Source organism: Arvicola amphibius, chromosome 17 (assembly GCF_903992535.2).
Source record: "Arvicola amphibius chromosome 17, mArvAmp1.2, whole genome shotgun sequence".
NCBI lineage: Eukaryota > Metazoa > Chordata > Mammalia > Rodentia > Cricetidae > Arvicola > Arvicola amphibius.
In genome coordinates, this window is record NC_052063.2 from 38,798,873 (window position 1) to 38,922,020 (window position 123,148).

General features: G+C 43.7%; 1 protein-coding gene across 1 annotated transcript; it reads right to left on the reverse strand.

The window, feature by feature from the left end:
• Window positions 1-36,788: 36,788 nt before the first annotated feature.
• On the reverse strand, window positions 36,789-100,191 carry Wif1 (WNT inhibitory factor 1). Its single transcript, XM_038314964.1, has 10 exons — window positions 100,042-100,191; window positions 99,435-99,574; window positions 60,842-60,950; window positions 54,406-54,546; window positions 53,482-53,577; window positions 52,205-52,300; window positions 47,115-47,210; window positions 41,367-41,462; window positions 40,695-40,790; window positions 36,789-37,577 (listed from the first exon to the last, which is right to left on the reverse strand). Exons 1-10 carry the CDS (start codon window positions 100,187-100,189, stop codon window positions 37,456-37,458), a joined length of 1,140 nt encoding a protein of 379 aa, XP_038170892.1. The 5' UTR covers window positions 100,190-100,191; the 3' UTR covers window positions 36,789-37,455.
• Window positions 100,192-123,148: the final 22,957 nt, after the last annotated feature.

Sequence of the window (123,148 nt, forward strand, 5' to 3'; positions counted from 1 at the left end):
CACCTCATTTGGACTCTCCTCAGGAGACAGACACACATGAACACACGCACGTGTGCACATATAGACACACACACATACACACAGACACATACACACACACTCCACATCACTGCCCTCCTAGGCATGCGACTTGGTGAGAGGTTATATACATCAGGCTGGTTCATGACTCAAGAAGAAGTGAGCTGTCGATATCATCTAGTCACAGAGCTGGCAAGGCCAGGGTCTCTTACCACTCAGTTACCCAAGGATGCACTACCCAGGCTGAGGGAACAGCCACTCAGGCTGCAGTTGGAGACAGGCTTCCCTGTAGAACATTGGATGACTGTCCAGCACAGAGGACAGATTGGCACAGTAGCCAGAAGTGATTGACGACGGTGGTCTAACTGTCCTCACTACACACGGGCAGAGAGAACTGGTGAACTTGTCCCTCACTGTCTTAGTCAGGGTTGCTGTGGCTGTGAAGAGACACCATGGCCACAGCAACACTCACAGAAGAAAACATTTATCTGGAGCTGGCTTGCACTTGGGAAGTTTAGTCCCTTATCATCATGGGTAGCAATGGCAGCATGCAGGCAGACATCATGCTGGAGAAGGAGCTGAGACTTCCACGTCTTGAGAAGCAGGTGACATAAGCAACTGTGTGTTACACACTTGTGTAGCTTTAGCACAAAGTCCTCAAAGCCCAGCTCCACACTGACACTCATCTTTCAACAAGATCAAACTATTGCAACAAAGCCACACTTCCTAACGGTGCCACACCCTGTGGGTGCCATTTTCTATCAAACCACCATAATGACCAATCAATATGTGCAGGGAAATTCTGAGGAATTGACAGAACATTTTTAGAAGTAGTATGCAATTCAGCAAAGTCTCACACACACAAATAAAGACCCAACACAGGACACATGCAACGAACTCGCCACATAGCTGCACAGCAGCCATGAACAGGGAGGAATCCAGATGAGAGCATCAACTTAAAAGCACATCAGCAGGAAAATACACAGATACAACCATTCAGTCATCGATTCTGCTACATGCCTTGTGCCTGCTCTCCACAGTGTACCTTATCTTCTCTGCAGAAATTCTTAAGGACATGTCTGCAATGGGTGAGACAGATAGCAGGAATTATACCATGGAGCTAAAACGACAGGGAAAGTCAGTTAATGTAGAAATGGAAGGTTCATGGATAAAGGACCACACTTTTAAAATTGTTCACACAGGAATCAATCTGCACATCCATTCGATTGTTATGGACAGCTGTGGGAATGCTGACGTCACTGTCCCTATGCAGGTGATGTAGCCTGGAAACAGTGCAGATGGAAGACCGGGAGAAGGCCATCCGTGTGCTGCCTGCTGAGAAAGCACAGGGACCTAAAGTGCAAACCCAGCATTCATAGTTTTTTAAAATGGCATGGTTGAGTGAATCTCTGACCCTATGGGCTGGAAGTTCCTTTCTTCTTTTCTTCCTTCATTTCTTCCTTTATTACACCATTTCTTTTCTTTCTTTCCTTTCTTCTTCCTTCCTTCCTTCCTTCCTTCCTTCCTTTCTTTCTCTCTGTCTCTCTCTCTCTCACTCTCTCTCTCTCTCATCTCTCTCTCTCTCTCTCTCTCTCTCTCTCTCTCTCTCTCTCTCTCTCTCTCTCTCTCTTTCTCTCTGTCTCTTTAATTCTTTGTGTTCAACTTGATACAAAGAAAGGTCAGTTGGGAAGAGGAACCTTAGTTGAGAAATTGCCTCCCTCAGAGTGGCCTAAAGGCAAATAGGTGGCACGTTTTCTTGATCAGTGCTTGATTTGGGAAGCTCAGCCCTCTGTGGGCGGTGCCATAAAGCACTGGTCACTTTGGGTGGTATAAAAAAAGCAAGCTGGGCAAGCCATGAGGAGCAATCCAGTATGCAGTGTTCCTCCATGACCTCTGCTTCTGTTCCTGCCTGCAGTTTGCTTTCTGAGTTTCTGCCCTGGCTTCCCTTCATGGTGGACATTAATCTGCAAGCTGAAAGAAATGTCTGCATTTCTGAAGGTATATTTGGTCAGTATTCTATCACAGCAAGAAGAAAGAAGGCAAAGAGACCCGAGGAGACAGCAGGGCAACAGAGTTCACTGGTCAGAGAGTTTTTCCAATTGATGAGCTATTCAGTGACAGAACGTGTCAAAGAAAACATAGAGCAGAGGAAGTAGGGAAGCACATAATGTCAAATTCCTCTTTCCACCCACATACATACCTACCTGAACACAAGCCCACATGCACACACACATACCTACATAGTTGTTTACACATACACACAGAGACACATGCACACGTACACACACAGAGAGAGACAAAGACAAAGACAGAGACCCTAGGTTATTACTGAAATCAAAACACACTTGAAGCAGTTGCGACCAGGAAAGTGTGTTCAACTGTCAAGCAGAAAGAAAGCTCAGCAGAGCTGAAGCAAGAGCATGGAAATCCACAGAGAAAATGATTCTGAAGTGCACGGACCACACAGGGTCTCACTATGCAGTGCTGGCTGCCTTGGAGTTCACCTTCCTTGACATCCAGATCTCCTGTCTCAGTCTGAGTCCCCTAAATGTGGGGCTTACAGGTGTGAACCAACATAGTCAGCAAAAGAACCATTGGTCCTCGGGAGAACAAAAGGTCTGAGTGCAAGAAAGGGTTAATGAGGAGAGGGTGCTCCCAAGGAGCCGGCTCCAAAGAACAGGTAGAAATGAAAATCAAAATGTCAAGTGGGATGCTGAGATGTGCATGAGGTTTTCCTCCTCTGTCTCCTGACCTCTTAGGTAAGCTTTCCACAGCTCCACTTATAGCTGACATGGAGTTCATCAGCAAGGCCACTCAAGGTTACAGACGTTTAGACAGCTGGTGGCAAAGCGACCCTGTCCTGGCTGGCCGTGTGCACGTGCACTAAGATCACCACAGTCGCAGCTCTTGTGAGTAGCACCCAGGAGGTGATGGGCTGTGCAGAGACACAGCTGTCTTCAAGGGGTCCCTGCTCCTGTAACCCTTCGCCCGTGCTCCTGGAACTGATTTTGGTAAACTCATTGGCTTATCCAGTTGGTCTATGGCGTGTCTTGGTTTGAATGGGAAACGTTACCCTCTGGACTAACGTATTGGAACACCTGCAACCCAATTGAGAAGATGGCGAGCAAACTGGGCCTTCTCAGGATGGTGGGATTATTCTGTATAATACTGTAAAGAATATGTGTCAATAAGCATCTCATCCACAGAAAGGAGACAGGGAGAAAGAGATTTGGCCCGTCACAGGCTTTTGAAACCTCAGAGCTTACTTCCAGTGACACACTTACTCCAACAAGACCACACGTCTTAATCCTTCCCCAAAGAGTTCTAACAAGTAGGGGCTACGAGCATATGAACAGCTCGGTGACACACCGTACACACGCCAAGGCAGAAGAGGGCAGTTGGCAGCCCTGGCCAGTGCTAGAGAAAGCCTATGTGGAGGAGGCTCAGGCTGGAGGCCCCAGGAAGTGACCTCACTTTCCTCACAATGGTCCAGATGGAGACTGGCAGCAGCCTCACAGTTGAGGCTGACTCACTTGTCCTGAGACACTCAACGAGTGAGGATGCTTTCCTGTTTTAGGAAATCTCATGGCTCAGGCCGCAGAAAACGCAAGGGTGGTCTCCTTGGCCACCTTTGGGGACGTTTGGTGTGTCTTATCACACATGTCTGGTCATCTTCGACCAGGAAGGACCAGGTAAGACAGGCCAGCTGGGACCAGGAGTCCTTTCTGGTCCCCCTAATCCACTGCAATCCCTGCCTGGGGGTGGGTTCCTCTGAGAGCACTGGGGACCATTCTTTATGCCCACTTTTCACCTTAGTGCGTGGTAATGGGTTGTTGATGCCTCTCAGAGTTTCCACATTTAGAACTCCTTCCTTTCTTGGTCATTCCTCAGGATCGAGAGGACCTGGAGCGCATATTTCAACCTCTCAAATATAACCGCAGAAGGCCAGACTTTATAGAGAAAGTGGTGGCCTACCTCCCGAAAGCTCTGAGAAAGAGGGATTGCGACTTTGTGAATAGTTTCCTTGCTATCTATCCCGTATTCGCCAACACGGGGAAGGTGCTGGAATTAATACGGGGCGTGATTATGTGAGTGGCTATACCTGAATTCTGACCCCCCCTCACCTCCTGCTTTGGTTTTAGGAGAACACTGCTCTTCTCCAGGGCTGTGTGCTCTCCTAGGAAAAGTACAATTGTGTCCTGGTAGAGTTATTCTCCTGCCTGCTGCTTCTGACTGACATGACATAGATTGAGGGCGAGGAGATGAACCGAGTTTGTGATATTTACCCAAGTAGGGTCAAATGCTACTCTTTCTTAAGTCTCGAGCAAAGGCTTTTTGCCCATTTGCAAAGAAGGCTCTAAGGGATAAGGTTTTATGGGAAAATAATGGAGCCAGAAAGGATCCCTGCAGGAGCCCAAGGAAAGCCTGTAAACCATGAAAAGGGGCAGCTTGGGTTCCACCTGTTGAGTTCATAACCTTAAAGGTCTGTGTCCAGAGGCTCATTCCCATGCCCTCAGCATGGAAGTCAGAAGAGTACAAAGAGCCCCCTGCACTCCAACCCACTCCCTAGCTTCTTTTCCTATACTGGATTTAAGAGCCCCCTCTAGATCTCTGGGTGGCTTGGGGACATATGACATTAGCGGTGACACCTTCATAAAATGCCACAGGTATGGACCTCCCGATGCTGAGTTTCTGGGAGACTACATGAGAAAGAGGTGAGTGGGCTTTTGGTGACGAGGGAGGTAAGGGCCCAGCTGCAGAGTGGGAGGTCTGGGGTGGCTCGGCTTGAGGACTTAAGCCATTAGCGGTCACCTTCCTCTTGGCATCCCCATAGAGGATGGTAGCAGAGATTTCACATGCAGGTGGAGAAATCGAGATCTCCAGAGATAGCCTTGGTTCTGAGGAACAGAAGGAAGGACAAAGCTCAAGGGCCCGAGGGGAATCCGTCCCCACCACAGCGCAGTCCAGTTTGCCCATTCTGTCCTCCCAGGCTCAGCAAGAGTCCATAGAGTTCTCACTCCCAACATTAGACCCAGGAGCACATGGGCTGAGGAGCCTTTTCCTCATCCGAGGGCCCGCAGCTGTGCTGGTGAAGGGAGGCCAGCCGTGCTTCTGACTCTATTTCCTGCTAACCCACTCTTTCCTGCAGAGACATTCTGCTCTTTCTTGTCTACTGGATGCAGAAAATGCCAGAAGATTTTAGGATGGCTCAGGATCGGATGACCCTGAAAAATCTTATAAAGTACCTGTATCAGTTCTTGCCTCCTGAGTTCTACCAACGGCAGGTCCAGAGGCTCCTGTCACAGCTGGAGGGGGAGGAATCCACGGAAACGCTTGAGGAAGATGACGAGGCCAGAAGTAGGTACCCTCGGAAGGCTGGAGGAAGTTTCAGTGTTGCGTTTCCACCAGGGAATTCTGCAGAAGCCTTGACCTGGATGTAGAGTTGAACACTGCTGGGGAATATTAGTTTAAGATGTGTTACATTCGTTTATGCTGTGGAATTTATGTTGAATGATGCAAAGATGTGGGTTTTTTCTTTCATGTTGCATTTGTTTAACTCTGTAAAGCCTTGTTACCTTGCCTGCCTGAAACACCTGATTGATCTAATAAGGAGCTGAATGGTCAGCAGAGAGAAACTGGTGGGGCTGGCGGGAAGAGAGAATAGATAAGAGAAGAAAACTAGGGAAGAGAGCAAGGAGCGAGAAAACGAAAAGGAGAAGTAGAGGAGGATGCCAGGAGCCAAACACAGCCACACAGCCATACTGTCACACAGCTACCCAACCACACACTCACACATCCACACAGACGCACAGTCACACATCCACACATCCATACAACCACACAGTAATACACCCACACAGTCACACAAGCACACAGTCACACAGCCACACAGCCACACAGTCAGACAACCACACAGTCACACAACCACACAGTCACACAGTAACACAGCCACACAACCACACAGTCACACACCACACAGTCGTACAGTCATACCGTCACACATACACACAACCATACAACCACACAGTAATACATCCACACAGTCACACATTAACACAGCCACACCACCACACAGTCACACAAACACACAGCCATAGTGCCGTCCACGAAGTAATATAAAAAAAGAAGGATATATTGAATAAATAAAGGTAATTGCCCAGAGGGAAAACATTTAAACAGGATAATTTGTTAGGAAAGCCAAATGGACAAAAGCTACATTAAGGCCTTCCATTCATGAGAAGTACTACATCTCCGTGTATTTATTTGGAAGTGTAGTCGTAGGCTACCAAAGAGTCAATAAAAAATAAAATAAAAACCAAAAAGACCAAAAGCAACTACAGGACACCAGTCAGATATATGTCTTGTTGTAGGGAGAGGGGAGTGGGGATTCTGTGACATGATCAGGCCTTGTGTGATCCGCAAGGCCACCTCTGGGAAGGCCACCCCATCCTGGAAGCTGCCAGGCTGACTCCACTAATTGTCCATCTCTTTCTGTCCTAGATTGTAGGTTCTACAGGGCAACAAGATCACTAGCCCCGATACCAGATGCCAAAGAGATGCAAGAGAAGCTGTGTCCTACAGCACCTTCTGTGGCAGGGCCACGGGGAGACCTGATCCCCACAGAGGACACCGAGAGCGCGGATTTGGCAATAGGGGGACCAACTCTGCCCCAGGATGGACCAGAGCAGCTCGAATACACATCAGCTGATTCAGCAGATGTGATCCTTCATGTGTCAGCTGCAGGGCACACACCTGCAGTTGTGCCTGTTGTCCCGCTGCCTGATGCTGATGTGTAGAGAAGCAAATTACCTAAGGAGTTCCACCTGCACGCAGAAGCTCTGCTCCTCGATATAGGGAAGATGTCCACATCCATTTCATTTAATTCTTTGTTGTTCTCATTGTTATATTGTTGTTTAATGTTCATTATTAATAAAAATTGTCTTCCTTGTTTTAAGTCATGGGCTTCAGGGACAGGATGGACAGGATGTCTATTCACCGTGTGATATGATCTACTCGGGTCCACTTATGAAATGCAGCCCAGAGCTCACAGGTCAGTCCTGGAAGGAGGACCCTCGCAGGCCATCCTGGCAACAGGGAAAATCAAACTGCAGATGTGGCAGAAAACAGACAAGTAACTGCTGGAGCACAGATTCCAGTTGATCTTAACACTCAAAACTCAGAGTCAGGGATAGGGGTTTGATGCTGAAGATCAGAGAAGCAGGGCAGCCACTAGAGCGTTCTTACCTCTACCATTGCTCATGCCAAGAGGGTGATCCTGTCCTCAGGCTGACCTCAGACTGCTTCAGACCGCACTGCGTTCCTGTCTCCTCCTGCCTTGTATTCCTCTCTCTGCCCAGCCATACCACTCCCGTCTCCACCAGTCCACCTCCCTAGTGCTGGGATTAAAGGCATGGGAACCCAAGTGCTGGCATTGCCTTAAGGTCAGCTCTGTTTCTCTTTTAGACAGATAATCTCGTGTAGCCCAGGGTGGCCTTGAACTAACAGAGATCCCTCTGTGTCTGTGTCCAGAGTCCTGGGATTAAAGAAGTGTGCTACCATTCCTTGGCCTCTAGTGGCTTAGCACTGCAGTCTGATCTTCAAGGAAGCTTTGTTTGTTAAAACACAAAGAAAATATCACTACAAAATCTAGTGGCAAGAAAAAGTATACAAATGTGAATAGGCAGCCCTGTGCTCAGTGGTGCCACTAACAGTTGGGGACATTACTTCTGAGCTCTGACACCCTAAGGGTCACAGACATAGTTTTCCCCTTCTCCCTGGGCTACTATTGTCCTAGCAGACAGCAGGGTCATGCAAAGGAGGGTGAAGTCATCTTAACTGTAATGGTGTTCATCGTTTTCACCAACCCTGAACCCAGAGCTGTGTGTACACACTCAGCGCACCTTGTGACAATGTCGCACCCCGCCCAACATGTTTAAACATCATTTTTGTAAAGAATTGCACGGCTTTCCCACATTTCTGGAGGCATCAACAAATGACAAGGTGGAGCCCATGGATAATTTACACGTTTGTGTGTGGGCAATGGATTGGATGCAGGCTCACTGTTCACTGTGCACAGACAACCCTCCACGGGACACCACTAGAGAGCAGCATCACAAAATGGCTCCTGTTGCCCTCCTGCTGGGCACGTGAGATCCTTCGACCACTTAGAGGGCACTGAGTGGAGGCAGGGTCCTTTCAGGGTGTAGAGCACCTCATTTGGACTCTCCTCAGGAGACAGACACACATGAACCCGCGGCACGTGTGCACACATAGACACACACACACATACACACACACACACATACACACACACTCCACATCACTGGCCATCTAGGCATGCGACTTGATGAAAGGTTATATACATCACACTAGTCCAGGTCTCATCAAGAAGAAGTGAGCTGTCGATCTCTAGTCACAGAGATGGCATGGCCAGGGTCTCTCATGACTTAGTTACCCAAGGATGCGATATCTCGGAATATTTTCGAGGCTCTGGGTAACAAGCCAGCTGACCACCTGAGCCCATTATCTCCTGTGTCTGAGCCAGTCCATATAATCCTGCAGAGTACTTCGGAAGGTGAGCTTGCCCTTTGGCGTTTGTTAGCGAATATCTTTGTCTTATTTGTATTTGTGTACATGTATGTTCTGTAGAAACGATGGCTCATCAGAAGGTCTATTATTGAAACTGTGAGGCCTTCTAAACCTGACACACCTCTTTGGGCAATCTCACACATGTTAAAATTGTTACAGACATTCTCCCCACCCATTTTTTCCATCTTCGCAATTCCTCTCTCTCTATCTCTCTGACTCCTTCTCTGTGTCTCTCTGTACATATATACCTGTGCTCGTGCCGTGTGCACGCGTATGTGTATGGAAAGGCTTTTGAAATTAAGCCTCCGTTGACACGTGGCAAGCCATTCATACACTCAGACCTACTTCAAGCTGCCTTCTGAGGACAAGCAATTTATCCCCCGCCAGCACAGCCCGGGCTCAGAACAAGGCTCCAAAGGCCCCCACTGGCGGGTTGTTTTCTCGTTGGGCTCTGTAGAATTGTATTGGAGTTGCTTGCCTTCCTCTCCTTGGATGCCATGAGGCAGTTTACTAGCTCAGAATCACTTTCATGTGTCACTCTGCTTTCTCTTTTCATGGCCTTTCCTGGCTGGTTCTTCCGGTGGTGTTGGCTATTGGCGTGTGTTGCGAGCGACCGGTAACTGGGCAAGCCATTAGGAGAGCAGACAAATCTCCATCACTACAGCCAGGATTCCCTGGCTCCTCTACACATGACTGCTGACAATGAGGATCGTGGAAGGAAAACAGGCCAGCCATGTTGTTTCTTTAAAAACAAACTTAGAGCATTACTTAAGGAGCTGCTATTTTATTGCCAAAGGCAAGATGTTTCAAAAACCAATGCCAGGGACTCGTGTGTGTGTGTGTGTGTGTGTGTGTGTGTGTGTGTCGTCAAACAGGGTGTCCTTCCTCAGGAGCTATCCATCTTGCCTTCATGTTACAGAAATTTTATTTTTTTAAAATCACATTTTATTTGCTTATCTTTTTGTTTTATTTGTTTGTGGCGTATGCATCACACGGGTTCATGTGTCACAGTGTGCCTGTAGAAGCCAGAGGACAATGTTCCGGAGGTTGTTCCCTCTTTCCACCCTTTATATGGGTTCCAGGAATCAAACTCAGGTCTTCAGGCTTGACAGCAAGTATTGTTACCCAATGAGTCGTCTTACAAGCTATACTACCTTGCTTCAAGTCAAGTTCTCAGTTGATCTGGAACTTGCTAGGCTAGGTAGTCTGGCTCGTGAGTCCCAGCAGTCTTTCTCGTCTCCCTGGGGCTGGGGATACAAGCAGTCACCACTACTCCCAGATGATTACAGAAATTCTGGGCCCCAAATCTGGACCCCCATGTCTACACAGCAAGCACAGCACTGAGTGCACCATCCCCAGCCTCCATAGGGGTTAGTTTTGGGAAGGATATGTCTACATGTAACAGCATCTGCTAACTCTTGTTCTCCCCCACCCTGCTGCTATACAGTCAGGCTCCAAAGTGAGACCGGCCAAGGTAGAAGCTTCTAGAAACCTCCAGTTAAGTTCAAAGGGCCTTGTTTTTATTGGGGGGGGGGGAGGAGCTGAGACAGACATATCTTCAGACGTCTTGGAAACAATGACCGATCAAACTGGAGTTTTAATTAGAGCCTGAGGATAAAATTTCTTGCATCCTGGAAATGAAACAAGTTAGGGGGAAGTGAAAAAAAAAATCTACATATAATTTATGGACACAAAAAAGAAGAGCTGAATTCGCAAGGACTAGGCAAGGGCCCAAAGGTAAATGAAACATGGATTTAGTAGGCACAGGATCTGATGAAATGTACTACCAAAGCTTTTTAAACTTCTGGATTTTGTTGCTCTTGAAATGCAATTGAAGAAATGGAAAAGGCATGGCTGGAAGCTTTCTTGAAGCCAGGGGAGCAGGAACTCTTGAGTCTGGCCCGTTAAACTCACCTCCAAAATGGAAATGTAAAGAAAAAAAAAAGGAGAAGCATGTTCATACGTCACCCCGCGGGGCCAGACAGCATTGTTGCTTGAGCCTTCATCTTCAGAGACACCATGTGGGATAAATCTTGGGGAGGATGCTATGCCCTTGGTGGTGGTGAGAGTTCCCCTTAAGAGCTTTCAGGTTTCACATGGAATTGAGGTGGGGTGTGAAGGTGGAGTAGGGGAGGGAGAGAAATGTATCACTGGGGATGAAAGAAGGTGATGAATATCAAACAGACCACAAAAAGACACGGAGTTTGGATTGCTTAGAGATGTTTAGAAAGTTTCAAAACAAGCAAATGAGCGCAGCCTCACCAAATGTGCCGCCCTTAATTTAAGGCAGTAAAGACGGCGTTGCCTCTGTATTGTGCTTTCTGAAGGCTGATGGATGCTTTTGCAAATAACGCTGCTTTTAATTTTTCAACTTGCTGGGGCTTGCCGCTTAGACGGGACATTTAGGAAGACGTTGGTGTGTCTGCTTTTCTGATCTGTGAGGGCAGTCACGAGGCAAAGGGAGACTGTACTGGAGGACCAAGGATGTGGCTTCTCGTCAGTGACGACATGTGTCAACTTTGACAGGTGAGACCTCTGGATGCGCCCCCTAATCTGCACAGGTACACAATACTTTCTCCTCACTCTGATGAGCACGTGACTAGTCAGGAAGCACACAGAGAGGAAACTGGTGCTCAGCTCACTTCTCCTTTCCGTTTAGCCAGGACCCCAGTCCACAGAAGATTTAGGGTAAATCTACCCATGCCAAATTAATCTGAGGTTTGTTTCCATGGTGATTATAAGTCGCATCAAGCCATCAAGATTAACCATCACAGCACTGGATCAGCGGACCCTTGAATTTTGGAAACTCAGATTGAACAACTGGAGTTTCAGATTATCTCATGGCTCCCCACTGATAAACAAAACCAAAAATTCTTACTTAGTCATTTCTTCTAGTAACTTCCACAAATTCTCTTTAAAAGGATCTATCATCTATCTATCTATCTATCTATCTATCTATCTATCTATCTATCTATCTACTAGTTTTTCCTTGTTGGAGGCCTGTGACAGGCATACATCCATACGAGTCCTCTCTCGCATCCCTGCTCTTCATGGAGCCCTCTCATCTTCCTTCCCGTCTCTTCTGCATGTGATGGCCAGTAAGACACAACTGGAACCCTTATGAGCAATAAAAGCACGAGAGGAAAAAGGAAGAAGGAAAACAGAAGACAAGCAAGAGGGACACGTCTGAGGAAAGGATGGAGAGTGGAATAGAACCACCAGAGTCTTCGGGATTGTGGAGAAGGGTGGATTCTACAATCATAGCTTAATCAGAGCTCCAGGGGCTCAAACTACAAAAGGAAGGGGGTTGCTTCAGCTGGCTTAGCTGCAAAGAATCTGTCCTTCTTGAACTCTGTGGAGATTTGTGTTACGCAAACACAAGAGTAGTTCCATCTGAAGCCTCACTGCAAGAGTAGGATCTACTGATTGTAAGCAGGCAACGCCAGGAGCGGCTGCACCAAGGGAGATCCCAGAGGTCTACGTGCAGGCTTCCCACTGAAGACTTCGAGACTGGACTTCTAAGAAAAATGAAAGTTCAGAATTATTGTATTTAGACCCGTGGCTAAATCTCAATGCCCCTCAGCTCCACTGATGTTCCTATTTCAAACAACACTCACACCAAGATGGATGCGAACACAACTTCTCTGTGTTGCAGCCTATCTAACGTAAGGAGTGGGTGGAATCACCAGGCGCCCCCTGCTGGCAACCGTATCCAGTACTCCTGCTCAGCCCCCCACAGGGACTTAGCAACCAAGGAGAAGCCAAACCAGATGACCTGCACAGGGAGGGCCACCTGAGAACCCTGAGATCCCGTGAGCCCACAGACCTGCACGGAATAGCATTCACTGAAAGTTGACCAGGTTGACGCTTAATGTAGTTCATAGTTGCGCAGCATGTGCAAGGACTGAAGCTTAATACCTAACACAGCAGACACAGGAAGAAAAAGTGGAGCACTTTGGAACAAAGCTAAGCCTTGTTGAATATCAGGTGGATGCCAGCCTTGGCCTGGGGGTTGGGAGGAGCAAGGAGACTTCTAGGAGCTGGATATACCCTTCCTTGATTTTAGTGTTGGCGTCCTCAGCATATGGAGATTATAAAAATTCACTAAGTGGTACAATTGTGACTTTCTGCTGTGAGTGTATGTATTAGTTCAGTTTTTAAAAAAGTGGCTGCCTTAAGGTCCGAGTACATCATTTAAGACAGCGTTTGTCTCGCGATAATCATCTCATTTTGACTTCTGATAGGTGCTTCCCAAAGGCTGACCGTCCATTCGTAGACAGTCACAGTATAGCTAAATCTTCAGTTGATGATGGAGGAGGGTCACCTGTCTATGTGTTACTTCATTGGTTAATTAATAAAGAACTGCTTGGCCTGATAGGTCGAACATAGGTAGGTGGGGAAGACAAACAGAATTCTGGGAGAAAGAAAGCTGAGTCGGCAGAACGCCTCAGGCAGTTGCCATGGCTCTCCTCTCCGAGATGGAAGCAGATTAAGATCTTTCCTGGTAAGCCACCACTTTCGTGGTGCTACACAGATGTAGTGAAGAGCAGTGGCTGTGGTCCTGCCGCCCAGCTCCCGACCTCCTGGCTAGCTTATGCCCCAAACAACAACACACAAACTGTATTCATTAAACACTGCCTGGCCCATTAGTTTCAGCCTCTTATTAGCTAATTTTCACATCTTGCTTTAACCCATATTTAGTAATCTGTGTAGCACCACGAGGTGGTGTCTTACCAGGAAGATTCTAGCCTGCATCCATCTCAGAGAAGAGAGTCATGGCGACTGCCTGAGGCATCTGCCTCACTTCCCTTCTTCCCAGCATTCTGTTCTGTCTACTCCACCTATCTAAATCCTGCCCTATCAAAAAGCCAAGGCAGTTTTTTAATTAACCGATGAGAGTCTTCCATCACACAGATTATTAGAAATGGGTTAATCAAGATGAGGGAATTAGCCAAGAAGAGGCTGAAACTAATGGGCCAGGCATTGTTTAAAAGAATACAGTTTCCATGTAATTAATTTGGGTAAAGCTAGCCAGGTGGCAGGACGCAGCCCGCCGTTCCCTCTACAGTTGGAACATAGGAAAAGGAGAGCTTTGTGCACACTCTTCTGTAAGGGTCTGAATCCTGTTCATGAGGACTCCATTTTCATGACCTCGTCACTTCATGTCCTACCCTGTAGTGGGAGCAGTGGAGCTGTGTTCCTGCCACCCAGCTCCCAGCTGCCTGGCTAGCTTATGCCCCAAAATAAGAACACACAAACTGTATTCATTTAAACACTGTCTGGCCCATTAGTTTCAACCTCTTATTATCTAATTCTCACATCTTGCTTAACCCATTTCTAATAATCTGTGTAACACCATGAGTGGTGTCTTACCAGGAAAGATTCAACATGTCTGACCTGGCGGCTGGCTCCATCACATCCGACCCAGAGAGGAGAGGCATGGCGATTGCCCGAGGCATCTGCCTCACTCCCAGCATCCCGTTCTGTCTACTCCACCCACCTAAGGGCTGGCCTATCAAATGGGCCAAGGCAGTTTCTTTATTAACCAATGAAATCAACTCAAACAGAAGACTCTCCCACATCACTACCCCAGCACACTGGAGGTTGGTGGACTTTGGAAAGACAGCCAGTCCATTGAGGAAGGTATCATGAAATGAACTGACTCCCCATGGGACCCTAGCCCCAACCATCCATCTGTCCTCATCCTTGGGAAGTCATGGCTCTGGATGAGATGCTGCTGAACACGTGTAGTTTACAGATGTCAGCTGGCGACAACATGCTGGTGTGTTGCTGGGCTTCCTTTTCCTGGCAAGGACACTCAGTGGACAGGTGCTTGGCCTTTAGGCTCTGCGAAGCATAGGATCAAAACCAAAGCCTTGGAGAAGCCCTTACTAATGACAGATGCATGTCCCCTGGGCTGGCAGTCCATTGTTGAAGGAAAAGAAACAAACCCTGGGACCAAGTGCAAGGCCCAGCTGCTCTGAGAAGGTGAACAGAACTTCTCAACTGGTTCTCTCATTTCCTGAGAGTATGCACTGTCACATTTCCAGGGTTCTACAGTCACCATACAATCCATCAGTCCTATGTCTAAAGAGCCAGGATTCTACAGTCACTATACAATCCATCAGTCCTATGTCTAAAGAGCCAGGATTCTACAGTCACTATACAATCCATCAGTCCTATGTCTAAAGTGCACTTAAACTGTTTTCCCAAACAAAAAGAAGCTTAAGGAAAAGAGAAGGCAGTGACAGAACTTTCTGGAGGACCCTCTAAGAGTAAGTGCTGACTCCGTGTTGTATAAACCGGTGACAGGACTGCCCCATGGCTTGCTTTGCTGGGGTGAAAGTTTTTCTTGTAGATATGGGAGGAGAGAGAGAGAGAGAGAGAGAGGAGAGAGAGAGAGAGAGAGAGAGGAGAGAGGAGGAGAGAGAGAGGAGAGAGAACAGCTAGAGGCATCTGGAAGAGTTCAGAGCAGAGAGAGAAGCAGTAGACTGAATATGGCCAGCCGATTGAACCTGGCCATGAGAGGAACAGGAACAGAGCAGAGACAGGAGAGGATGGGAGAGCAGAGGAGGTGAAGAGGAAGGACGAGGACACACACACACACACAGAGAGAGAGAGAGAGAGAGAGAGAGAGAGAGAGAGAGAGAGAGAGAGACAGACTGAGCAAGGAAGATAAAAAATGAGCATAGCCCAAATAGCAGAGTTATAAGAAGAATGACCAACTGCAGGGTGGGGGGTGGGGGAGCCCATGAGCTGGAGGGAGTTTTGGGGAGGGGAGGCAGTAAGAAGGGGTAGGATGCTAGCGGAGCTCTGAAATGTGTAACAGGTACTCAGGATACTGAGGGTGCCTGGAGGCCGCCATGCTCTTTGTTAAAGCCATTTGTCCCTCCTGCCAGTGAGAGCTTCACAAGTTGCTGAGGCATGCGGGCTTTTGTCTGTTGGAATTTGGGGATATTCAATTTTCTTTGGACCTGACAAATGTCACCTCTTCCTGGATACGTTGCCGCAGCAAAGCCATCCTTTCACACAGCCACAGTGCCCTCCCGGATCCAAGAAGTTTACAGGGACACTCATCATAATTAATGGGGGAGGGGGGCGGGCAATGATGGCTATGACACTCAGGTCCTCTTGTGTTATGCTAGCTGTCCCAGCAAAGCCCTTTCTCTCATGGGTGGCATTGCACATTCAAGCTACAACAGGAGGTGAATGGATCCCGGGCACTCGGGCCTCATCAATGGGATAGTCTCCTCGCTATGGCTTCGTCGGCTGGCGGCAGTACGGGGGAACCCCAGAGGGTGAGATGCCCCAGGCAGCCCGCCGTTCCTTGTTTCCTCTCTGTTCATTTGTAGCTCTCCACTTCATGGCTGCCGCCAGCTGACGAGCTCTACTCTGTCAAGTTCTCCTCACCCCCACGCTCTGTCTCACGCCAGAGCCATTGGCCCCAGAGAGCCACACTCTGAAATCTCTGGAACCGAGACAAAGATCTCTCGTCCTCTTAAGTTGTTCCAGGCACTGACTATCAACGCAGTAACAAGCAAAAGCTGTTTTCTCGTGAATGAATTCTGAGCAATGAGCTTTATTAAGTAACGACAGAAGCTGGGCACATCTCTTGCCTTGCATGCTCGCAGATGCCACCGGATTCTAATTTGTGATATGACTCACCAGAGGTCACTTAATGAATGTGTGACCTGGCTTCACCCCTCCATCCGTATAACTTTGTAATCACAGTTCCGTGGGAGGAAGACAATTCAAATCTTTGTAAATGTCACATTCATCATCACAGTCAGTTTATGAATTTATAAAGCAGCTCCGTGCAGCCTGTGGCTTCCTCCTTCTGCATATGAGGTGGGCTCTGATTTATTGCCACCAGTCAATCATCGCGAGAGTTGATCTCAGCCATCAGCTTACCTGGGCTGAGAAAGAACTGGGAACTTGGTAAGACATGTGTGTGTTTGTAGAGGCATTTCCAGCACAGGTTAGCATGTAGATTAGCCAACAGAGGGGAGGCTCTGCCGTCAGTGTGGGTGGTGCCATCCATGGACTGGCGGGGTCAGTGACACTAAAAGCAGCAGGAAATTGGGGGCTCCCATACAAGCTGGCTTCCTCTTGAGGTATCACTGTGTTACTGCCCCTGAGGCCGGAGACACCATCCAGCTTATTCAGTCTTTGAACCTGGAGTCCAGGGGTGACTCTCCATGGCATTTGGGACCATCAGCCTTGACTGGGGTTCCGTCTTTGATCGTTCCTATGCTGAGGTTTCCAGACTCTTGGACTGAACAGTTACTGACTTCCCTGGCTTTCTGGCTACAGATGGCACACTTCTCAGCTTCTGTTTATGTACGCCAATCTATTTAGTTAGTCCCTTCTTAGAATTACATGTATGGTCTATAGTCCCCTTTCCTCTAGACCAGTGGCTCTCAACCGTGAATCACAACCCTTTCATAAGGATCAGCTAAGACCACTGAAAACAGATATTTACATTATTTACAACAGTAGCAAAATTACAGTTATGGATTAGCAACAAAGATGATTCTATGGCTGGGGGTCGGCACAGCACGAGGAGCTGCACTAAAGGGTCACAGCACTAGGAAGGTGAGAACCACTGCCCGAGGCAATGCTCATACAACTGTCCTCTAGTTTGATGAGTAGGTCCACTCCAGGATGAATACTGTGTCCTTTTTCTACATCCCCATCACTCCTATGTTTCTCCATGGGAGCTTAACCATTTCTCCAAGAGTCACACCCACCCACATCTCCATCTGCATCTTGCTTTATATGTGGAAAATATCAAGTTTCTAGATGACCTCTGAGTCTAATATGAGAGGGTTCATAATTGTAACTCTGTTCCTCATAGCTTATTGTGTTTTGTTTAGGCATCTCCTTCATCTGCTTGTTTGTTTCTGAGACCAAATCTTGAACTGTAGTTCAGATTGGCCTGAAACTCATGAGGCCTCAAACTTGTGGTAATCCTCCTGCCCCAGCATCCTAGTGCTTTGATGGCAGCTTAAAAACAACAAAGAACAAAACAACAAACAAGCAAACAAACAAACAAACACTGCTTTGTCTTTGTTATAGGAGATTGAACACCGGCCTCAATCTACTTAACAACTGAAAACAGACACGCTTCAAGTCAATAAGGAAAAATACTTGATTTCCTTTTATACTATTTCCAGAAAAATATTTATCATATAGGTTTTATTTCATCCTTATTGGGGACAATAGAAATATGGGTAACAATTCCGTGATAGCAGCAGAAAATTTGGGCTTTGATTTGTAATTTTCAATCAGGGGCGAACACTGAAAATTCAACGTGTCAGCCTTCATTCTACCTAAAGGATGCTTGCCACAGTTAGATCCTGTCTGCTGTGCTGCCGTGGAGGGTGGCGTGAGGAAGGAGCGGGCTCTGTGCTCACTAACAACTCCAGGCAGGGCTGCAGGACACTGCAGAAGCAGCTTCCTGAATGGAGCATCGCGGCTTTCTTTTCCTGCCGTTCCTCATCTCTGCTCCACGTCAGAAAGACCCGGCCTACCTGAAGGCCATTCCCAGGAGTTGGGGCATTGACAACCTCCATCCTGCAGGAACTGCCAGGGAGTCCCACAAGAGTGATTTACTGGAACACACCTCCACAGACCTAAGAACTTGCCAGAGGTCCCAGCTTCTAAATATTCCACTGCCTTCCTGGAAAGCCACCCTGAAGACACAGCCTGTAACACAGGTGCCTTTTGAGTCGATATCCACCCATACTCCTTGAGAACTGTGTGGAGAAAGGCTTCCACTCACTCACAAGGAATATCTACTTTGATTTCAATACAAATGAAAATTTAATGTAAATGGTCTCTAAATGTGTAGGGAATTTTTAAAATTACAGCAGCTAATTATATCCCAATACTTCTTTTTAGATCCAACAGGTGGATGGGTAAACTGAAGGACATTTGTTTTGTAATCACATTTGAATAGTTTTGACATTTTGGTAGGAACAAGGTAAGAAAATGGGGAGCCCTATTAAAGTTTCCAGGTCCAACCAAAACCTATATTAGAACATCAGGGAATGGCATAAATGGGATTTCACTTAGTCCATTGCGTATTTCTTAAGAGTTTGACTTCCTTGGAAACTGCGGTGAGGAATGTGGTGGCCAGGGTAGACAATTTCTGGATCTCTATTCTGTGATCATAATATCCAAAGACTCAACTTCCATCTCTGCAAGAAGAAACTCTCACCACCTCCCTTTCCAAAGCTGTGAATTTTATATAAAAAGCTTAATACTGTCGCTTTCAAAGAACCACGCCAATAGGAAATCCTCTACTTTGAAAAACCTATAAGATGACCCTACTTGCTAAAAACTCAGATAAAGACCTAAGGAGGGAGGGGAAACTACAATCGGGATGAAATATATGAGAGAAGAATTAAAATAAAATAACCAATCAACCCTTTTCCCAAAAGCCAAGATCATAAATTATAGTTTAAAAATTACCATAGCTGGAAGAATCCAGTGTATACAAAGTAGGATCTTTTATCTTTATTAAAGATTTATTTTTAGTTTTAATTATGTAAAAAAGATTACCTTAGTGGTAGACCCCAAAGGAATGTTGTGCATAAGATTTACAGGTGAATGTGCATGATCTTCATGGTTGGGGAAACTGCTTTAGTATTGAGCTTATCAGCACAATTGTGGGGGTGCTGTCATGGTTGCTCCTGCTACCTCTTCTCCACTTAACTTCTTTGGGAATTAAGCTTTATCTTTTCTGCAGAAGGAGGTTTAATCACCTTTCCTTCTTTCTATTCAGGCCAGAACGAGGTATCTCATGCCTCGTGTTCCACAGTTCTTCCTCCAGACACGAGTCCCATAAAATGTTCCCAAATGACCTGCCTTCTCTCAACTGTTTGCTTCTTCATGTGTTTCTTTTTGGCCGTGAGCCCAGCCTTTCATGGCTGAGCCATCTCTCCAGCCCTGTGTCTTTAAAATAATTTGAGTTATGTATATATTTGTGGGTGTGTTTGCAGGTGCTGAGGTTGAAGATGTGGGATTCCCCTGCAATTGGAGTTACAGGGCTTGTGAACGGCCTGGTGTGGGTGTTGAGAATGGAGCCTGTGTGGTTCCCTGCAAGAGCAGTGTGCTTTCTTCATGGCTGGACCATCACCCCAGCTCCCAGCTTCTTGCTTTTCGATGCAGGAACTTCATCTACAAAGTTGGCGTGTGGCACAGGACTAGATAAACAGCAACTCCTCACTGCAGCAGCCTCTCCCGTTTGAATCAGACACTTGTATTGTAGCGAGACTGAGTTGCACGAAGTTTTCCTCGGGGCCTTACGAAAGGGTGTATGATGGAGGAGAGTTATCTGTCTATGTTTCTTTCATTGGTTAATAAAGAAAACTGCCTTGGCCCTTTAAGAGAACAGAAAATCAGGTAGGTGGAGTAGACAGAACAGAATTGTGGGAACAAGGAAGTAGAGTTGGAGAGACGCTTCAGGCAGTCGCCATAGTGAGTCTCCATGCTTCTCCTCTCCGAGATGGACGCAGGTTAAGATCTCTCCTGGTAAGCCACACTTCGTGGTGCTACGCAGATTACTAAATATGGGTTAAAGGAAGATGTGAGAATTAACCAATAAGAGGCTGAAACTATGGGCCAGGCAATATTTAAATGAACACAGTTTCTGTGTAATTATTTCGGGTGTAAAGCTAGCCGGCAGCCGGGTGGCGGGACACAGCCCCGCCGCTTCCTTCTACAGGTGTACTCTTTGTGGAAGGAAGGGCATGTTTTCTAGGAGACCGCCATATATTTTTGTGGAAATCGTACTTTTGGGTACCCTGAAGAACTTTCGCTTCGCTGTTGTCCGTTGATCCACATACCCTGTGACCACCCCACTCCCCGTGACTCAGAACGTTCCTGGCTCCTGATGGCACAAATTCTGCTACCAGTTGAGTCCTAGAGGAACTGAGAAGGAAATGGGTCTCTTGGGAAATCTGCCTTCTGCCATCTCCAAGTGGGCTTCAAGCATCTGAGGACATCAGGCCCAGACACCAAAATGAAATTAAGCAGAGTTGCCCGGGAGGAGGACTGGGTATCTAAGCACAGCCTACTGGGTCCAATGAGGGTGCTAATGAGCTGTTTTATGCGATTCTGGCAAACTTGGCCTGCACTCTGAATTTTCTCTCAAGGTATCATTAAAATCAAATGATTGTCTCATTTTGAGTATCCATTTGCACCGCAATTATCTCCGTCTTTTGTAGTGACTTTCTGTGATTAAATTAGGCAAGTGTTCTTCTGCCTGGGTAGATAATGTAATGACTTTTTAATCATTTGTTTTCTACGAGCAGAATTGTTTCCATGATCCCATTAGCAATTCTTCTGTTCTGACTCCAGTGGGTTTATTGAACCACTGGGTGACGGCCATCTGGGTAAGCTGCAGGCTGCTCTCTACCAATCCAACCGACAAAGAGTAAAGACCTTGCCCTTGCCCTGGAACCCAGAGAGAAACTAATCACTAGGACGGGACAACTTAGTTCCTTATATTCGTCATAGAAAACATGAAGAATGCAATGTGGTTATGATAATTTGTAGGGAAATTGCACTTACTGTTTTATTCCCATATAAAAGCAATCCGTTGCTTTTATATGAAGTTTAGAAATACGAAAAAGTACAAATTGCTGTAACTTAGCGGCTTACTTAAAAATTCTGTTCATGGTGGTCTTTCCTTATGGCTTTCCTGTATTTTTCTATTATGTATCTAGCAATCATCTGTCTCCTATCTATCTCTCACCTCTTTATTCCCTATTTATCATCTCTTTCAATTTGTGGCCATATATTACATCGAATTTTTTTTTCCTTTTTTAGCTGGAGATTTTCACCCGACTGGCACGATGCATGCATACTAGGTATTCTCGGAAGTTACAACTCTTAATGATGGCACAGTTGTCCGTTGTGTTCACTTGTTCTCCGGATACTCTCTCAGATTCTTCTTCGGGCAAGTGCAAGGTGTGGTTTAACGCGTTCATCTCTTTCTCTGATGTTTGAGCTTCTCAACCCCTTTAAAGTGCGTGCTAGCCTAGCTCTTCATTTCAGACCCTGCTCCTGAGAGTGCCAGCTGCTGACGGCCTTTCTGATGGCCTTTAAGGCCTGTCCCCAGCCCTTCCTCTGGGGCTTCATCTCCTCCTCCCTCCCACATGCTCTGCTCATTCCAGACACACTGCTTCTCTAACTGTCACCCCGGCTTGTGCCCCTGGGCTTTGGAACAAGCTCTTCCCTATCACCACTCCAAAAGCCAAACAGCCCACTTCTCAGGTAGCTTCTCTCCTTCCACGAAGCGATTTCTTCCACGTCTTGCTCTTATTGTCTCACATAACCATCATCTATTTGTGGTGGAACACGCTTTGAAACTACTTGATCACTAATACACCCAGATATTAAAATCTTTATACAAATAAGCAGTGATTATTAAATAATTAGTGATTTGATTAAAACCACATTGTATGCCTTCCCGACCCCATTGTTCAATGCCTTTGTGTGGTTTTTATGTGTTTCCAACTAGAGTAGGGTGTAATTTTGCCTCTTTGGAAAATGAAACAAACTGTCTGGACTCTTCCGCACTGTATTTAGTGCTGTTTCTAAGATGGATCAATAGTTCCATTGCTGTAGTTTTTACTGCTGGATAGGATTCTCTCCTATGCATATATGCCATTTATATATCCAGTACTCTGCAGATGGACAATTATTGTTTTAAACAAAAAGGCCACTTCCCCCCCTTATGATTCTGGAAACATCACCCCATCTCTGTATGGTGTTTACCTATGGGAGGAGTTGCTGGGTATGCGCAGTGTAGCGTGAAACTCCTCTTCACACTGGCTGTATCCATTTGTATTCACACTAGCAGTGCAGGGGAATTCTCTTGCTCCACACTCAGAACTGTGCCAGAATGAACAAAAAGAAAGCAAATCAACAAAACAAAACAAAAAGGACCTCAGTCTAGGTTGAATTTGTCTTTAGCTGACACCGACTAAAGACATAACATGCTTGTTCAAGTGATTATTGGATATTTATCCTCCCCCTTATTTCTTTACACTTAATGACAGCCATCATTATCACAGCTATTGTGGACACTGTGCTCCGTGTTCCAGCTGTCTTCAAGTCATACTTTCCCTTGTCTACCTTATAAAGAAATCACGAGTGTGTTTCAGGGGCCCAGAGAGGCTACTAGTAGATCATGTGTTACAAGCTGACTTCCACAAAGTCATGATGTTCCCATCGTTCTAACACGGGACCTGAAATCCGAGATAAACCCATGGTTCTGCTAAGCTGCAGTTTGGTGGTCGGCAGCTGGTGGCTAAAGTCCCTCTCCGGGGTGCCTTTAGAACTCATCCTCAGCAGTCTCTGAATGAAAAGGTCTCAGAGTTTGTCCCTGGTGCCATTCCTCTGTCACCTTAGCGGACAAAAGAAGATTATGGTATTTCTGCTTCTATTTAGAAATTATCTCTGTGAAAATGTCACCCAGAGAAGGCGCATGTGTCTCTGCAGGGGACTGTCTTCTGGAGGAACCCAGTATAACGTGTTCAATGAATCAGTAACCACACTGGTCCCCTCACTAAGGTCTCAACTGTATTTGATCATGAATGTGATCACTGAGTCTCTCTCTCTCTCTCTCTCTCTCTCTCTCTCTCTCTCTCTCTCTCCTCTCTCTCATAAAGCAGAAAGGATGATTCATTAAACACAAACTATTGTTTTAAAGTCTCATATGGAACACTCAAAGGCTTGCTCGATTGATCCATTGGTCAGTCAGACTCTGGAACATTCTTCCAGACAACTGTCAGTTATAGGGTCTAAACCTCTGAAAGGCCCGTCAGCTTCTGAGAGGATGATCACAGGCGATGTCTCGAGATTGACCCAGAGTACCATGGAAAGACACCAGCTGATGACCACTGGGTTGCCGCCACTGTTTGGTTGTTATGAACAATAGTGCTACAAGTATCCTTGGGCGAGTCTTTCTGTGAACATAGGCTGAGCCCTCTATCATGATGCTGGCTGTGGGGTGGGGGGTAGAAGTCACAGGAACAGAATCCCTAGCTTCAGGACTTCCCCTCTTAGGACCGCCCCCATTTCCCCACCAGCCATTTCCCATCAACCATTGGGAGTGTGATTACTGCCTTTTACTGCTATTACTTGATTGCGGACTCTTTCTACCTGGGCGGAAATTAGGTACCTGCTGTGTGTGTGTGTGTGTGTGTGTGTGTGTGTGTGTGTGTGTACATATATACATGTGTGTATGAATATGTATATACATATATGTCTATATAATTATGTCTATGTATATGTACACACACTTTGTTTTCTGTTTTGTCTCAGAAGATTCTGGAACCAGACTGCCAGTGTTCAGATGCTAACTTGCCGTTGACTGGCTCTGTGACTTTGGGCATGAGTTGAGCCTTATTGAGTCTTTTATCTATATTGTGAAAATCATGATTGCACATCTTTCATGAAACTTTTTTAAGAGTGGAATGTTGGCATTTATGGGAAAATGTAGATTTCATATTAATATTTACCAATTGCTGAAGTGAAAATACTCCCTTGTTAGGCAGTTCGAAGCTAGCAACATAGGATCTTGGGTGTGCACTTGGGAAGACATGTAGAGTGGTCCAGTGCCATGTTTGCTGTGCATAAATACAACAGATATAAGTGACCTCAGTGACACAGATAGCAAAATAATTGGAAAAAGATTAGCTTTCAGTAGTTGTTACAATAAAATTAACTTATGAAATTGTATTTGTAGAAATTTCTAATCACTAAGCTTAACAACTAGCTCATTAGTTTCCCTAAACTTTTTAACTGTCAACTCTCTTTCTTGAGCTGATGCACACAGACTCCTGCTTACTTACTCTATGTTATGAACTTTGAGCAAAGCCTCGTCATCCTTGGGGGAAGCAGGGTGCCCTAATTATTCTGTTACCATACTGTTCACACTAGTGAGCTTGAATCTATCAAGGCTAAATGTAGATATTTTTCCTCATCATCTATCAAAGCACCAACACAGAAGCACCCTGGCTGGTCTCCAAATAAGGCTAATTATTGTAAGAAAACATAACTCTAAGGCCGTGAACGTTCAAGGGCCGTGCAGAGCTGGAACAGTATGTTGGGAAGGCTACCGTCTCCATCAGAATGTTCATGTGACGAACTCTGTCATGCATAGGAGACAACTGTTACCGATATAGACGAAGCCCAGCCAGGGGGACAAGATGGCCACACCTAGCCATGCACCAGTCTGAGACTCTAGAGTAGGACCCAACAGCGAGAGAATGTAAGGTTGAAAGTCGACTTTTCTTCCGAGTCTTGCATTTCTTCCAGCACGTGATCCACTTTACTGGGTTTTTAACTCTCTTGTTCTCTGCCCACCTTTTCCACCCTCAATTTAAAGTTGAATAATATTTAAGGGAATAATGATAAGGCAGAGATGAACTCCAGAAGCATATTCCTGAGCTGGGTTAAAGAATCGTTTTGTCAGGTAGTCCACAGGGCTCCTTGCAGACTGGATGTCCTTCCTGTACTGTTGAGGTCTGGACATGAAACGTCCTCTCAAGAGTTTTGTATTAAAGGCTCTGTCATGAGGGTATCTCAGTAATGATCAGGGGACCATTAGGAGGTGTCCTGTAGTTAGGAACTAAAACAAACAGAGTTGTGCCTTTAAGGGTATATCTTTGTCCCGGGACACTTCCCCTTTCTCCCCCATTCCACAACACATGAGTCTCCCATTTCTGGATACCGTAAGCTGAGCCGTTCTCCTGTGATGTCTTCCCCCACAACATTCCATGCTCATGCCCACAGCAATGGGATTAGCCAGCCACGGATAAAGTCTCTAAAACATGAGCCAAAAATTCATCTTCCTATCATTCTTTTTCTTTCTTCTTCTTTTGTATTTTTCACCCTGATGGAAATGGCGGCTAAGACATATGATGAAAGTGAATGAATTATAGTGATCTATTTATCCTTGAGCTGATAAAATGAACTCTATAAATTAAAATTTTTAATCTAATTTTTTTAAAGTACTTACAAACAGCATAACTCCTTCAGACCCAGAACTTAGGAGGCAGAGGCAGGTGGATTTCTGTGAGTTCCGGGACAGTCTGGTCTATAGAACAAGCTCCAGGCTAGTCATCTACATAGTGAGACCTCCTCTGAGAAAACAGTACTTACAAGAGTTAGTTTTCCACGGTTCCTGTAGCTATAAAATTCTGGAATAAACCAATCAGTTTCTCTTGAATTACATAGATGGGGATGGGGGGTGGTGGTTGCCGAAAACCAACTGATTTACAATTCAAACCACAGATTCTTTGTGCTGGAAATTACAAAGTTCAGTTCTCATTGCATTAGCTTCAAACAGCGCAAGAATGAAAACACTGGAGGATAAAGTCTGCTCCTGACTCAGCTTGAGGGACTTTAGACTACTGACTAGGGTGGGCTCCCCAGCGTGTGCTGTATGGAGATGCTCTCTGGGAGACAAAGGCTCATCTCTGATCAAGTAAGTTATGAACCCAGCCTGCTGGTCCTCTCTGTAGATACTCGGCACAGAGTCATTCATGGTCTCAGGGAGGAGTTGCTGCATAGATACCTTTCAGCCTAATCTTCTATTCATATTTGACCCTGGAATCCTATTTCCATCCAATTCCTATGAACACGTGAGAAGCTAGTGTAGTGTGGAGCTGTGGGCGGCTTGCTATTCGCCCTGCCCTGCCCTGCTCCTGGCTGCCGGCTAGCTTGTGCCCCAAAATAACATCACACAAATTGTATTCTTTTAAACACTGCCTGGCCCATTATTTTCAGCCTCTTACTCACATCTTGACTAACCCATATCTAATAATCTTTGTAACACCACAAATGGTGTCTTACCAGGAAAGATTCAGCATGCCTGACTGGTGGCTGGCTTCATGGCATCTCGCATCTCTCTGAGGAGAGGCATGGCAGTCTGCCTAACTTAGGAGAGGCGTGGCATCTGACTGAGCCATCTACCTCACTTCCTTCTTCCTGTTCTGTCTACTCCACCCACCTAAGGGCTGGCCAAGGCAGTTTCTTTATTAACAAATGAAATCAACAGATGGATAGAAGACACACCTACATCATTTCCCCTTTTTCTGTTTAAACAAAAAAGAAGGCTTTCACTTTAACATAGTAAAATTACATATACCAACAGTTATAAAGTAAGAATTACAGTTACAGTATTTATATCTACTTTATCTTTTATCATAACTAAGGAAAACTATAACTATCTATCTATTCTTCTTCAGCTCCATCAAAGACTCCAGAAGAACACAATATTACCTAAGTAAATAAGAAATATGCAATTTCCAAACTCTAGAAATGATAGAGACACCTCACTGCCTGGACAGTCACCCAAAGTTCTTTTGTATTATTGGGGCATCTATCTTCGGCCTATAGGCCCACAGTATCCAGCAGACTTTCCCATGAAGCAGGAAATTTCAAAGACAGTTCAGTCTCTATCTGCTGTGTCCTGCAGAATGTCTTGCAGACTCTTTCATGAATCAGGAACCCAGAGAGATCATCTCACCTATAGGCAAGTTCAGCAGTCCTCTCTCTGAGGGTTCTCTGTGTCCAGTTTATGCAATAGTCCAGGCAAGAGCAGTTTCTTGCCCAAATGGCTATCAAACTCCATAAGTAGCCTCTTCGATGCCCATCTTCCTCTTGAAGTAGCTGGTGCTGCCAGGAGCAGATGTGTCTCATTGTCATGAAAAGCCCTAAGTTATTAAAACATTTAAAATGTCATATTCTATAGTCTTTGAAAGATATGAAGAATGCCTATTTAACTTAAATATATCTCTATATATCTAGAAAATCTAACTAACATGACTATAAGCTTTACTATTATCGATGATTATCCATTAACAACCTATATTTCTTAATTATACATTACATTTTTAAAAGAACTACACAATCACAATACCTTAATCAAGATCAGAAATACATATAACAAGATTGACCTTAAATTAATATCAGTAACCAAGATTCACAACAATCCAACTTATTTATATCTGTATCATCTCCCCCTTTACATGTAAAAGAACATTCATAAGCAATATTTGGGAATATGGGCGCAGTTTTTTTTCTCTCCAAACTGCTTCCTGCTGAATGGGGATGCTGTTAATCAGATCTTTCATGGTATAACCTGTGTGCCAGGTTCATCTCAGTGATCAGTTGGGTGAAGCAATTTTCTGAAGATGTTCACAGCAACCTTTCAGGAGGGTGTGGTCTATCATACCATATTGGGATAGATGCAATCCATAAGGTCTCATCCTCTGTGAAAACAAAAGAAGAATCTCTTTTCCAAAGTATCATATCCTTAGATCCAAATTCTGAAGTCAAAGTATTTTCAAAATATCTATGTTGGATTTGTTCAGCAGCATTTATAAACAAATATCTTTTAGTAGCTGTTGCTTCTTCCTCAGCATTCAAACAATTCAAAGAGAGCATAATAGCATACAGCATCAAGATTCTCTGTGTATTTTCCATCTTTGTGCAGCTTTGTTTTAACCTCTATTTCATTTATTTTTACTTTTATTTTTTATTTTTTGACAAGTTCTCTGTATATCTTTGATCTGGAATAACTCTGCAGACCAGGCTGTCCTTGAACTCTCAGAGACCCACTTGCCTTTGCTTCCCAAGTGCTGGGATTAAAGGTGTACGCTACCACACCTTGAACTCACAGAGATCTGTCTGTCTCTGCCTCCCAGGCATTGGGATTAAAGGTATGTCCTGCCACACCTTGAAGTCACAGAGGTCAATCTACCTTTGCCTCTCAAGTGTTGGGATTAAAGGTGTGTTACTATCACACCCAACTACTTTCTTTCTTCCTTTTTTACCCTAAGAACTTTAACCTTTAGCATGCATATATTTTTAACACATTGTAAACCATTTTGACGTTTTCTTCAACTTTTTTTTTTTTTTTTTTGGTTTTTCGAGACAGGGTTTCTCTGCAGCTTTTTAAGAGCCTGTCCTGGAACTAGCTCTTGTAGACCAGACTTTGAATCTTTCTTTTACTGTATATCTCTCTTTTTCTGACTACATGAGTCTTTAATTTACCAAACAATATCTGTAGGACTAAAGCCGTGGCTTTGACAGCTAGATCCAGCCTATTCCTTAGCCTTCTGCGATTTCAGCCTTGTGGCTGAGATACCACCCATAGCCATGCTTATTGCCACAATTCTATGGCATTTCAAAGTCCCTGCCAGCAAGCAAGCTGCAACAGTGTTAAACAACAATATCAGTACCTCCTGCTTGAAAGAGTCAGAGTTTGCCCTGGTAGGACGGCCCAAAAAGCTGGCATTTTAAAACAGCACAACTTTTTTCCTGCTACAGCTGAAAACTGAAAAGCTTTTCATCAACACCGTTTAAGTGTTTTGTGGCAGGACCTCTTAATGAGCTGCAGGGTTTTGCAGCTGAAGCTGAGTCAGGAAGCCTCTCTTAGATGAGAGCGCTTGCTCAGACCCGAGAAATTGCTGTTATCAAGAAAACATGCTTTACTCTAGTCTTTCCCAAGCTTTCTCAGGCTTTCTGTGGATTCAGTTATCCATGCTGGGCGCCATTCTGCAGTGGGGAGCTGCAGGTTGCGTTCCTGCGGCCCAGTTCCCGGCCTCCTGACTAGCTTATGCCCCAAAATAACAACACACAAATTGTATTCTTTTAAACACTGCCTGGCCCATTATTTTCAGCCTCTTATTCACATCTTGACTAACCCATATCTAATAATATATGTAACACCATGAGCCGTGTCTTACCGGGAAGTTTCTAGTGTATGTCCATCTTGGGCTGGAGCTTCATCGCATCTCTCTCAGGAGAGGCATGGCAGTCTGCCTAACTTGGGAGAGGCATGGCATCTGACTGAGCCATCTACCTCACTCCCTTCTTCCTGTTCTGTCTACTCCGCCCACCTAAGGGCTGACCAAGGCAGTTTCTTTATTAACCAATGAAATCAATAGATGGATAGAAGACACAGCTACATCAAGCTAGCATTCCGAGGAGTGGGATTCTGGCATCTCCCTCCACATAGTGTCTTCGGCTTCTCCACTGTTTCATTGTCTCTCACAAGCCCTGACTGTCGGCTTGTCTTAGGATGCCTTAGCCGCCCTCACAGAGCCCTGTGAATCCACATTTACATACTTTTTAGTGGTTCGAGATGCTCCTTCTGTGCTGGAATAACAGGGGCAAGCTGAAGCCCCTTCCCACTTCTCTTACTCCATTTGCCAGGAGTCTTAGTCACGCGTGTAGCTAGAATGCCAAACCCTAGCTGACGTTCACGTCAGAACATCAACAGATGCACGGGGCAAAAGCCAAGGAAGCGCCAACTTGCTCCACTTCCAACCTGATGATATGTTTTAAAGGTTATTGTTTCTTTTTGCTTTCCTTCCCCCCTTCCCCCCGCCCCGAGACAGGGTTTCTCTGTAGCTTTGGAGCCTGTCCTGGAACTAGCTCCTGTAGACTAGGCTAGCCTCAAACTCACAGAGAGCCACATGTCTCTGCCTCCTGAGTGCTGGGAATAAAGGCATGAGCCACCACCACCTGGTTGGTTACTGTTTCCTTTCAAAGCACAGCTGTAACAATTATTTCCCCTGGTGTATTTGAAAGTTACTTCCATGGAGGCAAGTTGTCATGGAATAGCCTGTGTTCCTGTCATGATTTCAAGGGCGGCTTATATGTGGAGCCAGAATGGCTGCCGTCTGGAGCTCACCTCGGCCTGTTACTCTGAAGCTCTTCCTTCAGTCTGGTTTTGGTTTAGGAGAAAGGTAGTGTGTAAGCCAAATAAACAATCCAGAACGGAATATTCAAATGACCAAAAGCATTTGGGACTTTAGTGGGATTCCCGCATATCAGCACCTTCGATGGAAGCCCAGAGTTCTCTGCTTAAGAGGGTGCTCAGCGGACAAGGAAGCTCATGGTGGCTTTGTGTCTGAAGAGCATGGTTTGTGTCTTCCCAAAGCATGCTCCACTTTAGCCCCGAGTTCAAACTCTGAGCAACTAATTATCTTTGGGAGGCGGCAACTTTTTTTTTCTTTTAAGTTTTGGGTGTTTCCTTAATTTGAGGCAAGACTAATTGGGGCTTTGGGGACATTTGTTGTGGGGTTCTGGAGAGTGTCATTTGGCTCTTCATTGAATTAGGGTTCCGTGGCTGGGATGAACTCATCATCTGTCAAAAGGCATGAGATCTCAGTTCAGCCAGGTTTCCATGTTTCTGACTTCTAATGAAGAACAGCAGCCGGAAGCTGGAATAGTCCAAACTGATCATTTTAGGTTATAATGAATTGTTCTCAGAATTATGTAAAGAATCCCCCACCCTGTGAGCTGTAAATTCAAAACTACATTTTCTTTTTCTTCCTTAAGCAGGAACCAAAGTTCAAAAACTTTCCCTGAAATGAAACCTAAAGCAAATGAGTTTGATCCCCTTCCCTTGCCTTTTCTGTTCCTTTCAGCTTTTGTCTTTGCAACATGAATCCAGAAGAAGTTTGCAGTGGTCATTGGTTCAACTCACTTGATGGCTAATGAGTCTTCTGTCTCAAGACCTGGGTTCCTCGTCCGTCATGAAACTGAAGGTAGGGTCATCCGGCCAGTGTCTAGGCAGAGGAAGTAAATGCCCTCAGACAAGTGCGATGAAATGACTCAGAATACTTGGGACCAGAAGTATTCTAGACTTGCAAACTTTAAAAACAATTTTTTTGGAGCACACATGATATGAGATCTTAGGGCTTGAAATCAAGACTAAATATTAAAAAAGGTTTTTTGTGTATATATATATATATATATGCATGTATACAATACACAGATATATAGAGAGAATATGTGTATAAATATATGTATATATACACTATATATTCTGAAGCTATTTGTTTATTTGTTTGGGATCTTACTCTGTAGCCCTGGCTGACCTTGAACTCATTATGCTCCTCAGTAGGTTCCTGGGTGCTGGGATGATAGACATTGTGCCCAGCTGGAATGAAATTCTGCACAGCTTTTTTCTGTATGCCTTTTGATCATGGTGTGTCTCATGGAGTCTATTGTAAGGTCTTTCCATTTGTACCATCATGGTGCCTCTCCAAAAGTTCACATTTGGGATCTATGAATTAGTAATGCTCAACCTATACACAGACTTAAGAACTTGCTATGGATAGGCCAGCTTCCTTTGGGATGAACTGTGTGTCTATCTCCACAGAGCCCTGTGTTAAGCAGGACCCAGCATTAACGGTAGGGGTCTGTTGTGTCCATCTTGAAACTGCTCATCCTTTTTAAGCAAGGAGATCTATGGTTTCATTTTGCTTTGGACCTCTCGAATGATGTCGCTGATCTTCCTCCTGGGTTATAGCTGTCTAACTGTCTAGAGTTCTGCTTTCTTCTCGTTCTTCCCTCCGCCCCCATAGGCATAACATCAGGTCCAGCCTCAGGACCGAGCAAGCCCAGGGCTGGAGAGTTCACTGGAGCGGGAAGCTAAGCATTTACTCTGGACTGAGTCCATTTTCAGTGAGTCTCTGCTGGGCTTTGTGGAGTTTTCAACATCTGTGTAGCTTTTCTTGTTATTTGCAGACATCTTGTTGCTGTGGACTTTTAAGAAATGTTAGGTAATTTTAATAGCTGGACGTGATTAGGAAGGCAGATCTGTTACTTGGGAGAATACTGAAATCCCTGTGTTTATTAAAATACTTTTCATTTGTATTTTTTATGTATTTATCAATTATAAATCAGTAAGCAGGGGAAGAATCGATTTAGATTTGGCATTTGAAGTAGCATTCTTCTGCAGTCAAGGACTAAATGCTTATGGAACACCTGAGTGTTTTGCCTTTGTTTTATGGTGTCAGTTTCCTGTGTAGGGTTTCCATTCTTTTCATCTTGAGACATATGGAGGACATTTATTCAGCGTGCTTATTAAATTTTTATATTTTCACCCGTCACAAAAACTACCTAGGAATTATTACAACAAAACTCCAAAATCGGAGTCTTCGGACAAGCACTGGGTACTTTTCTTTCCTTTTTATTGCTTTCAGAAAAATCTTTTGAAAGTGCGACATCTCTCCGTTACCCAGTTGAAAAACTGTCCAGCCCGCTGTGCACCCTTTCCTCTGTCACCATTCTAGGAAGGTTCAATAAATTGTGCCTTGCTGTGAACACGTGTGGCTGTTCACACATAGAGCCTGTTGCTGCTCTATGTGTGTGTGCTCTTCAGAGTGTCCTGTAATACATGGCATCCTGACCTCTTTCAGAAAACCCGTAGGGAATGGCTGGGCATGTAGTTCAGTGGGAAAGAATTTGAGTAACACGTGAAAAGCCTTGGGGGAGCCACTAGAATCATGAGAACCCACAGGAGACATTTTTCTCCTTTCTCATTTAGAGCAGAGTTAAGGCCAGCTTTTCTGGGATTGTTCGGTCACAGGGAAAACTGGGCATGAATTGAGATGGGGAAGATGCCTCATAACCAACTCTCCTTTAAGGAAGACTATAATTGAGAAGAGTAGGAACCACTTGGGGTAGTGTATGTGTGTGTGTGTGTGTGTGTGTGTGTGTGTGTGTGTGTGTGTGTGAAGAGTTAAGTAATGTGTTCAAAAATCAAAAGACTTAACTAAATTCCCCTTGGGGTAGGCTGGCTGGACATTACTGAGGAGTATGGTAGAAATCAACAGTCTTGGGATGATGACTGGGAAGCAGAGACCTTAATGAAGCCTTTCTCTCTCACCTCTTCTTCACATAGGTTCTCTGCAGTGAACGTGGAGGGCGTGTTTCCTTTAAAAGATGGCAAAAAGCAGATTTTCCACAACACCCACTGACCCTCTTCTTTTTCCTCTTTCATTTAAACATATTTATTTGTTTTGGTTTCGTGTGTATGGGTGTCTGCCTGTATGTATGTGTGTCTGTGTATTGTGCACATGCCTGGTATCCCTGAAGGCCAGAAGAGGGCACAAGGTCCTCCAGAACTGAAGTTCCAGGTGGTTGTGAGATGCCTGCCGTGGGTGCTGGGGACTGAACTCTGTTCCTCTGTAAGATCAGAGAGTACTCTTAGCACAGAGCCATCCCTCCAGCCCCAGCTCCACATCTCTTAATCTCTCTTTCCTTTGCGGAAATACTATCTGTGGCTTAATGTCCCAGCAATGACTTTACCTTTTATTTATGTTCTTTGGGACTTCCTGCCTGGTCATTGGGGGTTTCCTCTGGGAGGGGCTGAAGCAGCTTAGAGGCAGGGGCTCACGCTTACCCATGGTACTAGCTTCTCTCCTCACCTCACTTTGTTGTCTAAGCTTCATTTTATTTCCTCATTTCCCTCCATACATCATCTTGCCATACGGTCCATGTCTTTCCGGGCCTCTTCAGAGTTTCTTGCCCCTTAGTGCCTTAACTTTTTATCATGTTTACATTTATTATTTTTATTTTGAGTGAGGAGGGACTCATGCCCCTAGCAAACATGTAAAGGTCAGAGGGTTACAGGGTTGGTTCTTATATTAGCCACTCTTCTATGGCTGTGAAGAAACACCGTGACCAAGACAACTTATAGAAGGAAGAGTTTACTGGGGGCTTGCTTACAGCTCCAAAGGGTTACAGTCTGTGACCGTTGTGGAGGGAAGCATGTCAGCAGGCAGACAGGCATGTTCTGGGAACAGCAGCTGAGATCTTACATAGAATGCCGAAGGATGACATGCATTCACACATGTGCATGCCCACACACACATACATACACACATGAGAGAAAGAGAGAGAGAAAGAGCGAGAGCTGGGACTAGCACAAGCTTTAGAAAACTCAAAACCCATTTGGTGACACATCTTCCAACCAAGGCCAGACCTGCTAAGCCTTCCAGACTGTTCCACCAACTGAGAACCAAGCATTGAAACGCCTGAACCTCTGGAGGGCCTCTCTCATTCAAACCACCACGGCTCTCTCCTCCCATCATGTGACTTCTGGGGATCAAGCTCAGGCTGTCGGTTAGCAAGAGCCTTTACTGGCTGAACAATTTTGCTACCCCTTAACTCTTAAAATATTTATAGAGGTATTTTATGCGATTACCTCCCTTCTCCTCCTTCCCTGCTCTCCTACTTTCCTTAATGAGTAACTTTATATGAAGAAAAGATTCTTTCAGATCCTATACAGTAACCGTTTTCAGACACTGTTCTGAAGCCGCTCTCTGCTGTTGTGGTTCTACATACATTGATAAAGTAACCAAAGGTAATCCAATGGAATTTTGAATCAGACAGCTCTGAAAATCCTTACTTCTACCACATGTGTTCTCCCTGTTCTTCAGGCTGCTGTTCAGGTGTCTCCCTACTGGGAACCCTATGTGGAGCTGGTCATCCAGCCCCTGCTGAATCTGAAATCTCTTTTGAGTCACTGATCCTAAAATCATTTCAGTTTGTATTTCTCCACTTATGTGATGTGTCCTTTGGGGTGTGTGTGTGTGTGTGTGTGTGTGTGTGTGTGTGTGTTTGTGTAAATTTGGGGTTTATAAATTGGATAATGAATACTATAGTTTATATTTATATTTACCTCTGCCATTTAAACTTTTCTGGCTGTTATGGTGCACACGTTGGTCTCCTCCTCCCTTTGAGACAGAGACAGGCTTCAGACTCAGGGTGTGGGGTTAGAAAGATGGCTCACTTGTTAAGCACGCTTGCTGCTCTTGTGAAAGACCGGAGTTCAGTTCCCAATACCCATGTCAGGTGACTCACGACAGACTTCTCTCAGCTCCAGGGTATCTGACACCCTGTTCTAGCCTCCCAGGGTACCCACACACACTCAGATGCAGCAGCTTTCTTTATGTATCCAAGGATGACTTTGAACTTCTGATTCTTTTGCCTCCATTTCTTGAGTAATGAGAAAAGAGATGTGTGGCACCATGCCCAGTTTTCTGTGGTGCTGACAACGGAGCCCAGCACTTCATGTGTGCCAGGCAAACAGTCAGCCATCTGATCCCACATCCCTAGCCACTGTTCTCACAAATTTCTGGTGGAGTCCATAATTAAAAAGGGCTGCTGATGGTCAGTGGAGGTTACTTCAGTCTGCATTTCTGCATGCCGTCTAACTTCTTTTCCTGTTGTTCGCCCCCTACGCCGCCACACAACTGATCATGCCTCTCCCCGGCAGGAAAAAAAACCCTGTTGGGTCCAGGTAGTTTATGAAATGAAGCCCATACTCCCCTAGAGAATAAAGGTGTGCACCGTGTTAGGAAGCTGTTCTCTAAGATTTTCCTTCTGCGTTTCACGGTGCGTGTGGAAGGGGGAAGGCAGTCTATGTTAGCACGCTGGGCTCAGGTGGCACAGTTAAAACTCTATCACTTGTCACCTAGGCTAAATGTCTTACTGTCTCCATGCTTGGGCTTTGCATCTATAATGAAGGAAAGAGTAATATTTGCTTTATAGGATAGTAAATTAACACATTGACCTACTACTTGGAGTCAGTAGGTTAAACAATGAATTTATACTTGTGTAATTCTGAAACCTTTAATGGGTCTTAGAAGGCCTCCCACAGGTGGGATGTTGCTAGGACTTGAAGTGACACCCCTCCCCCCCAGAGTTCTATGGTGGAAGTGTAATTCCCAATGCAACCGCTGGAGGGGGCACCTCAGAAGCAGTGAGTGCATTCCACACCTCCTGACTTTACAACCACTGACAAGTGTTCTCACAGAGTAGGTTAGCTGTCTCAGCATTTGGTTGTGGCAAACACAAGGTCAGCTACCTCTGGCTCTTGTGACATCCTTCTTTATTGCTCATCGGCCTTCCACCATGGCCTGCAGTAGCACGAAGGCTTTATCAGACGTTGCAGTCATACGTCTGACTTCCCTAATTCCTAAACCGTGACTGGTCTCAGCTACTCCATTACATTAATAAAACGGAAAATGGAAGTAGAGACATGCTTATGACATCCCAGTTAGAGCAGAGTTCTTGAAAGAAATGACAAGCTGGGATGGGGCCTAAGTAGGAGGCAGTGATGAGAAGGTGTAGCAGGGCTGGGAAGGAGGAGGAAGGAGAGCGAGCCGGGGACGACCTCTTCCCCGCTTGTGATATAACTAAGCACCGTGAAACAGCAACCAAGTTTATTTCCATAAGCTGGCAGTCACACAAAGAATCCCACACAACACAGAAAGAGCGCAGTGCCTTTTTTGTTTTATACATACAAACAGTATAAAACGTTTATTATGTAAGAGCCGTGTTTCGTTTACAATATATTATATTGCTTCCATCCAATGAAAAGACTTCATACATTATATTCCTTATTTCGTTGTGTTTACAATATATTATATTGTTTAAATGCCACTAACACAGTGTAATTTTTTTTTTACTTTGTTCCCCCTCAAAACTAAACTGTCTAGAATAATAAGTAAGGGCAAAATAATAATTGTACGCACCACAGGATAAGGGAGGGCAATTGAAATATTAACTATTTCAAATGTCCAGATATTTGACAACAAAATTTGAAATGCTGTAGCTTCAATACTATTAACTGCTTTATCCAAACCCTTGTGATTTATGCATCTTTGCCAGTTTAGCCCTCTAATATTCCCCACCCTAATACCACCACAAATGTGTTTTAATTTTCAAATATCTGTCAACTACACACCGAAAAGACAAATTCTTAACGTGATCAACTGACGTAAGATCTGTGATCTGTTCCAAAGGACCGACGGAGGAAAATCTATACCATCATGCCAGACATACTTAGAAAGCCTAGAAGGAAGAGTAAATATCAGCTCAGTGATTTATAACGAAGCTAATAAAATTCAGGCCAGTAATCTAAAGTGTAATGAGCATCACTTGAACGTTCAACACATGAAAGGTTAACGAAGGCTACGAACGTAGTGTAACTTGAACCGTTTCAGCTAGTGGCGTTCACCAGATGTAATTGGATTCAGGTGGATCCCGCGGCTCCTCAGCCTTTTTAAGGGGAGGCGTGTGCTGCTCCTGCCCGGCGCCTGCTGGCCTCGGGGCATGCATGAGGCTGGCTCCGTACCCTGCAAAATTAGTCACAGCTTACAAGAAAAGAAACTCCAAAAGCAGGCTCTTTTGGATTCTTCGTTAACCATTCAAATGAAACCATTTTCCTCTTTTAACCCTGAGTGAGACCATAGTGACCACACAGAGCTTCCTGAATAAGGACAGGTGACAGGTTCCAGTCTCTGGTCACTAAAAACCCATTTTTTTACTAAGCCCATTAGATCTTCTTTCTTTGAACCTGCCACTCACTGTAGATTTTGGCTATGTGGAAACTCTCTCTGTGTCTCTGTCTCTCTGTGTGTATGTGTCTGTCTCTCTCTGTGTGTGCCTCTCTATGTTTCTCTGTCTCTATCTCTCTGTGTGTATGTGTCTCTCTCTGTCTCTTTGTCTCTGTCTCTCTGTGTGTATGTGTCTCTCTCTGTCTCTGTCTCTCTGTGTGTATGTCTCTCTGTCTCTCTGTTTCTGTTAGTCTGTCTGTCTGTCTACCACTTTTGCAAACATCTGCCAACTACATACTGAAAAGACAAATTCTTAACGTGATCAACTGACGTGAGGATCTCTCTCTCTCTCTCTCTCTCTCTCTCTCTCTCTCTCTCTCTCTCTCTCTCTCTCTCTCTCTCTCTCTCTCCAGTCTCTTGTAGCCCAGGTTGACCTTGAACTCCTGATCACCATTCCTCTACCTCATGAGTGCTGCGGATGACAGGCGTGTAGCACTAGGTCAGGATTGTTTGGTGCTGGGACTCAAAGCCAGTGCTCTGTGCACACCAGGCTTGCCCTCTATTGAGTGAGCTTTGCGTAGTCCTACTATAAGATGACTGAATCGCTGGCCTACACCAAGGTCTCCCATGATCCTGCCGAGAATTTGGTGATGGATTCTTCTCAATCCACGACCAAACCAGCCTCACATATGTTTTGTGTTAAAGCAGCTCAACATAACAGCTTCATACAGACTCAGAATTGTGAAGTTGTCCCACTTACACAACACAGGCATTCTATTGGAATAGGACCTTGCTCTGCGTGGGGGAGAGGAGCTGTGATTTGAACTGACCACTATCAGGAGGACTTGTGAATTTTGCTCCCTCTCGTCATCTATCCATTCCCAACCCTGTTTTTGGAACTTGAGCCTTCTTTCTTTCTTTCCGTTTGTGAACTTCTGAAGGTACTGTGGGCACTGGCTCATTTTTGCCTTCCTAAAATGCGTCCAAGACAGCAATTACATCTTAAAAAATCTGTCTGTCTTCCGGTGCATCAGATTCAATCAAATTCAACATTCATATGTTCCTTGTGGTTTCTAAATGCAAGCATGCTGTTAAACAGCTATTGAGAACAGAGCCCCATTGCTGAATGTGTTCCTTTGAATTGTCAGTATGTAGGCTAGTAGCTCTCGGAATGGTCAAAACATGAGCTAACAACGTACTGGAGTAAATCCCTCCAGTGCTGCTTGGCTTGCCACCCATGAAGCCCAACCTCCCTGCTGGGGTGGGAGAGCCCAAGCAGAGAATTGGTCTGTCTCCAGGACCCTCCTCCCCTCCACAATGCCTGGGTGCCTAGGACCTCCCAATGTGCCAGCCCACTGGGAATCTGCTCTTTACCAGAACTCTGTGACTCAGAGCTCCCCTGTCACCTCCCTCTAGACAAAATAAACCCCAGTCTTTCAGCTTGATTCTCTGGGCTGATGCACAAAAGAGCTGGGTGGCCGCTCCCAAACAGGTTTGTGACCCAAGGGCCAGGCACCTTCTTGCATGCAATGCCTTGCTCTGAAAGAGACACTGATGGCAGGCGAACCAGTGTGGTCTCCACTGGAGTCTTCTCGGTGGCCTCCTCAAGGCTCTGTGACAGGAAGGCTCCTAATGTGTTTTTATTTTTGGATGAGCCCAACTCAGTGGGCATGCTCCCTGGATTGTATGCACCGCCCCCTGAAAGCTGATGTAGAAAAATATTTGTATCTTGTTAATTTGGAGATGCAATGGGATTGAGATAGTTGGTTATTGAAGTGTGACATGACTCAACCCTCTTTTCCTTCAAGAGAGGTAGGCTGTGGGCGCGTGCACAGGAGGCTGTCCTAGGTGACGGAGGAATGAAAACCCTGCCGTTTTGTTCATGCTTTGATTGGCCTCCTCCTTATCCTGGACCCTGTGCTCCACAAGGCAGACTTTTTCTCTCCTATCTGCTCATGTAGTCCCAGTGCCTGGGTTCCTGCTTAGCACAGAGGAAGGGCAGCAATCAATGCTGAATGGTCAGATTTACCAAGCTTCATTTCATATATAAAATTGTCCTCTGGTTTATCTACATTGCTCGTTTATTTGAGATAGTCACTAAATCTGAAAGACACAAACACATTAGACTACTTTCCCAGGAAGGGCTTCCACTGGCCTGTCCTTTCTTTCCAAAGAACTTACGTAAACATTCTATCGGGGGACACGAAAAGATTTGAGACATGTATTGTATGTTATATATAAATTGATAAAACGTGATTTTTATAAACCAGAGGTCAGTAGATATTAATGTCCATCTAATATCTTCAGGGTGAACTGTAGTTTAGAGCCCAGCATGCTTGCCTAGAAAGGTGCATGTGGTGGGGGTTAGATCCCCAGCATTACAACTAAAGAAAGGGAGGGAGGGAGGGAAGGAGGGAGGGAGAGACGGAGGGAGGGAAGGGAGGGAGGAAGGAAAGGAGGAAGGAAGGGAGGAAAGAAGGAAGGGAGACGAGGAGGAAGGGAGGAAAGGAGGAAGAAAGGAAGAGAGGGAGTAGAGGAGGAAGGGAGGAAAGGAGGAAGGAAGGATGGAAGGAAGGAAGGAAAAAAGGAAGGGAGGGAGGAAAGGAAGAAGGAAGGAAAGAAGGAAGAGAAGGAGGGAAGGAGGAAGGAAGGAAGGACTTTAGCTAATCAAATTCTTCCTTCAATACACTGAATTACTAGGGTAGCCTGCATTATTAATTTGACATAGAGAATATGTGTGATGATGTTTTAACAGATCTGGTGGCATTTTATATGTATGCCTTCTTCTATTCCAAGGCTTCGTTGACTTTGAAGTTGACAGAGGAGATGCACGGGAGCAGGAGCACAGAGATTGCCACTAATGACATGACCACATAGCAGGGCTGAGCTGCAGGTTGTCCAAAGACCTCTACTCACTTTTATTGCAGTGTCTTCCGTGCCAGCCTTCTCGACACTGGCATTTGTTGGGCTCGTGGCAGGTTCCATGAGCTCCGCAGCCAGGCTCGCAGACGGCTAGAATCAGACAGCGCAGAGTGATGTCTTCCTCCACTTTCCCATTCTTTTTTTTCAAAACACAACTACATAGCTGCTTTTCCTTTAGTTCTCTGGAATATGTTAGTTTTGGCCTCTCTCTCTCTCTCTCTCTCTCTCTCTCTCTCTCTCTCTCTCTCTCTCCTCTCTCTCTCTCTCTCTCTCCTCGTCTAACTCATTTCCCAGCCAAAATCCAGCTTTAAAGTTGGGGGAAAAAATCCTTCCTTATGGATGATCTTTGTAATCTGCGTCATGCTTCTCATACACAAAGAGCCTCAGTGAGATTTTGAAACTACTGGATGGTGGGGCGATTACTCCTTTCAAGAAATCCCTAACAGATAAAACAAAATTTTAAAATGAAAGAATTTAGCCATGTGCATAAATATTTTATATTCAGGGATCTCTACAATGCCCATGATCTAAGTAAAGGAAGCCTATGAATTAGGAGGAAAGGTCAGCTCTGATGCCCAGACGACATGCAGCAGGCATGGCTGTTATATCCAAAGACACTAAGTGAAATCACCCTGCATCCATACCGCCACCGTTCGTGGTACTCACGCTTAGAACAGAGGTCTCCTTGGTAACCTTTGGGACACTTGCATTTGCTTTTCCCAATGCATTTCCCTCCGTTTCGGCAGGGCTGTGGGCATTTGCCTGCAGTAGAGAGGAAACTGGTTAAGTAAGAAGGATCCCAGGGCTTTATTCAATAGTAATTACATCTTTCAAGGGAGTGAAAAGGCTTTGAGAGGAGAAATGCTTTGAAATGGCAGTCATCCATTTATCTTAGGCCTCCTCTGGCTTTTATATTGTTTCTGTTTCGGAGACAAGCTAATATGTTGACATGATTATATACATTATATTATATATTATTTGAATAGTATTATATCCTATTATGTTATATATAATACCCCCTTTCCCATAATGAATATACTTCACAAAAAAGAAAATTCAAGCTAGCCTGGCTCATATACATGCCTGTAGTTCCACACACTGTTCTAGACCTTCAAACGTGACTGACTCGCTACGAGAAATTTTTCTACAACTTCTGCTTTTTGCAGAGTACTTTTTCTGGAGGTAGGTCTGTCTGTACCCACACCTGATGACAGCCTTACTCGGGCATCATCTATCAGAAAGCAAGTTTGCATCTAGGTAATTTACCAGGGGGAAGTGAACCTTAGAGACAGGAATGGGGGCCTGCATGGTGCAGCAGAGAAGGAGGGAAAAGACAACTCAGAAATGTGCTTGCGGGTCAGCCACCATGATGGGCAACTGGATCCTATTCTTCCGGTCTGCCCAAGGATAACATAAGAGACACATAGAGTTGACTGAAAAGAGTAGAGGGGGCATTTGTTTATTGACCTCTGATGCCCACTGTTTATTGTTCTTTGGAGAGGATTCATTATGTCCCTGGTGGAATGGCAGCATGTAATATATAGGGACTGAGAGATGCCCCTGGTGGAAGGAACATGGATGGAACAGATCCAATGAGAGCATAGGTTGCTATAGCAATGGGTAGAGTGAGGGGCTGGTCCCTGGTGCCACGGCTATCCATTTCGATGGACTGTCTGAGAGCCTAAGGATGCATCGTTCTCCCTGTTAACTCTGCTTAATGTTATGAAATGAATTATCCCAGATGTTTTCACAGAGCTTTGAATCCTAAAATTTTAGAACCAGAGCAAGACCAGAGATGTAAGACCTACACAACAATCACACTACAAATGTTTATTTTTCCTTGACAATCAAGAATTTCCCATTTGAAGGATGACGTCTTAGTAATAATGATAAGGGGCCAAGGGCAGGAGGATGTCCCAAAGACAGCCAGCGGCCACTAGACCTCAGTTTGGGATTTTGTTCTTGTTCTTTTATTTTTTTTACTAATGAAAATGCCATTAACAAACTCACCTTTCACTTACTAAATCTTTTTTTTTATGGCCTAAGAAAGCTTGAGATGAAGCAAATTATAATGCCCTTTACTAACAAGCACTGTTTAACGGAAGAATTGAATTTCATGTGAAAATTGTTTTGCCACAAACGCTTTAGTTTTTAACTTTTCACTTCCCGGAAAGAACTTTATTTGTTTATAAACTGGACAAAGCCACATTTAGCCATGAAGACAATATACTTGCAACAAGGTTGGGAGGTTAAGGGCTCTGTAATAGACTAGAATTCAGCTTTTTTTCTCCTTTAAAGCCCACCCTCCCTCATTCTCGATACAGTGTCTCATATGACCTGACTGGCCTCCAATTCAATTCACTATGTAGTTAAGGATGTCCTTGAACTTCTTTCTGATCTTCTTACCCCCATCTTCCTGGTGCTGGGTCATACGCATACACCATTATAGACAGTTTTACTCAGTACTAGGGACCAGACACAGGGCTTGTGCACATTGGACAAGAACTCCTGTCTCAACTAGGCTACCTTCTCAGTCCCAAGCATCACCGTTCATTCCCAGTCTCAAAATGACCTTCTTATTGACCACTAAAAGTTCCAAAGATTCCCATTTTCTGAAGAACACCATTTACATGAAAGACTTTAACTCCAAACTTCCAATGAAGCATTGTGGTGATATCTCATCTGTACAAATAAAGTTTGTCTGAAGATCAGTGGGTGGAGCTAGCCACAAGCTAACTAACCATAGAGGTTGGGAGGTCTGGAAAGACAGACAGGAAGTCATATGGCCAGGCAGAGAGAGGAAGTAATAAGGCGGAAGGAAAACAGGAACTCAGTCTCTTTTCTGCTGGGAAGTAGAGAGGTAAGATGGCTGCAGTTTTGCTCCTTTGTCTCTCTGATCTCTCAGAATTTTCCCCAATATTTGACTCTGGGCTTTTATTATGAAGACCTATTGGAACTCGTATTACAGAGCATGTGACCCAGGCAGAGCCACAAAACTAGATCAAGGCAGCTCCAGTGTGATCATTATTCTGCAGAGGAGATCCATCACTCTTCTGTGTGAACAAGTTGGTGAGCTCTGTGCTCCATGGGGGTGGGGATGAAGTTGGTGATCTGGAGCAAGGCAGGCTGATTGGCAGAGCCCTCCACTGAGTCTACTGCCTGACTGTGTTCTTGGTAAGAGGGAAACGAAGACTCTTAGGCTGTCTCAGCCAGGAGGGAGGGTAGGAAGACCAAGGAGGAGATCAGGAAGGTTTCCCCAGGTTCTTAGTGCCAGGAACATGACTGCAGGGATCTGTTAGGACAGAGCTGGTTCAAAGACTAAGCATCAACTATCATCACCTGATTGTTTAGAATTCAGAACACACAAAGCATCTTACTACTGACCTCTTTTGCTTGAAAATACTTTGCAACCGCATTATATTGGTTGGAAATAGGCCTACCAAAACCTCAAGGAGTGTTGGCTCAGGGAGATTTCACTGAGTTTTATTAAGTGTTTTAGTGTAACCCATGGAGGAGTCCTTGTGGGAACATTGCCCGGCTATACAGTCTCCACAGAGTGAAGACCTCAGACACCCTCCACCTGTGAGACTGCGGGATAACTTAATGTTGTAATTCTACTTCACAGACAGCAAGAGGAAAGAGATGTACCAGGGTGTGGGCCTTGGAATGTTGAGTGGTTTTTGTTTTTTTGGGTTTTTTTTTTTTTTGATTATTTTCTGCAGAGAACTTTTATGACAAGGGCCTGTTAAGTTATTTCTAAACTTATTTATCATAGGATATAAGTAATTTGTGTGACCTTTTTAAAACTGAAGTTCTATTAAAGATTCTTAGGAAACCTGTAAGCCTTGCATAGCAAGATGTATGCGCAGCTGGCATCCCAGACGCCTCTCGGAACAGTCTGGCTGACCAGTACCAGCATCTGACAAAACAGCCCCAGTGGTGTTTGAAGTCAGGAGAAGTGGAAGTTAGCCTGACAGGTAGCCTGGCGACAGAACGCGTCTCCTTAAGAAAGAGAGGTGGGCTTTGGTGAGAGAGACGGTAGTGTTGTAGGCAGACTGGAAAAGGAGAAGCGATCTGGAGACAGCTCCTCTGTGAACTTGGTCCCTTGTGGCCCTAGCTAAACTACAGACCTGTTTCTTTCTGTATTGTTTTGTTTTATTCTAATAATGTTCCATTTCATTGAAACAGGAAGTTTTTTTTTTAAAGGAATTTGAATAAAACTTGTTTTTGGATCTATGATGAGTTTTCAAAACCCTGCATTTTTGGTCCAGTTAGAATTTTAAAAAAAGACAGAAGAGAGAGGGAAGGTGGAGGCAGGAGAGGAGAGAAGAAAGAAAGGGAGGGAGACAGAGCGAGCCGTGCCAGAGGAAAGCCCATGAACACAAAGTCATGAGGAGGCACCCTTACATGAAACGAGGCCACGAACAAAGACTCGTAAACAAAGCATGCCACGTCTGGGGCTGAGCTTTGGGAGAAAATTGAGGGGAGTTAGCTCAAGATGTCTTTATCAGGAAAGAGTAATTAATAAGAACAGAAACCACATCCTGGCAATTAATTACATGTTCGATGGAAACTTCAGAGCTATTTCATTTGAACTCTATAAAAATGGTTACTTCATCTACTACTCATTAAAGTACAAAAACCCACAAATAAATTAGAGGTTGAAAGTTAAAATAGAAACATAGCATTATTCAATTTGGAATCTACCTCAGCTTTGGAAACAGTGGCCGCACCAAACACACAGTGCTTTAGAGGCAGCGAGGCTGGGAAAGGGTTGCCCTAGACGCGCATCCGAGGGGCAGAAGGGGACCCCTCAGCAGGCACGCCTGACGGCTGCTGTCCTGCCTGGACGTGAGCCTCCATGCTAGCTGTCCTCTGGGTCATAGTGTGGCTTGGACTGAATCGGCTCATTTCTGAGTTTCAAAGAGAGGCCTGAGCGCTGGCCAGTTGGTAGGTGGCAGAGCTGGGACCATTGCTCAGCTATTTGTATTGAAGCACGACAGACAACACAGTGTGGGCGGAATGGGTGTCACTTTTAAGTTCGCAGCTCAACCTTTTTTTTTTTTTTTTAATCTGAGAACTCAAGAAACACTGCTGTTGAAGGCAGGCATTTCTAGCACCCCATAAGGTTCCTTTTGACCCCCACAACAGCAACCCCAGTTTCCACCACTTCATCCGTTAGTTTTGTTTCTTGAACTTGAAAATTGTGGACTCATTTCCCCCCTCTCCCCCCGCATGTCCGCCTCCTTTTGTATAATGTGTCCCTGGGAGTCACTTAGGAGGCTGGGTTATTGTTTTAATCGCTGTGCAGTGTTTACTTCTCCTTCCTTCCCACTCTCTTAGATGAGTCAGTCTGTTCTAGGATGATAATGATGAGCAGAAGAAAACCCTCTGTGCTTGTGGGTTTGTCTTGAGCCTCTGGGACAAGCACCATGTTTCTTAGCCTTGCTTTTAGACAAGGGAGTGCCCCAGGAATCTAGGAAAGAGACACTGGCCTATGATGTCACACAAGGTCTCAATCCTATCTAGGCTTCAGTGGCAAAAGCAGGCAGGAGACAGTTTTTCAGCTCCCCCAAGGCCATCGAGAATGCCGAGATCTGTACCCACCCCACTGCCAGGCCATCGAGAACACTGAGATCTGTACCCGCCCCCGCCATCGATAATGCCGAGATCTGTACAAATACACACACACACACACACACACACACACACACACACGCCAACGAGAACACCGAGATCTGTATCCCCAGGCCATCGAGAACGCTGAGATCTGTACCCCCCTGCCATTGAGAACACCAAGATCTGTACACACATGCACACACACACCATCGAGAACACGGAGATCTGTACACACACACACGCACACATGCACACACGCACACATGCACACCCGCCATCAAGAACGCTGAGATCTGTACACACACACACACACCTGCCATCAAGAACACCGAGATCTCTACACACACACACACACACACACACACACACACACACGCCATCGAGAACACCGAGATCTGTACATGCACAGACGCACGCACACACACACACACACACCCGCCATCGAGAATGCCGAGACCTGTACACACACACACACGCCATCAAGAACGCCGAGATCTGTACACACAAATGCACACACACACGCACACATGCACACACACACACCCGCCATCGAGAATGCCGAGACCTGTACACACACACACACACACACACACACACACATGCCATCAAGAACGCCGAGATCTGTACACACAAATGCACACACACACGCACACATGCACACACACACACACCCGCCATCGAGAACGCTGAGATCTGTACACACACATATACACACACACCTGCCATCGAGAATGCCGAGATCTGTACACACACACACACACACACGCCATCAAGAACGCCGAGATCTGTACTTACTCATGTCACAGTGGTCACCCTCGAGTCCTGGAGGGCAGATGCATTTTCCGGGGTAGAAGCAGGTGCCCCCGTTAAGGCAAGTAGTGGAGCAGTTTGCTGTTAGAATGAATGGCAGGGTGCTTCATTAGACAGGCAGGTACGCCGAGCAAGAATTTCACTTCAAGTGAACAATATTTCTCCAGCATGTGTCTAACACGTTCTCATCTACATAATAAACACGCCACTTTACAGTTTGAAAAAAGTTATAACCAAACACCCCATTATTTGAAATAGCCAGTTCAAATTATAACAGTCAAATTACAAAGACTCGGAATATAAGAGAGAAGAGGGCATCACACCATGTATTCATTCCAAATTTTTAAAAAGGTATAATATATAAAAAATAGTCTTTTAAGTAAAACTTATGTGCTAAAAAGAAGAATCTGCAAATCCAAGAAAATACCTTTCAAAAGCATCAAGTTGGAAGATAAAGGGGGGAAAACTTATTTGGATTAGATAAAGGGGAGAGAATGTCAAAGTGTCAAGGTTCAACAAGGAGGAAGCAACTCTCAGAAGAACGGAGCCTCATTTGAACGAACAGGATTTAAAGAGAAAAACTGTCATGGTACTTGGAGAGAGTCTCCAGTAATTGTGTGCAGAGAGACAGGCTGAAAACCCTGTGAGGTCCCAAGGAAGAGGCTGAGCGGGATGATGGACACAGTGAAAATCCAATAAAGGAGCTGTGACGCATCCTAAGCCCCTCCCTCTTGGTGTCAGTTTCTTGAATTTCACTGATCTTTGGCACTTAAAGTGGAGAATAGAGGAATGGGAATAGGAGGGAGGACATACTTAAAAGTCAACAGCTTCACTCATTCAGTAAAGAAGATTAAAATAAGAGCTTGGGGTAGGGTTAAGGTGTATGCTTGTAGTCCCAGAATCCAGGGGAGAAGAGGCTAGGTGGTCAGGGTCCTTTCTGGCTACATAGTGAGTTTGAAGTTGGCCTGGGGTATGTGGCTATTTGGGACCTTGCCTCAAAAAAGCTAAAAACTAAAAGTTAGTGCTTAGGATTTTTTTCTTTTAAATTTCAGTCATATGTCCTGGTTTTGTTCTTGTGGCTTGTAAAACAGATAAGTAAAGGCTTCCAGTGTGAACGTGTGTGTGCTTTGTGGAAGTCAGTTCAGTTAAAACGTTCTGCGGACACTGGGCTTCTTAAATGCGTTAAGGAGCGTGGCAAATGACAAACCCTTCCCAGCTGCAGGTAACCGTGCACTTAGAGCATCCTGATGTCGGAATGAGCAGAGTCCCCTTCTGGTACAGGATTTAGAGTTTAGGAAACTGTCGGCCCTCTCTCTTCGCCACTTGACAGTAGTGTTGTTGGGTTTTTATGTGTGAGTCTTGTCTCCCCACTTGTCCACGTCTTCCCAGAATAGGAGAGGGCGAGAGAAGGTTAGGATCAGTGTTTACCTGCCCCCTGCTGATCTAGAAAGGGCAGCGGGCTAGACAGCGCACAGAAAACAGAACTACTAAATCTGGCTATACAATCTGACTGCCCTTCTTCTCCAGTAAACATACAGCTATGCAGCCGGGCGGTGGCTCCCAGCACTCAGGAGGCAGAGGCAGGCAGATCTCTGAGTTCGAGGCCAGCCTGGTCTACAAGAGCTAGTTCCAGGACAGGCTCTAGAAACTACAGGGAAACCCTGTCTCGAAAAACTGAAAAAAAAAAAAAAAACATACAGCTATGCAGACCCTGCTCATCTTTAACACATGATTCTGTCTCAGACACCAAAATGAGGAATTACAAGCACTGACAACCACTCCTGTCCTGCCTAGCTCTATGTCAGCTCGACACAAGCTAGAGTCATCTGGAAGGAGGGGTCCTCAGTAGAGAAAATACTTCCCTAAGATCCAGCTGTAGGGCATTTTCTTAATTAGCAATTGATGACGTGGGGTGGGGGGCAGTTCATTGTCAGTGGGGTCATCCCCAGACTGCTGGTCCTCAGTGCTGTAAGAAAGCAGGCTGAGGAAGCCATGAGGAGCAAGCCAGTGAGCAGAACTCATCCGTGGCCTCTGCCTCAGCTCCTGCCTCCAGATCCCTTCCCTGCTTGAGTTCCTGTCCTGACTTCCGTGATGGTATACGGAAGTGTGAGCCAGTTTGCTTAGGGCCGTTGTGTCTCCTCACAGCAATTCTCAAGAATTTGTCCTTATTCTCGGTATGTTCAACTGTTCCTGTCATCTTGACCAAGGTTTTCAACATTCCCGTCATGGTTTGGCTGTGGGTCCGTGTGCTGCAAGCTTGGCGTGGAGAAGGGTGGACCACTCAGAAGCGGGGTCTAATGGGTTGTGGTTAGGTCACTGGGGTCGTCCTCGGGAGTTCTTAGGGGGCTGCCCAGCGCTTGAAGGTCTCTGGCTTGGTCTTGTCGTGGAATCTCTCCTAAAATACTCCCACAACTGTGCTGACTTCAACACTGTGATGTAGCCTGAGGCCCTCACCGGAGCCAGACAGATGGCGCACTGAAACTCCACACTGTGAGGCTAACTGGCCTCACCCAGAGTCTCAGGGTTTTGCTATCGCAACAGAAAGTGAACTAATCCAAATGTTGTTTTGCCGTGAGCCAGAGATGCTAACTAAATTTCACTGCGGCTGAGAGTCGATTGGCCAGTGCTTGCTAGTCACTTCCTAGAGTTTGTGGCAGATGTCCCCAAGGCCAATGGACATGATTCTTTAATGTTTATTCCAAAGTACAGTGCTAAAGTCCAGCTCTGTGCCAGTAATTAAACCATTTTTCAGCAGCTCCATATTCCTTCGTGGATAATAAAAGAATCTTTTGTTGAGCCAGTAAAAATTAATGTTTTATGTTCCAGGATTTCCAGTGAGACCAAATGAAGTTTCAACAGATTTTCCAAATGAGTTTTTTTTAAATTATTAGAATTTTTAACATGTAGGAAAATCTTTCATTTGAAAGACAAAGTATTATGGAATATAAGATGTACTGTATTACAAAATGTATATTTTTCTTTCATGATTCTAAAGTATTTGTGACAGCTGTAACATATATATATATATATATGTGATGTATATTGTGGTTGTGTATGTATGTGTATATGTATGTATATACACATATATAGATGTATATCTATGCATACACATACGCACTCATATGTGTGTGTGTATTTGTTTGTGTGTGTGTATCACAATAGCCAGCACGCTGGTGCAGTCACTTACGAGACAGAAGGATCTCTCGAGTCCAGGAGTTCTATGCAGTATCGTGCTACGCCTGTTAGCTGTCTGTATTAAGTTGGGCATTAGTGACCTCTTGGGAGTAGGGAGCCACCAGGTTACATAAGAGGGGTGAGTCAGCCCAGGTTGGATAAAAGATCTCAGTAGATTTTTCATTGTATAAGCCAAAGCAATAATGGCCAAAGGTGGACAGGTATCCCTAGTCATTTCTTTAATTCTGGGTGTGTGTGTCAGGTCAAGCGTCTCAAGGTTTGCTTACTTCCAATAGTTCTGTTAGAGTCTGAGTTTTATTCCCTTCCAAGAAATGCCTGGTTTTCAAATAGTAGAAATGCTATAAATACCAAATGCTAAATTTGAACAAATAAAGACACACTCTTGAGTAATTTTACTGACTTGCTCTTAAAAATTACCGCTGTCACTAGGTCTTAGTCTTTAGGAATATGTATTGAAAATATTTTAAATCTAATTTTTGTGGTTTATCAAAAAAAAAGAGAGATACAAATGCTTTCAGATATTATCCCATTCCAAGAAGAAAGATAGGAGGCGAAGAGGAAAAGCTTATGACCCAAGGCTCAGGCCACTCGGGAGAGGCTGGGTCCTGATTAGATGGGGTGATACAGTGTACAGAGGAGGGGATGAAATCTAGGCCAAGTGATTCTAGCTAGATAATATTCATCAACCAATAAACATAACACAGATTCAGAAGGAGCTCCCACCTCACTATGTAACCTCGGGGCAGCTCTCTGGGAGTGAACTGTGTCATGCTGCCGGTTTCTCAACGGTTGTCAAGAATGTGACCAGACAGTCATGTGACAGTTGTTTGGATAGCCTAAGACACTCAGTCACTCCTCAACTCACGCCAAGAACTCCTCGCCTCAACTTTTTTTCCTTTTTAGGAAACTGTGTACACTCACACAAAAAGCAAACCAACCAAACAGAAAATTGAGCTGTAGTAGCGTTCCATGCTGAATGACTGATCACAAGAGACAGTAGTTAAAAACAGTATTTGTTATTCTGTCTAAAGCGTATTTTATTGATAAAAAATCAATAGTCTGTGGCAAATACCATTATGGATATTAGGACATCTTCATTAAGTGCATATACTTTCCAGAGTATTTGTAAAGGTTTACCCACTGAAGAGTTTTGGGCTGGCTAAGTAGGCCAAGTTTGTATCCACTCTCTGTAAGTGAAATCTAATGTATCGCGGCCATACTTAGAGGGAGGCACCCAACCTCTGGCAATTAGAGTATTGAATGGGGCCCTACACAAGGTCATAGAAACTGAGACTTTAAGTCTGGTTCACTGGTATTTGAACATAAAGTATCTAGAAAGGGAATTGTTTTTGTATGTCAGCAACCTTCATAGCAAATATTAACTGTTCCCCACCCAAGTCTTGCTTCTCAACTGGACGAGAGGCAGCCCTTGTCCCCATCTGGATTTTCCCTCTCTTTCTACCCTGTCTTGGGACCACAGATGGATGTTGCTCAGGTCACTGACCTGTATATTCTTGCACTGAAGCACTCTGGGAGTAAAAACTAAACTTCCACTGGGTTAAGTAATACCCCAACTGGGGTCACACTTAGTAGAGGAGTCATCTTTACTCTACATGACATACCATGTTTACAAAGGGATGACATCAAGAATGTATCTTTGGGAGGCTGGAGAGACCGTTCAGTGGTTAAGAACACTGTTTACTCTTCCAGAGGACAGGGGTTGAGTCCCACCACCCACGTGGAGGCTTATGACACTTGTAACTTCCAGCTTTAGGGGTCCCATTGCCCTCTTCTGGCCTTCACATACATGTGTATAAACACACACACACACACAAATAAATATTAAAAATAACATAAAAAATGAAACGAAGTCCTGTTACCTTTATCACAGTTGACTCCATAGAATCCAGGTGGGCAGATGCAGAAGCCAGGAGTGACACACAGGCCGCCGTTCAAACACCGAGGTATGCAGAGGGCTTACAGGGAGAGGGGACTCTGATTAAGGCCACGCAGGATGCAGGAGCAGGGGCATGTTGCATTGTTAATGATTCTACCACTCAGACTTTGTGATAGAGTCAAAAATGTTTACTCTTTAGATACACAATTTTGCTATATTAAAAATTGTCTTGTGGTATTAATTCAGCTATTTTTCAACTTCTCAGTCAATTTCTTAGGCAAGAATTTTCAATTTGTTCTACTTTAAATGCCTGATTGAATCTTTATCAAAATCAGGCCAGGCATGGTGGCACACGCCTTTAAACTCAGCATTCAAGAGGCAGAGGCCGATGAATCACTGTGAGTTCGAGCCTGGTCTATATAATAGAATTTCAGAACAGCCAAGACTACATAGAGAAACCCTGTCTTAAAAAACAAACAAATAAATAAGAACCAAAAAATATCTTTCTCAAATCAACTTGACTGTGATGTATTTTTATTTATTTATTTATTTATTTATTTATTATTTTTTTCTGATGTATTTTTTTAAAACTGCAAATATTTTTCTCTGCCCTATTTCCTTGATCTTCAAACTCTAAGATAAGTGCAAATAAGAAAATATTCTTATCTATTAAAAGAAAAAATACTTTTTGCTAACTTTGGCCAAATACGTTCTTTGACTTATTTAAAGGCATTTAAAGAGCTTATGATTAATACTCATTTCTCACTCGTCTCTTTCCATATAATGATCTCAAAAATAGTACCTCTGAAGTAAATGTTCTTACTACCCAAATCATTTTCATCCCTTCTTTCAACTTATGATATGGTAGAACCTGTACTCGGGTATGGATTTAATTGTGAATTGAGGTATTTTTAATTGGAAGAATTTCAATCAGCTGTGGCATTAGAACCCTAAACCTTTCAAGAGAGTATCACAAAGCACACTGTGCATATAGGCTGGCCAGAGGCTTGAGCACGAAGAACAGAGACCCTAATCAAAGGTCTGGCCACGTATGATAGTAACAGAAACCGATCCACAGAAGTACGACCTTCCAACTGGTCTTCTGTGCCTATTTAAAAGTTTCACCGACCCTTAAAATATTACCAAATAGTAATAGTAATTTCAAGAGATGTGTTACAAACACCAAAAGACCCACGTGGGCCATTTGTGGCTTCCACGTTCGTTGGGAAGCAAGCCTGGTGGACTAACTCCCTTGCTTACCTTTCTCACAGTGAGGCCCGTAGAAGCCATCAGGACACTCACAGACCCGCCTTTCATTACAAAAGCCTCCATTCCGACACCCTCCGGGACACTCGGCTGCACCAAAGAGAAACAAGCCATAATGCATGCCCTTGAAGCCAGGCCAGGTGAGACACTGGTGGTCATTTATACCCAAGTGTTTTCAGTACAATTGGTTGAAACCCACAGTCTTTAACCTTCCCTCCTCACCTCTCTGTTTCCACCCTGTTCTCCCTGCAATCTTAAGTACAACAGTAGGGGACACACAGGAGGGAGCAAAGCTGCTCTTACTTCTTCCCACCGCTGAAAGTCACACCCGAGGAACAAGGGGCATTGCCTCTGGTATCCACTGCCAGAGAGCAGGTGGCTTTTTGTATGTGTTTAGAGCATTGACTGGCTCCGTAGCTTAAACTTGACGCTGGAAGGGGGAAGGAGTTATTCCCTTGTGCTTAGTGGGCACCCAGGGCATGCAATGAGTTGCTGAGGCCCTGTCTGCCTGACAGTAGCATTGTGTGATCATGACTTCCTGTCTTTGGCTGTGAAGAGCATTTGGCGGGGCATGGGTAGGCAGTGTTGCTGTGACCGGGAGAAATGTTGGTGGTGATTTGACTCCTGTAGAGAGGGACTGGAACAAGAAAGGATATGTCTCTGGCCTTGGGTGAGATAAAGATGGGGACTCCTTAAGGTTATGTTAGAAAAGGGGGAAGAAAAGCTTGTCTTTGACAGCACACTGGAGTCCCTAAGGTTCCTACATGCTGTCAAAGACTGAGAAAATCTAAGTACCTGTAACGGACCCTGTGTGTACCACGCCTTCCCTCCAAGGTATATATAAAAAGAAAATGAAACAAGCCATAGGTATGACTCCCCACCTCCAAAGCCCTCTCTGGAGGGGCTCTCAGTGCTCACCTTGCTGACATGTTTTAAAGAAGATAGCATTTTGAGGGGTCTGAAGGATGGTGTTGCCTTCAGAATTCATGACAATCACGTTCACTTCAAATGCTGCCACGCCGTCCTGTTTGCCAAGGCACGGGAAACCAACCTGAACAACTAAAGGGAAAAGAGAGGCTGTGAAGTCAATTTGGACGACGGATTCCGGCTTCACAGGAACCACAGGGAGACCAAGAAGAAGCAAAGAGGGGCACATTTTTGTGATTTTCATGTATCTCCATGGGAGTCGAGAAGGTATTTTGATTACCTGGGGATTCCCGGTGAAACTCATGCACCATGCTAGGAGGTAATAGAATGAATGGCTCTTGCTAATGTGTGCTCCACAAATGCAGAACTGGGAAGATTTTGTTGAAAAAAACCTTATTTTTTGAGACACTTATGTATCTTGACTTATGTATCTTTAGCTTGTATATTTTAGGCTTAGTAATCTTAGCTTGTAGATCGTTTTAAGATTTTATTTTAATTTTTGTGTGATGTGTGTCTGTGTGTGCATATGTGTGTTTGGGCACGTGTGTGCAGGCATGTGGAGGCAAGAGGCTGTCAGAGATCAAGAGTTGGAGTTACAGGCAGTTGTGAGCCACCTAATAAAGGAATCAAATGTGAGTCCCTTTAAGAGCAGTAACTGCTCTTAACCACTGAGCCATCTCTCCAGCGCCAGTTTTCACACCTTAAAAAGGTGGGTATTTTTTATTTCTTATTTTTTGGTCTGCAAATTAAAGATGCAAAAAGGAGCATAATTATATTAATTAGGATGAGACATTTGTGATTATATTATATAATTATATTAATTAGGATGAGACAGTTACCATCCCCAAAGAGCCAGAAAAAGGTATAATATATAATATTATATCCATTAAGTAAGCCCTTGGCATAATAGCCCACTAACTTATTTTTTATTCTTCTGATCTGAAAGTAACAAAGCAAATTCTTTGAAGATATTCTGCAACTCAGCATAGACTCCAGCAGTGGCCTAGTCAACCAGGTTTCTATTTTCTCAAGACACCTATGATATCACAGAGTGGTGAGCTGAGCTAATGTGGCGGGTAGGCTAAGTCTGGTGTGTGCTTTAGCTGATGTAGAGCCGCTTCCCATGCACCTGTTGGGTACTCGGCACGTCCAGGTGTTGACAACAAGGCCACAAGGCAGGACATGGCAACTCAAATGTTTCTGCACGAAGACAATGAGGAGGCCACCAGTTTCGTAATACAAGTGACGAGGAGGAATGGGCTCATTAGACATTTGCTACTGGGCAAGAGGATGATTGTGAAACTTTCCAGAATGTACTGGATTACCATGCCACCCACTGAGAAAGACTGATCTAGCTGACAGCTAGACTCCAGTTCTTTCATAAATAATAATAATAATAATAATAATAATAATAATAATGATAATGATAATACTGCCACTAAGTGTATGTAGAGCTTTTGCATGGTGGGTACAGCCACTAAACATGGACTTATATTAAAGCAGGACAGACCTTCTCCCTTTGGAGTGTGACTACACCTTCTTCCCAGGGTTAGAAGATAAAAAGAGCTGGCGATTGCTCCCGTCAGCACGCAAGCTGGCCACGCAATCTTCTTAGTGAACTTGCAAAACAAAAGTTCTTTTGCGGCGTCTGGCATTGCCAAGAGATAGTAGAAATAGGGCAGTGTCCTTTGGCAGTGGTAAGCCTGGGGGTAGAGGTCCACTTTTACCAAAGGCTAAATGAAAACAAGGCCAGATGCTTCGCATTCCAGTGCAGCCTATGTTGTGTAAACCAGGGTGAATGAAAACAACTTCGGAACACTAAACCAGATGAACTCACATGGCATTCAAGCCCACAGCGATGCGCAACTGATTGCACGTAAACAACGCTTAGGGAGAGGTAAAGGAACACTTATTCTAACAGAATACCCCTTCCACACACAGATGGGCATGGGTTTTACACCCCTAGAGCATCCTGTCACTTGACACACTTCCCTTACAGGAAGGTAGAAAATGAGAGGCAACGGGAACTCAGTTGTAATGTCACAGAACACGGAATGGTAAACTGATCCCTGATTAGACGAGGGCTTGGAAGACGGCTCAGTCAGTAAAGTATTGACTTGTAAGGATGGAGGCTCGAGTCTGATCCTCAGAACCCAAAACGTCTGGGTGTGCACAAGAGGTGAAGGTATGGAAAATTATTAATAGACTAAGTGCTCAGCACGAAGAGGGATGCCCCTTCACTCCAGTCTGGGGATCTCCTGGGAAGAGGGCAGAATGACGTAAGAAGGGCCTGGTGGGCAGCTACCAGGAAACCGTGTTCTCTCGACACAACAGGGCACCTGTGACAGCATGCACAAAGACCTGCGCAAGTCCATGCCAGACAAAATCCCAACATTGAAGTGAGAGTGGGCAGAAAGTTCCAGCCCCGGCTGAGGAGCTATTGGCAACTGTTAACTTTTGGCAGAGGGAGAGTGGGTTTTCTTTAAAGGTATGACCCCCTGAGAGGTTGAGCATGCTCCAAGACAGGCTCTCCACCCACAACTTGATGGACTTTTATAAAGGTTAGGAAGCGAGAACAAGAAGTTGGGTAGGTGGGAGTGAACTTGGGAGGTAAATATGGCCAAAACATGTTGTATGAAATTCTCAAAAAACTAATACAAATAATATTTTTTAAATGCTGGGAATGGTGGCCTGTGCTTACAATCCCAGCACAGAAGAGGCAGGGACAGGGGATCCCTGAAGCTAATTGGCTCGCTAATTTGATGAATTAGCTAATATGGTGAACTCCAGGGCCATGAGAGAGCCTGTCTCAAATTAGGAGGTTAGTGTTCCTGAGGATAACAGCTGAGACGGTTTTCTGGCCTTCACACTCACGCACATACATGTGATATAGTACCCCCTGCCCACAGGGGCATGCATGCACCCATACACATACATGTACATAAAAAGTATTCAATGTAAGTACTCGGGACTTCAGCTGCTGTGGCATTCTGTCTCAGCAAATACTGACCATTCAGTCTGGCCTGGAGCCATGAAGAAGGCAGTACACCTCCAACATTAACACATATTTAAAATCTTCTATACACTGGGTTCCTAAGACCTACTGCTGTTCTATGGGTTTCGTGCAGTAACAGTGTTCAAAGAGGCCAAGCCCGACTTGACGGAAACTAGTTATATACTTATGCATATAACTCGGTAGTTTTACCGAACCACTCCACAGTTTGTATTTCCTGTTTTTGTTCTCTTCAAATGCCGGAAGGCAGGCACTTTGTAACTGTTAAAGATCAAGGGATGTCCAGGCCCAAAGGCACCCGCGGGATAAAAGAACAGCTTAGCATAAAACAGCACGGCACAATAATGAATGCTACCTGGACGCTTAAGAGCAAACACCCAGCGATTTGGTTACTTTTTAATAATTCAAGGTGCCGTCACCCCTCCCACTGTGGGGACGGAGCCAGTGAGGCTAATGAATCCCGGCTCCACAGTGATCTGAAACTCCCATAAACTCTTTGCACCTGCAGTTTTGCAAACAAACCCTACATCTGCTTCTAAAAGAAAGGGGAAAAAAAAATCCACATGCTCACCGAGGTGAAAGGACTTAAGGGGCAAAGCGGAATGTGTGCATACACACACATGGCCATCCCTTTGTCTCCAAAGAAAACCTCTGCCTTTTCTTAAAATCTCACCTTGACCCAAGTGGCATCTTCTCTTCCCTCTATATTTTATTATTTTTATGTATGTGCGTGCGTGCGTGCGTACGTGCGTGCGTGCGTGCGTGCGTGCGTGTGTGTGTGTGTGTGTGTGTGTTCGTGTGTGCACATGTAGAGGTCAGGGGTTGATAGCAGATGTCTTTCTCAGTCGCCCTCCCTCATGATTTTTGAGACAAGGTCTCTCAGTGAGCATGAAGCTTGCCAATTGGCTAGACGGGCTGGCCAGCTAACCCCAGGGATCCTGTCCTTTGGGGATGGATGACAGCTGGATACTGCCAAGCTCAGCTTTGTGCCAGGGGTCTGTGTGGCAAGCACTTCCCAGGAGGGCCATCTCCCAGCTTGTAAGCATTGTGTTTCTAGATTTCACAGTACTCGAAAGCGATGTGGGACATATGAGCATTCCCGTGAGGCGTTCTGTCCTCGCAAGCGCAATAGTTGGTGTTTCAGGAGCTCCTAAAGTAGAATTTTAGTAAAAACCCTCTTCTAGACGCTAAAAATTGTTTGAAGGTAGGTAGAAGATGCGGGAAGTTAGACATTTAGTATGTATTGGAAATGGCAGACATTAGTAGCGCAGCCTCAGTGGGGGGCCCACTTCCTAATCACTCTACAGACCCCACTTAACTCCTGGAGGGATTCTTATATGATACTGGACAAGTTTCTTATCATTCCTCTAGAAGAATGAGATTAAAAGTAGGAATCGCTATTACTTATTTCACAATGCTAGAAAGCCACAGCCATGGCTGGCACCGTGCATGGAAATGCGAAGGAGGTTGCATGACAGTGAACCTCTGCCCCTAGGAGCTGATGACTGAGCCCAACCTGGGCTAGTGCTGTTCTTTCATTCTACTGCCTGCCTCCCAAAATGTCCCTAGGGTTCCAGAGGCAAGCTGAAGTGTTCACTTGACGGCTTCCGGAGCAGGGCTTAATTTTGAAACATAAAAGAAATGAGAAAAAAAATAAGGAATAATATGCTTGGCAATATGAATTTTATTCTCCCACCAACTAAATAAATGAATAAATAAATGGTAGCTTGAGAAAAAGGACAGTAAAGATAAGTCAACCTATTTTGTATGTCACAAGTTTTGCAAACTAATAAGAACACTACTATCTCAATTAAAAAAATAAGTTGGATGTACCGATATTTTACAGAGTCTGCTAAATTCTGGGATGGTGTTCTATCTCAGTGGGAAAATTTAAAAATCGGATTAACAGACAGTGTGAAAAGTCTGCTTTTCACATTTTAAATTGGCAAAGTAGTTAATATAATTAGTAATCGATGCTGATGAGCTTACAGTGAGCCAACCACATTCCACACTGGAACCAGGGTACCAATAGGTGTAACTTATAGGAAAGTACTATAGGCATTTGGGCAGTTCCATAGTTTTTTAAAGTTAATATTCATATCATGGTCTTTACCACAAAAATATCACTCTGAGGGGCTGGAGAGATGGCTCAGAGGTTAAGAGCACTGGTTGTTCTTCCGGAGGTCCTAAGTTCAATTCCCAGCAACCACATGGTGGCTCACAACCATCTGTACTGAGATCTGGCGCCCTCCTCTGGCGTGCAGGCATACATCAAGGCAGAATGTTGTATACATAATAAATAAATAAATCCTTTTAAAAATATATCACTCTGACAACCTATTATAATGAAGAAGTAGGCACCAAGAGTTTAGTATACATATTAATCCAGCAATGACGTTCTATGTGCTGGCTGTGTGCTGAGCCTTGCATTAGGAGTCATGGTAAATAAGACACATGGGGCCTCTTCCCTTATAGAGCATCTTTTAGTGTCAAAGGATATTCACCATGGTATGTATAGCATGAAGCTCTACAAACATGTCTTGTTCACAAAAAGTGAGGGAACAGAGAAATAAATTATGGCATATCCATGTAACAGAATGCTATAAAAGTTTTATGTCTTACAAGGGCAAGAAAAACTTTCAGAAAGACCTGTAAATGACAGGCTTGTCACGCAGTGTCAAATGTAAGAACATAGATCCTTGACACAAGGCTAGAAGAAAACACAGGGGTACTTTCCGTTTCCTACCCACGCAGAAATCCTGGGCTCTGTGTTACTAGTTTTACTTTGAATGAAGTGGTTAATCGGTGTGACCCTTCATTTTCTCAAGCTTGTAAGAGAGAGCTGCAGTTCTGGTCTTGGTGTGATCAAGTTAGATAAGGCTTGAGTGGCTATCACACTCGATGAAAAGCTAGGACCAAATCACATACATGTTTCTTCAGCCAAGCAGGATGGTTACATGAGGACATTTGGGTTGATGTCACTCCATCCCCTAAAGGCTTTCTGACACCACGCTAACTTTGGGGAACTTTTTCTTGGTTATCATCTGCCCCCAACCACTTTGAATCTTTGACACATTTGTGTGTACTGGGCTAACCCACACTCACTGGTTGAATACATCCATCAGACGTGTTTATTTTCTTTTTTCTTTCTTCCTTTATTAAAAAAAAATCTAGAATCATTAATGAATGAGTCTGGTCTGGGCGATCTTGGGCTTTTAGGAAACTATAAACCCATTATTTCTTTATTCTCATCCTAATCCTTTGCCTGAAGAGACAATGACTGAACTGCCCTCCTCAACAGCTCTCCTCAGGAAAACATCCCATAATCGCTCAAATGGATGGCATATGTACCTTATATCTCCTCATCTCCATTAAGTCTTATTAACAAACTTCTTCAAAGCAAAGGCCACCCACCTGATGCCTTGTGAGGCACTGTTCCCAGCAGAGGGATATTGACAGTTGGGTCTGCCATGATGCCTTTATCCAGGGAGCGAAGAGAGAGGAATTCATAGAAGTATTCTGCCTGCAACAAAAGGCATTGCCAGTCAGCACCAAGGAAACCACAGTGATCGAGAAAAGACTTCTTGACAAGCCATCCACGCGATGGAAGAGTGACCATTTTCCCTCTGGGAACTCGGGAGTCCCCAGCATCTAAAATATCCTGTTAGCATAATGCACTCTTTCTTATTTATACATATGGAACTGAACCCTGCTTAGAGAGAAGAGAGCCTCTAAAATGCTCCGAGCATTTATTTAGAGCTTGCTCAAAAAGCCATTTAACTTCTGCAGTGTTATTGGTCGCTATCTATAGAAGGATTTGGAGGAAAAACAGAGGGATAAGACATATCAAAGCGATTAGTGAACAGCCTTTGGAAAGCTCACCTCAGCATCTTGGGTCATTAATTCTTAAATCAGAGGAAATTGGTAGAGCTGTGGTAAACAATCGTCAATGAGTTAGAAGCCTAAGGGCAAAGAAAACTCTTAAAGGCCAAAATTTGAGAATCCTGTCGTTAATTTTGAAAGGTTTACATTTAAGGTCTCAGTTTAATGGAGAGAAAAGCCTAAATGATGGAGAAGTGTCTATGTGTTGCTTTTATTAATAAAAAAAAACTGCCTTGGCCCTTTAATAGAACAGAAAATTAGGTAGGCGGAGTAGACAGAACAGAATTCTGGGAAAGAGTTGGGGAGACGCTTCAGGCAGTCGCCATAGTGAGTCTCCGTGCTTCTCCTCTCCGAGATGGACGCAGGTTAAGATCTCTCCTGGTAAACCACACCTCACGGTGCTACACAGATTACTAAATATGGGTTAAAGGAAGATGTGAGAATTAGCCAATAAGAGGCTGAAACTATGGGCCAGGCAGTGTTTTAAAAGAATACAGTTTCCGTGTAATTATTTTGGGCAAAGCTAGCCGGGTGGCGGGACACAGCCCGCCGCTCCTTCAACACCTAAAAACTCAAAACAAAACATCACAATGACAGCAAGCTGGAAAACTTTACAATGTAAGCAGTTTCATCTTCTTGCTATATCAGTAGTCAAGCAAAAGTCTTGCTACTCAGGAGCCCATCAATACGGAAAATTGAGGGAGAGTCTAACCATGGAGCTTTGGTGCTTAACATTGCTAATGAGAGTTGTTTGTGGGGACTGGAGAGAGAGTGGTTAAGCGCACTTGCTGCTCTTCCAGGGGACCAGAGTTCAATTCCCAGGACCCATATAGGGTGGCTCACAACCACCTGTTACTCCAGCTCCAGGGCATCCGATGATCTTTGCTGGCTTCTGAAGACACGCATGCATGCACACACATGCTTACACACACCACACACACACAAATCTTCAAAAATGGTTTATGCTAAGAACCATCTGTTCTTGCTTAGGAATAACGGGCAGCTAATAAAGAACACACAAGGTAACATGTGAAGTAGGCAAGCTGAGTGCTCCTGCCATTATCCAAAGACATAGCTAGAGTTTTGGATGCATTAATTATAGAAATAAGTTACCGTACATACATGTGAACTGACCAGGATTTTTTTAAAAAAAAATAATGATATTTACATTCAGCACAATTTTTATTTGATAACAGGGAAAACATGAAGAATGCAATAGAAGCCGTTCAAACCACTTTGTGCTTTAAATCACCCTCAAATACGTCTGTCCCCGAGGACTTCATGGGAGGATAAGATGGAATCTCAGCTTCCAGGGAGATTCTGTCTACACGTACAGTGAGCTAAGAAACACGCCCTGAGTTCATGGAGCCAAAATAGCACCTTCATTAACCAAATCCCCTTCTTTGGCAATGACTGCAAAGGTTCCAGAAGACCTCGATGTTCCTTCCCTTGGAGAGTGACGGGGTTGGGTGAATTCATTTATTAAGCTCATCTGCTAAAGGGAGACAGACGGTCAGTTCATGAGACAAATGCTTGCTCCCCTATGGATGGGCAGGCAGAGATCTGAAGGAAGCCCATGAAAGCAATGCTGTCAGGAAAGGTAATTCAATTTGCAATGGATTCCTTTGAGATAAAGAATGAATAGGATGTCTGTCCCTGCAGGAAAATCAATGAGAAAGACTCCAGTTTCCCCAGATCCAGGTGTTTCCAATGACTTCTGTCAACTGAACACACCACCCCCATGCTCTGCTCCGTAGCATTTATCACTACAATGTTTTATTTTAACACACAGTAAAGTAGTACCGTGAAACGCCTTGGTGCTGACGCTATCATAATTAGTTATATTCTGGTTATCGGTACCACCAAGGATAATAAAACAGCAGGTAACAATAGCCCAGCAAATCCTGTTGTAATGTCCATCGTGTGTCCCAAGTCAACAGGAACACTTCATTAACAGAACCCAGGATGACAGTAAAGAACTGCGTGGGTACCATGAAATACCACGAAACCAAAACTTCAAGTCCTACTAAGAAATTGCCCTTTGTTAATCAATAGGCATGTCTTTAAGCTTTATTGCTTTGGAAATTAAAGCTGCCTTCCTATACACAATACATTTAAAAGTTCCATTTGTGAATCTTTAAGACCATTTTGTAGAAGAAACTAGAGTTTTCACTTTTCAAATGGTGTTATTGGTGAGAAGAGAGCTGAAGTGTCCAGATTAAGACATTGCTGAACTATAACTGACAATACCTATGATTTTCTTTTTTTCTGCCCCTCCACATTTTCAATATGTGTCTTTATTCATTTCATAGTGAAATTTAATTCGTTAACTTAAAAAAATAAGCATGGAACACCTACTGTCAGGTCCATGTGGCCAATGGAAGACACTAAGTCTGTACATTGGAGCTCAAGTTTCTTGGATTTTATCCACAGAAGGTAGTTGTTGGAGCAAACCTTGTCTGTCTGTCCTTCTTACTGAGGATAATAATGGTGCTTAAGTCTCTAAAATATGTAATTTCCTTCATACTTGTTTTTGTTGTTTATGTAAAGTTTTTTATTATGTTTGAAATTTCTTTTTATTCAGTGTGTGGTGGCATGCAGCACATGTGGAGGTCAGGGGGCAACTTTGGAGAGTTGGTTCCATTCTTCCATCTCGTAAGGCCTGGGGATTGAACTCAGGTTGTCAAGTCTGGCTACAGGGGCCTTTACCTGCGGGTTGTCTCACCAGTCCGTATTTATTTTATATACGTGTGTATTTTTAAAAGAATCTTTCCCACTTACTCCTTCAATTGTCTCTTAAATATTCTAACTTGAAAGTTGCTTATAAATTATCCAGTTTTGTCTGATCTTGACACAAAGAGGTCTACCCTTCACTAGCATGAAAATAGTATATGTATATATATATATGTATATATATATATATATATATATCCCCTTCACTTAAGGACTTATGTTTAAAAGTCACAGAATGGTTGATCAAATGAATGTTAGATTTAGATTTATGTTATATTTTAGCTTCTAGACAGAACTTTCCATTTTTATCTTATTTATAATATAATAAATATTCCTAGACCCCAATCTCTCCATTGGAAAAACTTATTTGGAGGCAAATAAAACCCAAATTCAATGCCAAAAAGAACAGAGAACTAGCTTTAAAGTTTGGGAACAAGTTTCACAAATTGCAGATTTATTACCTAGATAAAAGGAATTCAGAGCATGAACTATAATAGTGAAGTTCTATTGGAAACTGCTATTAGGAAAAAGTACATTTCATTTTATTAAATGACATTAGTGGAAATTCAGGTAGAGGCAAGGAGGGCAGTTATTTGGGAAATACATGAAAAGAGTGCTCTGTATTCGAACAAAGAATCAGTCTATTCAGGGGAATAATTAATTCACTTTTAAACTCAGCTGCTGAAAAAAATTTTTTGCTGGACTGCTTTGCTGCATAGTAAATTTTTTTGTGTGTAGAAATATAAAAGGCACCCAAATATTATCAAGGGAGGGGTGCTGGAAGCCGTTCATCTTGCTTCCAATTGACTTGGCTGAAGTTAGAGTCATTCCTTCCAAAGAGATGAAGACATCATTTACAGAGCAAACTGGAGCAATTCGGAAGGCCTTTGGTCTGAGGCTCTTTGGAGGGTAAAAACAGAGAGGAAGAAAGACAGACCCATGTTAACTATGGGAGGAATCTAGCATTTCTTGTCTAGCTTTGAATGTCTGGGCTTGGGGTGTATGCTTAATCTAATAAGCATAATAATTCAGAAACCTCTGAGTCGGTCTTTTATAAAAACTGTGGTCTCCAAACCTCTCTTAAGTTCTATCATGATGCTGACCCACGTGGTCACGAGAGAAAAGTAAAACTCTCCAGTATCATCTTCGTTCCAAAGAAAATTTCAGACTTGTGCAGCGACAGAGTGTAGGACAGGCAGTGGGTGCGAATTTTTAAACAGCCCTTGCTGAGCGTTTCCTACACCCAATCCCTGCTCTCACTGTGCAATCTGTGATGACTATAGTGGTCAAAGAGTTCAGATTAGCAGGGTACTGGGTCTGAGAAGCATAAAGCGATATAAAATAGCCCCTGTGCTGTATGTGAAGGGCAGGAAGACAGCCACTAAAATAAACAAGAAAGGAAATAGTACAAGGTTAAAAAGCCCAACAAAATGAACAAGCATGCCCAATGCTTAAAATAATCTGCCGCCTGCATGTCTAGACTGAAGGCTGCCAGACCTCACGCTCTTCTGAGTTCCTCTTACCTCTCTGCAAAGCTTCATCCTTCAAACCCTGAACTCACTTAACCTTGGATTGTGTCCCCGCCGAGTCTCCTCCCACTGGCTTAGGTCACGGCTGAGTCTCCTCCCACTTCCTATTTTGCCTGCCTGTCCTTATTGGCTCTTCCCCTCTCTCCTCTGACCCTAACAAACTGCTAATAAGTGGCCTCCTCTGCGTCCACACTTCAGTGACTTCACCTCTGCTGACCCACGAGGACTTGGTCTTTCTTCCTTTTCATGTTTTGCACTAATTTTACACCCCCTTTAAGGCGATGCTGATTGTTCTGGTTGAGTGAGCGTCGCCTAAAGACAGCAGCAATGATTACTAACTCTGATAGAAATGGAGCCTTGAGGGGGGTCTTTAGGTCACCAGGACACACCCTCAAGGAGAACCCTGATCTGCTGACCCTCCTCTTTTTGCCTCCTGGATGGACACACGAACAGCCAACCTCACCTCTTCCTGCCGTAGTACACTGCCCTCTCTACAGGACCCAGCCATGAACTTGGCTCTCCAGAGTAGAAGCTAAATAACTTTATTTTCTTCCTTTAAAGCCACTTGCCTCTGATATTTTATGGTAGCTAGATGAATGTCTGATGGCTCAACATGTACTGCCAACATCCTACCAGAGCACAGAACGTTTCTCCTCCTGCCTCGTATCCATGGTATACTCACGAAGCCGGGTCGTTATCTCCCTGAGCAGCTGATTTCTTCAGGCCAGAGAAGGTTCCATCCTTTTCCAATAACAAAGACGCTGCATTTCGTTCGTTGTTGTTTATTGTCATTTCTTGCTCTCTCTCATCTCTTTGTACCTGGGTACCACACCACCCTCCCTTTCTTATGCTGTCTCTCATTGTATCCTGTTCTTTCACCAACTCTTCTAAGTCTAACCCAGCCGTTTCTCTCTCATCTTGGCATCACTACAAAGCCCTTGCCTTCCTCTTAAAAACATCTACTCCCGAACAAACTCATCACGTCTTGTTGAAACATCATGTTAAAACATCATTTTGCCACATATCAACCCATCCCCGATGCTTCTTATCTCAGGGTAGGGTCTTTAGCCTTGACAGTATCTCCACAGTCTGTGTCAAACTTCCTTCATGTCTTATGTTTCCATGGGTGTCATCTCTGGAGTTCACCTGGCCCTGCTGTGATACCACAGTCACGTTCCAGTACCTTCACCTAGCCTGACCTGCTCTGGCCTTCAACCAGCATGCTCCTTGATACAAACGCCATTGTGTAATCTTATTCAGCTGCTCACAAATACAGATCATTTTCTCAACTAAACACAGCTTTTGTTGGTGCTACAGACAGAACCTAGCTTTACTCCTCCGAAGTAGGCTAAGTGTCTAGCCCATGGCAGTTGTGGATTCCTTATGGAAAAGAATGGGACATGGATATATTTTTCTTCAGTAGATCATTGAAGACCCATGCACTCAGTTCTTGAAATATATTTGATGAACGAATGAATGAGAAGGCTCTAGAAGCATAAACCCACTCCTTTCCAGGGCACGTTGTGCTGGGATTAGAAGCCACCTGTTGTTTCGACAAGCACTGACTTAGTTAGCGGTCAAAGAACTTCCCTGATGCTGCAGCATGGTAGTTCTCTGATGTTCACATAGTTAATACAGAATCATTCCTTAAGGGCAAACGGATAAGCATTGACATTTGATTTGATATCCAGCTACTCTGTGTGTAGTTTGTAATTGTTTTGTGCTTATTCTGGAACAAACCCTTGGCAATGAGACTCCCAGAACAAATATAAATGGATTCTATAAGCAGGGTCTGGTGTTGAAAAGTAGCTGTCCCCATTCTCTTTCAGTTCACACCCCAAGTACATCTCCAGCCTCTCTGCTTTCTGTACTTTCAATGTCTAATTGTAGGCATGCTGGGAAATGTGGGATATCAACAATGCCCCCTCCCAGGCCTCCTTTTGCAACTGGCTTTCAGAAGTGTGTGTGTGTGTATGTGTGTGTGTGTGTATGTGTAATCAAAACAAGAAGAAGCACCTTTCCACGCAGAATAGTTGCTTAATTAGCTCACTAACTAAGTACTTAATTGGCATTGAAAGGAATGCTGCTTAGGGAGAGGGCACCAGGCCACCAAGTTCTTCTGTTCTAATAACCATTTTTTATGCACACCAAACCAGTGGGCTGGATGCAGGAAGTGAAATTATTGGAATATAATGGTGACATTAAAGCTTAAAGTTCAAGTAAACACATCTGGGACCATGCGTGTTTTGTAAACTAAAACTGGCAAGGGATCACACAGTTTGGCTTCACATAAATCTGAAATTTCTAAGACATTTTCCATCTTTCCTCCTAGCACTTGGAATCACCAAGGCTTCTGCAAACCAGAACCAGACCTGGCTATCTGACAAACCGTTGGCTAGCCGCTCTCTTTCAAAAGTCCTTGAGATGGGGAGCAAGAGAGCAAGAGCACTGATCTTCTGTAGTAAATGGCCCCAAAGTTAAGATGTCTGTTTTTGAAGGGAAAGGCAACAGGGAAGTAGGAAAAAAAAAAAGACAAAAGGCATGAGAGGTAGAAAAGGCTTTGCCCAGTCTGTCTCAAGGTCAAACAAAAAGAAAGGAATAACTAAAACATAGTTGTTAAACTGGGTGGTGGTGGCGCACGCCTTTAATCCCAGTACTTGGGAGACAGAGGCAGGCAGATCTCTGTGAGTTTGAGGTCAGACTGGTCTACAAGAGCTAGCTCCAGGACAGGCTCCAAAGCTACAGAGAAACCCTGCCTTGAAAACAAAAACAAAAACAACCCACCAAGCAAAGCCCCATAGTTGTTATACTCCTGTCTGTAGGACTGGAGGCCTAGCTCGTGGGTAGGATGCTTGCCTCACTTGGGTAGGGTCTGAGCTCCAGGACTCCGGTAGCAGCAGATGCAGTGGGCTCCACACACGGCTTTCAGCAGACTGCCCATGTTTCCATGGAAAGAACAAGGCAGGCAGCCTTGGACTTCTGAGTGCGTATGTTTCTCTTTTTCCTTCAGACTTTGGCTACTTGTAACCTCCTCCTCTAAGTACGCCAGATCCAGTGTAAGGAACCTTAAAGTCAGGGCGAGCACTAAGCTATATACAGACAAGACTTTGGGTGGACCCAACGGCACTGGGTAAATAAACACTTGGAAGATAAGACCTAGGGAAGGGAACTAGAAGGACTTGTGGTGTCCTCAGCACTGTGGAGACTGGGAGAGTGTGAACGGGAAGTGCAGCCATTTCTGACAAATGCCGAAAGGCTAACGAAGCAGCATTAGCAGGCAAGTGTTTAGGGAAGAGAAAAGCAACCCCTACCGAGTTTTTATTCTCATCTAAGGACATATTTGACTATTACTTTTCTTAATGCTTCAGAAGTAACCAGCGAGTATTCATGTGCTTTGAGGCATAAAAATGCTAATAGAAATTTCTTTAATCATTACTGAAAATTTGCCCTTACCTCTTGAAGTATACGTGGTCCTCATGGTCTCATTCTCTTGTCTGTTTTTTCACACGTGTCACAGGATCCACCCATCACATCCCACTCTTTAGGGCAGACTGTGTGTAAAATGTGCATGGACATTTGGGTGAGAGGTGTAAACAGCCCCCTAAAAGGCAGGATGGGTGTTGCACTTTTTCCTGTTTCTGTATGACATGTATGTATGTATCTCTGTAGGCGTGTGTCTACTCTATTCTAGTGATGAAAAAGGTTTGAATCTTTTACCAGGCTTAGAAACGTCAGGAAATACGCTCAGGGTGACTTTCACAATATTTGAACGAGGTCGTGTTTTCCTTAGTTTAAAGTCTAGGTAGTTTTCAAAAATCCTTTAATATATTTTTATTGAATCCACATGGACAGTATTAACTTGCTTTTTTTCATTAAAAAAAAAAGTCAAAAATGACTTTTTTCTTTAGCTTTGGCTAATATTTTTCAAAGTACTTTGGAGAAAGTCATGGGATCTGACTGAATTGAAATTTCATGTATCAAAATGCCATCTACAAGATGTGCTTCAACGATTAGCTTGTCCTCTCCCTAAAAGTCAGACAGGAAGAGGAAAATGTCTGTGACTTCATGGCCACAAAATCCCGAGGGCTACTTTTACTAGCAGGTTAAAGACTGCTCATTTATTCTACACACTTCATTTTACACTTTAGAGAAAGAAATGCAGTTTTTGAAAACACTTTAAAGCTATCTATTTATCTTGTGTGAGCAAGTGTGGGGGGCGTGCATGTGCCATGTATGCATGTGGGGGGGCATGCATGTGCTGTGGGTGGGCGTGCACGTGCCATGTATGTGGGCATGCATGTGCTGTGGGGGGCATGCATGTGCTATGTGTGCATGTGTGGGGGTATGCATGTGCTATGTGTGCATTGTGGGGCACGTATGTGCCATGTGTGTATGTGGAGGTCAGAGGTCAACTTGTAAGAGTTATTTCTATGCTTCCACTATGTGAGTCCCAGAAGCTCAACTCAGGTTGTCAGCCTTGGAGGCAAGCACCTTTATCGATTGAGTTACCTCAGATCACCCAAAGAGCCCTCTCTATCACCATTTTACTCTAGTAAGTTCTTCTACCCATGTGATATATCTATATATGATGGGGAAGCTGACCAATCCCTTGTCTGAGGGGCGTGACCCCTCCGGGGCACAAAATACCTTTAAAAGATCCATGTTTTGTTTGTTTTGCCCTCTTGGTTCCCTGCTCTTCGCTGGAACTCTGGCTCTGTAAGTTTCTCCCATTTTCTCCTTTTATTAAAGCTAAGTATTTCATATAAGGCTAGTTTGGTTATTTCCCTTTGCCGACAGACTGCACACGCTACATATAGATAGAGAGATAGATATATAGATAGAGATAGAGATATATAGATAGAGATATATAGATATATAGATATAGATATAGAGATAGAGATAGAGATAGAGAGATATAGATATAGAGATAGAGATAGAGATAGAGAGATATAGATATAGAGATAGAGATAGAGATATATAGATAGAGATATATAGATATATAGATATAGATATAGAGATAGAGATAGAGATAGAGAGATATAGATAGAGAGATAGAGATAGAGATAGAGATAGAGAGATAGATATATAGATAGAGATAGAGATATATAGATAGAGATATATAGATATATAGATATAGAGATATAGAGATAGAGATAGAGAGATATAGATATAGATATACATATAGATATAGAGATAGAGACAGAGACATAGATAGAGATATATAGATAGAGATATATAGATATATAGATATAGATATCCATCCATCACTCATGTTTCTGAAAAAAAAGAAACTGATGTAGCATCAAAGCAATTTCCTGAGTAACACTAACGATGAAAATCCACAAATCTGAGATCCAGTTGGGTTTCTGTAGCTAACTTAGATCTTGGAGACGCAGCAAGATCTGTGTAGCCAGCTCCAAACGTCCCCCAAGATCCCTCAGAAACTCTGAGATCCGGCTAGATCTATGTGGTCAAGTCTTGTTGTCTCTCCGAATCCCTGGATAATTCTTTTAAATAGCTCTGGTCTCTCCCTTCTCCTACACAAGTCCCCTTCTCTACTCGAATCTGTACCCTAGTCATGAAGACAGTGCCTACCCAAAACGGATTCTCCGAGCTTCCCCCATCGACCTGCAAACAAGTCCTTTCAAATTGCTTCCAACCAACGCCCCTTTCCACAGCCCCCGAGTCTGGCCCCCACCAACCCCGTCTTCTCTCCTCGTGCATACAAATGCGGTGAAAAGGTTAAAGACGCAGATTCTGCTTCTCATTCCGTTGCTTCCAGAAGAATCCGAAGCCATGGCCTCCACGTTGCTCTTTAAGTTCCCCACTAACGATGGAGACCTGCCGTCTGTGAAGTCCGGCGAACGCGTTTTTATTTTCGTCTCTATTTCCTCTGAAAGTTGTTTTCAACAACTAACCTTCCTTCCTCAACTTTATAAACAGCGGTCATGTTTTTGTTTCTTCTCCTCAGTTTCCAGCTAATTTAATGTGATTTTCCTCTTTGAAGTAGGAGTCCTGCAGGTAGGTCCATGCATCCTTAGAATCTATAGATTTGTGTTCATAGGCAAATGAATGCTTTTCTCAGAGGAATGAACCCTAGATTTTTTTTTTTTTTTTTTTTTGTATTCTCAAAGGGCTGTAGAAGAAGGATCCACCCTTCCTTCTGGGAAATTCTGACTGTTTCTTACCTGAATTTAAGGAAGTGAGAGTCTGTTCTCTTAAAAATACATTGGCACTGGGCAGTGGTGGCGCACACCTTTAACCTCTTGGGAGGCAGAAGCAGGCGGATCTATGTGAGTTCAAGGCCAGCCTGGTCTACAAAGTGAGTTTCAGGACAGGCTCCAAAGCTCACAGAGACACCCCGTTTTGAGAAACTAAAAAAAAATTAATAATAATAATAATAATAATAATAATAATAATAATAATAATAAATACATTGGCATTTCATCCTGGTCAGATAATTTCCTATATTTCTATGTGAATAAAAAGAAATCCCATATAGATAAAATATCATTGTAGTTAAATCGTGCCATGTTTAGATTCCCCAAATCTGTTTCTCACAGACTCTGTCTTCCACTTTAGCCATCAATTTTAGCCAACACGCAGGGGATGCTCTTTAGAGACGGTGGGACCTGAAACACTGCTGGTACAACGGAAGCCTACCAGAAACTGAGCCAAAGGGCAGGACAAGCGTGTGTCTGGGGAAAGGCACCTCACAGAGAGAGTGGTTAAACCTGGGTGTGTCTCCGGGCCAAGGCCCCATGGACTGAACGGACGCCCTGGTTAGCAGCAACCAATAGAGGAAGCAGCGTCTCCACACAGGAAAAGCTGTCGACACTCCCAGTGGATCAATCAGAAAGCGGCCACGATTCCAAACTTCTTTCGGGCCAGAGCTGCAAGGTTGCCAGTGTGAATACACACACAGGGCATTTTGCTTATTTGGTATAATGGATTTAAGCCCACTTCAATCTTTATCTGAGGATGTTAAGAGTCGAGGAAAAGGCAGAGAGTTTCCATTCGCGTTGTTAGCCAATCCCACAGTCTTCCTGTGCATTCAATTAAAGCATGCCAGAACACCGGGATAGAGGGCAGCCTTCCTTATGCTCTGACTTGTTACGTAAATTACACAGTCAGTCTCTCGTTTCCAAGACCTGAAGAGCTCTGTAAATTCCTCCATACTTGCCATGCCTTTCCCTGGCTGTGGCCCTAATTAATCTTCACTACTGGGGTCTGGGAGAGCAGTGAGTGACAGTACTTGACAGTCTCCCCCAACAGTTCTGAGCCAAATGTGGGCAGACACCCCAGTTAGTCAGGCTGATTTATTAAAAAAAAAAAAAAAAAAAAAAAAAAAAAAGATAGGACGCATTAAAACGGAATCAACTGTCATCTTTTAGTGACGACTGTTGATCTGATGTGATGGGGGAGAGGCTGCGTGCACCAAGAGGTTGATCCGGCTCCTGGATGGTTGAATGTCGTTAACTCATACAGACTGATTCTGGCCTCCGCTCAAACTTCTGAGCCTTTGTTCTCAAGGCTCAGAGGATGGCTTTGAAGTTCTAACACACCATTACCAAAGAATAACCTTTTGATTATGATCTCATGAAAGTATAATCCATAACTTACATAAGTTAAAACCATGACAAACAGTGACGGCCCTGTAATTGGACCTTTATGAGTTCCACATGTTACAATTGCTCCGTTAGCTTGCAGTCCTGCGTGGGAGACGTATCTCCTCCCTGAATACAGCTGCTGAACTTTTATAAAAGGCAATGAAACTTTTCACAGCTGCTACCAGTCCTCTTTAGACCCCTAGTTTGGGTGTGCGGCCTTAAAGGGCCAGCTTCTGGGAAAGCCTAGAAGGATAGCTATTTTTCTCTCCTAGATGCTCCCTTGTATAAAAGGACTTAAGCAAAGCCAGCGACTTTCTAATTAGTTGCATGTCCTGTGTGCTTTCAAAACCATTACACTGGGAAATCAAAAGACTGCACAATAAATAACTGTTAGAAATAATAAGAGCAAAGATGTGCTCTTGTGTAAATTCTGCAAGAATTTGGACCTGACTAGGAACCTCTTAAGTAGTGATTTCGGTGTTTCTCTCTCTCTCCTTCTGCCTCTCTCTCTCCCACTCTCCATCTCTCTCATTAAAATAAACTACCTTGTATTCGTAACTCAGAAATGGGTGTGTTTGGCATAGCTCAACTGCCTCCATTCAGGGAGGAAGGGCGGTCAGAAAGAAAGGATGTAGGTGGACAAGTGGCAGCCAGGCCCTCACTAGCGTGAAAAGAAAACCAACGATTCTGATGGGCGGGAACAAAAAGTCTGAGTTGCAGGAACGACTAACGACAGAATAAAGGATATCTAAGGAAAAGTTAGTCTCCTAGTTTGCATTAAATCTCAGACCTTTAAAAAGGCATGAGTATAAAAAGCCAACAGCAATCAATAACCAATGGGCCAAGCAAAGGCGTTTCTTCTGCTTTGGTCTCCTGCCCTTCCAGCAGCTGCGACTGCTGCCCTCCCACCTGCAATGCCACCTGGGTAAGGTTGGGTACCGCTAATCATGGATTTCTTTTTTTCTTTTGGAACACACTTAACAGTTGCAAAGGCCAATGTTCATCAGCAGATCACACAGGTCTAGGTCCCTGAACTCAAATCAGCGTTGTCAGCAGAGCATTGGGGCCCTCCTCTTCCGCTCCACAGAACCTCTCTGCTTGAAAACACCTTCGTAGCTTTCAGATTAAAATCGGAGTCATTGACTTCCAATGCCTTCCTTGCATCTGCAGTGGAAATCTGACCTTTGGCTCCCTTCCTTCCCTGGGAGCATCCTTCCTAACAGGGCAGGTGCAGGAGTCATCACCTCTGCCAGGGTCCCCCTTACTTCACAGAGCCAAGTCTTGCACGGTACCGGAGTCATCAAAGAAGATGAGCAAAATTCCAAAGGGGCCAGGGCTCAGGCTCTTAACTGTTTTCAGTTTAGCCGCTTTAAAAGAAAAACCCAGCGAGCTTATTAGGCTCCCCAGTTGTGACAGAAGATGACAGACCGCGTGAGAAGAAAGGAGACAGATGAATAGGAGAACCGATATACACAAGTCAGGGAGGCTGGTGTGACCAGAATCACAATCTGATGGATGTAGGAAAACTAAAAAGCTGCAAATGGAATCTCTTGTGTTCATTATTTTATTCATTTTTTAAAAGATGATGGGAAATTTACACTGGTCAGCTTCAGTATTGGTTTTCATGGCTTTTTAAAATATATATCTAGAAGAACAACCTAGACATAAAAAAAAGTCAGAGGAAGTACAAAGTACCAGACCAAATTCCAAATTGATGTTTTCTCAAAATCAGGGTCAAGGAACAGTAGAAAGAATTGATCTTATTTCAAAACTCAGTCCGAATTCCTTCCCAGGTGGCGTGCTCACTGGCAAATAGTCCAGCCTTTCCCATCCTGACGGATGGCCCAATCAGCCCTGAAGTACAGAACTATGTTTAAAAGGTGTACATACTGGGTAGTGATTGCTTTAGTCCTGGAAATGGACTTAAGGTTTTTGTTTATTCTTTGATTTTAATGGCACAAATAGAAAGACATTCAAAAGCCCATGGCTTTCCTTAAATTGAATAGGTTTAAACACTCAAGAGAGATTGACTTCCAATTGTTCTTCACCAGTTAAAATATGACACCATTAAAATTGGTAAGAAATAAAATAGGGCAACTATGCTTTCTTAATTGGAAGAAGGGGGCAAGAGAAAGGAAGGGTTGTGTTTAAATCTAAAATAGGTGGCTTTTGAGAGAGAGAGCTCATCTCCAAGAACCAAAGTCCTGATAAGAATTCAGAGAAAAACAGCAGAATAGAAGGGTTAGTAAATGTGTTGACATTACGACTTCCTTCCTCCATGGGTAGTAAATATTAGACATAGTCAATCTAGGAACACAGGCTTTGAGAAACATGTTCCCACCAGGTCAGGACAACTTTCCAGAATCATTAAAAGAAATGCTATATTTAAAAATATGTGTTTGGTTAAAAGCATCACCTCAGCCCCTAACATCCTAATCCAAAAATGTCTGGAATGTTTAGTTGGGGGGCTTCACCCCAGACCCCTGGCATCCATTTTAAAATGTTGGGCTGAAAACTCCATTCCAAGCCCCTTCCCCTGGGAGTGGTCACAGTACAGACACCACCTCCAAGAAAGCCCGCCAAATGGTGACCCCTCCCCAGGGAGGGTCAAGACCATTCCCACATGCTATTTAAACTGCCCCTCAGAGAATGAACACATGGTCTCCTGGTTTTCCCTGGTCTCTCTGGTTCCCCACTCCCCGCACCGTGTTTTTCCAGGGGCCACCTGGCAGCCCTGGCATTCATTAAACCTGGGCCTTTTCTAATTGGGTCTGATTTGGTCTAATTTGGATTATTGCATTAGGCAGAGAGGTTTGTGGGTCAAAAAATACTTAACAATATGTATTATCTATCACACAATCCTATTTTTAAAAAGCTGTAGTTCCTTTTGATGAGGCTGCATTTGTGTCTTGGGGGAATCTCAGATAGTCCTATAGACAAGACTTTCTTGGCAGTCTCCCGGTAAAGTAAGACGGCAGATCATGACACTGCAGAGCTGGGAAGATTCGGGGCTGGCACGCAGGGATGGATGCTCAACTCCAGGTCCACAGCCTCCCCAACACCACTATCATGAGCCACCTCCCTTCCACGCACCTTTGTTGGCTACCTATGTTGGATCGAATAGCATAAAACAGATCAATGGGTGTCTTCATTCTACATACCGAGAAACTGCAAGGACATTTTTCATCCTGCAGTTCATGGGACTGGGGAACTGGGATGCAAGGATATCACACTTCCTCGCAGACTAGAGTTCCAGATTGAAACAGAGTGGAGAACTTGACTCTGGCTGTCAGAAAGCATGTTCTCCCACCGGATGCATTGCTAGCTGTCTCTGCTATTCCCAGAAGTCATCATCATGTCTAATGTTTGGTTTTCTCCTCTGAAAAGTGGGGTGCTTGAACTTATTCCGAAGGTTCCTTATCTTCTGGAAATGTATAAGTGCTCAGCCGTTTCCCCCCACGTTCAACCAAGAGTCCTGAGCTTTGTAGATATAGTTCCTCTTGAATACGTATCTATGCAGATAACTGATAAGCTCACAGTTCTTGATGTTCAGCATATTAGCTCCGTTCTAGTATGATCTAATGAGCAATCTCGGAAACAAATGTGAAGCTGGAAATCTAGTGTGTGCACACACCCGTGGAGGCTATGGGCCTCCATCAATCCCTCATGCAGAAGCGTAGTGTATTTTGGTAGCCCATTGATGAGACAACTTAGAATAAACCACGGGCTATCTGAGAATGGCTTCTCTTTGTCACGGCTGCCCTTCTGCTGGCCATGTGTGTCCACACTGTGAGCTGTGCTCACAGCCGCCGCAGGACATGCTTCTCTTTGAAGAGACTGCGGTAGGAGGATTCGCCGCTCAGAGGCCAGGGGCGAATAAACAATCTTTTGTGACTCCCTACCAGACATTCTCCCGATTCCTGACTCTACTCCTCAGAGAGTAAACTTAGTGGAAGTGAAGAGCCAAACCTGCTGCTGGTTCCACTGCTATCAGGGTGCTCTCCAGAGCCTCTCCCAGGTCTGCTCTTGCCTCCGCTCAGACAGCTCAGGAGACTCTAACTGGCAGGTTTGTCTTTTGGGGGAGGACAGAGCAATGAAGAGTGGCTGAAGAGTGAGCACGGGGCCTGACTAGTTACACACGGTGCATCTGTACACACACGCCCTAGCCTGTCTTTTCCTTTTTGACTACTCCTAGATCTATTCTTTTAATGAACTTTTTTTGGTTAGTGTATAAAATAGTAGCTTTCATGATGACATTGCATATGTATGTATCATCCTGCTTTTCTTATTTTCATGTCCATCATCTTCTATTGTCCTCTCTCCCCCAGACGCCAGTCTCCTTTTCCCACTCCAGTCACAGAAAACACATGGTATTTGTCTTTTTCTCTTTCCCACTTTTGCTCTTACTCCTTCCCTTCTCACCTGTGTGTGTGTGTATGTATGTGTGTGTGTACATGTGTGTATGTGTGTGAGTATGTGTGTGTACGTGTGTGAGTGTGTATGTACGTGTGAGTGTGTGTGATTGTGTATGTATGTGTGAGTGTGTGTACATGTGTGTGAGTGTGTGTACGTGTGTGAGTGTGTATTACGTGTGTGAGAGTGTATGTATGTGTGTGAGTGTGTGTACGTGTGTGTGAGTGTGTTTGTCTGTGTCTGAGTGTGTATGTATGTGTGTGAGTGTGTGATTGTGTATGTATGTGTGTGTATGTATGTGTGTGAGAGTGTATGTATGTGTGTGAGTGTGTGTACGTGTGTGTGTGAGTGTGTATGTACGTGTCTGAGTGTGTATGTATGTGTGTGAGTGTGTGATTGTGTATGCATGTGTGTGAGTGTGTATGTATGTGTGTGAGAGTGTGTATGTATGTGTATGAGTGTGTATGTGCATGTGAGTGTGTGTACGTGTGTGTGAGTGTGTATGTATGTGTGTGAGTGTGTGTATTACATGTGTATGTATGTGTGTGAAAGTGTGTATACGTGTGTGTGAGTGTGTATGTATGTGTTTGTACATGTGTGTGTGTATGTGTGTGTGTGTGTGTACGTGTGTGTGTGTACACAGTTCTCTCATATTGATACAATATGCTTGGTAGGGTAGTAAAGTAAACTTGCGGCAATCCCCCTGCCACTCCCTCTAGAGAGTGGAAAATTACAGGGCTGAGCTATACCTGGCCCATTCTTCCTCTTTTAAAAGGTTGCTGTTTCAGTCATTGATGATCGTGGCTCTGAACACTGAAGGTTCAAACATGACACCAGCCCTGTTACTGCCTGGGAGCTCTGTCGACGCGACAGCAGCGGTTCTCAGCCTGCCTACCACTGAGACCCTTTAATACAGTCCCTCGCGTTGTGCTAACTCCAACCATAACATTATTTTTATTGCTACTTCATAACTGTAATTTTGCCACTCTTATGAATATGTAACGAAAGTATCTGACATGCAGGATATCTAATATACGAGCCCTGTGGAAGAGTCCTTCAACCCCCAAAGGGGTCATGACCCACTGGCTGAGAACCACTGCTCTAAAGGACACCCACAGCCTTGTAAAACAGGAGCGAAGTGCCTACCACACTGATCACGACTGCCCCCTACAGCATGAAAATCCTACTGAACTAAGTTTGCCATATTGGAACAGAAACACGGTACGCGTCAACGACCACACGGACCAATTGGAAAGCATCTTGTGTAGGATTCTTTAAAAGCCATAAAAGAATACAAAAAGAACATTTCTTCTACTCTTCTGCTGCAAGTCTATGGAGCAGCCATTATAAGTCCAGTGCTAACGCGTGTGCCAAAAGCCCATGTGTGGATCTGGAGGGTTTGACTCACAAATTCCAGTTCTAGCATTTTGTCCTAAGGAAATAATCCCAATATAGAAAAAGTTTTCTATACCACGCTGCTCTTCATGGTGTTATTTGTGGTAGTAAAATGCTACGCACAATCTAGACAGGAGAATGTTTAAATATGGGATGTTGTATAACCATTTAAAAATCAAGTTCACAAGACCTGAAGGCAAATGTGCAGGAAAGGGCTCCATCCTTAAGCAACCGGCAGGGAAACTAGGACTGGTTGGTTGCTTTGAGAAAAGTGGCCCTCAGATGAGCACCATCGTATTCACACTTTTCTAGGCGAGTTGCCCGCGTATGAGTCCCTTCCTCGTTCTTCCTTCTCTTTTTCCGTATTTCCCAGAAGCCTTTAGGGAATGCTGTAGATTATAATGGAAAAAAGGCAATGAAGAAAAAGCTATCCACGATTCGTCCAAAGAAACAGTTATCTCCAGGAAGTGAAAGACGGCACTCTAATGAGGGAGGGCCAGTTCGTGTTCCCTGTTAGTAACGGGTTTTTGCGGGTTATAATGATCACAAAGACCGGTAGAGGTGCGAACAGGAAGACAGTCTCAGAGCTCTTACTTAGTCCTTTGCAGAGAGCCAAGCCAGGGAGACACACGAGTGTCCATAAAGAAGATCCGATTTGGGGTGGTTTTAAAGGATGGATGTTAATAACAAGGCCCTCCTGGCTTCTTGCCTTGGACTTCATTCAGCCCCTAAGCCATTTTATTACTCAAACTAAAGGAGCGGAACCAAGCTAGCACAGAAGACACGGACGTCACCTGAATTGTAGGCCGACCATGTTTTGAAAAGTTACCCCTGCTTTATCACTTCACTGTCTGACTGTTTCTCTTGTTGTCATCTGAGTTCAAACACAAGACTAAGAACAATGCGGGAAAGACACCGACTAGTAAGAAGTCAGAGGCGTCTTAGCCCAGAAAGAAAGCCCCTGTGCGACAGACGAGAAGGGAGAGGAATGCTTGTCTGAGGTCCCAGATAGCGGGTGTGGGAGCTGGGCTCTAAGCCAGATCTCCTGAGGCCGGCGCAGTGTGACACTGTGAGTTCAGAGGAGAGGACGCCGTTCACTTCCGGTGGGGTTTGGGCATCCCGCCAGCGCACGCCCAGCTTGGGATCTGGCAGCCGCTCTTTCTCTGGTCCCGCACCTCCCGCCCAGCTCTAAGAGCTCATTAGCACAAAGAGAGGAAAGGACCTGCTTCTTCAGTTGTCTAGGGGGTGTCAAGTACTGTGTACACATATGTGACTGCATTTTGCTGTTCATGCAAGAAAGTAAATTATTAATTTCATTTTACTCCTTGAATATGATGCCCCAAGAGTTTAAGTTAATCAAGACTTAGCCTTGTTCAACTTCTGTGACCTTTGAAGAGTTTATTGTTCAGGGTCACTAGAGAAATTGAACTAAAAGAAAAAAATCTCCCTCTCTTTCTTTTTCTCTCCTCTCTCTCTCTCTCTCTCTCTCTCTCTCTCTCTCTCTCTCTCTCTCTCTGTGTGTGTGTGTGTGTGTGTGTGTGTGTGTCTCTCTCTGTCTATCTCTTTGTGTACATGATATATAGATGGAGAGAAAAACAGAGAGGGAGACATACAGAGACTGAGACACAGAGAGAGAGAGAGAGAAAGAGAGACAGAGAGAGAGATTAGAGAGATCAACTCACGTGAAAACAGAGCAGAGGGCCTCAATCCCAGGATCTGGAGCTGGCAACTTAGACCTAAGGGACAATGACTATTATCTAATTATAAGCAGATTGTCTTCTTGTTCTGTTTGGGCCATCAACTGGTTGGAAGGGGCCCACTCACATTAGAAAGGCCAATTTGGCCTTGATTGTGGTCTATTGATTCAAAGGTTCATATCACCCAGAAGCCATGCCTACAATAATTTTGGGCTCATATTTGGCACCTCATGGCCCTTGTCAAGTTGACACATAATATTATCCTCTACACCTCTTTGCTAGTATTCTCAGGACTGAACTAGGTTTAAGGTAAGCTACCTGTCAGAATGGCCAAGATCAAAACCACCAATGATAGCTTATGCTGGAGAGGATGTGGGGTAAAGAGAACACTCCTGCATTGCTGGTCGGAATGCAAACTGGTACAGCTGTTTTGGAAATCAGTATGGCGATTTCTCAAAAAAATTAGGAAACAACCTACCTCAAGACCCAGCAATACCACTTTTGGGTGTATACCCAAAGGATGCTCAATTGTGCCACAAGGACATGTGCTCAACTATGTTCATAGCAGCATTATTTGTAGTAGTCAGAACCTGTAAACAACGTAGATGCCCCTCTGCTGAAGAGTGGATAAAAAAAATGTGGTACATTTACACAATGGAGTATTACACAGCAGAGAAAAATAATGGCATCTTGAAATCTGTGGGCAAATGGATGGATCTAGGAAACATCATATTGAGTGAGGTACCCAGACCCAGAAAGACAAATATAATATATCCTCACTTGTAAGTGGCTTTTAGACATAAAATTAAGAAAAACCAGCCTACAAATCACAATCCCAGAGAACCTAGAACAACAAAGAAGACCCTAAGAGAGACATACATGGATCTAATCTACATGGGAAGTAGAAAAAGACAAGATCTCCTGAGTAAATGAGGAACATGGGGACCATGGGAGAGGGTAGAAGAGGGGGGAGAAGAAGTGAGAACAGCAAAAAATATATAGCTCAATAAAAACAACAAAAATGACTGAATTATTGACTAAAAACAGATGTGGGTTGTTTCTGTTATATTGAATGGAATGGAAATCCACTGGATTTTCAACTAAAAGTTGTTGGGTGATTGCTTGGTAATTAGAATAATATTCATTCAAATAGGCTTCGATTTGTTTTTATTAAAAGGTAAATACATTTTAAAAATAGGACCCGTTGTAGCCTACACTTGCTTCAAATTCAATACATAACTAAAGGTGACGCTGAACTTCTGATTCTCCCATCTCTAGAATCTGGGAGCTAGGACTGTAGGACCTTACGAAGTGGTGGAGGTTTGAATCTATGCCTTCCTCCAAGTAAGACAAGCACTTTACCACCTGAGCAACATTGCCAACAGGCAAGAGAATTTCTACAAAACCGCAAAGGCAAATCTTTCGTGCATCATATAAAGATGTAGAGCGATTAGATTTGAATTGTTTTCCTTTTGCCTAAACTCCATGATCAATTATAAATAATTATCAGTTATTCTTCCTATTTGGATATCTAAAATTTCATGGGTGCATGGGGAAACCAGTCGTTGAGAGAGCTGAAAGAATTTAATGAGACAACATACATGAAAAGTAAAATTTAAACTATCACTTAATAAAAACGAGAGGTGTCTACCGTGATGAACAGGATGAGAGTTTTGTTTGTTTTTCAAGATAGGGTGTCTCTGTGTAGCCCTGGCTTTCCTAGAACTCACTCTGCAGCCCAGACTGGCCTTGAATTCACCTCTGTCTCCTGAGTGCTGGGATTAAAGGCGTGTGACATCACAGACCAGCTGATGGTATAACCTGATGGGACCTGAGCTGTAGGAACAGGCTCTTAAATTGAGAGGAGTATATCAAATTCTACCCCTAGGTTTATAAGTAAGTGCTTCCTCAGATCCCGGACAGCATGGGACACACAAGAAGAACCCCCTGAGCTCAAAGATGCAGATGTTCAAGAAGCCAGGAAAGTTCATTGCTCAGTGAAAAAGAAATCTTCAAAATCAATGACAGTCAATCGACCTGGAGCTGAGTGGATCATGCATTCATTGGGCTTCTGAATTAGATCGTTTTCAGGTGGTTTGCTATCACTGCAAAGGAGGCTGACTTTTAAAGAACAGTTGAGGGCTAGGGGTGAGTGAGGCTCAGCTGATAGACTGCTTCCCTAGCATGCAGGGGGCCCTGAGCTTGATTCCCAGCTTTGCAGAAAACCTGGCACACACACATACACACACACACACACACACACACACACACACACTTATAATCTTAGCACTTGGGAGGTAGAAGCTGGGCGATCAGAAATTCAGCTATATGTTGAGTTCAAGGCCTGCCTGGGTTACATGAAATATTGTCTGAAAACCAAAATTTATTTGATTGAACAAGTTTGCTATGTTTATATGATGATGGTGAAAAGCTGAAATAATACATATGACCTGTTCATCTGCTACCAGGGTTCAAACCCAAGCCCTGCAGGTGAGCAATGTGTGACCTACGAGAAATGGCACATTTGCCTTGGACCTCTTTCTTCATTTGCATCGAATGTAAAGAGATAAAGATAAAGTTTCCGATCCATAGAACTGATTGAAGCATTCAGAGAGATAATGCAGGTAAATTGCTTACCTCACCAACAGCTACTGCCCAATAAATGTCTGTTATCATCATGATAACTTTAAGTCTTATGAAACCATTGATTTTGACATCCTGGTAAGCAAGATGGCTTGGAGGATAAAGGCACTCGTTGCCAAGACTGACAACATGCCTTCCATCCCCAGATCTCACATCGAGGAAGAAGAAAGTTGACTCCTGGAAGCTGGGCCCTGACTTTCATACAGGCACTGTGGTGTGCCTCCCCTCCCCTGCATACATGTAGAAACACAAAATGCAATAAAAATTAAGAAAAATAATTTTGACATCCTAAAAAAAGGCACATTCAAGTAAATCATAAGCCGAGTTATAAAAGTCTCTTCTGATAGTGTCTGGTCAGAGTGCACTCTTAAAACCATGCAGCATAGAGTGGGATGCCCTGTATATGAGTGCAATATAGTATCAAATAGTAAAAACAAAAGGAGAATATTGGTTTCACAGAGTGCACACCGCAATTTCATGGGGTTTGACTACCTAATTGTGTATCCCGGCTCTACTGCCTGCTAGCTGTGACCTCAGGCACATTACCTAACCTTATGGAGCTTAGTTGTCATTTTGTAAAACAGGTATAATATTACAATTAAAGGAAGTAAATTAGGGAATGATGAAAAATTGTTCTAAGTCATTCCTTCAGTGTTTACCTTTTTCTTCCATGGTTTCTCCTAAGTACTTTGTTTATTTTTATTTCATGTGTACAGGTGTTTTGTTGCATGTCTGCCTGTGGCACCATGTATGTATGTGTCTGGAGGCCAGAAGAGAGCATCAGAGCCCTTGGGATTGGAGTTATAAATATTTAGGAGCTGACGTATGAGTGCTGGGCCTCGAACCTGTGTCCTCTGGAAAATCAGCCAGTGCTCTTAACCACTGAGTCATCTCTCCATCACCCACCTTCTTTTTAAAGTATTTTTTTAAAGATTTATTTATTTATTATGTATACAACATTCCTACCATGTATGCTTGCATGCCAGAAGAGGGCACCAGATCTCATTATAGATGGCTGTGAGCCGTCATGTGGTTGCTGGGAATTGAACTCAGGACCTCTGGAAGAACAGTCAGTGCTCTTAACCTCTGAGCCATCTCCCCAGCCCATCATCACCCACCTTCTTTATCACACAAATATTACAGAGCAAAAGATGCTTCCAAAATCCTATAAATTCATCTCCAACTCGAGCAAAATCAAAAACCAAAGCCAGCTCTTTGCTTATCAGAGCACAATGAGTAGAGAGAGTCCTGGTAAGTTCCATCCTGGGGGAGTTTTGTTCTTTTAATACAAGCATAGAAACCAAAGTTGAACTATAAAGCTGATTGCACCAACTAGCAAGTTTGGCACAGAGAAAGGATAATTTAAAGGTAGCAGAAGCCTATGGTCTAGTCTCAAATGAGAGAGGTCAAATTTTTACTTACAGGCTTTAGAAACAGGGAGCAGATTAGAACTGGGAATTTCAGATGGGACCACCCAGGCATCCTAGCAGAGCCTTGATTGGGATCTGGATTGGGTGTGCTTCTGGATGTCTGTGTCAACCTCTGCCATGCATAGGAGGGTAGATTTTTTTAATTCGGTTGTTTGGAAGATAAAGAGAGAGAAGCTACTATGGCATGGCTCTGCTGGGACTCGACACCTATGGGGACCTGAGCTGTAGAAGCAGGCTCTAAAGTTCCAGGAGACAAAGCTCAGTGCCAAACCACGGAAAGGGGTAGGCACCTCATTTCTTCCCCACACAATGGCAAGTTGCTCTGTGGCCCCAAGGCCTATGAAGAATAGACCCCCACCTTGGCCTGCTCTGTGATTGCTGGAGTAAGGCAGGTTGTCTAAGCCTAGAAGCAACCTGGCACTACAGCAAGAGATCAAAACATCCCCATCCAGGATGGGGCTCTGTGGAGCCATAGTAACAACTCAGAGCTAGCAGATCGTGGCTGGGGAGGAAGTAGAAGAGATGAAACAACTTGAGACTGAAATTCAAGTGGGATTCTCTAAATCAGTGGTTCTCAACCTTCCTAAGGCTGAGGCCCTTTGATACAGTTCCTTGTGTTGTGCTGACACCTCACCATAAAATTATTCTGTTGCTACTTTATAACTGTAATTTTGCTACTGTTATGAATCATAATGGAAACATCTGTATTTTCGGATGGTCTTGGGAGACCCCTGTGAAAGGGTCGTTGGACGCCCCCAAAGGGGGTCATGATGCACAGGTTGAGAGCCATTGCTACAGAGACTGGAGACATTCAGTTTGTACCACGAAGACATGTTGTGGCCCCTTATGAAAAGCAACCGTGATTGACTCAATGACATTTTTAAAGGGCTGTCTTCATGAGAGCCCCTCCACTGGGCATGTTCCGTCAGGGCCTAAGCGCAAAGCGCTCTGATACCTCGGCGTAAAGGTGGAACAGCCCCCCAATCTCTTCCAGTTGCTGAATGGCTTCTTCTCATCATACAGCCAGAAAAGGCAAAGCAAACACCAAATGCACAAGAAAGATGACCTTACCTTTACCCGTCTCTGAATAAAGCACTGTTTAAACCAAAAAAATAGATCATTAATATGTGATGAGCTCATTCCCGTCTATAATGACAACTAATCAGCTCTTGAATACATCGTGATCTATAATGTTATCAGTGGCAGAAATCTGAGAAAGCTTATCTTCCAAGACACTAAAGGTCTCTGAGCTACTGAAGTGGGTAACACAAAATGCAATACTCATGGGGTCTGTTAGACAGAAGGCACCTAAGGCTCAAAAAATGGTTGAGGTGAAAAATAACCCCCAAGAAATAACTTCACATTGCTCTAAGTAACCACAACATAAATGCAATCTTTAGTCCTAATCAGCTTGTGAGTGGAAATAGAAATGAATATTATAAATTATTAACATTTGATATTCACTAATGATAATATAAAACTGTAAAACCAAACACTGTAGTGTTCTACAAGTCTTCAGGGGACCAACTGGTTACACTGAAAGTAAAAGATGTCCCTTAGACCGAGCTTCAGAATCCTCCTAGTGGCCCAATGGTGGCCGGGAATGAAACGGTCCCTGGGAACAAGGCACGGCACCAAGTTTGTCTAAACTAATCTTTGGCTTCCACAAACTGGTTTATCATGAGGAGTTTCAGATGGCTTGCCTAAGAGAGCTGATTTGCTCTGCCACCTAGTGACAATGGTGACCTTGGTCATTCAAAATTTGACCTTGGTGTTCAAAATTGTATGGCAAGTGGTAGGTAGAATCCACTAGGCTCGGGGACATGCAAGTCACGACGTGGAGCAAGCCTTGTGCCACATAGCATGTCATGGTTTTATGAAACTCGGGATACAACCCTGCAGAACACCAGGAATGCCATGTTTAATTCACTCCCCCTCTAGAAGACCAGTGTTCTCTCCCCAGGACTTTCACTGTGCCTTGCTTACCCTGCAATTACAGAAACATTTAAAGTGTGTTGCTGTTACTATGGGTCATGTCTGTTTCTATACTGGACTCTGACTCAATGAAAGCAAGCTTTACTTCAATTTTCTTAGTGTTGGCCATAGACTCGGGCATTAGGTAGGACCTTAATAAACACTGAACCACAGTCAAAATAAGGGAAGAAGGGGCAAGGAAAGGACAGAAAGGGGTCAGCCTTCAAAACTTGGCATTTGCCGTTCACATCATGTCTTAGCCCCACTTTCAAACTTTCGAGGGTCTACCAGACTTTGCCCTCTGGTGTGAAGTAGACCCACAGTTTCTGGATGGCCTCAAACTGTCTTTGAGCCTCAAATGCTCTGTTCCTCTGATTGCACTACTCTCCACTAAGCCCCTGAAGTCATCTGCTAGCCCCTCATTTCCATCAACGCCACGTGACCGAGAAGGACAGGAATGGGTCTCTTCCTCCGCTGCCTACCTGGATTTTGGCCCTCCTCACCTGCTACGACAGCTCATCAAATACTTTCCAAAGTGTCCCCAATCACCAGCCAGACTTCCCTCTGCCACTCAGACGCCACACTGTGCACTTCTCGATTTCTAATGACTTGCCGTTTGTCATCTGGAAGATAATGGCAGCTATGGCACGCAAATTGCTACCATAGCCTTTCCTAAGCTCGCCGTTTCAGAACCACACCCCTCAGTTTCTGTCCTATAGCCCTACCCACTCATAGGACTTGCCATTCTGCAAACATACCAACGATTCTCACGTCTATGAACCTTCCTATGGCTCTTCAGTATAGCTAGAGTACCCATCTCAACACCCCTTGCTTTGGCCACACCCTGCCTATTATACATCTTGCCAGATGTCACTCAGATGCTACCTGCCTAGCATGTCTTCCCTAGAATGCAAATGCTTGTAAGCTTACCTGAAAGATAGCAAAATCCTCTGGGGTTATGCTTTCATAGCACCTCCCTCAGGACATCTGTGGAAACCACCGCACCCCAATTGGACGTCTATGCAAATCTCGCAGGAGAGTTTTCTCCGAACAGGAGTAACTTTGTGTCAGAGTAGAGAGACCGAGAAGGGAAGTGTGGGCTGGATTCCAGCCTTCTCTCACCTCTCTGGCTAGAAACTCAAGTGCAAAGAAACATTTTATCCACCCTGACCCTGAGACATATCACCATTGTTACAATTGTCTCAGAAATGGCAGGGTCTTTCCTCTAGCTGGTGGCTTCTGGAAGGCAGTTGTAGCAATTAAAATTTATGTTTCCTGGACTTAGACACAGAAAGCGCTGATGTGTCCTTTGAATTGTTGATTTTTGGAGTGAGTGGACATTCCAAAAACTATCAGAGCAGATACGAGGAAGGTCCCTGGACCACAAAAATATCACTATACTTCTTGTATGCAGAAGTATTTTTAGCAGTCTGCTCTTGAGTAAATACCTTGACTTCTGTAATCCTCCATTTCCTTTGCAGAAGATCAGGAGAGCAATGGAGCTGACTTGCAATGCTTTCAGTGTCCAAGTTCCCCCACAGGCTGCCGTGTCTGATCACCTAGTCCCCCTTCTGGCCCCATTTCAAAGCTTGCAGAACTCTTGGAACTGTGGGCTAGCCAGCAGAAGTGGGTTGAAGAGGGGGGGCTTTTCTTCTGGCTGCAACTCTACTCCCCTGTCCCAGATGTTCCAAGATGGGGAGGCCGTCTGTCACCAGAAACCCCCTAGGCCGTCTGACCCATGAGTCATGACAAACCCTTCTCCTCTAAGTGGCTTCTTCAGGAGCTGTGTCATAGCGATGAAAGCAGCAGCGAGTACCGCACCCTGGGGGTGTTGTGAGGAGCCGGTGAGAGGTGATTCACAAAGGGTTCACAAGAGTGTGGCACAGAGGGTGTAACTAAGGACTGGTTTCTGCTTCTCCGGGTGCTGGGAATGAACCCAGCGCTTTGGGAATGCCAGGCAAACATTCTGCCACCAAGCACATTCTAGACAACTACTATTATTATTGACACAGGATAAACAAAGAGGGGTCCTCAAGTAAATACCCTGAAACCTGGCAATAAATACAACCTTAATGGAGGAGAGAATCCTGCTGCCTTGTCCTCTAAAACTGGAGATCGATTGTACATTCTATATAAAGACATTACTACTAGTGTTCAGTGGCCGAAGGGGTTTACCTTAGAGACAGACTCACACTGGAGAATTTGGTAGGATTTAGATGTAACTGAAACCACATCCCTGTCAGATACAAGCACCAGAGCATGAATGGGTGGTTTCACATCTCCTCCGGCTCCTGTGTTTCTCCATCTCACTTTAACCAAATGTCCTGCTCGCTGTCCTTCTCCGTAAGTCCCTCGCAAGCCCAGAATTCCCTCTTCCATAGGCTAAGATCCAGACTCAGGCAAAATGAACTTCTCTCCCAAAATATACTGTTGCAACTCCCTTGACTCTCCCTATTGCCAGCCCTTCTTCCTAAGCCTTCCTCTTCCCTGACCGATTAGTCCACATCGCTATCATGAACATCCTCCCCATTGCCACAGATCTCTCTTAGACAAGCCATGCCCTGTTTTCCCAGCCCAGCCTAGCTGCTTCCCCCTCTGTGTTCCCAAAGCTCTGTGGTTACAGTGTGGTTACAGCTCTGGTTAATACTTAGACTAAAGTACAAAGTTTAAGTACTTTCTTAAGGGATCTGGACCCTAACTGTCTGGGCCTGAATCCTGACTCTGCTGTTTACTAGTGGTATGATCTTTGCTTTTCTGTGTCTCGGTTGCCTTATCTGTGCAAGGACAGTAATAATTAGACATGCCTCTTTTATTCATCCAACATAGAATTATCAACTGTGTGCTAAGAGCCAGGATGTTCCGACATCAGGAGATACACAGTAAACACAACAGAGTTCTTGCTTTCATGACTTCCATAGAACAAAGAGCCAGGCGATTAAAGCCAAACATACCCAAGAACCACAATCACTGTAAGATGAAAAGAGTGCTCGGTAGGGAAAGGTGTGCTGGCTGTCGGAGGAAAGTCTCCCCAAGGAGGTGCTATTGATCAGAGGCAGAAGAGAGGGCCATGCAGAATTCTGAAGTGAGTACATTATGAGCAAAAGGAATTTCATGTAAAAAGTCCTGAGGTGAGGAAGGCAAGTACTTACGAGTGGGGTGTTAGCATGTGTGTGTGTATGTGTGTGTGTGTGTGTGTGTGTGTGTGTGTGTGTGTGTGTGTGTGAGACGGAAGGGCTGATGGGTCGCTGAATGAGGCAGAGTAGAGGACAAGCGACTCCCTATTCTTAGCACCACAACTTCCAGATTTTCATTGCCTAAATCTTTCTCAGTCTCTTTTCCCTTCTCTTCATCCACGATCTTCGCCTGTGTTCCCAGATGTCTTTGCAGCCAAGCTCTTCTTAACCTACTACTGAGATAATATGAGGCTGTCCAGTACTCTACGCTTCTTCACTGACTGACTGGTTGCTGTCTGTGGACCAAGTCCACTTGATGGAGAAAGTCATCTAGGATCAATTCCTGCTCCATTTCTATATTGTACTACACACTTTAGCCATACAAAGTACCAGAGACCCAGACGACCACACTTCTGGTCTATACGTCTCATCACAAGCTGTTCCGTTTGTCCTGGTTTTGTTCAGTTAACTCAGTAGTCAGGTGTAGCTTTACTCTGCACTCACATAATTCCTTGGGAATACCTCAGAACTTCGGCAACATTATGTTCCACATTGCAGACTGAGGTTTCTATCCCGCCTAGTCCCACAACCATTCAGTCCCAAAGAAACACACAGAGGCTTGTATTAACTATAATCCGCTTGACCCATTAGCTCAGGCTTATTATTGACTAGCTCTCACAACTTAAATTAACTCATAATTCCTGTCTATATTTAACCACATGGCTTGGTACCTTTTCTCAGTAAGATATACTCATCTTGCTTCCTCTGCATCTTACTGGTGACTGTATCTCTGCCTTTCCTCTTCCCAGAATTCTTTTACTCTAGTGGCCCCACCTATACTTCCTGGCTACTGGCCAATCAGTATTTTATTAAACTAATATGCATGACAAATCTTTGCATCATATGAGAGCATTGTCCCACAGCATCACATTCTGTGTATCATCAATGCAACCTGTTTATACTTCGGTCTTTCTAATTAGGTGCTCATTTTCTTGAGGCTTCTTGATCATGTATTTCTCCCAAAGCATGTTGTAAGTACTGGTCAAGACACAGAGATGCTAGCCTCTCTTTTCTCACACCGTTAGCTTAAGTCCTTACCTGTAAACTGTTTCGTCTCAGGCCATACCACACAGCTGCCTGTGTGAGATTTTACTCTGGGGGGCTGGGTTTTAAATGCTGCCTGACTATTTCTAAGATTCATCAGATTGCAGTGGTTTGAGTAGGAATGAACCCCATGTGCTCATGTATTTACATGCATGGTCACTAGAGAGTGGCGCTACTTGAGAGGATTAGGAGATGGGGACTTGTTGGAGGAGGTGTGGCCTCATTGTAGGAAGTGTGCCACTGGGGGTGGGCTCTGGGGTTTCAAATGTTCCAGTCAGGTCCAGTGTCACTCTCTCTTCCTACTGCCTGTGGATCCGGATGAGAAGGCTCCTTCTCCAGCACCATGTCTGCTGTGTGTCACCATACACCCACCTTGAGGATAAGGGACTGAGCAACAATTAAGTGCTTTCCTTGACTAGAGTTGTCATGGTCATGGTGTCTCTTCGCAGCAATAGAGCCCTGACTAGGACATCCATAAAACCCCAGAGATAAAATGTGCAGCTCACGAGAATAGCCATCCACATGTCTGTCTGAGGAAAACGGGGAAGAAGAGCAATAATACTGTGGTTTTACTGTGTTTTAAGCAGCAATAAATTTTAAAAGAAAATAAAACATTAGAAGAATCAATCACATGTTAAATAAATTACCATACAGTGTTCAATTTCCCATTCTTTAAATGGGAAGGCCACCTACCAGATGATAACTGCCCCTGTTTGCTTTTCTTTATATTTACAGGGTAGCTGAAAAGGCAAGTCAACTCACTCGCTTCCTTTAAATTAACACACTTCTTCCATTAGGAAATTAAATTCATTTATTATGTTCAATTCCCTTGAAAAGCTATTTTAAAGATTTGTTTATTTTTATATGTGTATGAGTGCTTTGCCTGTATGTATGTATGTATGTATGTATGTATGTATGTGCACTACATGCCATGGAAAGCAGAAGAGGGTGTGAAACTCCCTGGAGTTGGGTACATTTGTGGACCACCATGTAGGTACTGGGAACCAAACCTGGGTCCCCTGGAAGAGCAGCAACTGCCCTTAACCACCGAGCTACTTCTTCAGTCCCATAGAAGCTATCTTTTATAGTTGCATGTCTATAACACCAAAATCAGGGGGGTGGTGGAAGACAAGAAAGAAGAGGAAAGATAGAAAAGAGAAAATATTGCCAATTCTACCAAAGGCTTCTAAGAGACAAAAGCTGAATCTAGGTGATGGAGAAGACATCAACCATTCAATAAACAAAATACACCCCATGCATCCCCAGCATAAATGTGCGGATAATGAATATTGTCTCTCAAAGGAAGGGAAGACAGACGAGAGACAAACCACATGAGTGGTTTCTACTTTCTATTCCTTTGCACCAAGATCTTCTTCTTCTTTGACCTTCATCTCCTCTTCATTAAGTGCCCATGACTGCTCAGATATGAGGTAAAGCCCTACATGGTCACGTGAAGCCTGCCTTCTCCTTTAGGATCTCCGAGCATCCGTGAATCCTAATTTTTATCAGTGACTGATCTGACTCAGCCTTCAGGAAATGAAGTCACAGAGCACCTGCTTAGAGAGCCCCACTCCTCTCCAGAAGGAAAAAGGATGGATTACTTTGGTGCTCTCATTCTACACAGGAGAACACTGCCCATTCCTTCAGGTCCCTGGGCATGTAACCATGTTACTCTTGCATCACCTGAGTGAGTTAGCTGAACTACTGCAGTCAACGAGGACCCCTCTGGAGCTCACCCCACAGAATAAGAATCACTGCCACAAAACTCAGCTCCCCCAAACTCGTTTCCCCTCAAACATCTCTCTTAATTATCAAGGATAGATAGATTAGATGAGTTTAACAAACCTATGACATTTCTGCGTCACCAAGGACATTTAAAATACCTTTATTTGTGCAAGCCATGCAAAGCCAGGGCTATGCAGAAAGGATCTCAGTGAAGCATTCGTTTGTGTGCTTTTACATGCCAGACCGTGGAAGGGAGACATACCAGAGTTTACATTTTGTGCCGTGTGGATGCCTATAGATCCAGATGTGGCTTGCAAGGTACCTTGTAACTCATCTCCTCTGAGCTGTAAAGCCCCTCCCCCTTCTCCTGGCAAAAGTTTGAGAAACTGCTGTTTTCTATCAGCAGATGCACAGATGGCTGGCATATGCCTGCTTTGCTAAATGAAACGGGCTCTCTGCAGAGTCCCTCTTTGGTTCCCAGTGGCGTATCCACAACGCAGTGTAAAAGACCAGGGCAGAGTGGAGTCGTAACACTAAAGGCTTAAAGTCACCCTTTTGAGACGTGTACCTCCTTTAAACAAAATCACGCCCATGGTGTATAAAATGTATTCACATTCCATATTCGAAGTAGTGGAACAGGGGCCAGAATACAAGCTATTTCCTTCATTCGGCAATCTAAAGACACACTGCCTTGAACGGCAAGTCCCAGGAGACCCGAGACATGGAACCACTGGAGTTACTTAAACAATCGTAAGTCCATTAGAGAAAACGTGGACAGCGAAGATCTAGGGATCTAAATAATAGTATTATCGGAAACGTATTCTTGTGGTGAAGTTAGGGCTAGGTCCTTTGAAGATAGAAAGGATGCTCTCGAGTTAAAATTCACCGCTGTTGCTATTCTTTGATTTTTGTCAAGGGGGAAACCCCACTTTACTACATGCCTTTGGAATGCAGCCGCTCCAGTGGGAAACTCGAGACTGCAAACTGCAGCTAACATTTCATGGGCCCCAGTGTTGCGTCATCTCTCCTGCCTTGGGAACGGGCTCTCTGGCATGGCAAGAGCATTTGACCGATGGAATGAGACCGTCTAGTTGTTATTACTGAAACGTAGCTGTGCGATCATCCTGCTTTGTTAAAATAATTAGCCAACACCTGAGCTGGCCGTCAGAGAAGTGGCCTGCTTTTTTGTTTCTTTCCTTTTTAAATGGTATTTTTGTCCTGTTAAAACTGAATTTGGGTGTGATTGGCTGGACCATTATAAGGCAAGTCCATACGAAGATGCCCTGCTGTATGTGTATTTTATCCATTATTATATCTAAGTAACTAGTAGTTTCAATAATCCAAGACTTTTTAGTTGATAGGGAGCTAATGATGATTTATTGATTTATTTATAATTAATTTTCCATGCAAGAAATGCTTCCTTTGACACACTGCGACTTTAGCATATTTATTATCTATTCTTGTTTTGGGTAGTGCAGGGGACTAACCCTCAAACTTTTGCAGTAGGTGTTTGACTCTTGAGTTGTTTACGCAGTCCAGCATTTTCTATTCTCCATGGTCATGCGGAACAACAAAGGAGGGGGCTGAGGAGACGACTCCATGTGTAAGAGCAATGACTGCACAGACAGGAGGACCTGAACCCATATCTCCGGAAATGTAAAAAGCCAGGAGGTGCAGCTGTGTGTGCTGGGTGGAGATGAGGATCTCTGGGGCATGCTGGCTCGCAGCCTCTTTCCAGGTTCTGCGTGAGACCCTGTCTCAAAAACTAGGCAGAGAGCGATGGTGCTGGACACCGCTGTCCTCTGGCTTTCGTCCATGTGCCCATGTGTGCACACACTATATACACTTAATAATAAGTTAAAGAGCACAAAGGAGCGCATTTCTGCAGTTTAGCCTGACAGAGTCAAGTCCTCTAAAATATATACATCACTAGGATAGCAGACATCTTAAAACATTTTGACAATGACTACACCACTGACTTCTAGTGGCGATAAGAACTAACACACACTCTACATTACCAAACGGGTTCTCTAAGATCTGGACCAGCTGGTACTGATGGAGAGAGCTTGCTCCATGATGCAGGTGATAGATTTGAACTTCATATTCGTTAATGATCTTCACCCAAAGCATTTCTAGTCCACACACAGGAATTTCACCCCAGGCCTTGTCATCCAGGTAAGAAGCTCAGACTTTTAGCCATAAGAAGAAAGGAATGTCAATGCTGGTGGCTCGGTATCATTCTATGAACTGTGCCCACTCACCCATCCCCCCCAAAGAAAGAAAAAAAAGGGAAAAAGCAACATCAAAATACATACATCCAAAAATGGAGAGAAAGAAAGAAAGGAAGGAAGGAAGAAAGAAAGAAAGAAGAAAGAAAGAGAGAAAGAAAGAAACTCATTAAGTACTGGAGTCATAGCATCTTAATGTTTCTACAGGCGATTGGCTATATTATCATTGAAAGATCAAGTCTTGCCAGGCGTTGGTTGTGCACACCATTAATCCCAGCATTCGGGAGGCAGAGGCAGGCAGATTTCTGTGAGTCTGAAGCCAGCCTGGTCTACAGAACAATGTCCAGGGCAGACTCCAAAGCTACACAGAGAAGCCTTGTCTCAAAAAAACAAAAACAAACAAAACCAACCAACCAACAAAAAAACAAATAAAGAAAAAAAATCAAGTCTTTGCCAGCCTCATACATGAAGATCTACTCATTGGAATACATCTATAAACATTTTGGCTTTGCACCAAATTGGTTCATGTGGAAATCAGCATCGATGTCCTAAAGTTAGAACTCAGATGTGTGTAACCAAACTTCCCATTAAAATTTTTTACTTGAAAGCCTTGGGGTTTAGGAAGTGTTATTTTCCAAATAAAATGTTTAATTGGTGCCTAATTTAGAAAACCAAAATGGTTATTTATGGTCTCTGCCTGTCTCAAATTCAAAGAACACGAATACGGCATAGGCGTGTTGAACACTAACAACTGTGAACAGTTGAACACAATCGTAGGGCTCTTTCCCCTTCGTGACTACAAAGCCTTTGAGCCTAACCCTTTTTCAGTGGAAACTCTTCTCAGCTAAAAGCTTTTAGAGAAAGCAGGCCAGAAAGTGAGTGTTTTATATGGAAGAGAAAATGAGGGCAAATGTCCCCAGACCCCCCCCCCAAGAAAGGAAGTTCAGGTAGAATGATTTCAGGCCAGAAAGCTTTCAAAAGCAAACCACTTAAACATTAGTAAGATCTCTTGTCTCCATAGATGATTGCCTATAGAAAAACCATTTATTCTGCCATTTTCCTGAGTGATGAGTAATATGGAAATGACGAGGGATAATAGATATTAAGTATTTATAAAATAGAACATCGTGCGATTTTAAACTCTTCAACCATTTACACATATCTAATATAAAATGAGTTTTTAAGATGACAGATCAACACATGCTCACTCTCAGGAAACCGAAATGTCACACTCCGTCTATGACAGGCGTTTACACCTTAGAAGATGGGAAGTTGACCAAGTAAGATTTCCTGTGACAGTCTACCTGTTCATAATGGAATCAAACAAAATGTGCTATTTCACAGGCTAATTTCTTATTAAACTTTTCCCCATGGCCTCAAATGATGCCTAGAATACCCATGTTATTGCTCTGTCAAGTATCGCTGTGACCGCTGGACCTTTACATGACTTTTCAGCTAAATTTATATTCACACTCATAACTATTTTCAAAAAGCATGGGATCAAAAAAACATTATTTTCAAAAAGCATGGACTCTCTGAACGTGGCAGACAACGAGGGCTGACTGAGAAGCCAAGGACAATGGCACTGGGTTTCGATCCTACCGCATGTACTGGCTTTGGGGGAGCCTAGTCTGTTTAGATGCTTATCTTCCTGGACCTGGAGGGAGGGGGGAGGACCTTGGACTTCCTGCAGGGCAGAGAAACCTGACTGTTCCTTGGACTGGAAAGACAGGGGGAGGGGAGTGGAGGGAGGGGGAGGGAAATGGGAGGTGGGGAGGAGGCAGAAATTTTTAAGAATAATAATAAAAAATTTTAAAAAGATTTGTTTCTGTAAATAAACGCCCCACTGAAAAATTTGCATTTGAGCCATTCCCCATCCTGGTGGGACTGTCCTGCTAGGAGTACCAGGGTCTCATCCAACCTAAGAGTCCACACAGTTCCTACCGAAAACCCTTACATGAGAGTGAACCAATTTCCTATGGGAAAAAGAAGCTCATTTTGGATCCCCTTGAAAGTCTCTGATGAGCTTTAAATGGCTCTTGACACTTTGAGTGATGACTCAAAATTTACTAGAAATAAATAATTACTTATTGCTTTTTACTAGGTCTTGAATCTTAATAAAAACAAACAAAATGACAAAAAGCTTGGTCCACATGTTGCTAAAACAGCCAAAGCTTAGCATGTAACGAATCAGATACATTTTGTTACTGCGGTGTTGAAATGCCTAAATGTTTAATATCATTTGGATTAAATAACTAGATAATGGGGTTAATTTTTCATTTTTCATGTTTTAATGTGGTTGGCTTTAGCTATGGATGCCTGTCAAAATACTTAATTGATATTGAAGTTATTATTTTTTCCATCTTCAGATTTCCCTGGTATTTTAAAATATATATGGTGATGGAATCACATTATTTTTAGGGAGCAAAATTAGTTATATTTAAACAAGATTTTAAACATATTTATTTTGGCATTGTGGAGTTCTCCCCTGCTATACACTCCTGCACATAAGAGGAGCTCACATCAGATGCCTGGAATCACCTCTCCACAGAGAACAAGGTAACTTCTTGAGGTGCTAATGTTCTACGTAAAAAGATAAACCATACATTTAATCAACACCTAAGCAGGAAGAAATCAAACACCAGACTCTTCATCCTTAGCTAGTTCTGCCATTTCCCCTGACCCCTCACCAGACAGTTCTGAAATTGCTGACTATGTGAGTCCATTTTATATTCAGCAAGAAGCTGGTGTTTGCAAATATGCAGTCACAAAACTACAGAGCAGTCAGTAAGGAATGGAAGACTTTGCTTGTCATTCTCCAGAAGGCGTGTGGTGTGTGTGTGTGTGTGTGTGTGTGTGTGTGAGAGAGAGAGAGAGAGAGAGAGAGAGAGAGAGAGAGAGAGGGAGAGGGGGAGGGGAGGAGAGGGGAGAGGAGGGGAGAGGACGAGAAGACGAGAGAGAGAGAGAGAGAGAGAGAGACCTTTCCTCTTCTGAGGAGGATGGCGAGGGAGGGAGGGAGGGAGGCAGGGGGTGCGAGGGGGTCTGTGACTTATGTTTGGGACCTTGACATTCTCTACTATTTTCCAATTATGCAACTCTTTCACCTGACAGGGTGGGTAGGTGGGTGTTGAACTACTTTCTAATGCTTTTGATGGATCCATTAGTATGAACAAATCTCTTTAAAATATAGACTGCTGAGTGCAATAACAAGTGGTCAATCACCAGTAAACAGATTTGGGTGAAAGAGAAGGAAGCCAGGAGAGGCCAGTTATTCATCGGTGATTTCACAATATTCCTAACTAAAGAGGGAGCTGCAGGCAAGAAAAGAACCACTTATCTGTGCAAGAACTTATCATCTGTGCAAGGGGCCATAGACTCTGTGACCCGGGTCCACTAAACATCTCTTAACAAAAACTCACAGCAATAGGAACATTGATGGTCTGGATGTGGTCTATTTTAAAAGAAAATTTTTTTAAAAAAAATAGAACAAACCGAGGGTTTAAAGGCAGCTGAAATGGCCCTGCCTGTGCTGTAATAGGCAATTACAGGGAACCAAAGTGGTTTCCTGATTTAGCATAGTTGCTTTTTATAAAGTGTTTTCTTGATTACATTCTTCTTGAAAATGGCTCTTTAAGCAATTTTAGAATTAAAAAAAACCTGAAAATGTGCAGTTAATTATAATTACAATGGTTTTCATAGTAGACACATTTTTTACCAACTAATGAGCAGAATTTATTGCTTACCACTTGTCCTCTAGACAATTGTGCCACAGAAATTAAAGTCACACAGACATTTTATGCCACCCAAAAAAGAGACCATTAATATTGTCATGAAGATGTATAGAAGGTAACACAAAAAGTCTATTGCATGTTAAGTACTAAGGGGAATGCTTCATTAACGTAGATTTTGTTCCTTTTTTCATAGAAAAGCAATTTGAATGGTCACTTTAAAAAAATCAGTAGTCTGTAATTTTCATTGTTTTATTTTATTTCTTTTGAGTCTATGAACCTCTACCAGAAATGGATGGCATCACATTTCTCTGAGCAAACTCAACATATCAGCCTTTAGAAATGCATGCCAAGAATACCTTTAAACTTATTTTGTTGTTAAGCATAAATAATGTCACAAATGATTATCACTTAGTATAGAAAGTATTTTAAATGTTTTGTTAATTGTTTAATACCAGTGATTATGGAAACAGTGATATGAATATTTGGGGTCTTTATATTCACAACCTCAAAACATCAAATCTTATTAAAATGGTCATTATAGGCACAGTGCCTCTTAGATTCTTCCACTTATTTGACAACTTCAAATACATTGGAACTGATCCCTTTTTTGCTTTGGCAACCAGACAAGAACTTGTATAGAACCGTAAATGTTATTACATCATACACCGTTACTATTGCTGCTCGCCACTAGAGAGAAGAAATACCAGAGTGATTTCTCACTCTCTCTTACCAGACCTTACCTGACCCATGGCTTGCCAGGTAAAATTCATGGAGTGGATATTGACAGGAATGGCTGGCATTCTCTGTTGGGCTTTCCTGAAATCGTGTGTGAAGGGGGCCATTTTCCCCTCTGAGACAATCAGAATATCTTCTTCAAATCCTGTCGTGTAAATAATAAACAAACGTATCAAACCAGATTCATTTCGAAGAAACAGTCGTCTCATGCAGAAAGCAAAAACCTGAGAGAACCAGCGTAGGTCACTGTTTTTCATAAAGCACCTGCCACCATTAATAGGGTTACTTTCCGTCCGTGGTGGTTAAGAACCGGGCTTGCTAACACAGGGTAGAGTCAAGCAGTGCCTATGTTGGGTTCCTCTAACAACTCTGCAGTCAGGACTAGACCCGTCTGCCTCTGCCTCCCAAGGGCTGGGATTAAAGGCAAGCACCACCACCTCCCCGCTAGCCTTTGCTTTTTTGGGAAAGAAACTCATAAATGGAACGTCCAAACGGAAGACGCTGGTTTTAAAAGGAGGGTGCAGTCACCCAGGAAGTTAAGTTTAAAACACATTCCATACATGTATGGAGAGACTAAGGACAGACTGGGAAGGTACAAGTGCAGGGCCTTACCTATGAGCACTCTCGCTTGATGGGCGTCGATCCACAGGTACAAACTCTCCTCTGGCGGCTGCCCGGCATCTGCTCGCAGGAGGAGTAGGCAAGGTAGGATGCTCCTGAGCCAGAGCGCGAAAGCTGGGACAGCGTTTCTCCGGGCCATGCTGCTCAGGACCTTCTCCCTGGTGGAGCAACTCCTGCCGCAGCGACAACCTGCGCTTGTGAAGTTCTCGGCTTTCCTTTTTTTTTTTTTTTTTTTTTTGGTTGCAGCTGGCGGGGCTGGAGCTGCTGCCACTTAAAACGGCTGGACTTTCAAGTCTCCGGTCTCCGGTGCGAGTGAGCCTGGGGAGTGCTGGAGAGGAGGGAGCAAGGAGGGAGTGTATGCGCGGCCGCGCAGAAGGAGGGGGCCTGGAGGGACAGGGGACCGCAGAGACACGATGCTGGCAAAGCTGGAGGTGCCAGCACGTCCCGCGGTGCCAGCAACTAGAGGATCACACACTGGGGGGAGGAACCGCGGGAAAGGCTGGCACCGGCAAGCGCTAAGAGCTGGGGAGGCGCGGGCGGCCGCCACTAAGGGGCGCTGCGGGGCCGCGTGGGCGGAGCCGTGGTACCCGGGAGACCGTGCTCGCTCGCTTGCTCCAGATGAATGAAGTGCTGCACGCCCCGGGTTGTGAAGGAAACACAACAGAGAAAATGCACCCAAAAGGACTTCACGGTCGTCTCTCGATCCTTCTTGTGGGAGCAGGGATGCAGTGAAGCGGAAGAAGCTGGGTTCGATTGGCCATCAAAGATGCTGATAACTCCGTCTTCCATCCCGGGGGCTAACTGAACGCACCTGGTCCACCTTCACTAAGTGTATGTCTGCGTGCCTGTCTGCAAACCCTGTCTTCTCTAGCTGACAGTTTAGCCCTTGTCCGGGAAGTTAAATGCCGAGATTCTACAGGCTGGGGGGGGGGGGGGGTGGTCCGCAGAGGGACTTTTCATGTGTGCACTGGACCGGTACCCGACAGGTGGCGTGGTTTGTCTTCTTGATAACCCAATTGCACCCAGAATAGTTCCCTCGGCCCTGGATGATAGCTGTGAGCTGTGACAGCCCCGTGCCCCTCCCACACACAGACACACACCTTGCTCACGTGGGTAAGACTCTCCTAAAATAATTGGATTTTGGAGAAAAAATGAAGGCGCGTGCCCAGTCCCTGAAATCTTAGGGGTTCGGGGGCGAGACGACGGGTATTTTGGGAAGAGCGCCTTGCTGGCCCTGGCTTCCAGCATTACCTCCTCATCCAGTAGTGCACGGAAGATTTTTGCCTCTTGCTTGACTCCTTGAATGTACAGAGAAAACGGAAGCAAAAGGTTTTTCAAAAACACAGTAAGTTTTCAGACTCAGGAATAGCTTTGTTTACCTTTTTTTCCCTCACCTATTTGCTTTTGAACCAATGCACCCTAGGATCTTTGCGAAGCAGCGAGTCTCTCCGCAGGGAAAAATCAAACAGAAACTACACAACAGAAGTCGGACGTGTGAGTGTTCAACAAATGTTAGTCACGAACAGTTTCTTTAAAAAAAAAAATCAAACTGATAGAAAGAGGATTGCGTACGGAGGGTACACAAGAAGACTCCGTTGTGAACTGATGTGAACGCCACGTAACTTCATTTGTTATAGTGTTTATTTCTTTTGTGGAAGCTACTGTTACTATTCTCATTTTACTGATGGGGAACTAAAGCTTTAAAAGTTCGGTAGATTGTGCCCCGATATTCAGCTGGTGAGCAACGATGGCCAGAGTTCAAATACAATCGCTCTGACTTCAAAGCCCCCTCCCGTAAGGACTCCTCGTTGTCCTGAGCAATCACAAGATTGTTTGCCTGCAAAGTTTCATGGCCACTCTTCCTTGAAATCAAAACATGTAAACTGATTACGGCAGCACACGCTATAATATGAGCGCTAAAGAATTAGAGGCCGGGGCTCTATTGCTAATATAATCTACATGGAGTTTGAAATCAGTCTGGGCTACCTGAGACCCTATCTCAAAAAAACGGAATACCTTTCCTCAACATTTTATTTTATTGTTGCAGTGAATATTCATTTGTATAATGCTGTACTACATTAGGCAAACCTAAAACCCTTTAACATTGTAAAACCAGCATCATTCAATCACAGGTAATAATTTTGAAACACAATAGACATTTTCTTTGACTTGAAGCTTGTGGTTTTCATTGAAGGTTTTTCTCCCCTAGTGGTATTGCTCAGTCCTCGATGGCTCTTGGTGCAAGGACGCCCTCTACAGGTTGTTCTTGTCAAATACTAGCTGAGAACTGAAAAAAGGAATAAATTCTTATGACAGCTTTCTTGGAGTGAGGATTTTCTGTGGCAGTTGTCTTGGGTGTTGGAATAGCAATCTCCCCTGCCGTGAGGGCATATCCCCCTTTTCAGTAGTTCTTTTGTTTGGTGCCGTGTCTGTTACCCCAGCACTCAGGGGCTAAGGCAGGAGGGTTTCTATGAAAGCGAGACCAGCTGTCGCTCGTTTGAATTCAAGTCCAGCTTGTATCATATCATCACCATCGTCATCGTCACCACCAGCATCGTCACCACCAGCAGCAGCAACAATGGTTGCTTTCTGTTCACGTCTTTCCAGCAGGAGCCACTATATTATATTTTTAGAGGAATATAAAAACGTTATTTAAAAATGATTGGTTCTGAGCAGATGTCTAAGCAGGTGAGAGCCCTTACCTTTACTGACCAAGCATGAGGACCTGAGTTCATCTCCCTGACAAACAAATGGAAAGTCGGGCCAGGTAGCATTCTCCAAGTGACCCGAGTGCTGAGAAGTGGGCAGGAGGGTCCCTGGGACGTGCGTACTGCCTAGTGCTGGGCTTAGCGGGAAACCCTGCCGCAGGAAATAAGGTGAAAGGTGACAGTGTCCTCTGTGTATGAATTGCACATGAACACACACACACACATGCACACACACATACACACATATACACACCCATACACACACACATACACCCATATACATACACATGCACACATACATACACACATATACACACCCATACACCCATACACACACACACCCACACACCCATACACCCATACACACACACACACACAAACACACACACACACACTCACAAACCTGGAATTTAAGCCAAGTGTAGTGGTACATGACACCCACCCTGTGATGGCAGCCATCTGGAGCCTAAGGAGGAGGACCATTGCCAGAGCTCATAGCTAGCTCGGGTTGTGAGGTAAAATCCTGTCTCAAAGAAGAAAAAAAGAAATTTGTGATTGAAAATGGGTTTAAAGAGGAGGAAGGAGCATTCTTTGGGTATACAAAGTCAGCTATTCTTAACAATTCTAGAGCGTATCTTCATAGGAAATCTGTCCAAGAGCTGAATTCTTATCCCCCACCCCCTTTAAGTCAAAGATAAACCAAGTAGATTGTTCGTTTAGGATAGGTATGTTTTAAATTTTTTTCTAATAGAAAATGTGATTGCGATGATAAGCATTGGCTATATAGTGTATTAGGAAGTCATTATGTTTACTTTGAAAACTCATTTATTTTCTGTCCGGTATGCTTCCTTTTCTTGTGTGATTCAGCCCCACCATTTGTGTTTGTATTCTCACTTATCTGCTCATTAATTTATTCACACCTTCAGTAAATTTTACTAAATACTCAACGCAGGACAAGCACTGACCGAGGACAGGCAAAACAGCACTCGACCGCACCCCAGAGCACCAGAGCTACTAAAATGACCACACAACCATGACATGAAGCAGAATGCAGCAACGTTTGACAGAAGTTCAAAGGAGAAACCTGGCATCTGGAATTCTGAACAGTTTTTCTTATTTATCATCCATCCAAAACATTCTTAGGGATTTGACATGTGAATTGTACAGTCACAGGGACAGGAAGGCAACTGAAAATGAGGGTGATTTCTCCCTGGTGGAGTGGCCTTTCTGTACCAGGTCCCACCTACAATTACCTTGGTTGCTACAGAAGTTGGGGTGGAAACTGGGCACATCAGTGATACCTGAGTTACATTTGTAGCATACCCCTGTGGAAAGGAACTCTCGCAAAAAAGAAATAGAAAAGAGCCAGATATGCATAATTTAGTTTTGTTTTTAGAAGACAATATACAATATGTATATAATAATACACGACTCATCTGTCAATCTGTGTTCATATTTATTTCTATACACCATCTGGAAGATAATATACCATGAAATTTCCAGTGAGCATCTATAAAGCATGAAAGTAGGAATAGAAAATGATTTTCCTTTTATGTACTTGTGGGACTTTCCTAATAAGATGCTCTTTTGGTTAAAAATGTTTTTAAGAGTAGAGAGAGGTTGCTCCTTTTGTGCTTCAGCCGGTTTCTCCCCAGGCAGGCAGCTGTCACCTGCTCAGGCGTGCTCCTCCTCTTACAGACTTGATCATCTGAGATACGTCACCATACCTGACAGCTCATTACTGAAGCACACACCGCCTGAGCGCCCTTCTGCACCCCACCGACATTCTTGCCTGCTTTTCCCAGGGTGCCATTGCCCAGCAACCTTGCAAATCTTGTCTTCCACAAATCACGCCCAGAATTTCTTGTTTACCTATGCTGCTTCATCCCTATGATAGTTAACAAAACCATTTCTGATGATAAGGGGGAAGGTGGAAAATGATTCCACTGCCTAATATCAGAGGGAAAGTAAAGCAAATCAGGATGATTTTACATAAAATGCTTTAGCTTTTAAATTACACCTTTATCATTTAAAACAATTTTAAATGTAAGTATATTTCAATCATATTCTTCCCCCCCTCCCAAGCCAATTAATTGTAAGTTCTTTCCCCAAAACAAAAAAAAAAAAAACCCAATACAACAACAAACCCTTCAAAACCAAGAAAACAAAAGAAAACCACACACCAGAAGAAAAACAAACAAACTAAAAAAAAAAAAAACCCCACCAAACTGTAACCAAATAAAAACACACAAAAGAAAGTGTGACGTCTGTTATACGTTGGTCAATTACTCCTTAACATGAGGGCTGAACTGGAGCAGCTGATACACCCTGTGTCGTTCTGTTGGAGAAACTGGTTTCCCCTCTTCCTACGAGTTCCATGGTAACGTGGAAGGATGCTGTTTTGGCGTTGTCTGCTCACCATGAAACTTCTAAAGCTAAAAAGATAAGTAAATAACAAATAGTAAATGAGTTAAAAAGTCAGTCCTCACTTTACAGTGCTACCTGTGTTTGCTAAGAAGAAAAGGGGAAGGAATGAAACAAATTTGGCTTTCTTAAAAAAACAAGACTAAACAAAACACTGTTTCCATTCCTCAAAGCCAGGAGCTCTAATGACTGAGAACGCAAGTGCTCTGTGTGTTTATAAGGTGTTTGTAGCTCAGGGCTTTGACTCAGCTGCTGAAGGCGAGTTGGTTTTTGTTGTTTTGTAATTTATAGAGTATTATGTAGCTCTCTGGAATGGCTTTGGTAAACATTAACTTCTACAAATAGCTCAGTTACTGTAGACAATTCAAATAGTTAAGGGGGAGATTATAAAAGATTTTCATTTGGATAGCATTCAAATAATACGTGTCAAAATGATAAATTAGCAGCTCTTTAAATTGTCTTGGCAAACACTCAATCAATTAAGCTATCCATAAGTAGAAGTAATCTAACATGTAAAAAAAATCAGTGGCTGATACATATGCTGAGGTCGTGTGGTTTAAATAAGTGTGCATGGCTTTCTGAAAGGAAACCAAGTAAACATTAGGTTTATGAGTTAATGAGCTTGCTTGTAGTAACTGGCACTTGAATTGGGTGAAAATCAAATAACTTGAAACATAAAGCCAAAATCTTCCTTCGTTGGTTGTGGTGAACTGTGGATTTCCAGCAGGATGAGGGTAGCTCATGCCGAGGCTGCAGTATTCCAACGTCTAGGGCACAGATGAGTTTGCAGTATTCCAACGTCTAGGGCACAGATGAGTTTGCAGTATTCCAAGGTCTAGGGCACAGATGAGTTTGCAATTCTGTCCACCATCAACTTCAAATGGATTGTTTCTGTGATATACACATCTATAGAAGGGAAGGGATTTGTACAAGTATCAGAACCTTGCTGGCTATGAACAGATAATTATGGAAGTGAGATTTCCTCTGCCGGCTGTACTGAAGGAAACACTACTGTGCTCACTGCCCCCGGGAAAACATATAGAAAATAGGACAGGTGTTTGAGCTTCCTGCTCTCTGCCTAGCCTTTTCTGGAGGATGTCTCTAGGCCCGGGATGCCTAGCTTATCTCAAGGGTGACCCTTGATACAGTCCTCTGCAGATGTTCTTCCCCTGATGACCCACATGGTAATTAGGCAACTGCTCCAGCCATTTAGATAGGGCTGGGCGGTGCTTCCACTAATCCAGCTGTATGATAGGAGCGTGCCACTTCATGCAAGTTAGGGTTTGACCCCAGGCTCCCCAATCCTACATGTTCCTTATATGCTGGAATAAAGTTGAGCTGATTCACCGGTCTGTCTCATTGGTATCCACAGACATCTTGAACCCTGTTCCCTGCTCTGTTCCCTCCACCCTCGTGGACCAATGCAGCCAATGATCTGGAGCAAGAGGCAGAACCACATTAGGTCCAAGAACTTTAAAGGCACATCCCTGATTAGAGTGTGGGCTGATGGAATCCACAGAGAGCGAAGAAATCTCTAAGGAGAGAACAAGCTGAGAATACACAGGCGGAAACTTCACATGGCTGCTCACAGTTTTGATACCAAAAAATGAAAAATCCCCAGACCTCCTTCAAAGCTAGGAGAAACTGAGCTCTTAACAAGCCTGTGAGGAGACCTCAGACACTGGGAGAGACTCCAGGAGAAAACTCTCTTAAGGGTGGCTGAAGATAACCCTGTAGCAGAAGTTCTCAACCTGTGGGTCATGACCTCACAGGGCTGCATAGCAGATATTTATATTATGATTCATAAAAGTAGCACAATTACAGTTATGAAGTAGCAACAAAAATAATTTTGTGGCTGGGGGTCCCTACAACATGAGGAAGTGTTAAAAGACTTCCTAATTAACCTGTACTAGGAAGGTTGAGGATCACTGCTCTATAGTAAAGCTTGTTATACTACGTTGACCCCAATGAAACTTCAGCTTCAAAAGGCGCTCAGTGAGATTGCTAGCCTACCACATGTAAGGAGGACCCTGAGTTTTAAAAAAGAAAGAAAGAAAGAAAGAAAGAAAGAAGGAAGGAAGGAAGGAAGAAAAGAAAGAAAGAAAGAAAGAAAGAAAGAAAGAAAGAAAGAAAGAAAGAAAGAAAGAAAGAGGAAGAAAGAAATCAAAAGCATCAAGTTTATCTGCAAGTGAAGTGTCTCCTGAAAACAGATTCAAAGACTTTCAACAGGGCTGGAGAGCTGACTCCGCAGTAAAAGCACTTCCTGCTCCCCCAGAAAATCAGGGTTTGGTTCCTAGGACCCACATCATGATTCACAGCTGGCTATATAATGCCTGCTCCAGGGAATCCAACACCCTCTTCTGATGTATATGTACACACACAGAGATACACATAAAATAAAAGTAAATAAATCTTTAAAGAGACGTTTTAAAATCTGCTTAGAACCCAACATTTCCGATGTTTATAGTCTTTAATCAAGTTATTGGTTATGTGGGGAAGCAGGAAAAACTAGCACCTAAAACAGGAATCAAGCAAGTCAACAGGAAAACATCAAGAAATAACAGAAGCCATGTGATTCACGGGTCAGGGCTGTCAATCACTTTTTAAAATACACTGGGGATTGTAAGGAAGACAAATACAATTAGGAGAGAGAACAAATGTGAAGACTACACAATTAAAACCCATATCATCTGATTCTTCTAGAGCCTTTCTTGTTTAGACCGCGTAATCAAGCCAGTGACACAGCACTAGGGAGGGAGGGGCAGGCAGATCTCTGAGTTCAAGGCCAGTCTGGTCTACAGAGTGAGTTCCAGGACAGCCAGGGCTACAGAGAAACCCTGTCTCAAAAAAACATAAATAAATAGATAGATAGATAGATAAATAAATAAATAAATAGATAGATGGATGGATGGATGGTTTTATATTTGTGAGACTGATTCTCTTCCTGGGGGTTGTGCTTCCCCCACCACTCACACCCGTTTCTTATGTTCAGTGTTCACACCCATTTCTTATGTTTAGTGTTCACACCTGTTTCTTATGTTCGGTGTTCACACATGTTTCTTATGCTCAGTGTTCACACCCGTTTCTTATGCTCAGTGTTCACACCCGTCTCTTATGCTCGGTGTTCACACCCGTTTCTTATGTTCAGTGTTCACACCTGTTTCTTTTGTTCAGTGTTCACACCCGTCTCTTATGCTCGGTGTTCACACCTGTTTCTTTTGTTCAGTGTTCACACTTGTTTCTTATGTTCGGTGTTCACACCTGTTTCTTATGTTCAGTGTTCACACCTGTTTCTTATGTTCAGTGTTCACACCTGTTTCTTTGTTCAGTGTTCACACGTGTTTCTTATGTTCGGTGTTCACATATGTTTCTTATGACCAGTGTTCAAATGCAGTTTGTTTCAGAAAATTTTAAAGTAAGATTGTTTTCTGTTGTGAGGTCAACACTATTCAATGAAATTGTATAGAGTATCATCAGTTTGACTACTGACACACAAATAACATGTTTACAAATACACTGTGGTGTTGTTTTTCTTAAAGCCTTTATGCTGAAAACAGCAATACCTAAAGTAAAAAATTTAAATTTTCATTGAATTTGCTTGAGTTGATTAGATACACTAAACATCACATATCCACACTTATAATCTTCAAAAGCAAGTATCAGTCTTCCAACATAAATGATCATGAAAATCTTCATACTAGTACACAGAGAAGGAGAGGTCACTGGACTTCAAAACCTAAGTACTTGAAACTATGCAAAATGAATCATAGAAAATGAAAAAAGACTTTGGTGCGTGGAGCTCAGCGGTCCATCAGAAAAAAATCAAACAGACTTTCTTAGTAATAAGTAGTAAGTAGTAAGTCTGGGAGCTCTGGAAGCCGAGAGACTCTCACAGCTTTCCAGAACCAATATCCACGTTCTGAGAGAAGCATGAACCTTCCCAAAGGCCCATAGGGACCACTGCTTCAAAAATGTGTGTATCAGCCGGGCAGTGGTGGCGCACGCCTTTAATCCCAGCACTCGGGAGGCAGAGGCAGGCAGATCTCTGAGTTCGAGGCCAGCCTGGTCTACAAGAGCTAGTTCCAGGACAGGCTCTAGAAACCACAGGGAAACCCTGTCTCGAAAAACCAAAAAAAAAAAATGTGTGTATCATAATCATTACAAGGAAGGCTAGAGGCAAGAGAAGAAACAGCGGAAGAGTTCATCTCTAGAGTGTGAGGTGGTTAATGGAAAGTGTAGTAAAAGCTATTTTTATATAAAAATGAATGTAAATAAGTGAGGGTTACATTACAGATTCTACCCTCTCTACAATTTTATTTACTTGTTTGGTTTCTTTGTGTACTGATGATTGAGCACGTGAGGCAAGGACCCTACCCTGGGTTGCAGTCCTAGCCTGTGCTTGAATGCATATATTTTCCCCCCTTTTAATTTTTGATGTTCTTTTTTAAAGGAATTAACAAGCATAATAAGCTGCCAAATATTCATTTTCCAGTAACGCCAGTTGTCTCTGCTAATCTTTCTTGTCCCGGAGTTGATTGAGTCTGGTTCGACAGTCATCCAGCATCCTTATGAATTCTGTTGGCCTGGTGTGCATTTTCACACCTTTTACCTTTAACTCCACTGAGGCTTTTTCTGTTTTTGTTCTTTTTTTGAGGCAGAATCTCGCGCTACAGCCCAGACTGTCCTCAAACTCACCACAATGCTCCTGTCTCAGCCTCCGAAGTGCCGGAAATACAAGAGTCAGTCTACGGAGTCTTAAAATAGTTAGAATATCATTTTCACTGTTTGCCTCTAGGGTGCAGCACTGTGAAGGTTGAAGTGGAAAGATCCTTATTTCAAGGCCAGCTCAACTACAGACCAAGCTACAGGTCAATACAAACTACATAGTGTGACCCCCTCTTAAAAACAAACAAACAAACAAATTCCCAAGCTACCCCACCAAAACACACTTGAACGCACACATACACAGTATTATTAAAGTAAGTGGTTTTTTTTTCCTTTTTATAGACAATATTGTTGAATCTTCATTTTTAAAACTTTAACCTGATAACATTTGCTTTGAAAATGGAATGTGCAGATATTTGAAGCTCATGCATTTAGCAATATTGTCAGCCTGACCCTAACACTTTGTCACGTCTAGTCTGTTTCTTTTTTATTGCCTCTAATTGACTAATTACATGCTTTTTATTTCCCAGCTATTAGCTTTAGTCTGTTTTGGTTTCTCCTCCCTATAATTTAGAATATTCTTCTTGAGCTTACACTCTACTCACATGCAGCGTTGGTCTGTGTCACACGCAGTGAAGAACCTTGCAGAAGTGCACATCTGTGCACATCTGTTTTTCTCACCCTCCTGCTGTTGTCACAGCGCCCTTCACTGTGATGTGTGATAGACGTCACAGTGCATGTGTCCTCATCTTTGAAGGGCTGATCTTCTAAAGGAAACTTTTAAAAGGTAAAGGATGATTTTGTGCTGTGCACCTGCTCAGCATGTCTGGTGTCCCTCTGGTGTCCTCTCCCTCTTCCACGGTGACTCCGTTTAATTCTTTTTCACAATGCATGTCTTCTGGTGACAAGTTTCCCATTTAATTGCATGTTATTATTTCAAAAGTCTCTTCACATAGAAAGTTCTAGGTTGGGTGTTTTACAGTTTACATGGCATCATGAAAGTTGGCTCAGTCGGGTAGGTCTCTTTAGACTTACAAAGAATCTCTCTCTTCCATTTTTCTTTCTCATCTTACCTTTTAGATTTTTTTCACTCATTTTTAGCAATTCGAGTGATGTGTTTTTGGTATAGTTTTCTCTTTGCTGCTCTTGCTGGGATTAATGGTCTTACCTGGACCTATGACTCTACACTTTCCTTCTATTTTGGAAACATTTCTAGCATCCTTTATCTCTTCCGCCCTCTTGTTCTGGAATCCCAATCACCTGTAAGAAAGTCTGTTTGATCTTACTTAAGTGTTGGTAGCTCTTTCTTCATGTTTTTAATACTTCACAACATAAACCAATATTTCCTCCTTTCTCCTTCCCTTCCTTCTTTCTTACCTCCCTCCCCTCCCCTCCCCTCTCCTTCTTTTTCTGCAAAACAAAGAAACAATTTGAAAAAAAAAAGGTTCATCACTTACATAACAATGCAGCGAAAGGAAATCACGGCTCGTTTGGTGGCATTCGGCAGTTTATAAATAGATTTCAGGGCTAAACTTCCATTCTTTCCATTATGTATCATTCTCACAATGAAACAATTTATCACGGCTAGATCTCATTCCTAGTCTTGGACAGTTTTCTATAGATAAGTGCTGAGCTGCTGTTTTCATATTTAGAAATCAGAAGCAAAGTATTTCCATACATATTCTTCCCTAATTCAGTAGTCATCACCTAAATTTCCACCGAGAACTAAAAGATAATACTAAACAGATTTTTGTCAGATATACATTAGGCATACAGCATTTACTAAAACTTTAATATCTTGCATCTTTATGAAACAATATAAAAACATGGTTGCATGGTAATATGCCAACATTTATTGAGCGAACAACGTATGCTGGGCATTTTCATGGGCAGAGTTTTATTTGTTTTGTTTATAAACTGGCTTGCTTGAAGAGGGCTTTTAAAGGATTCTAAGAGAAGTCACGAGACTGGACTGCATACATTTTCAAGTCAGGGAACAGTTTAATGTCGAAATCAGAAAACACATCTTGCTGCTTTGCTCCAAATCTGGGGAGAGCCTCCTTTCCCAACTAGGGAAAGGGGCTTGGCTTCTCTCTCTCTCTCTCTCTCTCTCTCTCTCTCTCTCTCTCTCTCTCTCTCTCTCTCTCTCTCTCTCTCTCCCTCCCTCCCTCCCTTCCTCCCTCCCTCCCTCCCTTTTAATTAATTTATCTTTGAGACAGGGTCTTAGTCTATAGCTCTGACTGTCCTGGAACTCACTGTGTAGACCAGGCTGGCTCAAGCTCACAGCAATCTGCCTGCCTCTGGCTTCCAAGTGCTGGATTTAAGGCGTTCTCCACTATGCCCCTCATTTGGCTTTTCAGATGCCTTCCCTATTCACAGCAGTGGATGATGTACTATAGTTACCTGAAGCTCTTAAACCTTGCTCTGGTCTGTCTCAGTCCCAGGACAACGCCTTGGGCTGCATCAAGCTGGGGGAACTTCAGGCACTTTGGGTACACTCCCATCTCGAGGCCTCCACAGCATCTTCTATTCCCTGTATTTGTATCACTCACTCCCAGGCATTTATCACTCTTGCTCCTTCACCTCCTTCACAGGGTGACCATGTTCATCTCACATTTAGAATTCCCTAGCTCTGTGAAGCCATGCCTCGTCCCTGCTCTGGTTTCTCCATCCCCGTTTCCTGCTTTAGCTGGACCAATAGCATCTATTTCTACTCGTCTCTTACACAGGCACTTGTTGATTCTCCCTTTCTCTAACTCCCATCTCCCCACCCACAAAACTAAGTTAGGAAAGCAGAGCTTCCTTTTGTTCTGTCCAGGGCTATATTCTCAGAACCTAGGACCGTGCCTCACGCTGTCCTAAAACCATGTCTGATGGAAGCCAAGAAGCTAGAGACAGGCCTTAGGCTTGAGAGTGGGGGTGATTTTAGGGAGACAGGGATAGCAAAATGTAGTAAAATTAACAGTAGAACGGGATATATTGAGAGAAGAAGGATCAAACAGGTCATGGGGACGGGGAAGAAAAGGCCAGAGGAAGTCTTAACAGAAATAAAATGTGCATGAAGAAGTTACTTGGGAACTTAGGCTCTTGCAACTCAAGAACAAAAATATATAATGAAAGCAGATAGCAAAACATACATGTTAATAAAGAACTGGGGTGGGAGCTAAAGGTTTAAGCGGGTCAGGGGACAATGGGCTAGGAAAAGGAGAAGTTAAAGTAGGTTAACAAAAACTAAGGATGTTTAAAGAAGCCTTATGAAAACTTGCTAGCTTGTAAGCTAATCAAAAAGCACATTTTTTTAAAAAAAAAAAAAAGGGAAGTGTGAAGAGGGATATCCAATATTAACGAACAATGCTACTACCAGAAGACGTGGGATAGTAGATGAAAATATCAGAGCTAGGCATGGCTTACCGCCTCCTAGTTATTGGTCTGGGAGGCCCCAGAGTACCCCCAAACAGTACAGGCTATTGCCCTTGTTTTTGGTGGCCCACCAAAATGACTAGATGGTAAGATGGTAGACTGTTGAAGAGAAGACACCGCACACTCAGGTTACAGGACTCAGAGAAGCGGATCGTGAATACATCAGGAATCTTTCTCCCTGATGCTTAGCTTTCCCAGTGCTGGAAGATGCTATGCAAGCTGCTGCTAGGCCCTGGATGTAACAATACCAACCTGTGAGGCAACATGGCTCCCCTTGTGCAATAGTGGCAAGACTGTCTATGGGGTAAACAACTGCTTTCTCGGTTGAGTGTAAGGCCTGCTCCGCGGGAAGAAGTGTATGCCTAGCACTGTAAATGTAGTCAAAAACATGGTTTGAGGAAGTTACAGGTCATAAGAACCTATTGGCTTTGTTCTTCTAAACGGCCATTGTGCTGGCTATTTTTATGCCAAGTTAAAGTTATCTGAGAGGAGTCACGCTCCACTGAGAAAATGTCTCCATAAGATTGGAGTGTAGGCAAACCTGTAAGACATTTTCCTTTGTTTTATTCATCTTTTTATTTTACACCCCAGCTGCAGCCTCCTCCTATCCTCCCCTCCCAGCCCCTTCCCCCATGCCCACCCTCCAATCCCCTCCTCTTCCATCTGCATCCAGAAAGGGGCAGGTCTCCCATGAGTATCAATAAAACATGGCATATCAAGTTGCAGTAAGACTAAGCACCTCCCCTTGTATTAAGACTGGGTAAAGCAAACCAACCTAGTATGAGGAGTAAGGTCCCAAAAGCCAGTATAAAAGAGTTAGAGACAGCCCATATTCCTGCCACAAGTGATGTGGGAAGTCCTTCTGTATATGTGTTGCTTTTATTGGTTAATGAATAAAGAAGCTCCTTTGGCCTGTGATAGGGCAGAGTAGACCTAGGCAGAAAACCTATACTGAATGCTGGGAGAAATAAGGCAGAATCAGGGAGATACTGTGTAGCTGCCACAGGAGACAAATGCATCAAACCTTGCCAGTAAACTATGAGTCTTGTGGTAAAGTATAAAATAATGGAAATGGATTAATTTAATATATAAGAGCAGCCAATAAGAAGCTAGAGCTAATAGGCCAAGCAGTGATTTAATTAATACAGTTTCTGTGTGGCTATCGTGGTTATTTTGGTTCTGGGTGGCCAGAAATGAATGAGTGGCCTCCGCCAATACACAAAATTTGCTTACAAACTAGTGGGGTTTCATAAGGCTTCTTCACACATCCTTAATTTTCATCAACCTACTCTTTGCGCTAAAACTGTAACATATATGCAGAGTGCCTAGGTTAGCCTCATGCAGGCTTCCTGGTTATCTGTCCAGTCTCTGTGAGCCCCTATGAGTGCAGGTTAATTGATTCTGTGAGTCTTTCCACGGTGTCCTTGACCCCTCTGGTCATCCACAGGAATACTGTAGGTCACTTTCTTAATTAATGGTTGATGTGATGAATGAATGGTTAATGAATGATTGTGGATACAGCTATGCCTGGGCTGGTGATTCTAGGTTCTTTAAAGAAGCAAGTTGAGCAAGCCATTGAGGAGCAAGCCAGTAAGCAGCACCCACCCCTGTATGGCCTCTGCATCAGTCTCTGCTCTGAATGTCTGTCCTGGCTTCCTTCAGTGATGAACTTGTGTGGAATCCTAAGTCAAGCAAATGCTTTCCTCTCTAACTTGTTTTATTCGTGGTATTTTACAACAGCAATGGTAAACCTGACTAAGTCAAATTACCTTCTAAACATACAGACTTATTTCCATAGATTTGTGCTGCTCTCAACCTTGGTCAGAAAAGCTTATTTCAGTGTACAGTGGTTAATGCAGGCTCATAATTGATCAACGTGCTGAAAATAAGCAATTGAGAGTGAAATTGTGAAAAGGAATAAGCATCTCAGTCATCTTTATCAACCCCACATCTGACCAAGGCTCAGGGGGCATCCAAGAAGAGGGAACCGAAATACTGTAAGAGCCAGAAGATGGGGAGGAATGTAAGTAAGCATTGCAGCTCAGATGGAAAGGGATCCTGGCAGCCGGGAGTCAAGGAGTACCACAAAGTCACTGTAGCTCCAGGGAAGGGTTTCCCCAATGTAACAACTCTGCTCAGGCAGGGGAGGGTTTCTCCAAATGAAACAGTTCTGCTAAGGTTCTCCCCCACCCACCCTGCCCCCGGAATGTAACAACCCTACTCCCCTGGGAGAAGCCTGTCCCAGTGAAAGTGTTAAAAGTTCTACCAGGCTCTTTTCCACTCTGGCGCCAAGGAAAAGTGGTTACTTCTCTGCCCCACTCCATTCCGGTGAAAGAAAGTCTTCACCCAAACCTCATTTAAGAGATTTATTGTGAGGGAAGAATCCAGGAGAGTGGCTGCCTCTGTCAGGGTGGAGAAAGGCTCCAGCAAACTGAATGGGCATAGGGCTTATATAGGTCGTAGAGGCAGAGATTTTTCCAGGGTAGAGATTTTTCAGGATGGGAATTGATCGGATTTCAATCCCTGAGCTTGAACAAATTCAGAGACTGGCTGGATTTCATACTCAGGGATTGGTTGGTTTTCCTGCTCAGGGATTGGTTGGTTTTTGTATTGAGGTGGTCAGGGGGAAAGTGTATTTCTTTCACTGGCTCTGGTTTCAAGGCCAGAGTGTGTTCCTTTGACTGACTCTTTTACCCTATGAGAAGTGCTGAGAAATGGTCTCTTCTGGACAGGACATGGTTTTCACATATGGGAACTCACAGTGACTCAAGATCAAACCAGTTAAAAGTCTAGCATGGAGGGGGAAGGGCTCCTGGGATCCCACTACTAACTGAGGAACTATTGGCATCTGCTGGCTGGGGGGAGGAGTGTGGGGGAGGATATATCTTTTCCTTAGGGTTGTGACCATTGCTAGTTTCCCACAGCCTAGTGGATGGTCCCACACACATGCCCATAGAGACAGCACTGATGGGATTTTTCCTTTTTCTGTTTAAACAAAAAAGAAAGGCTTTTATTTTAACATAGTAAAATTACATATAGCAAAACAGTTATCAAGCAAGAATTATAGTTACAATATTTAAATCTATTTTATCTTTTATCATAATTAAGGAAAACTATAATTATCTATTCATTTTTTAACTCCATCAAGGACTCTAGAAGGATATAATATTACCTAATTAAACAAGAAGTAAGCAACTTCCAAAACTCTAGAAATGACAGAGACATCTCGCTGCCTGGACAGTCACCCAAAGTTCCTCTGTACCGTTGGGGCATCCATCTTTGGCCTACAGGCCCATAGTATCCAGAGACATTTCCATGAAGCAGGAAATTTCAAAGGCAGTTCAGTCAGTATCTGCTGTGTCCTGCAGAATGTCTCGCAGACTCTTTCATGAGTCAGGAACCCCAAAGAATCATCTCACCTTTAGGCAAGTTTAGCAGTCCTCTCTCTGTGGGTTTTTTGTGACAAGTTTATGTAACAGTCCAGGCAAGAGCAGTTTTTTTGCCCAAATGGCTATCAAACTCCATAAGGAGCCTCTTCGATGCCCATCCTCTTGAAATAGATTGGTGCTGCCAGGAGCAGACGTGTCTCATTGTCATGAAAAGCCCGAAATTATTAAAACATTTAAAATGTCATATTTTGTAGTCTTTGAAAGATATGAAGAATGCCTATTTAACTGAAATATATCTCTATATTTCTAGAAAATCCAACTAACATGACTACAAGCTTGATTATTATTGACGATTACCCATTAATAACCTATATTTCCTAATTATACATTACATTTTTAAATGAACTACACAATCACAATACCTTAATCAAGAGTAGAAATACATATACATATAACAAAATTGACCTTAAATTAGTATCAGTAAACCAAGATTTATATCAATGTAAATTATTTATGCGCCAATCTGTAGTGAGGGGAGTGGCGGACTGCGTCCCGCCACCCAGCTAGCTTTACCCAAAATAATTACATGGAAACTGTATTTTTTTAAACACTATCTGGCCCATTAGTTTTAGTCTTTTATTGGCTAATTTTTAAATCTTGCTTTAACCCATATTTAATAATCTGTGTAGCACCACGAGGTGGTGTCTTATCAGGAGAGCTCTTAACCTGTGTCTGTCTTGGAGAGGAGAGGCATGGCAACTGCCTGAGGCATCTGCCTGACTCTGTTTTTTTTTCCCCACAATTTTGTTTTGTCTACCCCACCTACCTAATTTTTTGTCCTATTAAAGGGCCAAGGCAGTTTCTTTATTAACCAATGAAAGTAACACATAGACAGATAACCCTCCTCCATCAGGGATTCATTGGGTTAAAAAATACAAACACATAATAAAAATAAGTATTAAATGCACATACACACACCACCCCAAGAGCCACATGGAAAAACAGCATGTGATGCTTTATGTTGTCTTTATTCCTACAGTAGTGAGTCAGGCAAGGGCCGCTACAAAGGGGAAAAAACACAAACACAATTTGGAATCTGAACCTGTCATTTCTTAAAAGTATGTTTTAATACTTTAAATGGTTTTGCCTTAAAACATAATAAAAAATAAGCCATGAGGCCAAAATATTTACTAAGTAGGATCATATAAAGCTGACTAAAAAAGCTAAAGCTAAAAGAGTTCAAGGAGGGAATAAAAGGACTAAATCAGGGGGTGATTGTTTCCAAGAAAAAAAAATCACACCCCACAAATGCCCTTATTAAGTCTGCCCACACCTACCCCCATCTCCCTAATGTCAAGACAGCCTGTCGGAGCAGAAAGACACCGTTGCCCTTGGCCTAATGCACCAAGTCTGGACGAAACTCCACACGCTTCCCACTAGATTTTCTGTAAGATAACATCTTTTGATGTCTGGTTTACGATAGCAGTTGCCTAGGTTACTTCACAGAAATTTGAAGGTCACCTTTGTCAAAAAAAAAAAAAGAAAGAAAACAAAAACAAAAAGACAAAAACCCACTGACTTTTCAACTAGGCCTTCAGAGAGCTGATGGATGGATGGCTGAACCGTGAGAAGAGGTTTGGCATCTGTTCCTTCATTTCTCTCTGCCCCCTTTAACCCACCGGCCAGAGTCTCTTCAGGCTGCATGCAGACACACTGACTGTTTAACAAACGTTCTGTCCTGTAGTACAGGGTATACTCGCTCTAACGCATGCAGTGTGCAGGCAGATGTGGCAGTGTGCAGGCAGACATGGTGCAGGAGAAGTAGCTGAGGGTTCTACATCTTGCAGGCAACAGGAACTGGACTGACACACTGGGCAGTATCTTGAGCATAGGAGAGCTCAAAGCCCGCCCCCACAGTGACACATTTCCTCCAACAAGGCCACACCTCCTAATAGTGACACTTCCTTTGGGGGCCGTTTTCTTTCATATTTCATATTTCAATCAAAATATGATTGTAACGTCATATTAAAATATTAAAAGAGCTAATATATACTTGGTTGTTTTTCTCTTTTTACTCTTTTGGGGACCTGCCACCCAACTCCCAAATAAACCACACAGAGGCTCGTTGTATCTTTTGAATGCCCTGCCTTAGCTTGGCTTGTTGCTCATCAGCTTTCTGAAATTATCCTGTCTACCTTTTGCCTCTGGACTTTTTCCTTTTCTCACTTCTGTCTCCCACTGAGGCGGCTACATGTTGTCTCACTGACTCTGCTTTCTTCCCTCTAGCACTTAGTTTAGCTTTTCCACCTAGCTCTACTCTGCCCTATCACAGGCCAAAGCAGCTTCTTTATTCATTAGCCAATAAAGGCAACACGTACAGAAGGACCTCCCACATCAGAGAATTCTTGGCGTGGTTCCCGGAGCACAGTAATTACTACAAGGATGATGGCGAGGGCCATCAATACCCAGGGATTTTTCTCTACAGGCTTTATTTTGGTGAACTTATCAATAGCTCTTGCTGACTCTGCTATTTGGATGATTTATGATTCTTAGGGGTGGCTACCAGGCTCCCTTGCTTGCTTTCAAACTCTATCGAAATGAAGTCAATCCTAATTTCTGTTGACAAAGCAAACATTCTCCTTGTTTCTGACCTGAGAGTCTTCCAGCTAGCGTTGCTTCTCCTGTCTTCTTGCCTATACCCCTCACTATCCCGCAGACCCAGGACTATCCTACAGACACAGGACCATCCTACAGACTCAGAACTATCCTGCGGACCCAGGACTACCCCGCGGACCCAGGACTATCCCGCGGATTCAGGACTGAAGCATGCTGGGGCCCAGTTCATATTTGCCTTCTTCCCGCTACTGCTGCACCCGTGATAACCCACGGACCCAGCACTATCCCACTATTACACAGACCCAGGACTGAAGCGTGCTGGTGCCAAGTTCATATTTGCCATTTTCCCGCTACTGCTGCACCTGTGATATCCTGCTCAATCGTATGAAAATTTTTTGAAGTGCCACTTCTATTCACTTTCCTCTTTCACTGCCCTCCCCCACAATGACTTACTAGTTTTGGTTATTATTATGTATAGGTATGTATGTGTATGGTGGTTGCCTTCAGTGACAGGAGATTGCCTGATGTTTGAATTATAGATTGTTGTTTGCCTCTTTAACTGGGGGACTCCTCTCTTCAACTATCCTTGCAACTCAATCCTCCTTAAACGGAAGGCCAAACGTGCACTCCTTATATTTTGTGTAACAGGCTTCTTGCTTTGAGCTCTTCCTTTAGCCTCTCACCCCACATCTTGTGGACCCGAGTCTAGCCCACACCAACACCATGCTGCCTCACAGATGCTGTGCCTCAGTTAAATACACAGATTCCTTCCGGAAATATTCCAGTGCTTTCTAAACTCCCGGGCTTTATCTTTTCTTTAATAGCCCCTTGATCGTAAAGCTTTCTAGAATCATCTCTGCCTGTCAGAATCCTGAGCAAACTTCCTGGGTCTCCTCTAAAAGTTCTCTATCTGCATAGCTTCATGCCTGACACCCCAGCCTTTTGAAAGGGCAAAGGATAAAAAATTGACATAAAACTGAGAAGTTATAAGAGAGGTGAGAAAAAAATATTTTAATGGGAGTGAAATGAATAACCTTACAACATTTCTTGTCTTGACTAGGTCCCTCATAGCAGCTAGAAACCAGTTCTGAAGCATTTATCATCTCCAAGATTTGTATCGGTATAGGGAGAAAAGGGATAAGGTTATATGCTCCTAGGGGAATGTCAGCTGGGGATAAGGCAAATGCCTGTAATCTCAGCACTCAGGAGGCTGAGGCAGGAAGGTGGTAAATTCACAGTCTGCCTGAGTTACATAGCATTACACTATCTTAAAAACCAAGAATAAAGAAATTAACAAATTGGGCATAGTTTAATTTACAGAAACAAGTATATTATATAGCTAGGTTTTATGGCTTAAATCAACATTATTAAAATATAAATTTCAAATAATAAAAGACAGCAATTGAAATATTTTCTTGGATATATTTTGACAAAAAAAAATCACGTACAATGTATTCATTGCTCCAATCAAGATAAAGACATTTTTACCATCCCCAAAAATGCCTCTTGGTTGTTACCCTTTCTCCGCCCATCACCAAGGGCATTCTGCATTTTTGTATTTATGGACTTCTTTGAGGCTATTTTACACAGAATCATGCAATGTTTACTACTTTATGCTGGGTTTATGTAATTTAAAATACTTTTGAAATATGTCTAGAGTAATGTCCATGTGTAAGTAGGCAAATACTTATGATCAATGAATAGTTCAAACGAAGTTATGTTAGCGGTTCCACTAAAATCTATTTATACGTTATCCCGTTGCTAGACACTGCCACCACGTCTTGCCTGCCATGAATGAAGCTGTTGTGAACATTTATAGCTAAGTTTTTATGAGGGCTTTCACTTCTTTTGGGCAAATTCCCAGAAGCAGAACTGCAAGGCTATATAGTAAGAAGCAGAACTATATATTAACTTCCAAAATGGCGTCCAAGGTGGGTCTAGCATTTTACGATCCGTCCAGCAGCGCACGAAGGAAACTATTTACTGTCCCACGTTCTGACCTATGCTTGGCATAGCCAGTTTTTAAAACTACCCATTCCAGTTGGTACACGGTGATATTTAATTGCGGTTTGATTTGTATCATCACCTTAATTACTAATGTTCATACTGCCATACGGTTGATGACCATTTGCATAACAACTTGTGAGGGGTGTTCGAATACTTGGCTCATGTTAATTGGGCCATCCACCTTCTTGTTGAACTATTAGACATCTGAGACAGCAGGTCATTGTTATCAGATCTGTGTACTGTGAGTGTGTTCTCCACGTCTGTGGCCTGCCTTTTCATTTTTATTAAATGTGATGTTGAAATGATTAGAGGTTTTTCTTTTCTTCTTCTCCTTCTTCTTCTTCTTCTTCTCCTTCTCCTTCTCTTTCTTTCTTTCTTTCTTTCTTTCTTTCTTTCTTTCTTTCTTTCTTTCTTTCTTTCTTTCTTTCTTTCTTTCTTTTCGGTTTTCTGAGACAGGGTTTCTCTGCAGCTTTGGAGCCTTTCCTGGAACTAGCTCTTGTAGGCCAGGCTGGCCTCGAACTCACAGAGATCCACCTGCCTCTGCCTCCCAAGTGCTGGGATTAAAGGCATGTGCTACCACCACCCGGCTATGAAAGAGGTTTTTAGCTATTGCAGCATCTAATTTCTCTGTTTGTTTGGTATGGTTTTTGAGACACATTTTCTCTGTGTAGCCCTGGCTGTCCTGGAACTCACTCTGCTTACCAACCTGTCCTCAAACTCAGAGATCTGCCTGCCTCTACCTTCCAAGAACTGGGCTTATATGCATGTGCCACCACGACTTGATAATTTTAAAAATTTTCTCAATTTTTAAAAAATGACCAGAGCTGTAAAAACTATAGCTTCAAGCAAACACAAGCCACAAAGCTCAGCTTTGGTTTTAGCCTGTCTGCTCCTTAGACACCTGACAACTGTAGGATAGGTTTAGCATCCAGCAAATGTTACCAAAGGCCAACAGTGGGGTAGCTACTTCTATTTACATTAAAGCTGCCATTTAGATGGTGTGTGCCAAGTAGAAGATAGTATGCTCGGTGTTTTATGTAATAGTTCGCTTAATTCATCTGAAAAGCATTGCTGAAGAGGAAACTCTGCTAATAGAGTAAAGGCACCATGTGCTATCAATAACAAACTAGATCTTGACTTCAGTCCTTTGGCAGAACCGACTCAGCATTCTGAGAAATCTTCACATTCTTCACAGTGACTGGGATTCTTGCCTAGGTTACTCTCCAAGAACATTGAAATTCGGTTTGTGTTTGGGTGTGTTATGCATTGGAGCTTGTGTGTGTGTGTGTGTGTGTGTGTGTGTGTGTGTGTGTGAAAGATTAAAATTCATTCCTCAGTTGTGAATATCTAGTTGTCCCCGAGTGATGATTTGTCAAGACTACCCTTTCTGAATTGCCTTGGCAATTTTCTGAAGAATCAACGAATCACATGTTTGCTGCCATTTCAGATGCAGCATTCCGCTCCGTTGATCGTTGCCTCTATCCAGATGCCAGTACCAAATGGCATCAGCTGTGTTAGCCGCTGAAGTGTCTTCAGTTCGGGTAGTATAAGGCATCTAATGTTGTAGGTGATTGGGTACTTTTCTATCGACGTGATTAAACACCATGGCCAATGCAACTCACAGAAGGGAGACTTTCTCAGGAGCTTATGGTTCTGGAGAGTAAGAGTCCACGAAGGTGGAGCAAAGACATGGTACCAGGATCAGCTGAGAGCTCACATCTCAGTGAGCAGGAAGCAGAGAGCTAACTAGAAACAGTTGGAGCCTTTGGCTTGTTTGCTCCTTTCTTTTGGTTCCAGGGAGGGGAGGGAACAGAAAAAGAAAGAAAGGAGAAAGAAAGACGCGGGAAAAGAAAGGAAGCACGGGAGGGG

Coding starts and splice junctions, on each gene's coding strand:
- Wif1 (XM_038314964.1), bottom strand. CDS start 100,189: ATGGCCCGGAGAAACGCTGTCCCAGCTTTCGCGCTCTGGCTCAGGAGC. Junction 60,951..99,434: donor CCTGGCAAGCCATGGGTCAG/GTAAGGTCTGGT, acceptor CTTTTGTTGCAG/GCAGAATACTTCTATGAATT. Junction 40,791..41,366: donor AGGAGACCTCTGTTCTAAGC/GTGAGTACCACG, acceptor GTCTGATTCTAG/CCGTCTGCGAGCCTGGCTGC.